Below are 144,179 nucleotides of genomic sequence, written 5' to 3' on the forward strand. Positions count from 1 at the left end.
TCCGTCCAATGATTCACTCCCCAAGTGACCGCAACGATCGGTACTACACCGATCCGATGCCGGGAACCTGGAAACTCTTCCAGGTCTCCCACGCGGATGCAGAGTCCCAATGCACTGGACTGTCCTCAACTGCTTTCCCAGGCCACAAGCAGGGAGCTGGATGGGAAGTGAAGCTGCCGGGATAAGAACCGGCGCCCATATGGGATCCTGGGGCGTTCAAGGCGAGGACTTTAGCCGCTAGGCCACGTCGCCGGGCCCAGGTATGTACTTTTTAAAACAAGATTTCATGGATTCTAGTGTTGACCAGAATCTGGAAATTTCTGGAGGAAGGAAATTAACGTTTTCAAGGCTTTTTTTTTCCCTCAAAGTTTTGTCCAGCAGGTCTGTGGCAGGAGTTAGTCATTGTTCTTTGCTTCCTCCTTCTCTTTGTCCCACCTTGCCTGTAGTAAGTATTCAGGAAATACTGATTGAAGCCAGAATAAAAACCAATAAAAATTTAGATGTATCAGAAAATTAGACCTTCCTAAAGAGGCTTTTGGGCCCGGTACAGTAGCTAAGAGGCGAAAGTCCTTGCCTTGCATGCACCACCAGGATCCCATGTGGGCGCCAGTTCTAATCCCAGCAGCCCTGCTTCTTCACCATCTTTAAGATAGGCTGCCATCTAATGAAAATACAGGCTGTGCCAGCCAGGATGAAAGAGATTTTCTTCTTCCCTTCCTTCCCTTTGAAAGTCTCTGGAGCCGGAAACCATTGCATGCCAAGATACATCAGAAAGCAGAAGCGCCAGGAGTGCTTGGCCGGGAGAGAGTGGTGGGAAAACCCTGCTCTTCCCGGAGTGGCAGAGCCAGTCTCAGCTGCCAGCCCAGCTGCTTGTCCTGGCCAGTGAGGCTGCTTCCTTAAGCCGTTCTGGACTCTGCGTGATTCATACACGCAAAAGCGTGATGGCCTTTGGCTCTTCTTCTTCTTCTTCTTCTTATTTAACGGGGAAACATATAGATAGAAACAGAGTTGCTTTGATGGTGACCCGTGCAGTTAGAATTACAATCCATGACTGTAGAGGGAACAAGTGAGCAGGAAGAAGAGTGAATTCTCCCCCTGCTGTGAGAATCACCACGGAGGCTTTGGACCCCGGCACAGCAGGGAGAGCATCCAGGTGGGATGTCCATGTCCCACACTGGAGGGCCTGGGTTTTGGTTCCAGCAGATGTGGCTTTGGGCTGCCTGGCTGCAGTCTGTGGCAGGCATGTGGGGAGTGAAGCAGAGATGCGGACATCATGCTGTGTCTGACTCCATCTCTCTGTCTCGCTGGCTTTCGCATCAATAAATATTTTTTAAAAATGCTAAAAGGCATTCTTAATTTTTTAAAAGATTTATTTATTTTTATTAGAAAGTCAGATATATAGCGAGGAGGAGAAACAGAGAGGAAGAACTGCCGGCTGTTGATTCACTCACCAAGTGGCCACAACTGTCGGAGCTGAGCCAATCCAAAGCCAGGAGCCAAGAGCCTCTTCTGGGTCTCCCACACGGGTGCAGGGTCCCAAAGCTTTGGGCTGTCCTCGACTGCTTTCCCAGGCCACAAGCAGGGAGCTGGATGGGAAGTGGAGCTGCCAGGATTAGAACCGGAGCCCAAATGGGATCTCGGTGTGTTCAAGGCAAAGACTTTAGCCGCTAGGCTATCATGCCAGGTCCGCAACATCAGGTTTCTAAGATTTACCTCCCTTCACGTCTTGGGGAGTAAATTTGTGAGCAAAAGTTCCCTGCAAAAAAACTGCTTTTCCTCACCTTCCTCCCGACTCCCACTCAGTTGTCACTGACTGGCTTGCTGACAATGGAGTGGCACAACAGATCTTCCAAAATGAAGTAAGCAGTATATAAACAACACTTAGGCTTCCCTTCCTGTTCACAAAGCACATCCATTGTGATTTTGCTTCAGTACCAAAAAAAAAAGTCCACCACAAAGCCCTCTTGTAAAGAAGCCAGTGCTGGGCTGCCTGCCCTCTGTTCTTTCAAGCCATGTCTTGCAAAATCTGATTTAGCAGCTTCTCTTGCCTCCAGCTTCCCGGTCTTCCCTTTAGCTTCCAAAGCAGCTTTTCATCCCTCATGCCCCTACCTAACCCTCTTGGCTAAGTCTTCCCTGGGTCTTGCCTCTGAACACTGCTATAGCCACCAGAGCTCTGAGTTATGGCACAACTTCATGCTTGGAATTGCAGCAAAGCAGACAGACAGCTCCTTTGGCTTGGCCAACTCGGGTTTCTATTGCAGCCTCTTAATTGGTCCCATGTCTCACTTTCCTCATTCACTGAACCCACGCCAGGTCTTTCGGAGGATGACCCAGTGCCTGTCACATGGAATCTGTCTTTTCACACCCAAGGCCAGCCAGTGTGTCCCCAACTCTTGCTGAAATCCCTGAATCTTGGTTGTCAATCATGGTTATTTTTATCCACTTGCTCCAGTTAACCTCTCAACTTGGCTTAAACCCATTCTCAGAACTTCTCGCTCCCCCCAAACTAGGGCGGGTCTGGACAGGCTGCTACTTTGGCCTTAACTCAATGATCTCCAAAAGCATTAACTGCATTTAATGTAAATAGATGACAGTCATGAACAAGACAAACATGGTCCCTTCAGGTCCACATGGAGCCTTGTTTGGGAAATCAATTCAACAAGGATCATATACTGCCGCTGTCCACTCTGGACACACATTAGCGCTTTCCAGGCGTGTTCTAAATCTGCCTTTGACTGACAGAATCAGAACCCCTGGGGATGAGGTCCATAGGATAATATTTTAAAAACGTTCCTAGGTAAAGGGCAGGCTGCTGGCCTAGCTGTTAAGACACCATTTGGAATGCCTGCATCCTATACTGGGGCAGCAGAATTTGAGTCCCAGCTCTGCTGCAGCTTCCTGTTAATGCACGTGCCGGGAGGCAACAAGGAAAAGACCCATGTGCTCGGGTCCCTGGAAGCCCTATGGGAGACTTGGATGGAGGTTCTTGGTCTTCTCTGTAAGTCCGCCTTGCCAAAAGAAGTAAAGACATCTTGGACCTGGTGCGATGCGCCGGATCCCATATGGGCACCGGTTCTAATCCTGGCGGCCCCACTTCCCATCCATCTCCCTGCTAGTGGCCGGGGAAGCCAGTCAAGGATGACCCAAAGACTTGGGACCCCGGAAGAAACTCCTGGCTTTGGATTGGCTCAGTTTTGGCCATTGCGGCCACCTGGGGAGTGAATCAGCAGACAGAAGATCTTTCTGTCTTTCCTCCTCTCTGTATATCTGACTTTCCAATAAAAATAAATAATTAAAAAATATAAAGACATCTTTAACAAAAAAACAACTATTTGACCCTGAGTTTCTTCATCTATAAATTAGCATTATTATCAATAAAGTAGCATAGGTTTGGGCCCAGCTCAGTAGCCTAGCGGCCAAAGTCCTTGCCCATATGGGATCCCGGCACCTGTATGGCAAGGATTTTAGCTGATAGGTTATTGCATCGGGCCCACGGGCACCAGTTATAATCCTGGTGACTCTGCTTCCCATCCAGCTCCCTGCTTGTGGCCTGGGAAACAGGGGAGGATGGCCCAAAGCCTTGGGACCTTGCACCCCTGTGGGAGACCCGGAAAAAGCTCCAGGCTCCTAGCTTCAGATCAGTACTGTTCTGGCCATTGTGACTGCTTGGGGAGTGAATCAACAGATGGAATATCTTCCTCTCTGTCTCTCCTCCTCTCTGTATATCTGACTTTCCGATGAAAATAAAAATAAATCTTAAAAGAAATAGCATAGGTTTGTTATGAAAACTAATAGTGCTTATTTAGGTTAAGTGTCTGATATACTGTCCAGTTGGTGATATTTATTACCACTTTTAATATCTGAAAAGGAACACTGGAAAATATTATTTCATGAATTTTATGCTTTATAGATTTGCAAATTGTGTTCCAGAGCAGTTATAACACAACTCACATTTCCACTAGCAGAAAAGGAAGATACCAATTTTTTTCCATCACAGATTATTAGCTTTTTTTTTTTTAAAGATTTATTTTATTTTTATTACAAAGTCAGATATACTGAGAGGAGGAGAGATAGAGAGGAAGTGGCGCTGCTGGGATTAGAACCAGCAGCCATATGGGATCAAGGCAAGGACCTTAGCCACTAGGCCACGCTGCCGAGCCTGATTATTAGCTTTTATTTCAAGCCTGCCAATTTGATGAAATTAACATTAGGTTGTTTAAAGTCACATTTCAAATTTATAAAATCTTTTTTATCTTCACCTTCTACTTGAAAGGTAGATAGTCAGAAGAGAAATCTTTCCTTCTGCTGGTTTACTTCTCACATGTTTGCAACAGTTGCGACTGGGCCTGGCTTAAGCCAGAAAGCTGCAGCTCCAGTCAGGTGCCCCATGTTGGAGGCAGGGACCCAGGTATCTGAGCCATCATTTGCTGCTTCCCAAGTGTGTATTAGCAGGCAACTGGATTTGAACCAGGCACTCTAGTATGAGATGCGGGCATTCCAAATGGTGCCTTCTCTGTTGTGCCAAATCTGCATCCCCATTCATTTTTCTAATCCCCTATCACAATGGCTAGAGCTGTGCCAATCCAAAGCCAGGAGCCTCTTCTGGGTCTGCCATGTGGGTGTCCCAAGGCTTTGGGCTGTCCTTGACTGCTATCCCAGACCACAAGTAGGGAGCTGGAATGGGATGCTATTGTTTTTTTTCTTCTTCCTTCTTTTGCTATAAATATTCTCTACTGTTACAATGAGAACAAGTGGTCATTAATATGATTTAGGCAGTATTAAAAGGCCTCCCCCAGCACTGGTTAAGGTGCAACTCTTCTTTCTTGCTGGGAATCAGAGCTGTGTAACCGGCTCTGGAAGGTGAGGTATCAGCCACTGAGTTCAGTCCTCTTGTCTGCAGATGCTGCCATTGGAAGTTAAATGCCAGATGCCATTATCCTCAGTGGTGTGATGATCTTTTGTTTTGCCAGCTGGGTGTCACCTCCCACTTGCCTTCTCTGAACTCCACCCAGAAGGGCTGGGAAGGCAGAGATGGTGTGCTTGTCAGGGCGTCATGCACATGCAAGCTTCTAATCCTATCAGGAATGCATGGCTTGTTAATTTGACCATCTTTCACAGCTCATAAATCTGTGTGGGGAGCACAGTCAAGCCACCAGACGGCATCAAGCAAAACTCCTTCCGAGTTGACGGTTGGAGTAAAGCACCTGGGATCCCGCCTCAATCAAGTGCAATGAAGAGCTTTGTATGTGGGAGACTGGACAGCAGCCTCCCACATTTGGAAACAATGGGACTAAACGGTGGGAAACGTGAATGTCTGGTTATCCAGACTGGTGGTCTGCCCTATGCCTTGCTGCATGCTGAGCTGTGGATCCTCACTCATTCACAATTCTCTGCTCCTAAACAATTGCCTGCAGACTCCCGCCGGATTAGTTTGTTTAATCCCTGTCTATAAATACAAATTGATTATATCCACTTCCACTGGAATCTGCCAGCCTTTTTATATTAAAATCTACTCAGCTCGAGTCAGGTCATGCCTGCTGAGTGAATCTGCAGAGAGGTCCTTCCCCCAAAGGAGTTCCCACTATTGACAAACATGTGGGGTTGAAACTGTCACCAGAGATCAGTTTCAACCTCCGGATTACAGCTTCATCCAGAATCCATCTGTTTCTCAAATTGGCCAGTCAGTTGCTTAAGGATTCCAAAGAAAAGCAGGTTTTTTTGAACACCTGTTTCAAGAGGGGACTGACACAGGGGCCAGTTAGATTTTCAATGCCTTCCATTTTGGTGCAATTCTCTGAGGTTTCTCCCTCTGGTCAGTCTGCAGTGTGGCTGAGCCTCACTGCAGCTATTGCCCATGTTTGAGATTGGAAGCCCCCGACAAATGAGAGACAAGGACACAGCCATCCTGCAGCTGTGGGTGGCCCAGGCCAGCCAAGATAGCCCTCCACAGAGCCGAGTACTGCCTCCCAGGAGCACAACACAAAATCAGCAATTTCTGAACACAGTGGGGAGGGAACTGGGTCAGAACTGCCATTTGCTGGCCTTTTGTCTCAGGCAGGGTGAACTCCTGAGCTCATCTGTGTTTTCTCTGCAAGACGGACTAAATATCTTTCAGTAGTGACAATCTGGCTGCTAGTACAGAGGTTTGGGTGATTGTGGTTATTGATGTAGCTGCTAATGGATCTGAGAGTAACCATGATTATTGCTGTTGTTATTAGTAATGAATTTGCTAAATGACTGAATTGTTACCATGACTAATCAAAGTGTCAATATCAGCTACTGCTCCTTCCAGATACTGGTGAGTACATTTTAAGAGAACAAGTAAAGCTCATGTAAGCCCATCTGCTCACATGCTGAGTATTTACTGAGCAATATCTAAATGCCAGGCACTATTCTAGGCATTGGGCTGCATCACTGGAACCCGTCCTCTGTAAGTTTGTAATAAAGTAACTAAATTATACTGAGTTTGGATGTGGCTCTTGCTACAGCACAAAAACCGCTGTGAAAGGATTGGGAACCACTTTGGAGACAAGAGGTAGTATATGAAATTCAACACAAGATGGTTCTGGGGTGTGCATTTGCCTTAGTGATTAAGCCTGCAAGTCGGGATGCCTTTGTCTCGGAGTGTTTCGGGGTTGAATTTATGGCTCTGCTGCTGATGTATATCCTGGGAGGCAGCAGATCAAGTCGTGCGTTCCCTGCCACTGACATAGAAGACCTGACTGAGTTCCTGGGTTCCTTCAGCTTCAACCTGGCCCAGTCCTGGCTGTTGTGGGCATCTGGGCTATGAATCAGCAGATGGGCAGCTCTGACATGTTTAAAAATCAATCAATCTATGGGGCAGACATATTGGCAAATCAGGGCAGGGGCGGGCCTGGTGGGGGTTATTGGGGGTCGCTCTGACCAGGCTGCAGCTCCCACTGGTTTGTGTGATGGCTGAGTATGTGATGAGTAGAACCAGGATGGACTGCGACACCCATTGGCTCCAGTGGAAGTCGGGGCTGAAGACGGAACCAACCCAGCAATTGCAACCAGCAGCTGAGCGGGGAGATGGACTGTGCCAGGTCCTGTACTTGCTAGTACGTATAGGAATTTGGTCTGGGAACACCTCAAAGTTTCTTTGGGGATTCCCTCAACCGAAATGGCGGACTCAGAACCTTAACCAAGAGAAGACAGAAGATAGAACAGGTCAATCAACTACTACAGCTGTATGTTGGCAGCGAAACACTGGACAAAGGGAGACTCTATGATGGACTGTCACTCAGTTGATTATTCAACAGCCTCATCGTGTCTGGAGTGGTGAGACTGGCAGCAATGCATAACTGGTGAACTACTGGGACCTGGGGTGGGTGAGAGACTGGGTGGGGCTTCTCCTCAATATTCCCCTTAGCCCTTGTAACTTTTTTACCCTAATCAACAATATAAAGATTGCCAAAACACAATAAAGTTAAAAAAAAATCAATCAATCAATCAGGGCCTGGTGGCATGACCTAGCGGCTAAAGTCCTCATCATGAACGCACCCGGATCCCATATGGGCACCAGTTCTAATCCTGGCAACTCCACTTCCCATTCAGCTCCCTGCTTGTGGCCTGGGAAAGCAGTCGAGGACGGCCCAAAGCCTTGGGACCCTGCACCTGCGTGAGACCCTAGGAGGAAGTTCCTGGCTCGTGGCTTCGGATCGGCACAGCACCGGCCATTGTGCTCACTTGGGGAGTGAATGAATCATCAGATGGAAGATCTTCCTCTCTGTCTCTCCTCCTCTCTGCATATCTGACTTTGTAATAAAATAAATAAATCTTAAAAAAAAAATCAATCAATCAAGAGGTATTAGGACAGGAGTTTAACTTAGTGGTTAAGCTGCTAAAGCCCACGTTGCACACGGGCTTCCCTGAAGTGGGACAGTGACAAAGGAATAGTCATAAGTGATGCAGAGTAACTCATGGGGAAGTTGTACAAGCATATTCTGTTTTTAAAAATAATTTTTAAAAAAGATTTATTTATTTATTTATTAAGATTTATTTATTTTATTACAAAGTCAGATATACAGAGAGGAGGAGAGACAGAGAGGAAGATCTTCCCTCTGATGATTCACTCCCCAAGCGAGCCGCAACGGCTGGTACTGCGCCGATCTGAAGCCGGGAACCTGGAACCTCTTCCGGGTCTCCCACGTGGGTGCAGTGTCCCGATGCATTGGGCCGTCCTCAACTGCTTTCCCAGGCCACAAGCAGGGAGCTGGATGGGAAGTGGAGCTGCCGGGATTAGAACCAGCACCCATATGGGATCCCGGGGCGCTCAAGGCGAGGACTTTAGCCACCAGGCCACGCCACCGGGCCCAAAGATTTATTTTTATTACAAAGTCAGATATACAGAGAGGAGAGACAGAGAGGTTCTAAACATGGCAGTCCTGCTTGTGGCCTGACAAAGCAGTCAAGGACAGCCCAAAGCCTTGAGAACCTGCACCCACAAGGGAGATCTGGAAGAAGCTCCTGGCTTCAGATGGGCATAGCTCCGACTGTTGTGGCCACTTGGGGAGTGAACTAGCAGACACAAGGTCTTCCTCTGTCTCTCCTTCTCTCTGTACATCTGATTTTCCAATTAAAAACAAAAACAAACAACTTCAAAAACCAACAGCTTCACACCTTCACCTCCTCAAAGCTTCCTTGTGCCCATTTACAGTTACCTCTGTGTAACCACGTTTTGCAGGATTCTGAAATTAGATTCATGCATTATCTATTCCTTTTTGTATTACCTTGATATTAATTGTCCACTGGAAGTCTTCCTTGACTCTGGAAATAACATTGGTTCCTTCAATGGTTTGCCACAATTTGCAGGTGAAATTTACCTGGAATATAGGCTAGCTTTTGACAACATTATCTGTTATTTCTTTGGTGTGTGCTTTGTTTAGGTTTGTTCTTTTCTGGGGTGACTATGAGAATATGTTTTATGAGCCTAGGATTCTAGGTCTCATATTCTCACAAATACGAGCAAAGTGGTATTTCAAAATTCCTTAAAGTTTTCCGCCTGTTACTTCATTAAAAAAAAATTGGAAACTCCATATTCACTTTCTTGATTATTCAATTCCCTTCAATAACTAGTTTTTGCATTTCCTGCTTTTTTTTTCAAAGATTTATTTTTATTACAAAGTCAGATATACAGAGAGGAAGATCTTCTGTCCAATGATTCACTCCCAAAATGAGCCACAATGGCCGGTGCGCGCCGATCCGAAGCCGGGAACCAGGAACTTCTTCCGGGTCTTCACGAGGGTGCAGGGTCCCAAAGCTTTGGGCCGTCCTCGACTGCTTTCCCAGGCCACAAGCAGGGAGCTGGATGGGAAGTGGAGTTGCCAGGATTAGAACTGGTGGCCATATGGGATCCTGATGCATTCAAGGCGAGGACTTTAGCTTCTAGGCCATGGCTGCCGGGCCCGCATTTCCTTCTTTTAACCATTTGTTTGTCCACACATTTCTGCTGGTATTTTTATTAAGTCTCTCTTTCTTTGGTTCTATTCGTAATTTTGCCTATGAGATATTTGTTTTCTTTTTCTTGTATTTAAGGTCTTCAATATTTGGGACACAGCTTTAGGTTTTTCATTATTTTGGTAATATTCTTTATTCTATTTGCTACTCTGCAGTTTCAGATGTAATTTCATGTTTGAACCAAGAAAACAGCATACTTAGAATTTTTACTGGTGTAAAATTTAGTTTTGAACACGAAATCACAGACTTGTTTCTAGTGTTCTGAAATCTAAGATTTTTCCCTGCACCCCCCCTATGGTCTACTGCATGGGCAATTTTTGTTAATATTGACTGAATAGCGGGGGGGAGAGGGAAACAGTTTTGTACACTGCTATTAGATCTACATTATTAGATCTACTTAGACCTTTGTGCTTTGTTTCCTTGGTGTGTCAGGCAAATAATTTGCAGTAAAAAAGCATTTGATACAAAGTGCTAGTCGTTCTTCTCACGAATCATTCACGCAGCACTCACTGTCGGCCAGGTATCATGATGGAAACTTTCCATAAGTCAACTGATTCCTGTTTTCAAACACTGTGAGCTAAGAATAAACCTAGTGATACTATCAAACTGTTTGACATGTGATAAGATTTCTAATAAGCTGAACATTTATGATTGTCTCATTAATCTTCAATTTATAGCTTCTATCAGTTGACTAGTGGGCATACCCATTTCTGGTCCTCTCCTCCACCCTCCCAAGTCTATGCAACATTTCTTCTGTCTAGTATGTAACATAGTGCCTACAATAGAAAAAATATTTAGGAAGTAGTTATGGTAGTGGCCTCTTAGTAATATTTATTGTTAGCTAAAGAGGTCACATTCAAACTTCAAGGAAGACTTGAAAGCTGGGAGTTGAGAACCCAATTCAGGCACCCCATGTAAGGCGCAGGTACTCATTCACTTGAGCTGCCATCATCAGGGGCTCACAGGGTCTATCTGGGCAAGAAGCTGGGACATCAGGAGCCAGAGCTGAGACTCCAACCCAGACACTTCCATGTGGGATGTGGGTACTGAACAGCAAGGCCCAATGCCCATCCATTTACTTCTGAATTTCAATATGTGTGTGTATATATATATATTTTAGCTTTTTAAAGCTACTTGGCCTCTTTCCTGGTGTCATCCTGTCCAGTGGTTTTATTACTTTGTTTTACCTACATTCCCATGCCAACAGCTTTAAGATGAGTTATTCTGTAGTTATTGTACTAGCTTGTACAGGATCTAATCTTCCATGATTGTGTCTACTGATTCACGCTCATATTGGCTGATGAAGTCACTCCATTGAGTGGGGCTTATTCTTTCTACGGGAACATAATACAGCTTGATTTATGGATATTTTTCCTTCCTCTGCTGGCTGGCTTTTTTCCCCCTTTTAAATATTTATTCTTATTGGAAAGGTAGATATACAGAGAGGAAGATCTTCTGCTGGTTCACTCCCCAAGTGGCTGCCACGGCCAGAGTTGAGCTCATCTGAAGCTAGGAGCCAGGAGCTTCTTCCAGGTCTCCCACGCGGGTGCAGGGTCCCAAGGCTTTGGGCTGTCATTGCTTTCCCAGGCCACAAGCAGGGAGCTGGATGGGAAGTGGGGCATCAGGGACACAAACCGACGCTTATATGGGATCCCGGTGCATACAAGGTGAGGACTTTAGCAGCCACTAGGCTACCGTGCCAGGCCTGTGGATAATAAATCTTACAGGTTAAAGGTTTTATGTTATCTGTCTCCATGAGTGGTAGAAAAACTCAAGCCATCAGTCCTGTTGAATGCAGGCAGATGGCAGTAATTGTGAGAACCAGTCATCACAAAGCACCATGCTTCCAGGCACTGTTTCCCTCAACTATTCCCAGAAGTTCCATAAAAGTTAAAAATTAATTTATTCATTATCATACAGTTGGTGAGGGATGGGGTAAAACTCAAATAATAGATTCATCTGCCCTTAGAGTCAAAATCACTTCAAGCATCTGTATCTATATCTATCTATGTTAGATACTGTGTATACTGATACACAAGGCGGGTATTAAGACCTCTGAATTATGTGAACTTTTTTCTCTCTTAATATCTAATCTGTTATAGACTGAAATCAACACCAATATCCAATTGCTATATAAGCTTCTAAGCTTTCCCCTCACATTTTGCATTTAACTCCCTTGGGTTGGTAACGGTGTGTGCAGATCACACATTATAGTAGCAGACTATTTTGGGAGCTCTGAATTACAAGTTTGACAAATGTTGAGTGAATAATAAAGCAGAGAAGATATTTCTGATAATCATGGCTAGTCTGTTGTGATCAAGAACTTTCTGGGGACAAATTCAGAATTTTGGGTCACAGTGTGCTAAGCTAGTAAGTATGAAAAGGGAAGGGTATGGGAATTCATAAAACAGTGAAAGGGTTACTATTTTGCTTCACAGGAATCTGCCAGGTCTCTTGGCGAAGAATGGGTACCACTACTTGTTCCCCTGTCACACCAGCTGTCTAACACTACAGTAGGTAAAGGCACAGTCAGCAGTATTAATCACAAGAAATTTGGGAAATTTATTTGGACATTCTTTTTTGTTTCATCAACCTGCAAACAACTGGATCACATCACATATTGACATGCAAGCTTAGGAAGCAGCAAACACTTTAATATTATCCTAAATACAGCAGAAAGATAAAGCTGCTGAAATATATTTTAAAGTCAAATGACTTAAGATTATTTGCATCAACATTCTCTTATCACAGAAAGTAGGGAATTAATCACACACAAGCATACTGAAATCTGAGATACATTATTATATCTTTTTTAAAGGATTTATTTATTTAAAAGATAGGTAACAGCGAAAAGGTGGCATGGAATAAAAGACAGAGGGATAGGGAACGGGAAAGCAATATCAAAGATCTATCATCTGCTGGCTCACTCCCAAAATGGTTACTGCAGCCAGAAACAGACCAGGTGCAAGGCTAGAGGCCAAACTCTTCCTCTCCCACGTGGGTGGGAGAGGTCTAAGTATGCAGGCCAACGCTCACTGTCTTCATAGTATATTAGCAAGAAACTGGACTCAAAGTGGAGTCACTGGGACTGGAGCCAGTATGCTGATTTTCAGGGTTGCAAATGGCAGCTTAACCGGCTTGCCATGCCAGCCCCAGCTTTTTTCATCTTAAAAAAATATATAAGTATTGATCACAACATTCAATAATCCAAACTTTAAACTTCACTCTTTAGGTCACAGTAGATTCAGAACTACACTGTTTTCCTGCAAATGAGGTTTATTGTAATCAATCCATTTTCCAAAGACCATTCAACACATTTAGTACTATTTCAGTAATTACCATGCTACCCAGAAAAGCAAGTAAATAGTTTATTAAGAATTAAATGAAGGTATGGAATGTGATACAGTACAAGTAAGACACTCAAAATGGGTATAATAGTACTACTTGCACAAAAAATTAAATTTCACTTAAAAAAAAAACCATCAGACAAAAATAAAAAGCAATTCCATCATTATAAAGTAAGATATTTCATGCAAAGTATAAAAACCAAAAAACCCTGAAAACAAAAAACCTCAAACCCAACCAACCAACCAACCGAAAGTTATCTGAAATACTGTCATGCTAACATAGTAACCACAATATAATCATTCATGGAAAAATGACATACAAATTAAGCAATGGAATAGATTAAATAATACATTTTGCAATATTGTAAACTCATGACTAGAATGATTTTATATGACAAGCAATTCCAGACTCACTCACAAGGTGAGTAAGATAGGCTAACTGTTGAGAGAGAAGGTATATAAATATGAACCCAAATAAGGTCATTCAGTATTTCCTAATTATAAAACCTGGACACCCAGTGAACCTGAAAAATCTGATATAAAATTTGGCATAATCCACTTGTGTTTCAAGAAATGACTCTATAACTATATCTGCAATCAGAGAATTGCATAAAAGTACTTCGAAGTCAAAATTTGATCTCTTAAATAATGATCACAATTTATACCATAGAAATAACTCTAGATAGGCATTTAGCTTGATTAACTAGTATTTAGGATGGGAAACATGATATTCTAACATGTTACATACAAGTTACTGCAAGAGGCCAGTTCATCTGGAGATTAAATATGAAACAAAGCTGAACTGTTGCAGACACTGAAGGATAACTTTCTCTTCTGCAAAGACTTAAGTGGGCCAACACCCTTCCTTGATGTGGAGGGAGTTAGAGTCAATACAGTGAATATACACACTGCCAAGCTGTAATGCATGTCTCTGTACCAAGACGCCCGGGCTGGCTTCATGGAGGAAAAATTTAGGTTTAAACAAACAAACAAACAAATAAAAAACACTCTGGTCACCATGAGGTGCACAAACTCAAGTGAATTTCCAAGTGGGCACAATAGCATGAAGAGGTCACCAAGGACCAAGGAGCACCAGTGCCACTGCACTTGCCCATTCAGGAGGCCAGGAGACAAAGACCACTGTATTTTATGATGTGTGTACAAAAATTGGATATAAACACAGTAATATCAACAAAAATACTTTGGATAAAAAACTACCCATTCCCATTTACTACTTTCCCCCCTTTTTAGACGTAAGGTAATTTACACAGATTGGAAAATTATCTAGAATTACCCTTTCTACCTCTGAAATTTAACTTCCTATTTACAGTTCAGGACAAGAACAGCATAACTGTTCATAAGCAAAATTTAGTCTCTTTAAAAATAGGAGCAATAGCTCTAATTTTCACAGAAAGACATTAGAAAATTTTCCAATGCAAAACCTACAGTTTGAGGCCAGTAAAGAATCTTCTTTAGTAATTAGAACTTATCATAGTCAGAACTCTCTGAAATGCATTGTCTTATAGATATAAAAGGGGTCAGAAATTAGAATTTCTGGAGCATTTATCAAATAAGTTCTTAAAACAAAAAAGATTTCTAATGGGAGACAAATGTTTCTATCAGCAAATTCAATCTGGTAAGTCAATTTCCTCAACAACTCAACACAGCCTCTGGAATCAAACCATAGCAACGCAAGATGAAATATGGATGGAGCAACAGGTACAACTATGTAAACCGCTGTGGTTCTAAAACACAGGTATATTACAAAGCAATGTAAATAAATATTGGACTATTACAAAAGCTCTTATTTACAGTTTTACAAATGAAATTGTATTATTCAGTGTAAATCCTGTGCTTTAACTAACACAGTACTGTATTAATAAAATGAGTTCTGGCGAGGACATTGCAGTTTTTGTTTCAATCAATGCATAATGTATAAAAGATTCAAGTTAACTCTGTTTATAATTTAGTACAGACAGACCCAGTTTAACCTGGAATGGCATCTGTTAAAGTGCTAAAAAACAGGAACTATTCAGAAAACACTGTACATTATTAAAGCTCTATCAACTCAGAATGTTAAACTTGCTTCATACTTTTTTAGCCTTCTGCCACAGATTTGTGAACAAGATAACTTTTGCAGCAAACAAGTTAAAGTAGAGGCCACCAACTGTTTCGGTGATTTTAGGTTCAGTGGAATTAGTTTTCTGAAGCAGCTATTTATCCATCAACCATACCTTCAGGCCTCACAATCTGGTAAGTAATTAAGTACTCGGGATAAGCCTGGAAAAGAAAGATTAATCAGTTATTGGCAAACAAATTTTCTTGACAGATCTAGGATGGGTATAATAAAAACGTCTATTTTTCCTAAGTGAGTTGACTCTGAAATTTACTAATTTAAGACCACTGCCCTAGTATTGCTTCAGACTAGACATGTCTCACCTTGAGAGCAGCAATTATGAATAGATCCTTCTTTGCTACACATAATTATATTTTATGGATGATAAAAAAACCACAAATTGAATAAACCTTATGGTTTGTGAAACAGATACAATCACATCAAAGATATTTTTCTGATTTTGATCATTTTAAAAGGTGTTTTGTTTTTGGGAAATACACATTCAGGTACTGCTTAAGGTCAAAGAGACATGTTTATAACTTATTCTCAAATAGTTCAACAAATAATTTAGACATTGGTACACGTGCCGGAGGGCATGGGTGAGAGCGTGACTGAGCAAAGGGAGAATGAACTGCTCAGCTGTGGAAACTACGTAAAGGGGAAAAAGTAATTCTCTTCTATTTTTATAACTTTTCAAGTCTGAAATTATTTCAAAGTTAAAAAAAGACAGTTCTTAAGGGAATGCAGTTTGCTCATTTAAGAGCTTATTAAGAATTTAAAGTATGGCTTAATAATATTTTCCAATATTAACAAAACTGACTTACCTGCTCTCCTCTGTAAATAACATATTCAGCTAATGCTAGGCCGTTGACACTGGGTCGACCAGTGACTGAGTGATGACCTGGAGGGGAGTGCGCCATCTTCATTGCACTGAATTGCAGGAAAGACTTTCCCAACGTCACTCGGCAAAACAGCAGCTGCCTACAGTAGGAAAAGATCACCTTGAAGACAAATCTAACCTATCAGTTATTGTTTGTGTACAATGCATAGTTTGGTAATGCATTTATATGTAACACTTATGATTGATACCTTTTGATCTTTTAAAATATTTATTTTTATTGGAAAGTCAGATACAGAGAGAGAGGAGGAGAGACAGAGAGGAAGACCTTCCATCCGATGATTCACTCCCCAAGTGAGCGCAATGGCTGGCACTGTGCCAATCTGAAGCCAGGAGCCCTGAACCTCCTCTGGGTCTCCCACACAGGTGCAGGGTCCCAAGGCTTTGGGCCGTCCTCGAATGTTCCCAGGCCACAAGCAGGGAGCTGAATGGGAAGTGGAGCTGCTGGGATTAGAACCAGCGCCCATGTGGGATCCTGGCACATTAAAGGTGAGGACTTTAGCTGCTAGGCCACCGTGCCGGGCCCTACCTTATGATATTTTTATAAAGTTTATTTCATTTTTGTTTGAAAGGCAGATTTACAGAGATAAGGTAACAGATGTTCATGGGGTAGCTCATTCCTCATATGGCTGTAATGGCTGGAGCTGGTTGTTCCAAAGCCAGAAGCTAGCAACTTTGGTCAGGTACGCGAGTACCAGAGCCATTCTCCGCTGCTTTTCTAAGTCATAAGCAGAGCTGGATAGGAAGTGGAGCAGCTGGGCCTCAAATTGGTGCAGCAAGCTGAGGGTTAGCCTACTTATGGCAGGGCAGAGTATATTGATTGTACCTTAGCACCCTTAAAAGAACTTTGTACAAATGTCTTCTACTATCTGTATTAATTCAATGTGATTTAAAAAAAAGATTTATCTGAGTTTATTTGAAAGGCAGAGGCACAGAGAAAGCAGCATTAAGGGAGAGAGGGAGAAAGATCTTTCATTTGTCAGTTTACTTCCCAAATGGCCAGAACTTCTTTCAGTTCTCCCACCTGGGTTCAGGTGACCAAGCTTCACCAGGCCATTAGCAGGGAGTTGGATGGGAAATGGAACAGCTGGGATTTAAACCAGTACCCAAAAGGGATGCCATATATTAAGTCAGAGCTCTGACCTCTAGTTTTTAGTTTCCTGAAAATGCACATCTGGGTGGTTGGGTCCCTGCCATCCAAAGGGGGAGATTATGGCGGAGTACTCGACTCTTGGCTTTGGCCTAGCCCTGGCTACTCTGGGCATTTGGAGAATGAACCAGCAGATGAAGATCTCACTTCTCTCCTGCTTAAAATACATGTAGAGAGAAAATCTCATCTTTTTTTTTTTTTTTTTAAGATTTATTTTACTTTATTACAAAGTCAGATATATAGAGAGGAGGAGAGACAGAGAGGAAGATCTTCCGTCCGATGATTCACTCCCCAAGTGACCACAACGGCCGGTGCTGCGCCGGTCCAAAGCCGGGAACCAGGAACCTCTTCCAGGTCTCCCATGCAGGTGCAGGGTCCCAAGTCTTTGGGCCATCCTCGACTGCTTTCCCAGGCTACAAGCAGGGAGCTGGATGGGAAGTGGAGCTGCCGGGATTAGAACTGGTGGCCATATGAGATCTCTGGGAGTTCAAGGCGAGGACTTTAGCCGCTAGGCCACCTTGCCGGGCCCAAGAGAATCTCATCTACTGATTCGCTACTCAAATGCCTGCAGGGACTGGACCTAAGAACTCAATCTAGGACTTCCACATGGATGGCAAGAACCCATCACTACTTGAACCATCACCACTGCCTCCCATCATCGGCATTGGCAGGAAGGTAGAATTGGGAACCAGTAAAGGAACTGAACCCAGGTACTTTAACACGCAACGTGGTAATCTTGATTGATCTCTTAATTTCTGCTAGGCCAAATGCCCACCCATGAGTAATCAAGTTAAGAAATCCACAGTCTTATAATAGTTAAGGGCTACAATAAAATCTCATCTCCAATGTTACTTTCCACTTATCATTCATTTAGAAAATAATTCCATTTTCTTACCTTCCCTTTCTTTTCTTTCTTTCTCTCTCTCTCTCTCTCTTCCTCCCTCCCTTCTTTAAGATTTAGTGATTCTCACTGGAAAGTCAGACATATAGACAGGAGAGGAGACAGGAAGATCTTCCAGCCACTAATTCACTTCCGAAGTGGCTGCAACAGCCAGAGCTGAGCCAATCTGAAGTCAGGAGCCTCTTTTGGTCTACCGTGCAGGTGCAGGGTCTCAAGGCTTTGGGGCATCCTTGACTGCTTTCCCAGGCCACAGGCAGGGAGTTGGATGGGAAGGGGGCTCTGGGATTAATCGGTGCCCATATGGGATCCCGGCATGTGCAAGGCAAGGACTTTAGCTGCTAGGCTACTGTGCCGTGCCCAGATCAGCATTTTTTAAAGTACTGGGTAAAGGGAAAAAAGAGTGCTACATATTCTAATGATTAAATAAGTTACATACACTTAAATGCTTAGAAGTACTTTTCATAAGAGTTATGTAATAAATATTAATTATTATAACTGATGAGAAGCCCAAATGCAACTTAAAATGTTTCCATTTTGCATTCTTAAAGCTGTCCAACATTTTACCTTGCCTTCCCCTATTTTCTCAGATATGTAAGCTGTTTTAATCAAATTCTTGTCCAAATAAATTAGGAAAAAAAAAATTCTCTTACCTGTGGCAAATATAACAAGACCTGTCTTTGTGAACTGGACACCCAGTACCTCCTCCAATTCCATATACATACTGATTGCTTTTGGAGGAGTTTTCTGCAAAGTAAATCCCAGCTCCAAACATGCCACCTATATATGCATGCCTTTCATCAAAGCCTTTATGGATAATTGCATTCACAAAGGGAGACCCTGAAACACACAAAGATGGATAACAAAACTCATCTTACAGAAGACAAAAACTAAAGCCTTGTATGATGCTAAATTAGTATTTTTTTTTTTTTAAAGATTTTATTATTATTGGAAAGCCGGATATACAGAGAGGAGGAGAGACAGAGAGGAAGATCTTCCGTCCGATGATTCACTCCCCAAGTGAGCCGCAACGGGCCGGTATGCGCCAATCCGATGCCGGGAACCAGGAACCCCTTCCGGGTCTCCCACACGGGTGCAGTGTCCCAAAGCTTTGGGCCGTCCTCGACTGCCCTCCCAGGCCACAAGCAGGGAGCTGGATGGGAAGTGGAGCTGCTGGGATTAGAACCGGCGCCCATATGGGATCCTGGCGCGCCCAAGGCGAGGACTTAGCTGCTAGGCCACGTCGCCGGGCCCCTAAATTAATATTTTTTTAAAAGATTTATTTTTATTGGAAAGTCAGACGTACAGAAAGGAGGTGAGACGGAGAAAGATCTGTCCGATGATTTGTTACTCAAGCGGCTGCAATGGCCAGAGCTCCGTTGATCCAAAGCTAGGGGCCAGGAGCCTCTTCTGTGTCTCCCAAATAGGTGCACGGTCCCAAGGCTTTGGGTCATCTCGATTGCCTTCCCAGGCCACAAGCAGGGAGATGGAATGGAAGTGGGATTGCAGGGACATGAGCCAGCGCCCTTATGGTATTCTGGCACATGCAAGGAGAGGACTTTAGCCACTAGGCTATTGTGCTGGGCCCTGAAGTTAAATTTTTAAATACTACCACACAACAAACCCATTGGAAAAAAAGTTAAGAAATTACTCACTACTTTTGTATTCTACTTGTTAATTTACTTGAGAGACAGACAGAGCTGCTTTCCACTGGTTTACTGCTCCCACAAATTATGACTTAGCAGGAAATTTCAAAAAGCAAATATTGGACCTTCCAATTCAACTACAGTTACCAAAAATCTCCAAAGGTTCGATGATAATGGCTGTATTAACAGTGAAGCTTAATGGAGTTTTAATACTCAGAATCAAAATCAGAAAAGAATAAATATATTATTCTCTATAGACCTTATCTAGAGAGAATATTATCTCTAGACCTTAGCTCAATTTTAATTCAATCAGTCAATAGCAAACCACAATTTCTCAGAGTGGTTATAATAAGTAAAATCTAATAAGCAAACAACAACAACAACCAAAAGGCCACTTAATGGTCTCCATCCATATTTCTTGACTTTTATCTTTATGGCAATCTTATTATAGATCATTAAATATACTCTAAAGCTAAAAATTCACTGTTAGGTTTATTTTAAAAAATGACATGAAGACTGTACAGATTGTTATTATATTAATACATAGTAGTATATACTTTATTATTATATAATAATTATCTATATTGAAAAAATCTCTGATTGGAGTCTGCACCATGGCTCAACAGATAGTCCTTTACCTGTAGGCACTGTCATCCCATATGGGTGCTGTTCTAGCGTCATCTGCCCCAGTACCCACCCAGCTTTCTGCTTATGGCTTGGGAAGGCAGAAGAATATGGATCAAAGCCTTGGGATCCTGCAATCAAGGGAAAGACCCGGATGAGGCTCAAGGCTTCTAGCTACTGGCTTCAGATTGGCTCGGCAACAGCTGCTGTAGCCATTTGGGGAGTGAACCAGTGGATGTAAGATCTTTCTGTCTCTCCTGGTCTCTGTAAATCTTCCCAATAAAAATGAATTAATGTCCAGAAAAAAATCTAGCTTCATATACAGGAACTCAGCAGTTGAGTCAGGGGAAAGAAATCTTACCATGAAACAGCATCCTTTCATTTGCATGGTTGTGGTTTTCTTCAGATACTTCTTTTCTCCGGTGAGTATATCTCTCCCATAATTTTTTATTACAAACCTTCTGAATCTATTAAAAAAATGAACCAGAAAAATAAAATCCTCAGGTCTCAATCTTCACTTAAACACTTTTCTGTCTACCAAAGTATGAGACACATTACTAGACAGAAAGGAAGCAAAGCATTCTTCTGAAATGCAATACAGACACCTATGCTTAGTGAACTAAAAATGCTCTCTCAAGATTATGAAGTTAGAAATCCAAAGTATAAAACAGCTACAAGGAAAGGCTGAGAATACGGCCAAGTGATTTAAGTATTTCTTCTCTAGTTAATTTAAAATTAGTAAACAGCAACAAAATCCTGAAATCAAAGTGTTGAATTCTGTATTAAGTATAGAGAACGTTTATCTAGCTCCAAGGAAATTTTTTAATCTGTTTGTACGAAAAAATGTGTTAAAACTACAAAATTCTTAATTGTGTGCACACGTAAGCATATTCTGTCTCTTCTTTCTACAGTTTTTATTATTATACTTCCTAAATTAGAATAATTTCAGTCTGAGGAAGATTTAAAAATAGATGGTTTCATTAGAAGTACTTCTAGAGTAAAAAAAAAAAAAAATAGTACTTCCAGAAATCAAAATGGATATAATCCTAATGTTGTTTCTTAGCTGCCTTTAAAGGTGCTACAGCCCCCTGCTGGTCCTTAGAGCACACCGGGCAGCTGATAGTTCTATGATGTGGCTCAAAACAATTCAAAAAATATTAGTACAAACAGAAGCAAGGAAACAAAACTGGCACAGACAGAGCTCATGTTTGTGTGAAAGGGAATAAAAATTTGATTAATGAGAAAAACTTCATTAAATATTGTATTAAAACAGCTTTACAAAGGAAGAAAAAATCAAACAGTACTTTAACTCAAACATTCTCTCTCCTGTTCTCACCCTAACAAAACTCCATATATTTTGCTAATATTTGTGGACAAAGCAAACTTGGCCAAAATCTGTTTGTAATAAGCATAAATAAGTCTTTACTAGAAATTATTATATAAATATCCACTTATAGCAATATCCACAAGCTACTGCTAAATTGTTTGAAATCATTGGATTTCTTACAGTATGAACACAGCAAACTCAGTAATTTTTTTTTTTGAAAGATTTATTCATTTTATTACAGCCAGATATACACAGAGGAGGAGACAGACAGGAAGATCCTCCGCCCGATGATTCACTCCCCAAGTGAGCCGCAACGGACGATGCTGCGCCGATCCGAAGCAGGAGCCAGGAACCTCTTCTGGGTCTCCCATGCAGGTGCAGGGTCCCAAGGCTTTGGGCCATCCTCAACTGCTTTCCCAGGCCACAAGCAGGGAGCTGGATGGGAAGTGGAGCTGCCGGGACTAGAAACAGCGGCCATATGGGATCCCTGCATGTTCAAGGCGAGGAATTTAGCTTCTAGGCCACAAATTACTGGGCCCGGCGGCATGGCCTAGCGGCTAAGGTCCTCGCCTTGGGGGCCCCGGGATCTCATATGGCCACCAGTTCTAATCCCGGCAGCTCCACTTCCCATCCAGCTCCCTGCTTGTAGCCTGGGAAAGCAGTCAAAGATGGCCCAAAGACTTGGGACTCTGCACCCGCATGGGAGACCTGGAAGAGGTTCCTGGTTCCCGGCTTTGGATCGGCGCAGCACCGGCCGTTGTGGTCACTTGGGGAGTGAATCATCGGACGGAAGATCTTCCTCTCTGTCTCTCCTCCTCTCTGTATATCTGACTTTGTAATAAAATAAATAAATCTTAAAAAAAAAAAAAAGGTGGTGTGAGGCCAGTGCTGTGCTTCATGGGCTAATCTTCCACCTGTAAGTGCCGGTCTGTGTCCTGGTTGCTCCATTTCCCATCCAGCTCCCTGCTTGTGCCTGGGAAGGCAATGGAGGATGGCCTAAGGTCTTGGGATCCTGCACCCATGTGGCAGAACCAGAGTAGGTTTGGAGTGGCTCAGCTCTGACAGTTGAGGCCAAAATCAGAGGATTGAAGATTTTTCTCTTTGTCTCTTCTCTGCAGATCTGCCTTTCCAACAAAAAAAAGTATATCTTAAAACTAAAAGCATAAGTGTTGGGGGCTGGTGTGGTAGCCTAGAAAGTTAATCTTCCACCTGTGACACAGGCATCCTATATGGGTGCTCGTTCATGTAGCTACACTCATCTGGGAGACCCAGAAGAAGTCTCTGGCTTCCGTCTTAAACCTTAGCCATTACGGTATCGCACTGGGCCCAAAATCTTTAAAATTTTTAAGAAAGCATGATATAACTACAAATGGGGTCCTTTTGTAAAGCATAAAAATGTACCTTTAATAGAGTATCTTAATATTTCATGTTTAAAATCTCGAACCTACAGGATTTACTTCGATCTTATGATAAAGCAGAATGCCAAATATGAACTTACAATTTTACAAGGCCGAATTATTGCATTAGTAAGAGTTATTAGATTGGACATATTATGACATTCTTATAAAACCTATTTACAACTTCACACTTTCAAAATTATGGTCTCAGGAAACTTCATTTTCACTAATGCGTTACCTTCAGAATATTGTATCTATTGAAGATTCCGCCTGCATGGCCTCCATCTCTGTGTTCGCGGACTGTACTCTGCATCTGATGGAAAAATCATGTAACACGTGCATTACCTTTCATGTGATTTCTGATATTGGGAACAAGGTTCTTATCTGAATCTATTTTTGATAACATAAAACTATTACAACATTTGTGTTTACAGGATATGAGATTTATAAGTTTATGAGTATTATATCCTAGAAATATTAATCAGCTAACCTGGAAGTAGGAGAAAATTATAAAATGCCAACTAAAAAAACAAGGTTCTCCAAGATGAGTTACTAACCATTTGATATTCTAAAACAAACAAGGGTTAATCTGCTTCTATTGATTCTAGTCCACTAAAGCACTGCATATGCTTTACTGAGAACTGGTATATTGAGCCTTAGAACTGAATTTCACTCGGGTTTTCTATGTCTGCTCAATTCATACAAAAGGTATGTTTTCTTCAAATTGTAAAGAGGTGTAAGGAGGGTACTACTGAAATACTCCAGTGGATTCAAAAGTTCTTTACAGAGAAAGCTGGAAGAAAACTCTCTGGGGAAACTAGCAGTCACCTGTTCTGGATCTTTGTCAGAGATACATGGCCTTGTCAACTCTCAAAAAGGAGGGAATGTCACTCCCCTCGCCCCCCAAATGACAGCAACTGCTGTCCAACACAGCTCTGTGTAGGTTTCAACTATGGTGTGGAAAACTGGAGTTAAGAGATTTATCAAGAAAGTAAGTTTTAAATGTTAAATTTTGATTTAAAAATTTCCAGATGGTAGGCTGGCCCTACGGATGTGGCAGTTTGAGCTTCTGATGCCAACATCCTGTATCAGGATGTAACTGTAATGCCAGTTACAGTTTTGGCTGCTCCACTTTTAAACCAGCTTCCTGCTGATGTGCTTGGGAAGGCAGAAGAAGAAAGACTCAAAGATCTGGACCTCCATTATCCACGTGGGACAGGTTGGAATTTCTGCCTCTTGGTTTTGATATGGCACAAACCTGGCTATTATGCTCAACGGGGCCTTTGCCTAAGGAAAAAAAAATCCAGGTGGTAGAGGGACAATTTTAAGACCATAATCCATGTTCAAATAGATCTGGAACCTCCAAGAAACTAGGCAATGGGACCAGGAACATATGCAGATTTATTTTCCCAGTCATTTACGGTACATGAACATACCTCTTCCTCCACAGACTGAAACTCTTTATCATCAGGAGACAGATCTATGAGAATTGTTCCACTGCCAGAGGTATTTAAAGTTAAATATGGGTTAAGACCTGTAAAATGAAATTTGAAGTAAACAAAAATTGCCAATAAAACAATACCAACCAAAAAGAATCACTGGATTTATTTGAAGTTACCACTAATTGTTATAGATGTGTATTAAGTGATAAATTGACTTACAGGAAAGTAGAATGCAGAGTATTGTGTACCATTCACCCAACTGCCCTTTAAGTTACCACTATATATAATCATTCTGCACTCAAAAAACCTTAAATAAAATTCAGATTTCATTGCTCTTCCTCCCCACTAATGGCCTTTCTCTGCTCCGGGATACCACATGATATTGAGATGACCAGTCTTCGAACTGACCATTTTTAAGAGTTTTGTGAGAGCATCTCAAATTCTTTATGTCCATTTTTTCTTAACTTATAACAGAACTTTTCAACTTTTTTTGCACCTGTATAACACAACTCTCTTAATCTGTGCAGCAAGTGTTCTACAAATAAATAAGGGTCAAATCCTTTACTGCTGAGTCAGCTGCCCAGGGTGTTGTCTCCGGAGACAGCACTAATTTCAATTGAAGCTATAGGCTGAAGAACAGGATTACCACTAACAAGTCAGTTTCTGATTACTGAAGAGTCACACTACCTGCAAGAATTAGAGACCATTTGGAGAATATTTTATAGAATGAAGACTTCCTAAACCTTTCAATGCAGTCCTAATAACCATGTGTTTAGCATATAAAACTTGCTTGATATCATGGATTGAGACATTTGATATACATGCTCAGGTGAGAAGCCTAGGGGAGAAGCTATCATATATGGGATGATTAGGATTGACTGCCTCTAAATCAGAATCTTGCCCACGCAGAATAATAGGGTGAAGGCTCAGCTGGCTGTGGAGAGCTGGTCCCTTGCCATCCTCCCTGGTGGTAGTCACTACTGATTGGGACTTGGGATCCAGTGTGGAAAGCCCTTTGTTCTGGGAAACAGGGTGTGGCCAGACACAGGGCCACACTTCCACCCTACATGCAATGGATATTCATGGAGAACTTGGTGCTAAACTACTCAGAAGATCTGCTTCTGGGTCAAATTTCCTACGTGGCAAAGCAGCTCACTCACTGTGAAGTCAGCTCTCAATACAGGCTTATAAAATAACAGTAAGATTAAAAAAAAAAAAGAAAAACCAAACTTGTCTGTCTCACTTTTCCACCCTGCCTCTTTCCTATAGAGCCTTGTGGAGCATTGTAACTGTTATCATAGCAGGCTGTTACTATTCCAGTGGAGTCACAACAGCAGTCCACACTGGGGGTTCTATCTCCTCTTTACATTTTTAATGCTATTTACATTGTATGCTAAGATTCTAGGAAGCCACAGCTTTCCCTCCTCTTCATTGTCTAGAATTTTGTTATCCTAGGAAGAGTCAAGACTATCTCCCATTCTCTGCTCTAGTGACTACCAGGTAAGTAAGGGACAGCTACCTTTCAATCGCCTCATCCTAAAACACAAGTTCGAAAGAATTTCTTAGCTATCATCACCTAAAATTTTTTTTTTTAAAGATTTATTCATTTTACTACAGCCAGATATACAGAGAGGAGCAGAGACAGAGAGGAAGATCTTCCCTCCGATGATTCACTCCCCAAGTGAGCTGCACAGGCCGCGCCGATCCGAAGCCGGGAACCAGGAACCTCCTCTGGGTCTCCCACGCGGGTGCAGGGTCCCAATGTATTGGGCTGTCCTCGACTGCTTTCCCAGGCCACAAGCAGGGAGCTGGATGGGAAGTGGAGCTGCCGGGATCAGAACCGGCGCCCATATGGGATCCCGGGGCTTTCAAGGCGAGGACTCTAGCCGCTAGGCCACGCCGCCGGGCCCCATCACCTAAAATTTTAGATATGCTCTTATTTCTTTAACAGGTAGACTCCGAGTTAGCACATTTGTCCCTTAAAATTCCTTCATTTTTGCAAACGGAGGTTTCTTTTTAATACCAGATGCACCAACAAGACTTCAATTATAGTATGCTTTCAACAAAAAGGTTAAAACAAAACAATTCACTTTTTTAAACCCGGATCTGGTACATTAGTAGTAATTTTTTGTTGTTTTTAAAACTAACATTGGAGAAATAAAAATACTACTCAAGTTTTTTGGGGTTTAATTTGCTCAGTTGCAATAATATTCACTGGTATCTTTTCTTCAAATGTTCCTATTTTTAGCTGCATGAAAAATTCACTATATCATTTTATGGGTCAGCCTCTCAAAACTTGTCATCATTTATTCTGTTACCACATGAAATAATTCATGCTTCAGATACCTGTTAGAATTATAAAATTTTAGAACTAGAATGTGCTTTTACTGAGATTCACACAATGGACAGTGCAGGAAGTTTAGTGGTTATTAGGTTTTCTGAATCCAGATTGTACTTTTTTTATTACAAAGGTATTTCTTATTAAATCAGTCATATAGATTGAAGACTAATCATTTCATACACAAAGGTCTACCATCACACACACTAAGCTGAAGACAGTAATTATTAAATACCTTGTTGTCCAGAGATAAGTCTCTCAACTCCTTTAATAAGCTTGTGTCTATGTCCATAAGCATTGATTCCAATCTCCTTCAGCTCCTTGTGCCCCATCTCAACTAGTACATCCAAAGTGATCTTAGAAAGGAGGATGAAACTGTTTAGAATGCTTATTCATTTGGTGGACATTCAAATATTGGTATTTTCACACATGTTAGATTCATATATTAGAAACAGAAACAAATCGGTTGGCTAGCCAAAACTAACAGAATGAAAAGTTGGAATAAAACACCAAGTTATAAAACAAGCAAAATTATGATTTTCATTTAGGCTAAGAACCCAAACCAAGTTCAACTCTGCAAAAATGTGCTTCCAAATTCATCAATTTTAAGTGTACTCTTCTCCCCACTCACAGCTACCCCTCTTTATACAATGTTGCTCCAGAGCTTATACTATGCCACTTTGTACTTCTCCATCACTTCTCAGATTCACCCTTTGTAGGTCAGATAGAAGGTACTCTACAGGTTTTAAGAAAATGAAGTGATTCTTTAAAATCCTTACATATACTTCTTAAGACCCTGATGCTTTCCCTGGATAGTCAAGCTCAAAGTAATTCTCCTTCTTTAATTTCTAAAATCTATGCCAAATTTGTATTCTTCATATGCTCTTGTTCTAGGTTCAAAAAGATGGAAAGTTCTTCAATAACTATATTTTCTGAACAGCAATAAGTCAGCAAATGTATTTTGATACAGAATTTCAAACTGGGACTATTTAGAAAGGCACTGATATATTGTTTGCATATGCATATTCATTTTGACAGCAGTTTGTGAAGTGTTAAGTTCCATAAAGCACTAAACCGAACAACACAATTCATCTACTCACCTGTTCTCTTTCAAATATATCCATCAAGTGCTCAAGTCCAAGATTTCTTACAAACTGAGTTATGCTAAAATCTACTCCTGAAACTGAGAAATAGAAAAATAAAGAAGTAAAAATTTCACATCAGAGTAATGTGTATTAACATCAAAACAGTAAGCCTTTGTGCTGTTACTATATATATGAAGATGAAGCAAAGTATGAACAGCCACTATAAGAATACTGAAAATAATAAAAAAAATTTAAGAGAAAGCTATAAAATGCTTTTGTTTGTAACTGTCTCTTTAAATCAGTCTTCCTGCCTTTAAAGATGTTTTACATTGTGGGGTGAGGTGAGTGGGTAGGAATCATCCCTCCACTCAGAAGGATAAAGTTTCACTAGAAATTCCATAAAAAATGTTAATGGTAGAAGACTAAAATTTCAGATCATGCAAATTAATCTGGTATCAGCAGTCAGATTTAAGGTTAAAGAGGCCTTTTCCAAACATTCAAATGACAAATATGGGCTATAACATTATTTTTGCAGAATGTCTCACCCTCTTTTTTTTCCAAACTGGAAGCACCTTCTGTTGCACTTGAACTAACTACCGAAGATAATTCAGAAAAACTCGCTGATAAGTTATCAAGACTGCTGGCTGCAGACAGACTTGAGGGGCTGGATGGATCTGAAGATAGAACATCCGTGGAAGCTCCTGGGCTTCTCACACCATTGAGCACTTGAGGCTTGTAACATGAAGGCAGAGCAGAAGGGGGCATGGCTGCAGTCAGGAGAGCGCTGACATCATCTGCCTATGAAACAAGTCAAAGAGGAAGTATGCCATAAGCAATTTATTTTTTGAACAAAATGTATCTCAATATTTGACAAAGCCAAGAGATCTGCAACAGAATTATCACATAAAAATAAAAAGTGAAGTGAACAACCTGATCTTTAGGGAAACTGATATTAATAAAAGATAATTCAGAATATAATTTCCAAAACACAATGAAATAAAACTGCGAAATGTGGCAAAAGAATGAACAAAATCCGAACTCTGATATCACGACTGAAAAGCACTGAAACAAATTATGCTGTTTCTCAAAACAAAAATTGTCATAAAGGTAATCAATCATTTTCACCAAATTTGCTAACTTTACTATTATATTTGTTTAATTAGTGACATTGAACATTCTTTGACAATGCTGAATCAAGGGACTAAGTAATTCAATTAGCAAGAAATAAATCAAGTAATTGTTTTAAACTGCCTGTCCTCACCTTGTCCATTCCTCTTCCCTGTGTGTTCTATGGCATGCATGGCATGCATTTACTATTTGTTTATAATAGAAATACTTACTGGGTACTTTTCATGTCCCTGACACCATGCCAAAGCCTTCAGGTATACTACCTCATTTAAATCTCATATTAACCACATATATTTTATTTCTATTTATATGTGTGGCAACTAAAACTTTGTGATTGGTTAGGAGGCAACTTTGCAGCAAAACTGTGTAAGTGAAACAGCTGGAATTGGAGGCCAAGTCTAAATCTAAAGCCCAGACAAGTTCTCTAAAGCATTTTGATTCACTGTTAAGTGTATTTGGAAGATTAATAGAATGAATTTCTTAAGGTCACTTATAAGGTAGCTCTCTGCAAAGCATTTCCCTTAAGAAGTATAGGTGGGCTATTGGCTCACTAAGAACATCTATTTAAACCCCAAGATAGTTGAAATGAATCAGCTGCTCAGTGTAACCTGGAAAAGTGGAAAAGAGTCTGTAGTAGACACATCCCTTTCTTGCTATTTCTTCAGGGGCCGCACTGTGGCACAGTTAAGCTGGTGAGGATGCCTACATCCTGTACTGCAGTGTTGGTCTGAATTCTGGCTTTTCTGCTCCTAACCCAGTTCACTGTTAATATGCTTAGAAGGCAGAGGATGAGGATCCATGGGCATAGGGCCCTGACGCCCATGGAAGTTCCTAGCTGTGGCCTGGCCTGGCCTACCAGAGTTACTGCAGCCAAACCAGTGAATGGAGAATTTTTCTGTTTTTCTTTCAAATAAATATGAAAACTTTTTAAAATTTTTATTTCTTCCCTTCTACTGCTCTGTTCAATGTGCCCACTGGTAGAGGAAAAAGGCCCTTGGGTTGCAGTGCCAAAAACTACACTGGAGATTCCTCCTACACAATCTTGATGTGAAAGATTTACCTGGGAAGTATTTCCCCAGAGAAGTGCAGTAACAAGCTCTTTCATGAATACTTTTGGCAGGGTAAATTGGAAGAAGGCATGGTGGGATGGCAGGAAATTTCTCTACTAGTAGCAGGCTTTGGTGGTTGCACACCAGTTGAGGAAGCTGTGTTACCTACACACACAGTAACCAACAGCATTCACGGAGGGGCTGGGTCCACTTATTTTCCAACTAAACGCAAAAGGCTGTACTGTGTCCTCTTCCTTCCTATTTACAAAGTAAGAGGGTACTTCAAAAAATTCATGGGAGAACAGAATTCAAAGTTTGTATTGGTGAAGAAATTTTGACATTTCTGCACTGAAGAGCTCAAAAAAAAAATTCGTGGAAAAAAAACATTTAAAAAAAAAGTGTTAGTAATAAAACCCAACTATGCATGAATGTCAAATTTCTGTGCATCAAAATAAACATACTAATTTTCCACAAACCTTTTGAAGTACCTTGTACAGTACAATGAATGACTGATAATTCTATTAACTTATTTATACTATAAAACCAAGAAGTCATAAATTTAAGATTGGTCTAAAAACCAGATTTTGCCACATTCACTAAAACATTTTATATTTATCAAGTGAATTTTAAAAAGGAAAGCAGTGAGATTTTTCAAAGAGCCCATCACTTACTGAAACTAAATCTAAAGGTGTTTGTCCTTCCTGATTTTTAAGAGTAGGATCAGCTCCGTGGGCCAACAATAAAGCACAGAGCTGTGTTCGTCCCTTTTGGGCTGCTTCATGCAAAGGTGTGAAAGCCCATTTGTCCGTGGCGTTGACACATGCATTGTACTTTATTAGTAAAGCTGCTACGTCTACGTGCTGTAAAAGAAAACATTCCTGTTACAGTCAGAAACATTATTTCAACATACTTCAGTTCTTAAGAACTAGCTATGCTCCTCCATCTACACGTTCAGATTTACCCCAGCGGAAAAAAACCTGAAAAAACAAAAAACCACTTTTCTCCAATATCTTTACTTATGGATAGATTATTTAGATTACAGTAGATGACTAAAATTTCAGTAATTTGAGAAACTATTTAAAAAATAAAGAATTCTCTATAGTAGTAAACTAACACAATTTGAATGTTTTCTATTTATTCATTGATGTTACTACTGAACATCAATTCATAAACTAGGCACTTTCCTCAATTATTCAAACTACTTCGTTAAAGATGGTTACTAATAATTCTAACATACAGGGTTAATTCAGGAACAATATATTTGAATCCTTGTAATGCCTAAGAGTTTTCTAGTCACCAGCAAATAAAATAACTAACATCAAACTGAAAATAAGAGATAGAGCCTATAAAAGATAATCAAACAAATGGCAAGATATTATGGGTCACACAGCAGTATTACAATAGATTCAGAAGTGAAACTTGGCTGTTATTTAGCTTCATATTTACTTCTCTGTAAAAGGTGTAAACTCCAAATTCCATTTGAAGTGCAGTTCTGACCTTGCCAATTCCATACTCTTTAAAGATAACACAGAAGGGGCTTGGCGGCGTGGCCTAGTGGCTAAGGTCCTCGCCTTGATCCCATATGGCCGCTGGTTCTAATCCCGGCAGCTCCACTTCCTCTCTATCTCTCCTCCTCTCAGTATATCTGACTTTGTAATGAAAATAAAATAAATCTTTAAAAAAAAAAAAAAAAAAAGATAACACAGAAGAACTTACCCCATAGGATGCTGCATTATGTAAAGGAATAAGTCCTCCTTTGTCTTGAGCATTCACATCGGCTCCATGTTGCAACAAATACTCTGCAACTTCTAAGTTATTGTAACCAGCTAATTTAGAAGAGAAACACAATCACTTTCACTTGTTAACAGAAAAACCTCACATGTATACGTTTATAAAGCATAGACATTCAGAAACAAGAACAAATTTTACATAAATGTGAAATTCCCATTGCAGTCTATTAAAAATCTGACCTATAAAAAATTCCCTCTGGTCACAAGTTATAAGCTTCTGATGATATCTACTGGTTATGAATTATATGGATTATTGGCATATATCCTTCCTTTAAAAACCTTTCTACCACAGTCCTGGCCTTCATGCTTACGACATACAACTTCCTGTATTCAGGAAAATGGTCTTTAGGGCTCCAAGTCATGGACATGCACTCCTATAAAAGCCAAATTAGGAACACAAGTGGCCACTGAGCTGGAGTTAATGTATCAGAGTGCTGTTCAGGGCCCCCTTCCCAGAAGTCAGGGGCATGCTGTGTGTTGGAGGGAGCTTAGCAGCACATCCATGTCCAGGTTCAGCAGAAGAACCTGTGCTGGTGAAGCCATGCAGAAGCTATCATCTTGCCAGCTATCAGGATAAGGTGTATGTGTGTATAATCTGACACATAATCACAGGTTAGAAAGCAAAGCTGGAACTTAATTTTACAAAGATAAGAATGCATTATCATCTGAAACTTTAAAATGGTTCAAAATATTTTGTTCTTCTTTTGCTATAGTTTCTATCCTTTTACTGAGGCATCTAAAGCAAAGTAATTTTAAAAGATCAAATAAAAAAGACAAATACAAAAAGTATCATCAGCTCAGTAGCACACGAATCTTACGTCCTTCCAGTCTCAAGGTATAGCATTTAACACTAACAAACATATGAGATAATGTAAGAGTGCACAGCACAGGGCCCGGTGGCGTGGCCTAGCGGCTGAAGTCCTCGCCTTCAAGGCCCCAGAATCCCATATGGGCGCCGGTTCTAGTCCCGGCAGCTCCACTTCCCATCCAGCTCCCTGCTTGTGGCCTGGGAAAGCAGTCGAGGACGGCCCAATGCACTGGGACACTGCACCCGCGTGGGAGACCCGGAAGAGGTTCCAGGTTCCAGGTTCCCGGCTTCGGATCGGCACGCATCGGCCCGTTGCGGCTCACTTGGGGAGTAAATCATCGGATGGAAGATCTTCCTCTCTGTCTCTCCTCCTCTCTGTGTATATCTGGCTGTAATAAAATGAATAAATCTTTAAAAAAAAAAAAAAAAGAGTGCACAGCACAATTTCCAATCAGAGATCAAGTCATATTTTGCTTGCGTAGACTAGAAACTCCTTTAGCCAGCAGAGGCAGCAACAGTTTTTTCTCAGACATTAGTCTCTTGGGACTTATCACTTCCAAGATGCTCTAAAAGACACACAGATGGAGTCATCTGTACCTCTGGATAGTGGGGCTCCAATTTATATGGAGCGAGAATTTAAAGGTTGAAATCATACATAATCAAAGTTATCTTTTAAATGTCAACAACGTCAGCACTAAGTTGTACCACATTAAGACTGAATATATGGATATTCCACAAAAGAGCAGAAATACATGTCTTACTTGTTCTCTTTAAAAAATTTTTGAGAGGTAGAGAGTGTTTCACTGCAATGGGGTCAAAGCTGCAAGTGACATACCAATCCTCCCAGCACTAGCTGAGCCTTCTACTGCTGCCTCCCGGGGTCTATAGGAGCAGGAAGGTGAAGCTGGGAGTGGAGGCAGCGATAAACGAGATGGTGGAACTCTCAATTAGACAAATGTCTGCTGTTTCTAGTTCTTTTTAAGTCATGATTAGAAAAAAGCTGTATGAGCCAACTACAACAGGATTCTACTAACATATGTTAGAACAAATGTTACAGACTGACCGTTCGCCTCCTCAACTTTCTCCACTGAAGCACCAATTCCAACACCTTATCATGTGGATGCATGCAGAGATAGGGCTTTTAAAGTTATGGTTAAGTTAAAATGTAGTTACTATAGTGAACATACATGACTGGGTGTCCTTCAGAGTTTCGGACCCACTGATCTCAGATTTCTACCCTCCACAACTGTGAGGGAACAAATGACTATTTTCTAGCCCATTTGTCATCTGGTCATGGTGGCTATTACAATCTAAAATAGTAACTTGCCAAAAGGTTTAGTTTATTGTAACTTGTGAAAAGCACTGCTTTCCTGCTAGTGCTTAGCTGCTATCAGAAGAATGGAAAGCTTTAGCTTCCCAAAGTAAAGAACGCCTAAAGCAGTATTTTTAAAAATTCACATCAAAGAAAATGCAAACAAAATATAGTCAATACAGACAGTTGATACAGACTGTCAACTGTGATCACAAAGCATGTTTTATTTTTTGAGTAAATCCAACGTTGTCAATGCTAAAGTGAGCTGGAACTTGCTAAAAACCTGATGTATGGCTTTCCTGTACAAATATACTAAAAGTATAATGGTGGTATTAGAAAATACTTGATTCAAATTTTCCAAGTTTTAGTTACAGGAAGAATTTTCCTCAGGCACAACGAATCTTAGATGCTGCCAGCCTAAATCCATGACACTCAATTCACTCACCTGCTAAGTGTAAAGGCGTTGAATGTCGGCCTTGGGTATCACGACAATTTACATTATCAGGTGAAGATAACTTTTTAACTCTGGCTAAACAACCCTTCTTGGCAGCATCTAGCAAAGCTGCATCTCCCCTAAGCAAATCTTGGATATCTGTATCTCCATCTTTAACAAGATCCAAAGGAGTATTTCCATCTCTGTTTTTCTTCGTAGGGTCTGCACCATGCTAGACATGCGAAAAGAAATGGAGAAACTGACTTAAGCCTGCCTTTGGTCAATGAGAAAACAGTCAATGCAACTACACCAAAAAAAAAAAAAAAAATCATTTTGAGAATTCTTTAAAGTTTAACATGACTATTATTAACCGTTACTTCATATACAAAAAATTACAGGATATAGGAACAGTTAAATATTGGATTTTATATAGTAGAAAATTTAAACTATGCTCAAAATAATGTAATATTATTTAAAAATAGCTTTTAGGTATACCATTACTTAAGATATTAAAGTATAATGCTATCTTTTTTTAACTGCAAAATACTCACTGGTACCTACAGTAAACTGATATGACCATGTAAACAAAATTATTTATTTGAAAGTTAGAGACAGGGCGAGGAAGGAAGGAGGAAGAGATTTTCATCTGCTGGTTTACTTCCCAGATGCCTGGCTGCAAAGGCCAAGAGTGGTCCAGGTCAAAGCCACGAGATTCTTCTAAATCTCCCATGTAGGTAAGAGCCCAAGCACTTGGGCCGTCCTCTGTTGCTTTTCCCAGGCTGTAAGCAGTGAGCGGGATTGGAAAGTGGAACTGCTAGGACATAATCTGGGACCCACATGGGTTGCTGGTACCTCAGGTAGCAACTTTACCCCTACACCACAAAGTCAGCCACTACTGTCAGCAATTTTATCAATGCTAAATAGGCCTGGCTTAAAATCCACACAGCTTACTACATATTTAGAAGCTGAAGTGCTAAACAGCAAAAATAAGTATAATACCCAGAGAACTAGCATAAGTGATAGTTACTTGGATATGAAAATTTGTTTTTTAAAGATTGGCCCAACCCCCAAGTGGCCACAAAGGCTGCCACTGAGCTGATTCAAAGCCAGGAGCCTGAAGCCTCCACCGGCCGTCCCACATAGGACCCCAGCGATGATCCACCATGCCAGGGCCCAATGAAACTCAATATATTTGTAAATTAAAATACAAAGGACATCCCTTTTATTCTAAAAGTACAGAAAGAAAAGTTACTTAAAAAATTGTAAAACATATTCTATGTAATTCTCGTATTCTATAGTCTGTACTTCTACATACCTGGAGGAGAAGTTTACAAATTTCATATTTTCCTTTTGCTGCAGCTTCATGTAAAGGTGTAAATTTCCATAAATCAGCTACATTAACTACTGCTCCATGCTTAACAAGAAGTTCTGCAACTTCATAATGTCCATAAGAACATGCATTGTGCAAAGGTACAAGACCTCTGAAATGAAAAAGTAAAATCAGCAATGATACCACACAGCCATGTATTTTATTGTAAATAATATAACTGAGGAAACGTTTTGTTAACTGAACAAGAATACTGATTACGCTCTGAAGAATCTGAATCTATTGAAAACAGAAATGGAATTCTTTTCAGAGAGATTGGGAGAAAAAAACTTTTAAAAATTTTTGCTTATTTTTATTTGAAAGGCAGATTTTTATAGAGAAAGAAATCTCTAATCTGCTGGTTCAATTCCCAAATGGCCACAATGGCCAGAGTTGAGCTGAGCTGATCTAAAGCTAGGAGCTTCTTCCAGGTCTCCCGTGTGGGTGCAGGGTCACAAGGACTTCTGCCATCTGCCACCACTTTCCCAGACCATAGGCAGAGAGCTGGATCAGAAGCAGAGCAGCTGGGACATGAATCAGCACCCATATGGGATGCCAGAGCCACGGGGCAGAGGATCAGCATGCTGTGCCATGCCGCTGACCCAAAAAAGGTTTAAAGTATTCTAAGTACAGAAAATTCAGCAAGCATCACAACTACATACATACTGGCTATCTAGATTCATATTTAGTGAATCTAAACTGAATACATAAATACAAAATATTTACATAAATACAAAAATTTGCATGAAAATTCTATGTATTTGTGTTTTTATGTGTTTGATCAGTATATAATTACAAGGCATTAGGCACATATAGCTTTATACTAAGTGTTTGCCATAATGAAATCTACTGAAATCATACTGAAGCCAATGGTATTGAAAAAACTTCTGGGGTTGTGTGTGGGGATTCAGGGAAAATAGAATACTACCAGCTATCATGAAAATATTGACTTTGCTTTAAAAGTCAGAAACTTTTTTTTAAAAGTCAGAAAAAAGAGGCCAAGGCAACTGTTGGTACTGACCCTTTGTCTTTAGCATGCACATCAGCCCCATGTTGTAGCAGATATTCCACCACAGACACCCTGTTGTAGCCAGCTGCAAAATGGAGTGGGGTAGACTGACGCCCTTCAATGTCTCTGCAGTTGACACTCTGAACGGTACACAGTTTCTGTAAGATGGAACATATGAGCATGTTTCAACTTGCAAAAATTTCAAATTTCTGATGTATTACTTTATATCTATATAGGTACACTAGATCACAGGAGAACCGGCACTAGCATCATGGAGGGCCTTGTTAATCATCTAGACTCTTAGTAGATTCCTACCCAGCTAAGACACAACCCGCATTTTACAAGATCTTGAGGTGATTTTAAACCTCCATGGACACTGGATCCCATCCAAGATTTTCTAATTATCTGGAATATAAACTCAAAGTTTAAATTTCCAGTGAGTTTTCACATGATGTTGATGCTGTTAGTTATGGGAAAACTGAAACAACTGTAACTCAATTTTCCCACGTTCTTGGTTCATATGAGAAAGCCTAGCTAAAAGAGGCTTTCTTTTATAAACTGGCAATGTATATGTGTTACTGTCCTAGTGATTCAGACAGACACATGCCCAGAGACAGATAAGCAACAGCCAGGCTGCCAGAGGTACATTTCCATCACGAGATTTTAGGAGCGGAGCTCAGGGAAGTGAGTGTGGGGTCTAGCATGGGAAGAGGTGGCCTTTTTCAATCTGGTGCCACTAGTTTGCTTTCCAACGCCAATTCCTGTTCCAAAGTTCATTTGTTTTTGTATCTCTTTCCTAGGCCCTTTCCATTTTTAAGAAAAAAATTATTTCTAATATTTTGTTTACTAAATATCATGTATGCTATTGACAAGATGGACTTTAAATTTTTATAACTTTTCTTGTTCTCCCTCACAATAATCGGCTAACTGACTTTTAACTGTTAAAAACTTTCTTCATTTCCCTTAAAATAATTAGTTTATAACCCTTAATTCAAGCTATGTTTTTCCGTAAGTCAGAAGTAATAGAAACAAAATCCTCTTTTTAATATCCTGTTATTCTCTAACATGAGGAAATGAGAACAATTAAGAATAAAGTATTATAGTATTTTTATTTAAATTTTTCTTTTTTGAAATGTGTATACTAGCGATACAGATAAAACAGGAAACAATTATAGGACTTTTAAACGTGATACATCTGACAGAAGAGTGAGAGCAAAGGGCTCCTTGCGCCAAGCTTTACAAATAAGGTTTCCTAAAATTTGTGTCAGTGCCTTCTTAAAAGGACCTGCACTGATGTGAGATAGTCTAAGTTGGAAAAAACTGTTTTTCTAACTATGAAGATTAAAGTAACATAATTACATGACTGAAGATTTATTTGACCCATGAAAAAAGGTGCATAAAATCATACTTTTTATTACTTGAATTGTAAAACAGTCTTGCTTTTTCAAAATGTGAAGCTTTTGAGCTACTTACTTGAATATACAATTTCTGTGGGAAAACAAAGTTCTGGTACGTGCAGTAAGGCATTACACATATTTCTACAATAAAGGCCAATGAATTAAACATGAGGAGACAGTGGCTCTGACTGTGGTAACACGGAACTATTACACTACAAAAAAACAGTAACGGAAGGTAAGAAATAAAAAAAAAAAAAAGCTCAAGTATCTGGATTGAAGTGACATAGCAGTCTACTTTTTCCTCATTTGTCAGTTAAACAATAGCGAACAATCTGATAAATTTTATTTTTAAAAAATAGGTTCTTCAAACAAAACCCATTTGTTATTATGTGAAGTGTATATAATTTGGGAACATGCTATTTATTGACACACATTTTATTACTCAATAATTCTTTCAGGCAGAGAAGAATTAGGTTATAGTGCTGATCATTATAATCATGGCCCACAGAAATAAACCAGGTTCTTTAACAGTACAAGATAATTGAGCAATGGCAAGATAAAACAGCAAAAGCTAACAAAAATACAAGCACAGTATCTTACTTTCACAGTTTCTACATCTCCAGCTTTTGCAGCTTCCAGCAACTGTCTGTCAGCCTCTGAATTACCCAATGGAATACCCTCTAGAAAGAAAACGGACAGTGGTTAATCTCTGGTTAGCACTGCATAAAGTAGTAAGGCAAAGAACAAACAGAAAAACTGAATTACAAAATGCGGCATCTTAAGCTTGATTTTAATGCAGAAGGCATTCTTGGAAAACCTAGAAAAACTCTCAAGAAATGGGCAGAGAATATGAACAATTTACACAGAAAAGAAGAGAACTGGTTAATAAGTATTAAAATTATGTCCTAACTTACTCATAAGAAACAGGAATTAAGTCTTCTCCCCACCTCCTATCTACTAGTGCTAAAAGAGAAAATGGGTGTGGGGTTTACATTGACCATGTCTCTATAGTTTGTGTTAAAAAAACATCAATCACTTCTAGAATTCACACATGCACACTCACCCATAGAAAATATGAGAAGGAAAGAGGTCCCTTTCATACACTCTTTTTGTTAAAAAAAATATTTATTTTTTATTTGGAAGTCAGATATATAAAGAGAAGGAGAGATAGAGAGGAAGATCTTCAGTCCTTTGATTCACTCCCCAAGTGGCCGCAGCAGCTAGGGGCTGAGCTGATCTGAAGCCAGGAGCTAGGAGCTGCTTCTGGGCCTCCGACATGGGTGCAGGGTCCCAAGGCTTCGGGCCGTCCTCGACTGCTTTCCCAGGCCACAAGCAGGGAGCTGGATGGAAAGCGCGGCTGCTGGGATTAGAGGTGGTGCCCATATGGGATCCTGGCACCGACCAGGCGAGGATTTTAGCTGCTAGGCTACCGTGCCAGGCCCTTTACACACTTTTAGCAGGAGTATAAAAACAGTGTAATTTTTTCAAAGATAATTTGACAATTATGTTACTTTTAGATGTGTAAATGCCACTTCAATGATTGACTCTAATAAACTCTTTGAAAGGTAAGTTTATTAGAATATGTAATAATACTTGTCAAAAAATTGGTAAGATTATAACTTCTATCACTAAACAACCAAATAGGACTAGTATTATCCCCAAAACTGACACGGAAACAAATGTGTGGGAAAAGAGGAAGTAAAGAGAATCCTGAAAGCAGTCATAACTCTGCTTTGACAGATCCCAAGAGAGATAATTATGATTTTGTAAGCATTTGAGAATTGAGTATGAGTTGATTCAGAGTAAAATGAATGAAGAAATAGTTAAAAATTTCCCCCCATTTTCTTATTACCAAATCTTACAAGTAACACTTGATGTGAGAAATTTTAAAGGTTAAGTTTAAAAATTTAATGTCACAGAAACCTTTTACTACCTTGAAGCAGTTGCTGCACATTCTCATTTCCCATCTGTAAGGCAGTAAAACCCTGGAGGGATATGATGTTAGGATCACACCCATAGCTCAAAAGGAGACGGCAGGTTTGCAGATGACCGCAGTGTGCAGCTCTGTGTAGAGAAGTCTGACCAAGATTATCCAGAGCATTGACCTTAACAAGGCAGGAAAAGTTGATATTAGACAAGAATCCTCAATTTAAAAACATCATGCATTTAATGCTTGCTGCTGATTCAAAAGTCTATTATTCTTATAATAATTATTCTTCTGTGAAGTCCATTATCCAGTGCCAAACAAGTATTGTTCTTCTCAAATCTAAACATAAATTCACTAATTCATAAAGGCTGACATTAGAAGGAAGACCCATATTTAGTTTAAAAATGTGAACTGTTAGGGCAGGCTCCCTGTGTCCTATATTGGAGTGCCTAGATCTGAACTGGGCTTGGGCTCTTGACTCCAGCTTGGGATTAATGCAGTTCCAGGGAGCCCATGACGACAGTTCGTGTAGCCGGGCTCTTGGCACTCATGAGGGAGATCTGGACTGGGATTCCAGTTCATGGCTGTGGCCTGGCCTGGCCCAGCCCAGGCTCTTGTGGCAGTTTGCGGAATGAACCAGCGGACTGGAATTTTCTCTTTCCCTTTTTCTTTCTTTCTCTCTCAAAAGAAACAAAAAATGTGGTATTAAACAAAAATCATGTTTACTATTAAAGCATTCATAAACCTACCATACTTAGAGCTAGAATTGCCTAGGGACATTGAATACTTGTACTTTTATGGGTTTTTGCATCTAGAAATATCTACACTAGCTTCAAGATAATTAATAGTCAACACGAAACCTAGATACAAATTAGCATTAAAACCTCTATGGATTTAGTTTTCTACTTAATCAAGTAAAACACACAATACAGTCACACAACGAATTCACACAGCAATAAAATGAAAAAAATATTATGTGGATGAATTTCTAGGACACTATCCTGAGATAAAAAAGCTCACACAAAAGGAACTCAATTCTGATTCTGTGTAAGTCTCAGGACAAACACGTACAATTTATGTCAGAAAAATTTCAAACAGTTATCTCTAGAGAACATTGACTGAAACAATTGTCTCTGGCGTGCGTTAAAGTTGTGTTTCTTGATATTATTTTTATTGACATAGGTGTATATAATAGTCAAAGTTCAGCAAATGCACATGCATCTCACTGCATGTTAAGTTTTTCATCTAAAGAAAAACTGCAGGGGCCAGAACGATGGCTGAATTGGCTAATCCTTCGCCTCCAACAGCCAACATCCTGTGGGCTGCCTGCTCTTGTCCCAGCTGCTCCACTTCCAATCCAGCTGCTGTTTTGAAAGCAGTGGAGGATGGCCCAGAGCCATGGGATCCTGAACCTATGTGGGAGACCAGGAAGAAGTTACTGGCTCCTGGTTTTGGATGGGCTCTACTTCAGCTGTTGTGGCTACTTGGGGAGTGAACTAGCGGACAGATCTTTTTATATAGTTCTCCTTTCTGTAGATCTGCCTTTTCAATAAAAATGAATATGTCTTCTCAAAACACTTTTTTGAACCTTATTTTACTTCTGACATTCTCCACAAAAATTACCCGTTAGGACTCTCCCATCTCATTCCTACCCTGTCTTACTACCAAAAACAATTGTTCAAAATATAACTGAGAAATAAGGTTGTCTGTAGTCAATCCTTAGGCTATTAGAGTATTTTGACTTATTAGCCGAAATAAAATCAGGGAATATTTTAACAGGAATATAGTTTCAAAATCTGAATGACTAGACTTTGAACAGCTAATCTCCATGCTTACAGAAACTGGAAAAATAATTTTAAGTAGTCAGGTCAGTTAAATAATTTGCTGAAATAACTGACTGAAATGTGTAAAACATTCACTTCGAAAATTGTGGGACTCAGCCAATAAAAAGTTACAGAACACAGAAACATAGAAATACGCCAAGCAGTCAAGGGAAAATAAACTATTTTACCTGAGAACTTACAAAAAGAAAAATCAAGATTATACATTATCAGGAATTTCTCCAAGTCAGAGATTAAAGATTCTGAGAAAGAACACAAAAATAAACTGGAGAACTCAGTGAGTACAAACTCAAGGAAGGACAGGTAAGAAAAAAAACCAATGTGTGAAGCCCAGGTAAGAACGGGCAGCTGTATTCTTTCTCTATTATATACTAAATTTCTAGTCAAGATTTTGTTTGATGAATCTAAGGATCTACAATTGAAAACTGCCATTTTTTGGGAGGGGGGGTTCATTTTTTCCAATCTGACACACTACGTGTAAATGTTTCTAAATAGTATTTTTAAAAGCTCATGGTTAATAAAGGATGGCTTTTGGTGAAAACTTATTAAGCTGATGAATAAAATGCACTGCACACATACGGCAACCGAAGAAAAGTTTAAACAGCAGTGCAGCAAGCTGATGTTTTCAGTTCAATTATTTCAATCATTTACCTGGAGTAACAGGAATTATCAAGGTAACCAAAGAATACAAGAGACAAGTAAAAAACGATGACAAGAAAATCAGACCAGATTCAGTACGCCTAACTGGAGATATTCTAGAGTGTAAACTGTTAAAAGTCCTTGACACACACAAAAACTCACTGCATTATCAAAAAGGACCGGAAAGAAAGAATACCTTTGCTTCATGTTTCACCACTACTTCAACAACATCATTATGAGCTTTCTCAGATGCAACGTGCAGAGGAGTCAAGAATCTTAAAAAGAAAACAGTAATGGACAATGAGCATTATCTCCCAGAAGATAAAACATCAATAGTATTTAGTTATTGAAAATACACTTACTCCTTAGTCTTTTCATTGATGTTTGCTCCTTTTCTCAGTAACAGTTCACATATCTGCTTTCTTTTGGGATATGGAGATGCAGCAGCACAATGCTAAATGATTTAAATTACGGCATTAATGAAGACTAAACAGAACTTATTTTTATTTAGCAACACTATTTCCAATCAAGAATAATTAAGGAGTTATTTAACTTCTGTTTCATTTTTTATCTAACTTGAAAGATTTTATCTAACTGAAAGATTCTGCAGTGAATGGCATGTATAACAATTATCAAATTCTGACAGGGCCTGAAAATTTCATCTATTCAGATATTTGTCTCCCATCCAAGTACTAACCAGGCCCGACCCTGCTTAGCTTCCAAGATCAGACGAGATCGGGTGTGTTCAGGGTGGTATGGCCGTAGATTATTAACATATTTGTTATTAAATATTTTTATCAAACTTTATAGCTGTTCTACATCTTCGAAACAAACAATACCAATGTGAAAACTAATGTGACGGGCCCAGTCCAGTAGCCTAGTGGCTAAAGCCTTGTAAGCGGTGGGATTCCATACGGGCACTGTTTCCCCATATTGGTGCCAGTTTGTGTCCGGGGTCCCAGCTGCTCCACTTGCCATTCAGCTCCCTGCTTGTGGCCTGGGAAAGCAGTTGAGGATGGCCCAAAGCTTTGGGACCCTGCACCTATGTGGGAGACCCAGAAGAAGCTCTGGGCTCGTGGCTTTGGATCAGCTCAGCTCTGGCCACTGCAGCCACTTGGGGAGTGAATCAGAGGATGGAAGATTTTTTTTTCTTTGTGTCTCCTTTTTCTGTAAATCTGCCTTTGCAATTAAAATAGTTAAAAATACTAATGTGACCAATATCACTCTCAAAATATTGTGTTTCTAATATGCCTGAAAACACCCAAAAGTTGGTGATTCTTTACTTGAGGGGAATTGACAAAATACTTGTTAGCTTTGAATTCTATTTATTAACAGCACTGATGAAATAGCTGGTAAGCTGAGCAGCATCTGTCTCTGAACCAATGGCTCCAGAAGAGCTTGGATTTCTTTTCTAAGATTTACTTACTTTTATTACAAAGACAGATATACAGAGAAGGAGGAGACAGAGTCGGACGATCTTCCGTCCTATGATTCACTCCCAAAGCAGCCGCAATGACTGGAGCTACATCGATCTGAAGCCAGCAGCCAGGAGCTTCTTCCAGGTCTCCCACATGGGTGCAGGGTCCCAAGGCTTTGGGTCATCCTCGACTGGTTTCCCAAGCCACAGCAGGGAGCTGGATGGGACGTGGGGCTGCCGGGATTAGAACCGGTGCCCATATGTGATGCTGGTGTATTCAAGGCAAGGACTTTAGCCGCTAGGCCACTAGGCCACAGTGCCAGGCCCAGAGCTTGGATTTCTTATTTAGTAAAATCCATGATAGGAAAAGATATGCTCTGCAGTTTGAGGCTTTAGCATCTTTACATAAGCATGGTCTTGCTGGTTACAAATCTTAGAAAAATTTTATGTTCATGGCTCATATCTATGAATCCCTGAAGTGCAAAATGATACTTGCTCACGAGTGTCCAATAATAACTTAGTGATAACTTACTAAGTCAATTTTTATGTTCAAATTGCAATTGAGAGCCCATGGAATAAAAGGTCTGGATATTTTCACTAAAACTGTCCCATGGCCTGGGGCAGTGATCTAGTGGCTGGGTCCTCGCCCTGTATGCCCAAGATTTCATATGGGTGCCGGTTCATGTCTGGCTGCTCCACTTTCCACCCAGCTCCTTGTTTGTGGCCTGGGAAAGCAGTGGAGGATGGCACAACGCCTTGGGACCCTGCACCTATGTGGGAGACCCAGAGGAAGTCCCTGGCTCCTGGCTTTGGATCGGCTCAGCTCTGGCCATTGTGGTTTCAGTTACCTGTGGCTAACTCTGATCAAAAAATATTAAATGGATGGATTATGTCAATCAGTGGATTCTCCAATGACCTCATCGTGCTTGGACTGGTGAGAGTGACAGCAATTCAGAACTGATGAACTGTCAAAACCACTTGAGCAAGACCCTCGGAGCATGCCCCACATCTGGGACCTGGGGTGGGTGGGAGACTGGGTGGGGCTTCTCCCTTAAATCCCCTTTTACATCAGATATATAGAAACAATACAGAACTAATTGTTTTGCTCCCCCACCCCAAAAAAGTGGGTTGGTGAACATAAAAAAAAAATTAAATGAAAGTTTTAGAAATAAATATTTCAGGAGTTTTAAATTATGTACCGTTTTGATAGATATGCTAAAATCTTTTGCCTTTGTGTCTAGGAATTTTGTGAATCAATCTTTTGTCAGGAGTAGTCATGCTGTTTGTGCTCCATGCTACTTGCCCCATTGTCTCCCCCAGTCAGCCTCGCCCCATAGCTGTCCTGGCTATCAGATCTACAGTCAAGGTAGTGCAGTGCTTTGGTTCAAGCCACCCTTATTCTATTGAATCACAGCCTCAAAGGACATGAGTTGAGATGCTGGTAACTCAAATAAGCCAGAGACAAGCTCTGAGGTCTTCACTGTAGTACAAGGTAAAAAGTACTGACTTACTAAGGAAACAAACAACCAAAAAATCAAACTAAGGGTATGAAGTTCTATGGCAAGTTACTGCTGCTAATCTATTATTTTGTTTAATTCACAATTAAACTTTATTATACGTATGTATAAGAAAAACACAGTATATACATGGTTGGTACTATCCATGAATAGAAGGAACCCACTGAGGAGTCTCGGATATTCCCTATAGATAAGAGGAAGACTACTATATTAGTGTCTCAAGGTATAAAATTTCCACATAAACCCTTTCAAATTTCTTTGTACTACTAATGCTGTTGTGATTTTATTTTTTGCTATCATTTCTTAATAGTTTACAGTTTTGTTACTTTTCTTTTCCTGGAATGATGTTTACAAGTGAATTAGTAAAAGGGTTAAAAATGTGTGTTTCTATGTAAGGTTCATAGTTTACAGCACAAGGAAAGAAATTCACCATGTTAGCTAACTAATGCTATGGCTGCTCCTAAACACGTTAGCTTCCTTACTTTCTTCCACTTGGTGTACAACTGACAATCCATACAAGAACTTATTTTTTCTGTTTAAATTTCTACCTTTCATATGGCCTCTGACCACCATCCCTCTCCCGTATTTCATCCACTGTCCTTGCTAGCTCCTACTTGGTGACTGCACTGCCTTGAACTTTACTACTCATATCCATTATGCTATAGCTCCACAGGCAAGTAGCCCCTAAGTATTAGCAAAGTAGCTTCTAAAAGACTTTGCTCACATTGCAGAGATGTAATTTGGAAAGAAAAAAAGCACAAAAACAGGAAGAAATACACCAAGCGTGTAGGATGTTCTTTAAAACCTGGATTGTGATTTTTTTTAAATCATATTTTGTGAATTCCAAATTTCTTATAATAAGCTTAATTTATAATCTCCCATAGCAAATATATCATCTATAACAAAAGATGAAAAAGACATAGTTACTACATGCTAGTACATGAATATTATTTTTCTGGATGGATACTTAAACTAATAACACAAAGTACTGTCTTTTACGAGCTACCTATATTTTTTCTCTGCATGAACAGGTATTAATTTTAAAAATTAAAATTTCAAACACAATGCCGTTACTAAAAAGACATTATGATTAGTATGGCAAGTTTTTGGTTATTGTATCTTAAAACTTAAATTTGAAATATTACCAATGCTGTTTCATGCGTCTGAGGATGTTTGAAGTTCACCATTTCCAAGGACAGATGTTTTTTGATTCTTGTCACATCAGCTTCTCGTGCAGCTTGCAGCAATGAGTGGCCTTTAAATTCATCTAAATGAACCACAAGTATTTAAATCTAAGTAAGAATCACTAAATTAATATAGCTTATCTAGTAAGAGATACCTGGTATTGAATTTAATAAAAAAATAATCTGCCAAAATATCTAAATTGAATCTCTAGTTATTCTCTAAGCATAACCCCTGAAAACAGTTTCCAGTTTCTCTCAGTTACGGCTCCATTCATCTTCAATTGTACCCAAAGGTTTAACTAAGGCAGACTCATGTTCTGCTCTAATTAATGACTGGTCTATAGAGTATTGGAAACATTCCCATATATTCATAGACCAAATAATTCTAAGAATTTTCCAAAGCATGCAACTTTTTTCAGTGATGAATTAGTGAATGAATAAATAAAACAGGTGCCAGCATTGTTGTGTAGCTGGTAAAGCTGCTGCTTGCAACCCTGGCTTCCACATGTCCCAGCTACTCCACTTTTGACTCAGCTCTCTTCTAGTGGCCCAGGTATTTGGGAATCTGCAACCCCTGTATCAGACATTTATCAAGCTCCTTGCTTTGGCCTGGCCCATTCCTAATCACAGCAGTCATTTGGGGAGTAAACCAGCGATGGAACATCTGTATCCCTCCCTCTCTCTGTAACTCGTTTTCCCAAATTTTAACAAGATAAAACAAAGGGTCATGACAATCCCAACACTGATATTATAGCAGTAGTAGGTTTTGTTTATACTTATCAGAGAATTGGGAACTACAGAAGTTATATATTTGCAAGAACAATCTGTATCCTCAAGATTTCACTTTTACTCATCAGACTTGTGAAATCATTCATGATCCTTCATCAGTCCAGAATGATACAAATCTATGTTGCCTATTTAAATGCAGTAATACCATATCTGCGCTAGCTGGCTTTTTCTCACTATCTCCACCTCAAAGACACAGAAAATCACAGGGATTAAGTTTACAAGAAAACTTTAAAAAAAAAGATCTATTTATTCTCATTGGAAAGGCAGATTTATAGAGAGAAGGTGAAAGATCTCCCATCCACTGGTTCATTCTTCAAGTGGCTGCAAAGGCCAGAGCTGAGCTGATGTGCAGCTAGGAAATTCTTCAGGGTCTCCCATTTGGGTGCAAGGTCACAAGGCTTTAGGCCATCTTCTAGTACTTTTCCAGGCCACAAGCAAGGAGCTGGATGAGGAAGTGGAGCAACCTGGGCAAGAACCGGCACCCATATGGCATCCTGCCACTTACAATTAAGAGGATTATCCAATTGAGCCATTGTGCCAGGCCCTCAAGAAAGCAATCTTACGAACAATACTTTAACTTCACAGAAGGTTAACTACAAAGACTTAGCAAGGATAAACCAAGATACTTTCATTTCAAAAGCATGACATCTGTAGTTAATACACACAGACAGGGTAAAACTAATACATTTAACAACCTCTAGAACAGATACAAGTTTCCAAATTATTAAATATGTTAGTTTAAAAACAGCAGAAAGTCATGGTTAAGGAAAATAAGTTCATTTTAGCATTTCTAAATCAGTAAAAAAAAAAAAAAACCCTTTACTGATATCAGAATATCACTCAATGAACAATCATATTTTTATACTCACATGATAACCTTTCTTTTAACTGTGGCGTGGGAGCCAAATCTATAGCACTTTTATTGTGGCAATTTAGCAGTGTTGGATCTGCACCATAACTTAAGAGAAGAGAACACACTTCAACTCTGTTCTTAGAAGCTGCTTCATGAAGAGGAGTGAATTGCCACAAGTCCATTGCATTTACACATGCACCATGCTGAAGAGGAAACAAGGTACTGAATGTTTAAATTTAAGAGAAATTAGAATTGCCAGTATTATGCAATTTACCATCATGGAAGCTTAGGAAAGCTATGTTCTCCAAATTTTCTTTTTAAGCCAATTATTTGGCAAAGAGAACACATTTCTCCCAATGGAAAAAGTGTCTCATAATTTGCCAGTCAGAAGCTCACCTATCAATTTGCAATATTTTATGATTATAAACACTCCTAACTTTATCAAGTACTAACAACACAGAAAAAATACATATCATGCATTCCAAATAATTTTATACAATTTTAGAAATTAAGTGGTACAAGAGAACTAACCTTGACCAGAAGTTCAGTCACTTCATAATGACCATAAGAACAGGCATTGTGTAATGGCACCAGATCACTAAAAGCAGAGGAAGAAAAAGCTTGTGTTACTATAGACCCTCTAGGTCCTAGGAAACATAAAAATGTGAATTTAATTCTGATAAATTTAAAGTTACATAGTGAATAGCTATGTGCTCTTCTAATAAAAATGTATAAAGTTTAATAATACCCATTCAAATGCAAACAAATTTAAAGTTTCAAGTCTCTTTCAAATCGAGTCTCTCCCCTACAATGCTACTTCCATCTCCCCCAACAAAATTAGCCTCCACTCTTGATATAAGACATGGGAAACCACAAGTACCAAACACTAGTCCCTGTCATTGTTTCTTCAACCTACTTTCGCACCTTCACTTATACCAAGTTTCTTGCAGAATGATATTCTCTAAACTCTGCTTCCATCTTTTTAAAAATTTACTTGGGAGGCAGAATTACAGAGCAAGAGGGAGAAGAGAAGGAAAGAGAGAGGGAGCTAGGAAAAGAGGGAGACAGATGGGGAGGCGAGAGGGAGGGATAGAGGGAGAGAGGGAGAAAGAGAGAGAGAGAGCGCGAGAGAGAGCGAGCGAGCGCGTTAGTTAGTTATCTTCCATCTGCTGCTTATTCTTCTAATGGCTGTGATGGCCAGAGCTGGGCCATGCCCAAGCCCGGTGCCTGGAAGGCCCCCTAGGTTTCCCATGTAGGTGAAGCAGCCGAAGTACTGTGCCATCCTTTACTGCTTTCCCAGGTACTTGAGTAGGGAGCTGGATAAGGAAAGCAGCCAGAACCCAAACTGGGCCTCACATGCAATGCTAGTATTACAGATGGCAGCTTAACCCACTGAGTCACAATACCAGTCCCACTCTTTGCTTTCCTGAGATCTGTCTTTATGTTCCAGGCCAAATAACATCTCTTTTTGAAGGATTCAGCCACCACTGCGTTTTAAGTCCCCTCCTGAGAATTCCTGTACTATTCTATTTATTACTTGGCACTTGATAGAAATGGCCTCGATTTCTTAATTATCTTTTAAAAAAGATGTATTTATTTTAAAGGTGAGAGACAGACAAAGAACAATCAATCTCCCATCCAGTAGTTTACTTTCCAAATGGTGACAATGGCCAGGCCTGGGCCAAGCCAAAGCCAGGAGCCTGGAACTCCATCCTGGTTTCCACCTGAATGGCACAGGCCAAAGCACTTGTGCTATCCTCGACTGCATTCCCAGGCACATAAGCAGGGAGCTGGATCAGAGGTTAAGCAGTGGGGACTTGAAATGGTGGTAACAAGAGATACCAGCATTTCAGGTGGTGACTATCTGCTGATCCACAATGCTGGCCCCAGGTATCTTTTCATCTCCCCAAAAGCACAAACTTCATGAATTCTATGTTTAAAATTTTCTGTGTCCTCAGAGCAACCTGCCTCGCATAACAGCTCACTATATGCTTACCCTTTATCTTTAGCATGAACATCAGCTCCATGTTGCAGTAACAGCTGCACAATCTTTACTCTATTGTATCCTGCTGCCAAATGCAACGGAGTTGACTGGAATATTAATAAAATAAATTAGTGAAACTCAAATAATGAATGAATGAATAAAAAGTCTGAGCAGGTAAGAACCCTGTGAATGATGTCAGAAATATCCAATGGTCCTCAGCTTAAAAGAAAACATCAATCAGCTGCCTGTTCAAACACATTTTCATTTACAAGATAAATGCATCTTTGAACTATCAGAGGAGCAGAAACCCAATTGCAAAAAGAATTAATTACCTTTCTGCCATCACTTGCATGGCAGTTGACATTTAATGGTGTAAGCAGAGCCATCATTTTTTCTTCATTGCCACTCCTGCAAAAAATAAATATGTATTTGGACAATAAGATGCTGGACTCTATGTTTGGTATACGCTTGCAATGGGGGAATCTCAACTGAACTTGAGCTGTGGTTATGCAACAAGGTGGAGGAATCCACCATGGTGGGAGGGTTTGGGGAGGGGTGGGGAGAATCCCAGTACCTATGAAACTGTGTCACATAATACAATGTAATTAATGATTAAAAAAAATAAATATGTATTAGAAATCTGTTATCTATCACTTCTTGGCCTTTTGGCTAAGATCAAGTGTAGAAATCTGTTATCTTTCATCATTCTCTGTAGGAATATGTACTGCGGCCATTTCAAAAAAATTATTATTTTAGAAAGTTTACTGTAAAAATACTGTGAAGTATTCATGGTACATGCTTATAATACATACCTTGCACTTTCCAATAGTTCATCTTTCTTATATTCACCTGTGAATTAAGAAAAAGAGATTAAGATTTCTACTGAACTGTACTTAGATAAATTTGAAAATTAAGTTCCCAATAAACAGCAACTTGTGAATAAAGAGTATATTATGCAGTTTTACAAGTTATGTTGCAACACAAAGCACCTATGCTATCAAAGTGGAAAAAAACAATGATTCAACATTACATAATGAAGTATGACAACTACACAAAAGCATCCGGAAAAGGAAAAGCCCAGAAGGAAATCTACCAACATGTTATAAACAAAGTTTGCTTTGGGTGGTAGACTACTCGTGAGATTTTTTTTCCCCCTAAATGACAAAAAGGTGCATCTACAACTTCATTTAAAATCAAACCTAAACAAAACACAATATGCCACCATTACAGAAAGAACCTATGTCACTAATTGGACATACTTACTAACATCTTTTTGAATGCACAAGATTTTGCAGTATTGACACTTTTCATTTACTACTGCTTTAAGATTAACTATAATCTATAGTAAAATTTAAATTAATGCAATAATTTGCTGAGAAAACTCTCTAAACTGTCGCCCACAACTGGGTGCTGAAGGCCAAGGCATTCTGTGCCCAAGAACATTTGGGAAGATTAAAAGAAACTAATAATACAGAAGAGAAGAAGGAAATGCACAAGGAATCGATAATCACAAAAACAGCTCATACTTCTGGAAATCTCTGCAGGGACTAACCTAAGTGTTCTCAGTTATGTCACAACAGACATCACAAAGTCCAAGTTACAAAGTTCCCAACAGATCCCTCAAGCCCCTACCTTTAGAACAAGACTCTAATGGTCACCATACAAGGAAAAAAAAAATCTGGTAAACAGGATGGCAGAGGCACTTCAACAGAAAGCATACATTGCCAAAGGAGAATACATGGCAAATAGACAGAACTCGCAAAAGCTTGCCAGTCTAACTGTAGCATCATCTACCTCAACAGATTCCAAAGACATCAGTATGTTAAAACTGAGCACAATAATTAGCACTCTTTGAGGTTCCAAAATAATGCACAATGAATTCTATTTTGAAATGAGACTAGCTGGTAGTTTCTGAAATAATTCTGTCAAAACGATCAATTTTTTTTTTTAAAGAGACAAATGGAGAGTGAAAATATAGAATGGGGTGAATATCAGTTACCTGAAAAATTCAGGGATACCTAAAAATATTCTGAATACATAATAGCAAAAAAAGAGTCCTCTGCTGAAGAATTTAATACCAATTTGAAAACAAAAGTTTCTCTTTGTTAAGAATGACCTGCACAGAAGAGAACAGCTAAACTGACTTCTTAAATCTAGTTGAGGTCAGTAGCCATTAACACGCAGACTGACTACACAGAATTGTTCTGCATATTCTTCTTGGGATAATCAAAGGTAATAGACTTACCAGTCAGCACTGCTTTGGCAGATGGGTCTGCTAAATCCAGTGCTGTTCTTCCATCGGTATTTCGAATCGTTGGCTCAGCTCCATGCTGTAAGAGTACTGCAAAACAGCAACATTACCTTTCACAATGGTAATCCTAACAATCTGATTTTAGTAAATATTTTTCTCAAGAATTCTGGTTTTTAAGTCTTAGTTTCTTTTTTAGATATTTTCTATCTTGCTAGTATGGGTAAATGTTACAATACTTTAAACATGAAAGATCCCATTACTTAACTCTTAGAGATACGTTAATTAAGTTTACCCTCAGTTCAGGGTTAGATTTCCTTTGGTATTCACACAGCTGGTGACAAGTGACCAGGCTCAAATAAGAATGCTCTATCACAGCAGAAATAAAATGCCTAAAGACATAAAAGCCCAAAAATGGAGACGTGTAGTTTTTTCTGAAATGACACAGGTACATTTTTAAAATTAAAAACTGGATAGCTTCTTTATGCTTTCAATAAATTCTATTAAGGCCATTAGTCATCAAGTCCTTAACCTTCAAACAAGCTGAGAAAACAAATCAATAGACTTGGGCTATTAGTGACTTGATATATGGCACTTTAGCAACAAGGCAAACCAGTCTTAGTGGAGTAGGCAGGTGTACGCCAAAATCAAGGCAATTACCAGGACAATTTTAAAAAATCTTAATGAGGCCCAGTGTGGTGGCCTAGCAGCTCAGGTCCTCGCCTTGAATGTGCTGGGATTCCATGTGGGCGCCAATTCCAATCCTGGAGGCCTCGCTTCCCATCCAGCTCCCTGCTTGTACACTGGGAAAGCAGTCGAGGACGGCCCAAAGCCTTAGGACCCTGCACCCGTGTGGGAGACCTGGAAGAGCTCCTGGCTTCTGGCTTCAGATTGGCACAGCACTGGCCCTTGCAGTCACTTGGGGAGTGAATCACTGGACAGAAGATCTTTCTCTCTCTCCTCCTTTCTGTATATTTGACTTTGCAATAAAGATAAATAAATCTTTAAAAAAAATCTTTTTTTTTTTTAAAGATTTATTCATTTTTATTACAGCCAGATATACACAGAGGAGGAGAGACAGAGAGGAAGATCCTCCGTCCGATGATTCACTCCCCAAGTGAGCCGCAATGGGCCGATGCGCCGATCCGAAGCCGGGAACCTGGAACCTCTTCCGGGTCTCCCACGCGGGTGCAGGGTCCCAATGCATTGGGCCGTCCTCAACTGCTTTCCCAGGCCACAAGCAGGGAGCTGGATGGGAAGTGGAGCTGCCGGGATTAGAACCAGTGCCCATAGGGACCCCGGGGCTTTCAAGGCGAGGACTTTAGCTTCTAGGCCACGCCACCGGGCCCTAAAAAAAAATCTTAATGGAGGAATACCGGGCTAGGATTGCCAGGTGAGTAGTTTTTTTTGTTGTTGTTGATTACATTAGATGTTCAGCTAAAATCCAAACACACTCTGTAGAGTTAAGTGCCAAACCAAAGCTGGGACACTGTAACCTAACACACACAAAAAGAGATGTTGTGTTGTGCTCTGCATTGTACTGTGAGAATATGCCAGCACAGTTTATCCATTCATAAGGATCTGATTGCAGACAAATACAGGAAGAGAGGAAGAAAATTGCCTGTGTTTGATATGATTATTTTTCATCTTTCCATTTAGGTCTACTATCAATCATTGTAGTCAACAAAAATGAAACATGACCCACACATGTAATTCAGAATTTTCTAACAGCTACAAACAAAACCTGAGCACTTTAATCTTAGCATATTTCGATCCAATATATCCAAAATACTCAATTTACATTTAAGTTATTATCGATTAAAAATTATGCAGATATTTTATGTCTTTTATAAAGTCCTTGAAATCCTGGATTTTCCCATTGTGCCTAAGGACATAATGGAATAAAGTGTCAATAAATCCAAAATCCTTGAGTTTGCTAGGATCTGAGAAGTAAACAGCAAGTTAACGAAACCTCTCAAAACAGCCTTTTCACAAAAATCTTTCAAACTTTCTCAAACAAGTTCAAGTGTTCTGAATGAGTGATCTGATACTTTTTTCTTGAAATGTCTCTTTTTTTCTATTTCCATTTTTAACGACCCTAGGTCCTATGCCTGCTGCAATTCCCACTCATGTTACAGCCTCTTAACTGGTCTTCCTTTTGCCGTCCATCCGGCCTGGTCCCTGACTAGATTACTCTTCCTATCATCACACCACACACCCATCCCCTTCTCAAAAATCTTTACTATTCCACAGTTGCCTACACATTAACATCAAGCTCCTTAACCCCAACTGTAAAGCTCTTTATAAAGAACTCTTTCTAAAAAAAAAAAAAAAAACAAGATTTACTTAATTTTATTGGAAAGTCAGAAGTACAGAGAGGAGAGAGGGGGGAAGATCTTCTCCCAGGTCACAAGCAGGGAGCTGGATGGGATGTGGAGCCGCCGGGATTAGAACTGGCACCCATAAGGGATCCTGGCATGTGCACGGTGAGGATTTCAGCCATTAGGCCACTGTGCAGGGTCCAAGAGCTCTCTGCTTATCTACCTACCATTTGAAGCTTCTATTACCTCCCAGTAAGAGCCCAGGAACTCAAGCCCTGACTTCGACCCCAGTCAAGTCACTGCACTCATTAATCTGTATCAAGCTGTGCTTAATTCCACTATGTCTATATCCGGTTCTTTGTGTATCTTATCTCCCAAGAGAATGCAAGTTTCCAGAGAACAAGAACTTTGTCCTCTATTTTCCAAAGACATTCAAACTCAATGTTACAAAGATACTCCTCCCCAAACAGTGATTAGATTAAATCATGGAGTGTTTTTCAGTTCAGCCTGTGGAAATTTAGTAGTACAAAAGGCATTCAAAAAGCTCATGCAACTGTTACTAGAAAAAAATAATGTATGGATTTAAAAAAAAATTTGCAAAGTTATTTTTAAAATTCCACTTTCTCACAAACTTTTCCAATATCCTCAGATCACCAATTTGGTTTTCTTAGAGATTATTTTTATTGCAAAGTCAGATATACACAGAAAGGAAGAGAGACAGGAAGATCATCTATTTGTTAATTAATTCCCCAAGTAACTGCAACGGCCAGAGCTGAGCTGACCTGAAGGAGCTTCTTCCAGGTCTCCCAAGTGGGTGCAGGGTCCCAACGCTTTGGGCTGTCCTCTACTGCTTTCCCAGGCCACAAGCAGGGAGCTGGATGGGAAGCAGGGCCGCAGGGACATGAACTGGTACTCATATGGGATCCCAGTGCATGCAAGGTGAGGACTGTATTATCAGGGCAGGGCCCAGATTATCAATTTAGAGACAGACTAATTATTGCTACAGAACTTTGTCCTAAAGTTCATCTGCTGGAAATCTGATCCATAGGGTGGCTATACTAGAAAGTAGTGGATCTTTACGGATGGAGCTGAAGTGGGTGCGTGGCCTAGTGGTTAGGATGCTATCATCCCACATAGGAGAACCTGGGTCTGCTCCCTGGCTCACATTCCTAATTCCAGTCTTCCTGTTAATGCAGACCTGGAAGGCAGCTGGGAGGAGGTCCTGAGGTCACTGAGAAGATGGTCTCAGGAGGCCTATGGGATTCCAAGCTGAGCTCCTGTTGGGGCATGTGACCTCTCCCTCACGTGTGCTCCTGTCAGCTGCTATGATGATCTCACCAGAAACACACTGATGCTGGTGTTATACCTTTGCTTTCCAGAAATGTGAGTTAAATAAACAAATTTTCTTCATAGTTAGCCTGCCTCACATATTTTGTTAAAGCAATGAAAAACAGATTAATACAGTTAAAATTTCAGGATAATTAAAAAAAATGGTCTCACCAATGCAAACATCAATCTTTCCTTTAATTGCGGCTTCATGAAGAGGAGTATAATTCCAATTATCTCGTGCATTTGGATCTGCACCATGTTGCAAAAGGAGATTGACTACTTCAGCATGACCAAAGGAACATGCATTATGAAGAGGAATAAGGCCTCCATCATCACGTGCTTGGACATTTGCACCGTTCTGAAGCAAATATTCAACTACATCTTTCCGCCCAAAGCCTAGAAGAAAATAAATTGTCCAAATTTAAATTCACCAAAGAAACCACATCAGTATGTATAAGCTATGGTAATACATTGTAAGATGGAAAACAGTAGACTCAATAATCCAATGAATGATCTGAACTATATCAACTAAATGATAAAAGTTAACAGTCTCTGCACTAAGTAGTGTACTTCGCAGTGTTTTAGGAGGTACTACTACCAGCTCCAGAAAAAGACTATGAATTAAGTGACTGAACACTCAAAGTTAAAATGTTTCCCACTCAACATCAGCATTCCTGATAATAAACAGAGTTCCTCATATTTAACGTATATAATTAAACACAAAACTGATCAGCTTATGAAGCAGGGGCAAGACTAATTCTTGCTGGAATGCTTTCCTTGCATCTACCTCACGGAATGGTTCTGCTAAAAAGTGGGTGTGCGAGAGAGCAACACAGACATCTCCTCGACACAAACTTCAAGTCAGGGATCCTCAAAGGAGTTCCTGCTTGGCCATTCACAGAACTTCTTTCCAGGCAGGAAGCTTCCTTCAGATGCTTATGCTCTGCAGTTCTGCTCAACTGGCCCCAAACCAAGTAAGAGAACAGACTGTTAACAAATACTGCTGTAGTATTAATGACTTAATTCCATATATCAGAATTTAAAACCTTTTTATTTAGTGATTTGTGAAATTATGAGAATTCCAGACTCAAATTTTAGTAGGTGGAGAGGTATATGTGTGTACTGGGAAAAGGGAAAGAAATTCTTTGCCCTTCCAAATTTTTCCAGAATATTCTTAAAATCACCAAGCCTGAATGCAGTCCTCCTAAGATGACCAGTGAATGAACATTCAAGGTTCTGGGGCTGGCCTGGTTGCAACTGCTGGAGGAATTAAAGATGGTTGAAGAGATTAAGTGGTGTTTTGTTTTGCTGCAATATTGCCAGGCTCTGTATTTAAAACAATGAATGTCTTTGTAAATTTTAATTCTCTGACATTTCCAAGAGCTCACAGTCTGAGATGTGGGCAAACAAGAACGAATGATAATCACAAAACAAAATAAGGTACTAAGAGCTCAAAAAAGGGAACACTCAACCTGGGGGAAAGTAGAGAATAGAATGGATGATCTCTGAAAAGATTCCTGTGATGCCATCTAAGCTGAAAGCATACAGAAAAATATGGCATCCTTAGAGAGATGAGCAAGGGAAGAACTTTACAATCCAAGCAGAAGAAACAAATGTACCTGGGTACCAAGACATTAAAGAACAAATCCTTCAGGGAAGCCATGAAGCCGAATACCGAAGTGCTAGTTCAGGCAGAATCTTCCACGCATGCCACACTAATACGGTGCCTGGACTTTGCACCACAGACCAGCACATTTCAACAAAATCTTATCTATCTAAAGTTCCCATATATAGAACTTTTTCCTGCTAAATACTCAAGGCCTGGTGAAGAGTTGGCACGCAAGAGTTGCAAATTCACTGAACAAAATTAAAAGTATTCTGGTTAATCCTTTTCCCTCTCACAAACACCCCAAGGAAAATATTCCTTCATTTCTTAGATTTGTTAGAATGACTCCATCATGGTTGTTTGTTTTGAAAGATCACTCTGGTAACTCTCTGGATAACTGGATCAAATGTGGGCAGACAGGAGATGAATGAGAGCTTGACTTCAGATGGCTGCCACCACAGGCCATGCGACAGATGAGGAGGACCAAAGTCAAGGCTGGTTGGTGGTGAGGCGAGGTGACACCCACAAGGCTGGTAGGAAAGGTGTACCTACTGGAGGCCTCCACCTTTTCCCTACTCCTTGCCTCCCAGTTTTCCTCTTTCTGAACATCAGTTTTCTTTCAGGCGCTTCTGAAGTTGTTTTACACAACTGTATTTACAGGCAAACACTAGGTTTTATATTTTAAAATTTATCTATTTATTAAAAGGGACAGACTGAAAAAACAGTACAGGAGTGCTTTCCCATCTACTAATTCATTCCCCCTCCGGTGTCTGCAACAGCAGAGACGGCTTGGCATCTGGGTTTCCAGGTGGGTGGCAGAGATCTATCTGCTTGGACTCCATCTCCTGCTGCCTCCCAGCTAGAGTCAAATTAGAGCCAGATCCAAACCCTGGCACTCTGACATAGGATGTGGGCAAAGCAAGCAGCGAAAGCCTCCTCCTCATATTTTCTTTGAAAAAAATCACTTTCTTTTTGGCATTTTATTTTAAATAGAAAGGAAGACAAATAATATATAGTAAAATTCCAGAAATTTACTCTTACTAGCATTAGCTTGACTGAAACTGTCAAAATTCAGCTAATTTCACTCTCATGGTTAATGAGGCTATTTCCAACCTTATAATACTGCACACAATGTTGCCAGGGACTAGTAAACAGTGACAGAGAAAAAAAAAAAAAGAAAAAACAAGTGACAAAAAAAAATGACAGAATCCAGTGACCAATCTGGTGCCAGAAGAGAAAGGCTGAGGACAACTAGAAGATCTATCACATGAAATAAAACAGGAGGTTTTGAGGTTTAAGGTTTCTTTTGGAAATGGTTAGCTTAAGGGCGCCTTTGGGACAAATATGTAATAGGTTCTGAGACTGAATTCAAGAACCTGGTCCGAGCTGGAGACACACTTTGGAGTCATGGGCATACAGACGGTATCTGGAGCAGTGTGCAAAAGGAATAGAGCCAACCGGAGTGTTAGTTTTCTTGTTGGTTTGTTCCAAGTATCCTTTCTGCGCTGACCTCAGAGTCTTTGTCCTCTCTTCAATATCTCTCCCTTTCTGCTACATCATCGCTAACAATATGCCAACACATTCTAGAATCATCCATTACATGAAAAAGTCTAAAGTCTCTAAAGTCTCATTCCCATTTCTCTGCCCGTTTGGGAAGCAAAGCTGTAGGGTTATCTCCCATTTACATGCCTCCCAGATTCAATCTGGCTTCTGCTGCTTTCCACTGACTTCAACCATGTTACTTAGACTATCCACATTCCCAACTTCAAAGGAAACATGTCTATATTTACTTGACTGACCTCTCAGCAACACTCAATGACTACTCCTCCTTCTGGAAATACTTGCTCTAAAAGTTTCCCTGACAACACTCTTGGTTTTCCTGTCTCATTATTCAACAAGTGATCAGGAAATATCGACCAAGTGCCCAAAGCAGTAATGAACAATCAGACTAAATCCCAGTATTTCAGGGTGGGAAAGTGGCAATGCGGAGAGGAAACAGGATTGAAACTCAGGCAGTCTGGTACAGGTTGGGGATATCTCAAGCAGTGTATAAAACACTGTGCCATGGCATAGTGGGTATCCTGCATGGGCATCAGTTCAAGTCCTGACCATTTCATTTCTGATCAATTCCCTGCTAATGTGCCTGAGATAACAGCCAGGATGACCCAAGTTCTTGGGTCCCTGTACTCAAGTGGGAAACCTCAAAGAAGCTCCTGGCTTCAGACAGGTCCAGCTCTGGGCATTGTAACCATCTGGGGAGTAAACCAGAAGACGGAAGGCATTTCTCTCTGTAACTCTCTCTTAGATGGTGACATTTGAGTAACAGCCCAACTCAGATGAGGGAGTCAGCTTCGTCGACTGGTAGTGAGGTCTGAGTGGCTAGAACAGGGTAGGGCAGAACTGTTGCAAATGAGGCTTGAAGAAAGAGGGCGGCCAGGTCCAGAAGCTCAAGGGCCACTGTAAAGTTTGACTCTTTAATTTATGGAAAGTAATGTTACTACAGGGTTCTGAACTGTACTAAGTATCAGCATAGGGCTTGGATCTGACAAGAGTCCTCCGGTTTCCACGTTACAACTAGATCGAAGGGGGGTTATGCGTAGGAGTAGCTAAGTGATTAGGGTGACCTGAACCATATCCTGGAGGACTCAAAACAAAACAAAACAAAACCCCCCACCACCACACCAAAAACCAAAACAAACAAAATGATGACAGGGCCAGTGCTGTGGTCCTATATAGTAGCTAAAGTCATCACCTGCAGCGCTGGTATCCTATTGGGGGGTGGTTTAAGTACTGGCTGCTTCACTTCTGATCCAGCTCCATATAAACTGAGAAAGAAATTGAGGATGGCCCAAGTGTTCAGGTCCCTGATCTCTGGTGGGAGACCCCCAAAAAGTTCCTGGTTCCAGACTGGTCCAGCTCTAGCTGCTGCAGCCAGTTTGTTTGGGGAGTCAACCAGAGAGTATGAAAGACCTCTCTCCCTTCCTTTCAAATAAATGAGTAATAACAACAAAAGATAAACGGCACAGGTTTTGGGCATACGGCTAAGATACTCAAAGCCTGACATTGGAGTACCTGGTTTTCCAGACACAGCTCTGGCTCCCCAATCCAGGTAATTCAAAACCTGCGAAGCAGTGGTGAAAACTTGAGCAATTGAGTTTCTGCCACCCACATGAGCACCCTGCAATGAGTTTCTGCCTCCAAGCTTTGGGCTAGCCCAGGCTGGGGTGCTGCTGGCATTTCTGAAGCGAACCAATGGCAGGGAACACAATCTAATTAGAAAAAAAGGAGAACGATAAGAGGCAGATTCCGGATACTCTAAAGGTACAGCCAGCACAGCTTAGTTATGAATTGGATGTGGGTGAGGGTGAAAGGGTACGAGTAAAAGTACATAATACTGAAGGAGGAATCACAAACAATCCCAAGGTTTTTGGTCTGAGTACTAGAGGAGTAAAGTTCTCATCAACTGAGATGAAGATCACAAATGAACCAAATCTGTGATGGAAGGTGAGGTGTTCAAGTTTTGGACATACATCTCTACTGGGGTTCTTTTTTTTGGCGGAGATTTGTTAAGACTTAGTTCTCTGCTCTGTTTTTAGATGATGCTATCCAGCTAATCTACTCTTAAGCTCTGAATACCCCACTGACACACAACCCTTAAATTTAAGTCTTCAGTCTCGACCTCTCAACTAAACTACAAAATGTTTACTTGACATATCTCTTTATGGATTCTTTAAAGCCATTGCAAACGCAAAACACACAACCAATTTCTTATTTTTGTGGATACTGCCCTATACCACCATCACCTCCAAACTGATCCATTGCAAGTCTCTTAAGTGGGCCTCTCATCTCCACATATGCCCTGAGTTATCTTTTAAGAATCACCACCAAATCACACTCGTACTAAAAAATAATTCACTGGCCTCCTGATGACACTCTTACAAAATTTTTAAACACGTGACGTGCTCTCACCTTCTCTAATTTTATTTTTTTTAAAGATTTATCTGCTTGAAAGGCAGTGTTACAGCTAAAGCCTTTTCCATCTGCTGGTTAACCCTCTAAAAGGCTGCCAGAGCAGGGGATGGGCCAGGTGAAATCAGGAGCGCTGAGTCTTCCATATGGGATCAGGCACCCTAGGAGCTGGGCCATTTTTGCTTTTCCAAGACATATTAGCAAGGAGCCGAATAGGAAGCCTAGTAGCTGGGACTCAAACTCACACCCTTATGCGTACCAGTGTTGCGGGTGCAGGCTTAATCCACTACTTTACAATGCTAGTCCTTTTCAGTTCATTAAATATGCCAGGAATTTGGTTGGTGCTGCCCTTTGATTGGGAATGTTTTTCCCTTGGGCACAGCATCCATCACTTCCATTCAAAGTGCATGTTAACAGGAAGCTGGATTGGAATCCGAGGTGGGACATGATCTCAGGCATTCTGACATGCCAAGCGCAGCCTCACTGCTTCGCCACAATTCCCACCCCAAGGAAATGCTTTTAGAAAGGCTTCTTGGGCCCGGCGGCGTGGCCTAGTGGCTAAAGTCCTCGCCTTGAAAGCCCCGGGATCCCATATGGGCGCCGGTTCTAATCCCGGCAGCTCCACTTCCCATCCAGCTCCCTGCTTGTGGCCTGGGAAAGCAGTTGAGGACGGCCCAATGCATTGGGACCCTGCACCCGCGTGGGAGACCCGGAAGAGGTTCCAGGTTCCCGGCTTCAGATCGGCGTGCACCGGCCCGTTGCGGCTCACTTGGGGAGTGAATCACCGGACGGAAGATCTTCCTCTCTGTCTCTCCTCCTCTCTGTATATCTGGCTGTAATAAAAAAAAATGAATAAATCTTAAAAAAAAAAAAAAAAAGAAAGGCTTCTTAAACTGGATAAGAAAAAGCAATAAAAAAGAAAAAGCAGTGAAAAATTGGGCAAATGGAGACTCTAAGGTGGACTATGTCAATCCGTGGATTCCTCAGCGACCTCATTGTGCTTGGAGTGGTGTGACTGGGGCAATTCATGGCTGAACTGTCAAAACCACTTGAGCAGCACCCTCGGAGCATGCCCCACATCAGGGACCTGGGGTAGGTGGGAGACTGGGTGGGGCTTCTCCCTTACGATCCCCCTTTGCCTCAGATACACGAGGGAAATGGTGTGGAAGTGGTGGTCTTGCCCACTTTCCTGTAGCCCTTGAACCTTTTTACCCTAACTATGTAAAGATTGTCAAAAATATAATAAAAAAAATGGAAAAAGTTTAAAAAAATAGGGAAAGAAAAATGAACAAAGCTACCTCTCTATTTGTAAAGCTGCTTGAGCGCTTGTAGAAGGATTTCTTCAGTGGTAAATATGCTCATGTGAAGCAATCAACATGGTGATTCACAAATTAACTCCCTCGAAAGGAGAGTTAGTTGGCCACAGAAACAGCTCAAGAACATCTAGTGTTGTAAGACAAAGGGTCATTTGGAAAGATAACTGATCCAAAGGACTGTTGTTGACCTGGCTGAAGATCAAAATGAGCTAGATAGTAGAAATGAGCATGTTTTCAAAGCCACAGCAGTGCAAGAGCTACAGCATGTGAGCAAGGGTAACTGGCTATGCTGAAACAGCAAATAGAGTCTGTGACGATGTCTGCAGCCATTTTGGCTTCACAGAAAATTACTGAAGGAGAGTAGCTATTTTAACAAATCATCTTTCATTGTTAGGATCTGTTGAACCCTTTAGGTCTAAGATACTTCCCAAACTCTGGAAAGCAACCCTGATGAAATCCCCATTCTGAAGGTCTCCAAAGCAGTACAAAGCACTTCTATTAAGTACCCATTTCTAGAAGCAAAAAACACCTCTGTAGGGTATAAGCTCATCATGCTTTCACTGGCAAGGTAGAGCATGAAAAGGTGTATTCTTACAATAAGGATCACTTTACAATAAATCAGAAAACAAAAGTAGCAGTCAGAGATGCTCAAGACACTTTATCCTGCATGGAAATCCTGGTTAAATCACACACTAGTATGGATCTGTCATAGACAACAACAGTAAAGCAAAGCATGCTTATTCGTAGAATACTTGCTGATCAATTAGCTGTGTGCCAATTAATGGCAGATACTGTATCTTACCCATTTCAGTTTACTCAGGGAAAAGGCCAGTATCTGGCACACAGTAGGGCCTTAAAACATTTCTTTAATGCTTGCCTATTATTTTTGTGGAACAGCAAGCCAAAGTCACTCACTGCGATGCTGACATCACCAGAGCATGTCTGAGTCCCAACTGCTTTACTAGGACCACAGCTAGCTCATTTTTCTGCTACACAGAAACATACTTTAATTTGAATGGCCTCAAAAAAGTTCACTACAGAGAAACTAACTTTTAGGAAGTTTCAACCCCTTCTTCTTTTATAGCCCAGAGGCAGGATAGGCTTTTGATAAATACAATTGGACCGATACAAGATGATGATGTTCTGCCGGTCTAATGGTACCTTTGTTAGAAAGAAGAAAACCGAAAACAAAACATGTCCACAAATGCCAAAAACAGAGAGTGAGCTTTCAAGGCTTGGGAGATGGATAGGTATAACCAAGTGGCCTTCAAGCTCAGACAGGTTATTACTGTTATTATTTTTAAGATTTATTTATTTTACTTGGAAAGTCAGAGTTACAGAGACGGAGGAAGACAGAGATCTTCTATCTGGTGGCTGATTCTCCAAATGTCTGCACCTGCCAGAGCTGGGCTGATCCAAACCTGGGAGTTAGGAGTTTCTTCCAGATCTCTTGTGCAGGATGGCCCAAGGACTCGAGTCATTCTCCACAGCTTTTCCAGGCCATTAGAGAGCTGGACTGGGAATTGGAGCAGCTGGGACAAGAACTGGAGCCCATGTGGGATGTACGTACTGGCAGGTGGAGGGTTAGTCTGCTATACTACCGTGTTGGCTTCCAGCCAGGCTACTGATAACTTTTCCACAGCAATTTCATTATAAGCCTCTTATTTACCACTGATTTCGATTTACTGAGACCCAGATGCTACTCCTACATGTATATTGCTTTAGAATGAGACATGTAAGGGAGAGGGCCCCACCTATCTCAAACTGGGACAGATATTTCAGCTGTTTGGATTAACAGAAACTTAGAAGGTTGTCATGGCCTATGAGGTAATGAAACTGTGACAATATAGATGAGGGAAAGTGTACCTCATTTTAAAAAAATGACTTATTCATTTTTATTGCAAAGTCAGACATACAGAGAGGAGGAGAGGCAGAGAGGATCTTCCATCCATTGATTCACTCCCCAGGCGCACACAACGGCCAGAGCTGAGCCAACCCGAAGCCAGGAGCCAGGAGCCAGGAGCTTTTCCCATGTGGGTGCAGGCTTTGGGCCATCCTCGGCTGCTTTCCCAGGCCACAAGCAAGGAGCTGGATGGGAAGTGGGCTGCGGGGATTAGAACCGGGGCCCATATGGGATCTTGATGCACGTGAGGGAAAGACTTTAGCTGCTAGGCTACCACGCTGGGCCCGAGGGAAGGTTTACTTCAAATCAGTTGTTAGTGAAGTCAACTGTCTGAGTCCAACAAAAGCTGAGGGAAAAGGCGTAGCTTAAGATTCTGATGTAACAGATCTGATGAACAAAAAAAAGTATTGAATTCTGGAATAATTTGATTTTCACTTATTATTAGGCTTTTCTGTTTATGTAGGATTTAATCATTTTCCACAGCAAAAAACAAACAAAATTAATCTTGAAAAATCACTGTAGTTCTAGGCAGAATTCTATGCATGCTGGTCTACAACCAAGGAAGGAAATGCTTCTGAGATTATTAGAAGGGGCTGATGTTGTGGCATAGTGGGTAGCTGTAGCCTTTGACACCAGCAGCGCATGTCAGAGTGCTGCTTCAAGCACTGGCTGCTCCACTTCTGGTCCAGCCCCTTCCTGACGTGGCTGGACGGCTGCGGATGATAGCCTAACTGCTTGGGCCTCTGCCACCGCACAAGAGGTCTAGGCTCCTGGCCTGGCCAAGACTCAGCAGTGGCTCTTATCTGAGCAGTGACCAAGAGGATGCAAGATCTCTTTCTTTCCCATTTTCTGTAATCCTGCCTTCCAAATACAAAATCTTTACTACAAGGAAAAGTTACTGGAAGTCTGCAACAGCATCATTTTGAGAAAATATATGAAGAGCAATCGCGAAAGCTACCATGTCCTGGGTAGCTGATTTACCAAGACCTCCGATTAGTGGAATCATCTCACTTTTTTATTCCACTCAGATTATGAACTGATGACCAAGAACCCACTCTCCATAGAAATCCTACCTACAGCCTCGCTTCAAACATGCCAATCCTACCACTGCTCAGGAACTTCCAGTTTCACTGCTCAAGAAACTGTTACACGTTGTCTAACTTCTTATATCTTTTCACCCAATGGACTTAGTTTCTAGGACTAAAGCCACACAAATCACTATCCACTCATTCTGCTATATGACTTGAAGACAGTAATACCGTCTTTCATCTCTAAAACATGTAACTCCAGTTTGTCACTTTGTTCCTTGTATGGCAGATTGCACATGCTCTAATTCAAACTTTACTCTTCTCAATAACAGCAACACAAATTCCTTATTAAACACAATTCAGAGACTTGAATGATACGAGTTCAGTGTAACTGGTCCAAAGTACATGGCTGAGTACTTTACTACAAATACATAATAATATACCGTGCAAAAACAAAACAAGTGTTCATTTCTGGCTAGGACTTGGCAGTGTAGTCTTCCATTTGTCATCCTCCATAATACACATGTATCAGCTCTTCCCAAGTATGCTCCTCAATTTCCTGAACCCAGTTAAGTGACTTTAATTTTCTTCTATTTAAGGACAATTCCCTGAACACTCCCAGGAATCAGTAAGACTGCCAACCAAGCTACAGAGTTCTTAGGCTACCACCTTCACTCCCCCAGTTCTAAGCTTCTAAGGAATACCATTTTTTCACGATGATGGGTACACGAAGGTGATTTTCTCCCAAAATTTGTCATCTTGGTTTTTCAAAAAATCAGTTCAGGGAGGCAGAGCCTTCTTTAGTGAAATCTGCTCTCTTCCAGGGTCAGAAATTTCAGAGACTGTAGTTTTTAGTAAAATTAGAGCTACATGTATCCTACCACCAATTTGCCTTACAAGTTCTGTGATGTCTCAACACAAACCATGCCCATCCTGTGTGTCAGTGCATAGCGAGGGGCAGTGGCTGAAGGAAAGGAAACAACCATCAGCGTCTCTTTTCAGTAACTGAACCTAACTCCCTTGGCGTTTGGCAACTGACTTTTTTTTTTCCCTCAGGTGAAAGAACAAACTTATTTTCCCCTTACCTGGTTCTTCATCTTTTTTTACTATGCACATCTTCTACTGCTACTGTTGCTTGGCAATTGAAACAAAGACAAATTTGCCCTTCTCTGAAAATCACCTCCCCCAAACTGGCTAAAGCTTACTGTCTCATAGAATAAACTCCTTGGTCAGGCAGTTGCACAGTGTCCATCTATCATAAAAATGTACTCTTCCATAGTAACAGAAAAAAAAGTGAAGTCTGATGCAATTACTTAAATTTAAAAAAAAAGCTTCCTCTCATTAATCTAATTAACAATTTAAATTTAGATTGATTTGCAAAGTCAATTTTTCAAGTTTCTTACATGCCAGAATTTAAATGCAGGATGTCTTGAGCTCTCATTAAACTCCCCCTTAAAAAATTATCTTATAATACACTTCCATAGGCTCTGGGATTTCCCCCTTTCCCTCCCCCAAATCCCCTTTTAATCTTTTTATACCTTAAATTCAAATCTGATAATCTGTATGTGACAATTTGGGTAAACTGGGGGTGACCCCTAAAATATTTATTTTCCACTTCACTCACAACAAATAATAGGAAATCTATGTAGAAAAAAATGCTTTGAAAACTTGGGCCAGAAGTGAAGGTGGGATGGTGGCAGAGAACAAGGTCAGTGAGAAGCTAACACTATAGCTATACACCTTTAAATACTACTATTTCCAGATATGAACTCATTAATACACCGAATTCTTGAAAGGCAGCAACTAAGGTCTTGTTTGGTTATTTTTATCCCACAGATCAAGGGAACATAACCTCGGTAACACTACCCTTTGGATTACGCATTAGTTGCTTTGGACAGTTTGCCAACTCAGTTGGGTTAAATGTTGACTACATGGTCAAGCAAGATGATCCAAATCAGCTGAAGGCAGGCAGCAAGGATGGTCACACGCTCACACAAAATGGCTAACTCCAGGTGAGCTCTCGTTTGGCTAGTCTCATCCTCCACTGCCCACTGCCTCTCGCTCTCTCCACCTACACTCTCCCAGAGCTTCTTTGTAGAAGACTACCCAACAGCAAGTTACACCCACGAAGGTGCGACTGACCCAGAGAGCACACCCGGCCGTGGCCTTCACATTTCACCTGGGAACAGGCTAGGGCCCAGCTTGCTCCAACTGGCAGATACTCCCATGCTGCTCACCTGTGTCACAGCGCAAGCACGGTAATGAAAACACACCCCTACGCTTTTCCAAAACCAAACAGGCAAACTGAGGTATGAAAACTCACTCCACTTTCAAATACCCAGGCCTTATTTTACAGATAACCACATACCATCTTCAAAGTGCCAAGACAAAAATCAATCATTTATGAAAACGAATGAATTTGTTTCTTTTGTATATTTCAACCGAAACAAACTTGTTTACATCATTCACTGAACCTAGTCAGCATTGAAAGGGACTGATCTACATCTCAGAATGAGATAATGTCAGTTCAAATAAAAATTTTAAATCCAAACTTCAATACCTACAGCATCTTTTTTCTCATTCTGCCTTCCATGTCACCTTCGGGTAGGGGTTAGGAGTGGGGGAGGCAAGAGATTACCGCCCAGAACCTAAGTCAGTTCTCATAAATTTGCGTAATCCTGGTTGCAGCCAGTCCAAAACTTGCTAATGATTGGCTACTCCGGTAAACCAATTACCACTCTTTCCACATTACAGTCCTTCATTTTACAAAGGCCTTTAAGACCTTAACCCAAAGCACTGATAAGAGACTCCTGTGCAACTTCCAAGAACAACAGATTCTAGGGACGATAACTGCTTTTTCCAATCACAAGTCCTGTGCACACTGCAAGCCCAGTTCTTCCTTGCGTATTGCAGGAGCCTTTTCGGGCAGAGAGACCGGAAGTTGGTGCAGGTATTGTTGATGCCGTGAAACAAAGCCCAACACTCCCCCAACCAAAATAAATTAAAAAAAACAAAAAGCCCTTGGAGCTCGCTCGCCCCACCCTTCGGTCTGTTCAGCCCACCCCCCTCAAGGAGAGCAAGCGCTGCAGGATCGATTCCCGGGAGCGGGGTTGGGGATCAGGTCGGGACCGCAGGAGCGCTGTCTGGTTTGGGGCCTGCGAGGCCGGCTGCGCAGGTAAGGCGTAGGGCGCAGCGAGGCGGCGGCCGCTCCGGTTACCTGCGGCGAAATGGAGCGGGGTGGACTTCCTGCCCGCCGTGTCGCGGCTGTTCACTTTCTCGGGCGTCACCAGCCTCTTGACTCGCTCTACGTCCCCGTTGCGGCACGCCTCGAACAGCTCGCGGGCGCCGGGCTCCACCACCTCGGCCGCCGAGCTGGCACAGGCCGCGCCCCCGCCGGCGCAGCGACGGCCCGACATGGTGATCCTCGCCGCCGCCGCCAGCAGCAGCAGCAGCAGCAGCAGCTGCAGCAGCAGCGCCAGCCGCGGCAGCAGGAGCCCCGGCCCCGCGAGCAGGAGGGCGAGGGCCCCTGGAGGAGTCGCGATCAGGGCCCGGGCCGCTCCGCTCCCTGCTGTCACCCGAGCCGGCGCAGTCCCATGGCCGCGCCGCCGCGCGCCCCTCGCCCGGCTCCGCGCCCCCGAGCTGCGTCCCGGCGGCGGCGGCGGCGGCGGCAGGGGCAGCGCGAACCCGCCGTCCGAGCCCCGAAGCGACGCGGCGGACGCGGCGGACGCGGCGGCGGCGGCGGAAGCAGGCGAGGCCCCTCCTGCCAGCGCCGTCAAGCCCCGGGAGCACGCGTGACGTCTCCCCGCGCAGGCGCAGTGGTTGGGCAGCGGCCGGGTAGGTCTCGGCGAGCCGGGCTGCGCGGAGGGGTTTGTGGGAAATGTGAGGCGAGCGCCTCTGGCAGCGGGAGAAGGGGCTTCGTCCCACCGCCATCTTTGTCAGGGCTGTTGCTGACGCAGAGCGACCCTGCTTCTTGTGTAGTTTAAAAGGCACGGATTTTCCAAACTGTTATACGACACTGGGAAAAAAAAAAAAAAAAAAAAAAGAAGCCCGTGAAAGTTTTTCTCGAGCTTTGCACATTCTTCTAGAAGTCTTACGGTGAAAATGTCCGTATTTTCAGGTTCCACAGTCCCTTTAAATCTTGGGGATTTCTTTTCCGTTTTCTTCAACGTGTCTCTTCTCTCATGAGTACTCTTTCGGTTGTTCCTTTCAAGCCACTTCTGGGAAATGAACCAGTTGCTTTCTACTTAGTTTACTCGCGCTGCCTCAAGATAATTTAAAGGAAAGTAAAGAAAACGGATTCTAATGACGAGGTGATAACGAAGAGGAGTGGTTCTGAACAGTTAATCCTCCCACCAGTACTAGCGAGGCGGGAGGCACCGTGTGGCCGGAGTTTCTGAACGCTGAGCCCTCGCAGCTCCGGCACATTTTCTGAGTGTGATATTTTTTCCCTTCGTTTAACTGACAAGCTCGGGAAAAGCACACAGTGCATTTTCGTGCTTGAGGTAGTGTGGTTGCCAGGGGTCATGTATCTAGCTGCTTCCTTCAAGAGGCTGAGAGGTGTACATAGAGTTTACCAAAAGCTGTACATGTCGCTGTTGGCATGCTTACAGGCGATTTCCGCTTGTGTCAACCAGTTTTTCAAGAGATCCAGTTTTTGTGAGTGTTGACTCATTACTGTGCCGAAAGAGGATGTATAGTTACAATTTTTTGTACATATATATGTAGTGTAAATTTAGATTGTGGTGCATATCAATACACCTAAGAACTAGAATGCTACCATGCGTTTTCTTCCTTGTTTCACCTACTTGTCAAATTATTCCTGATTTTCTGTTATTCTTTGCTTACTAATTTATATCTATTATGTATTTTCTTCTTATGTGTGTATCTCTAAGATATTGCTGAATTTTACACTCTTGAGCTTTATGAAAATTTTGCAAGAATTTTTTTTTCTACTGAAGTCTACTTAAGTTTCATGGGTTCCTTTTCATTGCTTTACAGAATTTTCTGATGTGAAAGTGCCATGACTTTACAATTCAACTGGACATTTGCGTTATTTCCGCTTTGTAGTATTATGAGGAATGAATATACATCCTCCTGTTGCAAGGCAAGCTTTCAATCTTTATGACAGCTACCCTCAGCATAGGAAGTACAACTGGTGTTTTTCACCCAGTAAGTACATTCACTTGTAAGAAAATAATGTTTCTCAGAATAGTAAAGTAAATATGTATCTCTCCATTGTTTAAAAAATGCTAATTGTGATGCTGAGTTATGGGGAAGAATTATGTTCATGTTACAAATGTTAAGTTGTTTTGCAGAAAAGATTGTTAATAATGTACACACCCACTAGCGGTGTGTAGGAGTGTTTCTTTTTAAAAACCTGCCCTCACCAATTTTTGATATTATCAGATGCAGTTTTTTTTTCAATTGAAAGCAGAATCTCAAGAACTACTTGCATAACCATGTTCAAAACAGCATTAGTTATAGCAGCCAAGAAATGCAGATGACCCCAGCGTCATGACCAGATAAAGGAAATAGGCAGAACGTAGCCTATCTATGCAATGGAATATTGTTCAGCCTTGAGATGCAGGGAGTCCTTTCACGTGCTCTGACATAGGCCAGTGTTGAGAAGCAAAATACACTAGTCACAAAATAGGTCTTTTGTGATCTCCCGCCCGAAAGGCTGCCTGAACAAAATCCATAAAATTAGAGTCCTAACAGTAAGACATCCTCAACCCATACTGGATTAACTGAGAGTTCAATTTCTGACTGGCCTCTGATTGCAGCTTCTTGCTAGTGCAGTATAATGACTCAAGTAGTTGGATCTTTGCCTCCAGTGTGGGAGACATGAATTGGATTCCAGACTCCCAATTGTGGCCGGGCCCAACCCAGGCTTTGGCAGGCATTTAATTGAGGAGTGAACCAGTGGGTGGGAGCCCTGTCTGTCTGCTTCTCACTAAAAAAAAAAAAGAAAGAAAAAAAAAAAAAAGGTTTTAGATACCAAAAATGGGTGACTTAAACAACAGATTTTGGATGCCAGAAGTCTAAAGTTAAGGTGCTGGCAGGTTAGTTTTTTTTCTGAGGCCCCTCTCTGTTGCATTGTAGAAGGCTACCTTCTCTCTGTAGTGCCCATGCATGGTTTCTTTTATGTGCCCAAATTTCTTTGTGAGGACAATTGAGTGTAGTAGGGTTTACATATATGACTTATTTATTTATTTGAACTTAAAAAAAAAAAGGTTTTATTTATTTGAAAGTAGTTACAGACAGCAAGGCTAAGACATATTTTCCATCTGCTGGTTCACCTCCCCAAATGATTACATTGGGTGGGATGGGCCTGGCCAGGTGTAAACCAGCACCACTCTTTTGCCCAGGTGTATTAGCAGGCAACTGGATGGAATATGGCACAGCTGGGATTTGAACTGATGCCCAAAAGGTAATGCTAGTGTTACAAGCAGTGGCTTAATCTGTGATGTCAGCACTCTAGTCCCTGTTTACTTACTTTAAAAAAAACTATTTTACTTGAAAGTCTTAAGAGTTTTTCCATCTACTGTTTCACTCCCCATGTAACTGCAGTGGCTGGAGCTGAGTGCATCGAAAGCTAAAGGCCAGGAGCTTCTTTAGCATCTCCCATGTGACTTCAGGGCCCAAGGTCTTAGGATATCCTCTTCTGCTTTCCCAGGCCATTAGCCAGGAGCTGGATCAGAAGTGGAACTGCTGTGACTCAAACTGGTGCCCATATAGGATGCTGAATCTGTTTACACCTTTCATTATCTTCTCAAGGCACTTTTGAAGTGAGCTAAATTGGAACTGGAGCAGGTGAGATTCCAACTGGCACTAGCATGGATGTTGATATTACAGAAGGTTTATCTTGCTATGCCAGAGCCAGCTCCTATTCATTTGCTTTTTAAGGATTTATTTACTTGAAAGACAGTGTTGGAGAGAGGGAGAGATCTTCCATCTACTGGTTTACTCTCCAAATGGACACGAGTGGAGTTGTGCTAGACCAAAGCCAGGAGCCTGAAACTCAATCCAGGTCTCCCAGGCTGGTGGCCGGGGCCCAAGCGCTTGAGACAGCATCTGCTGATTTTCCAAGCAAGTTAGCAGTGAGCTGGTCAAAAGTGGAGCAGTTGGGGCTTCATCTGCCATTCATATGGGATGCTGGCATTGCAAGCAGTAACTTAATTTGCTTTGCTATAACTCTGAGATTTATTTATTTGAAAGGTAGCATTATGGAGAGAGAGCAAGAGAGCTTTCATTTGCTGGTTCACTTCTCAAAGGGCTACAATGGCCTAGACTGAGCAAGGCTAAAAACACGAGCCTAGAATTTCATTTGTGTTTCCCACTTGAGTGGCAGAGGCCTAAGCTCCTGTGCTATCTTCTGCTGCCTTGTCAAGGCACGTCTGAAGAGAACTGAAATGGAACTAAAGCAGCCAGAACTCCAGCTGGCACCAGCATGGATGCTGGTATTGCTGGCACAGCTTAACCTGCTGTGTGTAGCATGTCGTCAGCACTCAAACTAGTTTTTTCAAAAAAAATCTATTAGCCTTATTCATTTTTAGCAAAAACTGGGCAATATTTATCTTTAGAACTCTGAGATGGTTTCACTAACTCTTATTTCCTGTTTTACTGCTATCTCACTTCTAGGTACCGTTATGTAATTATCCAAACAAACTCCAATCAAAGACTGAGTCATGATCTGTGTAGACCTTAGGTAAGATATTAAATTATATGTAATTTTTAATTTTATCTTATTTTAACATTTATTAGAGAGGTAAGGAATTTCAGACTTATATTAGCCTCCAAATCTAACTAGAATGGAGAGGGTTGGTTGGGTTGGGAGGGGAAGGTGGGTAAAATAAATGTTTCAGTTTTCTCTCCTGTGACTGCCGGTATTGGGGGAAGTGGAGAAAGGATGTTGCTCCTTACTGTCACACTGCATCAATACCCAGGGTCTGAGATGGTTTGATGTCACCTTTGAGGCCCCAAACATGGGGAAGAATGTTCTGAGAGTGTTACTTGAGTGGTCTTGATCTGAGAAGTTGTTGGCTTCCTTACACCAGAGGTGAGAAGTTGTAAGGCCTGTTGGCTGCCCTTGTCTGTCTCTGTGTGTGCACAGACTTAGGTGTTTGTTGTAGAACCTGGCTTGGAGTACTGTTCAACCTGTCCTTTTCACCTTCAGATGAGGTACTCCAAGTCTTCTTGACTTTTGTGCTCATCTGGATATGTTCTCATTCTTACGCAAGGGTCAACAACTGAAGTAGCCCAGTCTTGCAACATGTGCTCTGGGGTTGGACCACATGTTTGTGTGACTTTCCCTGAGATTGGGGGTCAAGTACAGCGGTATAATTGGAGAGACCACCAAGAAACTTCACCTGGTTGGGGCAGGGGAGCTTCAGACCTTGCCCTCATGGATGCCAGCTGATACAGGGTTGAGCTCAGTCTGCTACCTACACTAGCCAGCCCATATACCAGTGGATGCAGCTGCCTGGTTAGTCTCACCCCCAGCCCCAGCTTTTGTGTGCACTTGTGGGTTCTACAGCCTAACGGGTTCCTCAAGGTTTCTTAGGTGCTGCAGCCCAGCCTGGCTTGTTTTGCCACTGCCCCGATTATTCTGTGTGTAGGTGGGTGCTTTGTGGTGACCCAGGGTTGCCTTCTGGATCCCCTCACTCCCCCTTGCATCATGACTACCTCTGTTACCTGTGCACGCAGTGGCCTGGTTCACAGAAGCCCCCAGAAATCATTTTATATGAGTTGAAAAAGTCCTCAGTAGCCCCCACTCCTACCTGTCCTCAGTCCCCTGAGAGGCTAGCAATGTACACCCTCCTGCCCTGGCACCATGTGCTGGTGCTGGTGCTGGTGGTAGGGTGGCTCTGGCTGCTGTGTACCTGTGGTGATAGAGTGAGCACTCTTCCTTTTTCTCCCTAGATCTTTAAAAAAAATAGAATAGGGAATTATCCTGGCATACTGTCATAGTTAACACAGAGGCCTATAGCTGGGGGTGTACTGTCTTTTTAAGGGCTCTATCTCCAAATGTATTGACTGGGGGTTAGGTTCTAAATATAAGAATTTGTGGGGTAGATAAAACACAATTCAGGTCATAATATGAGGTGTCCAAAGTAGTTAAACTCATACAAGTGGAAAGTAGAATAGTATTTCTTAGGAAGTGGGGAGAAGGGAAATCAGAGAGTTGTGGTTTAATGGTTACAGAAAGTTTGGCTCTGAAATTTGTATTTCAAAAAGCACTTAATGCAACTATATACTTAAAGTGTGAAGATGATTAAAAAAAGAAACAAGCAAAGTTGAGTATCTCTCTTGGTTCTTTTTGTGTTTCTATGGCCAAATGCTTGAGACTGGGTGATCTGTAAACAACAGGAATCTGTTTCTCACCATTCTAGAGTCTAAGATCAAAGTGCTGACAAATTTGATGTCTACTGATGATAACCTTGTAGAATCTTTCCTTGTAGACTGCTTTCCAAGGCCACAAGCAGGGAGCTGGATGGGAAGTGGGGTCGCCAGGATTAGAACCTGCACCCATAAGGGATCCTGGTGCGTTCAAGATGAGGACTTTAGCTGCTAGGCCACGCCGCCGGGCCCAATCTCATGCCTTTCTACAAGACATGATTTAATCACTTCCCAAGGGCCACATCTCTCAATACTACTATGTTTCAACCTGAATTTTGGAGGGGGGCACAATCTTTCAAATCATACCGTTATACTTTATATGTTATGTGTATAGTTAGTATTTTCAGTAAAGGATATATCTGTCTTTTGCTCATTTTTCTGTTGTGTTTTTTACTTTTGTCATTGTGTAGGCACTCTTTTATGTGGTGAAAACTAATCCTTTGTCAGTTCTGTTTGTTGAAAATTTCATCTCCCAGTTTGTGCTATGGTTTATCACAATGCAAATATATCTTAATTTTAGTATAGTTGAGCTTATATATATATGTGTGTGTGTGTGTATTTTTAATCTAGAGCATGTGTTTCTGCATATGATCATTGCTTAGTTACCCTTTACCCCAATATTGTAAAAGCATTTTCTTTATTTTCTGCTGAAAGCTTAAATTTTTGCCTTTCACATTTTAGGTTTTGTTGCAAGGATTTATTTAGTTATTTGAAAGGCAGAGTGACAAAGAGAGAGAGTTAGAGACAAAGTGAGGTCTTCCATCTTGTAGAGTACTCCCCTAATGGCTGCAACAGGGAAGCCAGGAGCCAGGTGCTTTATTTGGGTCTCCCATATGGGTGACAGAGGCTCAAGTACCTGCTTTCCCAAGAGCATCAGCATGGAGCTGGATCAAAAGTGGAACAGCTGGGACTGGAACTGGCTCCCATTTAGGATGATGTTGTGACACTTGGCATCTTACTCTGATATACCACAATGCTGGTCCTTGCATTTCTGTTTTTAATCCTTCTGGACTTTATTTCAGGATATATGATTAGAGATTCAGTTTATTTTATGTATTTATTTTTTCATAATGACAACCTATTTTCCTAGCACCGCTTCAAAAGGTAGCAATAATGTTACACTCAGCAATTGGGTGTATGGAACTTCACCACAAGCTTTTATGACAAAACTGTAAGTAAATCTTTCTCTAGAAAAGTTAAAAAAAAAAAACCTGGCAGTAGTGCCACATCAGACTTGCACATATTCCTGCTTATGGCCTGGGAAAGCAGCAGAGGATGACCCAAGGCCTTGGGACTCTACTTGCGTGGGAGACCCGGAAGAAGCTCCTAACTCCTGGCTTTGAATTAGTTCAGCTCTGGCCAATGTGTCCATTTGAGGAGTGAACCAATAGATGGAAAATCTTTGTCTCTCTTTTTCTCTGTAAATTGCCTTTCCAATAAAAATAAATAAATAAAAAAATAATAATAAAGCCCCAGTCAGCTAGAAGCCCTCAACCATTAGGAAATAGAGCCAGGTGAATTTTTTTTCACATGATAATGCTTTTATTGCTCTGGTTAAATACAGCATACAAATGATTTAAAGTTGATAAAGCAGCCTATTGAATGAATACATCCCTTTTAAAGGAATTGGTATTGGTTTTCTCCTTTAATGAGGGAGAAATAATACTGACTTGGATGGTGTGAGAATGAGCTAAAGTCCCCAGGGCCTGCAGCTGTGATGTTCCTGCAGGTTCCAGATGAACCTGGCGTTGAATGTGTCCCAACCCATTGTCCAGGAAAGTGGACCTGTGGAGGGGCCAGGTGCATGGCTTCCTCTCCAGACCCATGCTGTGATGTAACCTGCACCTGAATGGCAGACATGGGAGATGGGGAGACAGAGAGTGTTACACAGGTACTAATGTGGGAATGAACATTATAGACTCTTCTAGATCTTAGTGCCAGCTTTGAAAAACCACGCAGAGGAGGACAAAGTGAAACCCAAGAAATGGACCTGTGAGGATAGAGGTTGATTGGTATTAGGTGCAAAGATTTATGTGAGCAGTTGGTTTCCAGTTCACCAAGTTAAGAATCAAGAAGCAGTAGCTGAGTGATGTTAGGAAAGGAGTCATAGGTGGTGGGAAATGGTTAGGATTTTGGACCTTACCTGTTGCCTATTGCCTGTTCTCCTGAAGTGGTGTAATTCTGAATAAGGTGGTCTCAAGTAAGAAACTGCAGTAAAAACTACAATTTTAAATTAGATGATAGCAAATATACTAAAACATGGTGACTGCTGTAGTAGTGCTTACGGGCAGTAAAATATACATACATATATATCATGCTAATGTGTAGTTTCATATTCAATAAGCTGGTTCTGTAATTAAAAGCCTTCCCGCAAGAAGGCTCTAGACCCAAAAACATTTTAAGAGAATGCATCCAAATGATTTAATGAAGATGTCATGCTGATTTTACACATCCTTTTACAAGAGCACAGACAAGGATGGAACATTTCTAACTCATTTAATAGGTTAGCATAACTTGAGGATTCAAAGTTTGAAAAAAAAACCTCTAAGAAATAATTACAGGTCAAATTCAAGGACAGATGTGGAAATATTCTAAACAAAACTTTGCAAACTGGACCCGGCATGGGACCTAGAGGCTAAAGTCCTTGCCTTGCATGTGCTGGGATCCCCTATGGACACTGGTTCTAATCCTGGCAACCCTGCTTCCCATCTAGCTCCCTGCTTGTGGCCTTGGAAAGCAGTCAAAGATGGCCCAAAGCCTTGGGATCCTGCACTTCCATGGGAGAACTGGAAGAAAGTCCTGTCTCCTGGTTTCTGATTGGCTCAACTCCAGCCGTTGCGGCCTCTTGGAGAGTGAACCATTAGGATGGACGATCTTCCTCTCTATCTTCCTCTCTGTCTCTCCTCCTCTCTCTCTATCTGATTTTCCAATAAAAATAAATCTTTAAAAAAAGCTTTGCAGATTGAATATGCTAATAAATAAAAAGAATAGCATGATGAGTTGGCATTTGGTGAAGTTGGCTTGACACTTGAAAATTAATCAGGGTAACTCAAACTCATTACTAAAAAAGAGGGAGAAATTATGTGACCATTTTAAAAAAATTTATTTATTTTTAATGCAAAATCATATGTATATACACACATATATACATATACATATATATGTACGTATATATATGTGTATATATATATATATATATATATATATATATAGAGAGAGAGAGAGAGAGAAAGAAGAGAAGAGACAGAGAGGAAGATCTTCCGTCCACTGGTTCACACCCCCACTGGCTATAACAGCTGGAGCTGAGCCAATCTGAAGCCAGGAGCCAGGAGCCTCTTCAAGGTCTCCCACATGGGTGCAGGGTCCCAAGGTTTTGGGCCATTCTTGACTGCTTTCCCAGGCTATAAGCAGGGGTCTGGAAGGGAGTGGAGCAGCTGGGGCACAAATGATGCCCATGTGGATTCCCAGCGTGTTCAAGGCAAGGATTTTAGCCATTAGGCCACCTCACCGGGTCCTGTATGACCAATTTATTAGGCACAGAAAAACTGTTTGGCAATGCAGCAACCATTCATGCTTTAAAACTCTCAGCACAGTAGCATAGAAGAATCCCTTATCTGATAAAGAGAATCTATAAAAGAAAAAAGCCTAGAGAAAACATAGTACTGAGTAGTGAACTAAAGATATCCGCCTGAGAGAGACAATGAAGGAAATTTACCTTCACCACGTCTGTTAGTACTCCGAAAAGTTCTAGTCCATCTAAAAAGCCAAAACAAGGAGAAAGGAAGCTCATGGAACTGCAGATAATAGGAATGTGTTTGTAGAAAATCCAGGAGTGGTTTGCCAATGGAAGTCCCTCAGAAGTCATTCCTCACCTGCAACATACTCTCTCAGTGGTCCTCATTCCCACACATCCCCTTGCCCCTTTCTCTGATCAATCCACATTCCCTGGGCCTGGGAGTACATGGGTTTTCCAACCCAATTTTCCAGAACCCAGTCTTCCAGTGGGGGTGTTGTGCTGGCCTAAAGCTTTGCCTGTCTGCTAGGGTTTCAAGCTCCTGGTACGTGTGCTAGCCTGAGACCCTACTAGTTGCCCACTCAAGATCCAAGCCCATTCAAATTTCCCCAAGCCCGATCCACCAGCACACCATGCCAACATGTTAATCTAGGGCTCTCTCCACCATCTTCCCATCCCTTGTGGGTCCAAGCGTGTGGGCCTATACCCAGGCTCACTCCAACTGCCTTGGTATGAGCCCCCAGGTCCCTACATGCTCCCACTGATGTAATCCCCCAGACCCTCTGCAAGCCTGCACCCCCAGACCCTCACAAACCCATATGTCCATGGCAGGCACATGGCGGGCACAGTGGGAACAGACTATTTAAATTTTTTTTCCCCATTTGATTTTTAAAGATTTTTTTTTGTTGTTTTTATTGGAAAGTCAGATATACAGAGAGGAGGAGAGACAGACAGGAAGATCTTCTGTCCCCTGATTCACTCCCCAAGTGGCTGCAGTGGCTGGAGCTGAGCCAATCTGAAGCCAGGAGCCTAGAGCTTCTTCCAGGTCTCCTACATGGGTGCAGGGTCCCAAGGCTCTGGGCCATCCTCGACTGCTTTCCCAGGCCACAAGCAAGGACCTGGGTGTTAAGTGCGGTTTGCCGGGATAAAACTGGCGCCCATATGGGATTCTGGTGTGTGCAAGATGAGGACTTTAACCACTAGACTACCATACTGGGCCTCAGAGTAGTTTTAAAAAAGACTATCACATAAAAAGTACAGTTATTGAGAGAAATTAAATGGTCATATTAAAAGGATTTACCATAGTCATGAATTAAGACTCAATATTGTAGAGATGTTAAACACTCAGTATTGTAGAAGCCTCAGTCAGAGAAGCAGAAGCAATAAAATAAATACGTATGTGGTGCATGTGTGTATGAATTGTTGTAAGACTTTGATATTAGATAGCATGGGATCTGGCAAAACAGTGCCTTAAGGCTGTTGTTTTTTAGTCTGGTGCTGGAGCTTGAAATCTATAAGGTAGAGAGTTGGGCAGGGAAGGAGGTGAGGCAAGTAGAACAGGATTAGAATCTGGATTAACTCAGCTCTCATTGCCTCCAGCCTCACTGATGTAGTTTAGCAGGAGAAACTGGTAACCTTTGCCAAGGAACTGGAGAAGCTAAAAAGGATTCAGAGGAATTTGGAGAAATTATGGGTCTGCTTGCTGTAACCACATCAACAAGGAGAGCCAAGATACCAGTGACAGTGTGGTTGAGGTCTAACAATGCCTGATCTGACACCTAAACTGGAAAAATATAGCTGTTGCTGCATTCTGCTTTCTTAATAAAGAATAGGTTCCTGGGTTCACTCTGGGCACAAACCATCAATAAAGTGAATTCTGGGAGATATAGTTTATTACATAATTTTTATTATTCATGGGTGAGAAGAAGGGTGGGAAGAAAAAGAGAGAGAAAAAACCATTTGCTGATTTACTCCCCAAATAGTTGCCTTGGGCAGGATTGGGGCATCACTGTTGCCTTCCAGTGTCTACATTAGCAGGAAACCAGAATCAGGACCCCAGAGCCAAATACTGAATTCAGGCACTGTGATGTGGATATAGGCATCCTAACCAGTGTCTCAATGGCCAAGCCAAATGCCTCTGGGAGATTTAGTTGTACCTAGCTGAAATGACGCTACAAAACTTTCAGATGCCAGTTTCTCTCAGACTGTTTCATTTAGTCTATTTGAATAAAAATCCTCAATTATTTTTGTTTTTCCTTCATGAATTTGTAGGTTGATTCTAAAATATATATAAAAATGCAAAAGACTAACAGCTGCTAAGATAATCTTGAGGAAGAAAGAGGCTGGGGTACTTACAGTACAAGGACTCAAGAGCAGACAGACAATGAGTCAGAAAGTACAGAAATTAACCCATGATATAGAAAACCACTGGATATATGACAAAGATAAAAATTAGTAGAATATTGGGTTAGTCTTTTCATGAAATGATGCTGGGACAATTTGATATCCATTTGAAATCGGGTAAATTTTTGCCCCTACTTCACACCATATGCCAAAAGCAATTGCAGATCACTGAGATTTAAATATAAAAGATTAAATAATAAGACTCTGAAAATGTATTGATGAAAATGGAAGGATTTTTAAAAATATATTTATTTAACTTTATTGGAAAGGCGGATATGTAGAGAGGAGGAGGGAGAGAGGAAGATCTGTCCGATGGTTCACTCCTCAAGTGACCACAATGGCTGGAGCTGAGCCAATCCGAAGCCGGGAGCCAGGAGCTCTTCCGAATCTCCCACACGGATGCAGGATCCCAAGGCTTTGGGCCATCCTTGACTGCTTTCCCAGGCCACAAGCAGGGAGCTAGCCAGGAAAGCGGGCTGCTGGGATTAGAACTGGCGACTGTATGGAATTCCAGCGTGTGCAAAGCAAGGACTTTAAACACTACGCTATCGCACTGGGACCCTGGAAGGGTTTTTTTTTTTAAAGAGTTTATTTATTTTTTATTGGAAAGCCAGATATACAGAGAAGAGGAGAGATAGAGAGGAAGATCTTCCATCCACTAATTCACTCCTCAACTGTCTGAAGCAGCTAGAGCTGTGCCCATCTGAAGCCAGAAGCCTCTTTTGGGTCTGCCACGCAGATGCTGGTTCCCAAGGCTTTGGGCTGTCCTCGACTGCTCTCCTAGGCCACAAGCAGGGAGCTGGATGGAAAGCGGGGCTGCTGGGATCAGAACCAGTATCCATATGGTATCCTGATGTGTGCAAGGTGAGGGCTTTAGCCGCTAGGGCCTTGGAAGGATTTTTTTAAGAATAGAACCCAGAGCATGCACTGAACATAAAAGAAAGAAAATTGACAAGTTGGACTTAATTCATCAGAGATACCACTACCAACATTAAATGCCCCAGAATGGAAAAAGATAATTATAAAATACAGTGTGAGTACTATTAAGCCAAAAGACTTAGAACCTGAAGTGATTTAGATTTTTTTTAACATACATTTTTATTGCATTTCCTTTTTTTTAAAACTAATTACATTGCATTATGTGATACATTTTCTATGCCCTGGGATTCCCCCCACACCCTCCCCACACCCTCCCCCCACGGCAGATTGCTCCACCTTGTTGCACTTCCATAGTTCAAATTCAGTTGACATTCTTTCATTGGAGGTATTTACCAAGCATAAAGTCCAGCATCTTATTGTCCTGGTAAGTTCAATGGTTTCTTGGTGAGACCATCTCTGGTCTGAAGGTAGAGCCGGCAGAGTATCATTCCAATCAATTAAAAGTCCCAACATAATATTTCCAACCATTTACAACATTGTGGTATTAATTGACATGGTATTGATTAACCAATATGTTAATAGGAAAATGCAGGTTCTCAACCACAACCTGTGACTTCTTCATAGACACTTCAATTTTGGTTTACATTCAACCGTATTCTATACACCTTAAAATGGCTTAGATTGCTATTCAGCTGTCTCGTGCCTGTTTTAATTTTAGTCTTTAGCAGTTTATAGCATTGAAGCATGTTTTCGCTGAACCTGGCTGTTTTTTGGGTGGTCTAACTCTATAATTCTAACAGGATATATGTCAACAGTTTAGGTGAGCATGTTTAGGAGGGGTGTGCAGAGAAATCTTCCATACCCCAGTGAGGAGTAACTAATCTTTGTGTCCCACCCAGTGAGTTATAAGTGCATCCCCGCTGACCGTTTCCTGTCTGGTTCTCTAAGCTTTCCTTGTTGTTCTCTGTCTATCTATTCTAGTTTTGTTTGTTTGTTTTGAGGGGTTTCTGGAGCGCTCCTGATGGTTATTACGAGAGGGGGTGGGGACCCAAAGTTGGAAGCAGGCAAGGACCAGAGAAAGCTCCTCTCCCTAGTCCCGAAGGAAGTTTACTGTTCTTCTGTTTCTGCGGACCGCTCAGGGATCCTGGTTGTTGTTCTGATGACCTTGGATCCTGCAAGGCAGGATTTGGGCTTCTTCCATCCCATGTAGTAGATCCAAATGGGGGTGGTTGACCTCAGAGTTCTTGGTCTCCGAAGGCACTCCATTTCCCCGTGGTCTCCTTGGCAGTAGGGATGTAGTCCTCGGTGCTCCTTGGTGAGGATCTGGGAGTCTGAAGTGATTCAGATTTAAGAGTTTTTGTGTTTAGGAATGTTTTTACAAGTTTTTTCAAATTGAAAATCCCTGATCTGAAAATCTGAAATCTGAGATGCTCCTCAGTTCTAAAAACTTCTGCTCAAAAAATTTCAGATTTCAGATTATTTTGAATTTTTATCTGTGTGTTTTCATTCTGTATTTGTAACTAACCATAGACTTGACAAGTCGCAAGTATAACAAATTGACAAATGAGATAAAAATATTATTAAAATTATCAAAATATTGGATAAGTAGAAGTTTATAAAGAATTGAGGTACCATCTAACTCCAGTGAGACTGGCCTACATTCTGAATTCTACTAAGAACACCTGCTGATGTGGATATAGCGAGAAAGGCACCCCCCTTTGCTGCTTGTGGGAGTGCAGGCTAGTACAACCACTATGGAAATCAGTATGGAGAATGCTTAGAGGATTGCAAATAAACCTGCCTAATGACCCAGATATCCTGCTCCTAAGAATATACCTAAAGGAAATGAAAACAATGTGAGAAGGGGAATCTGTAATCCTATATTTGCAGCAGCACAATATATAGTAGTGAAGACATGGAAACAGTTCAGAAGCCCATCCAAAGAGAAGTGGATAAAGAAACTGGTACATCTACTCCATGAAATATTATTCAGCCACTAAAAAGACTGAAATTATACCATTTGCAACTAGATGGTCCCAATTAGAGACCATTATGCTCAGTGAAATCAGTCAGTCCCCAAAAGACAAATACCATATGTTCTCTCTAATATAAGGAAACCATCATGCAAATTGGAATGTATAGTGATAGCATAATAGACTACCATATCTAGATGTGAAGACACAATGCAACATGCATCCCTACTTCCAAATCAAAGATGGACTCGCATTAAAACTCTTGGACATATCGAGACAATGGGATGCTGGACTCTGGCATTGTCTGTACCAGCAATGTCAGGGCACACTTAAATAACTGACTGATGGAATTATAACTCCTTATGAAGGACTATACTATTGTAACAATGCAGGGAAAATCAGTTGGGGTGGAAATTAGGGGCTAATCCCCAACTCTACAGAATTGTATCATAAAATTCAAAATTTAAAATAAAAATAGGAAATGTAATTGGAAACCATCATGAGATATCACTACATGACCATAAGAATGGCTACATTTTTTTTTCTTTTTTTAAAAATTTTTATTGGAAAGTCAGATATACAGAGAGGAGGAGAGCCAGAGAGGAAGATCTTCTATCTGATGATTCACTCCCCAAGTGACCAATGGCCGGTGCTGTGCCGAACCATAGCCAGAAGCCAGGAACTTCCTCCAGGTCTCCCACAAGGGAGCAGGGTCCCAAAGTTTTGGGCTGTCCTGGACTGCTTTCCAATGCCACAAGCAGGGAGCTGGATGGGAAGTGGCGCTGCCTGGATTAGAACCAGCGACCATATGGGATCCCGACACATGCAATACGAGAACTTTAACCACTACGCTATTGCACCAGGCCCATGGCTACAATTTCAAGGCCTGACAATACCAAGTGCTAAGGAAGTAATGGAACAATGGAATGCTTATATGCTAGTAGTGGAAGTGTGGAATGGTACAATTACTTCAGAAAATTAGCAGCATCTACTAAAGCTGAACATAAGCAGATCCTTTGACCTAGCAACCCTTTTCTTGGTTGTGTGTCGCCTGAAAAATACATGCACGAAACCTGGCACAATAGCCCAATGGCTAAATCCTTGCTTGGTATGTGTTGGGATTGCATATGGATGCCAGTTTGTGTCCTGGCAGCTCCACTTCCCACCCAGCTCCCTGCTTGTGGCCTGGGAGAGCAGTGGAGGACGGCCCAAAGCCTTGAGACCCTGCACCCGCATGGGAGACCTGGAAGAGGCTCTAGGATCCTGGCTGAAGCTGGCTCAGTTTCAGCTGTTGTGGCTGCCTGGGGAATAAACCAGCAGATGGAAGATCTTCCTCTCTGTCTCTTCTTTTCTGTGTGTATCTGCCTTTCCAAAAAATAAATAAAACTTTAAAAAATTGTAGATATGGGGCCGGGCATGGTAGCCTAGTGACTAAATTCCTTGTATTGCAAGTGCCAGGATCCTATATATTCTGATCCTGGTGGCCCTGCTTCACATCCAGCTCCCTGCTTGTGTTCTGGGAAGGCAGTTGAAGAAGGCCCAAAGCCTTGGGACTCTGAACCCAAGTGGGAGACCCAGAGGAGCATCCTGGCTTCAGATCGGCTCATCTCTGGCCTTTGTGGCCACTTTGGGAGTGAATAAATGAACGAAAGATCTTCCTTTCTGTCTTTCCTCCTTTCTGTATATCTGCCTTTCTAATAAAAATAAGCAAATCTTTAAAAAATGTACATATGAGCCAGGGGACACATATAGGGCCTTCATCGAAGCTCTAATGTGGAAATCATACTAATGTTTATCAGTAACAGAATGAACAGATTAATTGTGATATATAGCAAAACAATGTGTTTTTTTAATAAAGATTTATATATTTTATTATAAAGTCAGATATACAGAGAGGAGGAGAGACAGAGAGGAAGATCTTCCATCCAATGATTCACTCCCCAAGTGAGCCGCAACGGCCGGTGTGTGCCGATCCGAAGCCAGGAACCAGGAACCTCCTCCAGGTCTCCCACTCAGGTGCAGGGTCCCAAAGCTTTGGGCCGTCCTCGACTGCTTTCCCAGGCCACAAGCAGGGAGCTGGATGGGAAGTGGAGCTGCCGGGATTAGAACCGGCGCCCATATGGGATCCCTGCATGTTCAAGGTGAGGACTTTAGCTGCTAGGCCACGTTGCCGGGCCCGCAAAAAAATGTGTTTTTCAGACACAATGGAAAGTGAAAGAAGTGAGATGATTTGTATGTATTTTAAAAATAGGCAAAAATCGTCTTTGGTAGTAGCATCTTGGGAAGTAGTCACTGTGGGAAGTGACTAGGAGAGAGCAAGTATAAATTTGTAAGCGGCTGGTGGTGTCTTAGTTCTTGATCTAGTTGCTGGTTACTTAGGTTAATCAAATAGCAAATCAAATTTTGAAACGAAAAATCTACAGTTGTGTTACAGTACACTAATTTTGTGAAAATCAGGCTTTGTGCTTAGAATTTGCATAGTTTTGTTATGCTTAATATAATGTTTTCTGAAAAATAACCGATACTGTCCAGAAATTATGGTAAGTTTTGTCACTAATAGCAGAGCATGTGATAGGAAGAAACAGTTTCATTGTTCATCAGAGCAGAAACTGTAGCTTATATATTCTGCTCAGTAAGTAGTTTTACTTAAAAAGGCGTTTATCATTTGGAGAGAATATGCAAAACTCATGTGACTTATTAATAGCAATAGCTAGTCTGTTCTTCCAAATATTAAAGAACACTTAATTTTTTTAAAAGATCTATTTATTTGTATTGGAAAGGCAGATATACAGAGAGGAGGAGAGACAGAGCAGAAGATCCTCCATCCGATGGTTCACTCCCCAAGTGAGCCGCAACGGCTGGAGCTGAGCCGATCTGAAGCCAGGAGCCTCTTCAAGGTCTCCCAATGGGTGCAGGGTCCCAAAGCTCCGGGCGTTCCTCGACTGCCTTCCCAGGTCACAGGCAGGGAGCTGGAAGGGAAGCAGAGCTGCAGGGATTAGAACCAGTGCCCATATGGGATCCTGGTGCACCCAAGGCGAGGACCCCAACCACTACGCTATCGCGCCAGGCCCAAGAACACTTAATTTTTATATTTCTGCTTTTTAATCTGAGAAAAGAAACAGTAATTACATGGACTAATCTTTCTTCTGATTGAAATGCCTCCTTCTTTGTGGAAACATTCAGCTCAAAACAACTTTTTTCACTTGAAAAAAGTGTACTACATTTTTAACATACTGACTTTATCCAATATCAAGATGAAAATACGATTTCAAAGGTAGATACTTTGTGTGAGTGAATCTACTACATGGCTGCCTGTAAACTGCTCACTGCGAAAGGCGAGCTTTAGAACTTGCACATTGCCAAAGGCTGGCATAGCTCTTTCAGTTCTTGGTAAAGACAGCCATCTAGTGGAAATAGTTCTCATAATTTTTAGATAGGATGAATATGATTCCTCAGGCCAAGTGCAAACTACAGTGCTGGTTTGCGTCTTAAGAAGTATATATGTACACAAAAAGGATCTGGTATTTGAATGCTTGATACGTGAATCTGAAAGTGGGAAGGACAAGCACAGAATTTGGCGTTGGGGCCAGAAACTGGTGCTTTGTACACTGGTCCTGGGATTGGAGAGATACTGCATTAGAGAATGCTGGGCTCAAAATATGTATTGCTTTGGCCTGCACTGAATCCTCTCTGAAGGTGACAAGAAGACGATTTTGTAGTTAAACAAGAAGGTTTTTGATGGGAGCTAAGCAACCAGCACCTAGCTGTGATATGGGAAGTTTAGGTGATAGCCATCAGCTCAGTACATATTCCAGGGTTGGTTTAAATAATCATAGTCTTATGATTTGCCAGAAGCACCTGAAAGGCTCATTTTCTGATGAGAAATGGTGTAAAACCAACAGTCTGAATTAGGAGTTTAGAATGTGGGTTATGGGGCCCGGCGTGGTGGCTTAGCAGCTAAAGTCCTCATCTTGAATGTGTTGGGATCCCATATGGGCACCAGTTCTAATCCCGGCGGCCCCACTTTGCATCCAGCTCCCTGCTTGTGGCCTGGGAAAGCAGTCGAGGACGGCCCAAAGCCTTGGGTCCCTGTACTCACGTGGGAGACCTGGAAGAAGCTCCTGGCTTCAGACTGGCGCAGCTCAGGCCGTTGCAACTGCTTGGGGAGTGAATCATCGGATGGAAGATCTTCCTCTCTGTCTCTCCTCCTCTCTGTATATCTGACTTTGCAATAAAAGTAAATGAATCTTAAAAAAAAGAAATGTAAATTATGTCTGTTTCTGGTGTGTGTAATCTGTATGATTTGCTTCATTTTACTTTCCTAAATTACAATTTTCTTGTTTATAACAACAGCAAAACAATAGCATGCATCCCCATGACTTGTGCCGAGAAAGATAACAACGTTTTCCCTTTGATTCCTTGGATGCTAGCTGTAAATCGATGATACAGAGGCGTGTAATAAAACTCTCATCATGATTTTCCATCCATTGGTGTTTCTCTTTTCAGATCCACAGAATCACTTAAATGAATTTTTAGAGCATATGCACATGGATAATTTAAAAGTGCATTAAAATTATACAGATATAAGGCATTTGAAAATCGTTGGTAATACTTCTGGGAGATTTGGTGATGGGTGTCTCAAGCTGTAGCTTTGATTCTGTGTGCAGGTGCTTTCTCATGCTGCGCTCTCTTCTGGATTATATAAGTGCTCCTTCACAGGTCTAAATCATCAGGAGTGGGGATGCATGTCTGCAGGCTTTGACCGGCAGCTTTGGACTGTCAGGTTAAATATGGATCCAGAAATTTTGGACAGGTTTTTCTCTGAACAGCACATTCCCCCACTGGTTGGCTAGATGTTAATATTTCAAACGGTTCATTGTGTCTGGCTCTAAGAAATACTTCTTGACGTTCTGTGGCAGTGTTTGCAAGTTTTACAGTGCACCCTACAATTTACTATAGAAGTGTTGGCAGAGGACATTCCTAACTATTGAATCACTGCTTTACAGTTCTGTTGTAAGAAATCTCAGTGTTCCAACAACGACATTCTAAGCGTGTTGTTTTATCCTTAAAAATAGAGACTCTCACAAGTCAGTGTGCTAGACATATTTTTGAAGTATGCACCCCTTTGAATCTTTAAGATGGTTTTTATTGGCAGTATCAGAATTGAAGAGAACGCTTTCATTTTCATTTTAAAAACTTGTGTGATCAGCTGGCATATTTCAGTATATCAAAGAAGCTGATTCATTGTAAATTTATTCTTGTCATAAACTTATTTTTAAAAATTACTGCCAGCTCTACTTTCTGATCAGGGATGGTCTCCCAATGAAACTGTTGAATTTATCGGAACAATAAGATGCTGGACTCTATGCATGGTCCATGCCCCCAATGAAGGAATCATGACTAGATATAAACTGTACTACTGTAACAATGTAGAGGAATCCAACCTGGGGGGAAGGCTTTTTAGAGGGGTTGGGGGAATTCCAGAGCCTATGAAACTGTGTCATAAAGCGAAATAAAAACAAACAAACAAACAAAATTACTTATTGTGTAAAAGGCAGAAGACGTGCACACACACAGAAACAGAGACATAGAAAGCATAGACTTACAAAATAACTATTAACCATGCCTCTTCAGTGATAAACATATAAAGCCATCATGCACATTGAAAAAAATCTATTCTGTATTTACAGGATTTATTTGCCGCTCATCATAATATTCAATAAGTAAAAAGACCACAAGACCACATTTCCACTGGGATATAAACATGCACTAAAAAGACAGTGTGATCCCAAAAAGATCATTTTATTTCTACCCTTTTTCTGTGTGTTATATATTAGCTGTCACATATCAGAGAAAACATGTGTTTTGTTAAGCATAATGGTTTCCAGTTGCATCCATTTTGTTGTAAAAGTCAGGATTCTTTTTAATGGCTGAGTAGCATTCTGTAATGAAAAAAAAAATATATATATATATATATAAATGTGATATATATCACATTTCTTTTATCCAATTAATGGACATCTGAGTGGATCCCATATCTGAGCTATTGTGACTTGAGCTGTGGTAAACATGGCTGTACAAATAACTCTCCTGAATGCTGATTTTATTTTCTTTGGGTAAATTCAGAGTAGTGAAACATTACATGCATTTATTGTCTGTATAATGTATGTGACATAATTCTGATAACCACTAAAATCATGGGTCATCTAGTAGTATTTGTCAAAAATATATAAGCAGAAACTACAGTTCTTCCATATAAAAGCTGTAGCTTTTATTGATTTTTTTCATCTGAAATCACCAAAATACTTTAGACTTCTTGGATGTCAGTCTGAAAATTACTGAAATAGATGCTGGGAATTTTAATTCCATTGATTTCAGATAAAAGAATGCATACAGCATCGGTTTTTGAAGACTATAGGCAAGCACCCATGAAAAGGAGTCTTTGACTTTGAGATATTGAATTCTTGATGAAATGCCTTCATTTATTTATATATTTTAAAATGTTTATTTTAGATGATGTTTACATAGTTGATTGGGGTAGGAATGGTCAAGGATTAGCGGAAAATGGGTAAGACCATTGTTTCCAAATTTTATTTTTCTTCCTCCTATATATGGGGAGAAAGAAAAATAAGGAGAGAAGCTACACCTAGCCTTCCAACTGCCTCAGTACGTGGGGATGGGAAAGGGCCACCTGACATCACGCCAGGGTCCCCAGTATGGAGCATTCTCTGGGGGTTCAGCTCAAGTGGTTTCAGTAGTTTTGAAAAGCTGTTGATCTCGCCTCTCCAAGGATGAGGAAAGCTTTTCAAGGTCCATTGGCTGATAAGTCCACTTCGGAGTCTGCATTCACTCAGATATTTGCTGTCAATGCTTGGCTGGGCAGTTGAGCAATTTGTTCTGCCCTCCTTCCTTTGCTATGGTATCAGATGTCCTCTGTATGCCCCAGTGGGCTGCCATATCCTCTATGCGCATCTGGATATGCTATCCACTGCTCCATCTAAGCTACTGAGGAGGCCCAGTTCTGACATGCACTGCATGGTCAGCCCACAGATCCTGTGATTCTTCCCATGGTTGGAATTCTGAATTCAGCAGTTTAGTTGGGGGGAGGGGATGCCCAAAGAAACCTCATCTGAAGTGATGATTCCAGACTTGACTCTTTTGTGTGCTTGTCAGTACTGGGTTCACTGGCGTTTGTGTGGATCAGGTTTGGGGGTGGGCAAGGCCATGCTAGTTCATAACATCCACTGGCAGATTTGAGAACTGGGATGGGGATGCAGGACGGGCTGGATTGGTCCACAACACCAGCCAGTTCATGTTAGGACTGAGACTGGGAGCTGGCTGGGGTGGGTTAGGCTGAAGCACTCACCAGCATGAGCTGGAACTGGGGGCAGACTGGACTGGGCCAGGCTGCAGCACCTGCCGGCAAATGCTGAGATGAGGCAGGCCGTGACAAAGTGAGCCGCAACACCCAGCAACACATGTGAAATCTTGGGAGGTGGATGTGAATCTGGTATGGAGGACTCCCCTGCTGGGCCACAGTTGCCACTGGTGAATGTGAGAACTGGGTTCGGGGGCAGACCAGGCCAGGCAGGGCAATAACACCTGTTGGCCTGCATGTGAACTGGGTTTGGGGGAGACCCAGGCTGACTGTATCCAATGGTACTTGCATAGACCAGAGTAAAAGCAGGCTGGTTGGGCTTTCCCTCAGTATCAGCTGGGAAGTGCTGGAACTGGGAGCATGTCTTGTCAAGCTTGATTGCAGAACCACCTGGAGAGTACAAGATCCAGGAATGAGAGTGGGTCTAGTAGAAAAACCATGGGCACCTCTCTGCTGGGCTGCAACTCCTACTTATGAGCATGAGAACCAGGGATGCGGGCAGGCCTGGCTAGACAGATGGTGGTACTACCTGTGTGAGTGTGGGCTGTGTAGTGGGGTCAGTTGGGTTGAACTAGGCTTCAATGCCCATTGACATGCACAAGAACTCAAAGGGATGTGGAACAGACTGGACCAGTTTGCTGCACATATTGACAAGCTCAGAAACAAGGGCTGGAGGTAGGGCTGGTTGGGGTTATTAGGGATCGTTCCAACTAGGCTGCAGTTCCTGCTGGTTTTTGAGGGCTGAGTGAGTGTTGGGCAGAGCTCAAATGGGCGGCAGCATCCATTGGTTTGCGTAAGAGTTGGGGCGGGAGACAGAACTGACCCAGCAATTGCAACTACCAGTGTGTATAGGCTGATGTGGGTGATGGACAGAGCTGGACTCTGTATTTTTTATGTTTTAAAGATTTTTTTTTTATTGGAAGGCAGATTTTACAGAGAAAAGAGAGAAAGATCTTCCATCTGCTGGTTAGCTACCCAAATGGCTACAGCAACTGGAGGTGGCCTGATCTGAAGGCAGGATCTAAGAGCTTCCTCTAGGTCTCCCATGTGGGCTCAGGGTCCCAAGGACTTGGTCCATCCTCCACAGCTTTCCCTGGATTGAAGTGGAGTGACCAGGACATGAACCAGTTTCCACGTGGAATGCCATGTTTGGAGATGGAGGATTAGTCAGTTGAGGCAGTGCACTGAGATTCTGATAAAATACCTTTAAATCAATTGCCTTCTTTGATAAAGATTATAATTCAGTTTTATTGGAAACCCAAGTGCCTACTTTTACTTTTACATTGAGAAATAATTATATCCTTAAAAAAGTTATAGCAGTTCTGGGCCCGGCGGCGTGGCCTAGCGGCTAAAAGTCCTCGCCTTGAATGCCCCGGGATCCCATATGGGCACCGGTTCTAATCCCGGCAGCTCCACTTCCCATCCAGCTCCCTGCTTGTGGCCTGGGAAAGCAGCTGAGGACAGCCTAATGCATTGGGACACTGCATTGGGAGACCCGGAGGAGGTTCCTGATTCCTGGCTTCGGATCGGCGCAGCACCGGCCGTTGCGGCTCACTTGGGAAGTGAATCATTGGATGGAAGATCATCTTCTCTGTCTCTCCTCTCTGTATATCTGACTTTGAAAAAAAAAAAAGTTATAGCAGTTCTTACAAAGGGACTGCTAAATATGATTAAATGCATATGTACAAACATTATTCAGTTTTGTTCTGATATGAGTTAAATATGGTATGATGCACCAATCTTGGGTATATCACTGGGTGATTTTATGTATTCTTCTCTGTGAACACCACCCAAGTCAAGATATGAAACATTTACATTATCATTGAAAGTTTTCTCGTATTCCTTCTCTGTTATTCTTCCCCCATTCATTCAAGACAAGGTTTTAGATTATTTTTTTTCTGTTCTTGAATTTCATATAAATAAGTGATGTGTACTCTTTTGTGTCTGGCTTCTTTGGTCAACAGAAAGATTCACACATGGTGTTGTAGCATCAGCAATCCATTTCTTTTTATTACTGAATGGTATTTTGTTGTATGTATCAGTTTGTTAATGTATTCTCTTATTGATGGACATGTGAGGTGTTCCTTGGTTTTTATATAATGCATATATTTGAGTAAGTGAAATTTTGCTACTTTTTGAAATACTACACTTATATTTTTGTTTATGCATCTCAGATATTCAAATGCAGAATCTTAAATTTATTTTTATTTTATTTCTGGAAATGACTTGTTTGCTTTTAGAGCATATTGTGACTTCGGATTTCTGCATTTATTCATTTGTTAGAACTAAAATGTTCATCTTTACAGTCAAATGAAGTCAATCATAATGAGTAAACTCTGTACTTATGAAATTATCTAAGGGATAATTCTTAAAAAACTTGTTTGCTTTTTCTTATTTTTGGTTACATTTTAAGATCATGCATTTTGATATAATCTTGTTATTTAGGAATGAGTTAAAAAGATTGGTTTTTGTATCTGTCTAAAAAGTGAATTTTGTCTTTACTATGGATAAATTTATATAGCAAAAGTATAGAATAACAATTTTTTTAGGAAGTAACATCTATTTTCTGAAAATTAACCGTTAAAAGCTTTGTAGTTACCATATGATGTACTAACTGTTGCTTATAAATGAATTCCAAACCATAGATTTACAGAAATAGAAAAGATTTCTTTCTAAACATCATTTTGCCATGATGCACCAAAAATGTGAAGAAAATTACCTTTGAAAGCTTTGTGGTCCTGTTCTTACAAAGCAAAAGATAATAATATCTCATCTCATTCTTCCAACTAGAATATCTAGTTCCATTCATGCTTGCATCAGAAATCTTGCTAACAAGGCCCTGTTTGTATTACCTTTTGTATGGCGCTGGCTATGTGGTCAGATGTTCTTTTGAATCTCTGTATCATAGTAAAATGTGAAGATTCTACCTCATGAAAGCAAGTCAGGAATTAAAAGTAGCTTAGTAAATTTACACATGGCAAAGCAGATGAACTTAGAAGCGTAGACAGAATGAAAAAATGGAGAGAGAGAAAAAAAAGAGAGAGAGACATATAGCACATTACTCTTCAATCAAATTAAAGCTATTTTTAGGGATGGGCATTTAATCTGGTGGTGAAGATGCCAGTTAGGATGCCCAGGTCCTATGTCACAATATTTGAGTTCAGTATTTGACTCTAGCTCTTTCTTCCTACTGATGGAAACTCTGGGGAGGCATATAGAAAAACTCAGGTTATTGGGTTGCTGCCACTCATATGGGAGACCTGGTTTGAGTTCCTGACTCAAGGCATTGACCTGGACCAATGCTGCCATTGGGTGGGCATGTAGCAAGTGAACTAGTGGATGGGAACTCTCTCTGGCTGTGTTTCTGTGTCCTTCAAATAAATAAATATAGTTTAAGAATCACAACTTTCATCTTTATGCAAATGAAAGAATACAAAGGATACCCTTGCAAGTAACTATCACAATTGTCTATGAGGGGGTAAAGGATGGAGGAGTGGGAAACTGGAGCTATGAGAGGATAAATAAATAAAATAAGGATGATGATTAACACAGAGCAATAGTAACAGTGGGCCTTGAAATGAATAAGATTAACTCAACCCTGTACACTTGGGGCAGCCACCCCGCCATGCTACAGTTTCCTACCTGCCTCCCCCAAGAGTATGTGTGTGTGTGTGTGTGTGTGTATTAACATAAAGTTGTTCCAAGCAAGTCTGAGCATATCTGACTGATAAAATCTCACTTTTGAGTTTGCCTTTGAATAATGGGTGTGAAAGACTAACATAACAAATTTGCACCACTTTTAGAAACACAATATTCCTCCACCACCACCACCCCCCAATGGTAAAAGAAATAGAGTATAGGAATTAAAATAGCATACACTCAAAGGAACATGTTTTATATGAACATCAGCAAAAAACACTAATCATTGCTGTTGAGGAGTGCATTGGATATTCACATCTATTCCTGCTGGCATGAATAGAACTCAAATTTTCTGCAGTTCTTCCAGAGAGGTTAATAAATCCTTGGATGTGCTTGAGTTTGATTAACCTAGTCCTCACATAAATAACCATCTTAAATATTGGCAAAAGTTGCTTATTGTTTCTGCAGTTTGATATTTCATGTTGTATGCTACTGAGATCTTAAGTAAATGCCAAGCCCAAAATATGGAAGTAATTTAAATTCTAATTTAAGCTTTATTCAAAATCCTCTCAGTTATGTGGTAGTTTTCCTTGGCCCTTTAAAGTATATTTGTGTCTCTTTAACTATGGTAAAAATAGAAAAACTGGTGGTCTGGTCTGTGCATACCATGCTGCAGTCAAAATGAGACCTTAGTCTCCAGCTAGTTATTCATTAAGGGGGCATAGGATAATCATAGAGTTGGCACTGGAGTTGATTGAAGATGAAGCTACAGCTCTTGGTTGCCCATTAGATTCATGCCATTGATCCCAGTAGAAAAAAGTTTATGGTAGTTTGTGGAGGTTTTTTTTGTTGGTGGTGGTGTTATTTATTTTTTGGTTTCTTAATAATTATTTTTATTTTTGATGATTTTTAAGGTTGATTAGGATGCAAAGGGTGGGCTACAGGAAGATGGGTGAGACACCATTTTCACATTCTGTTTTTTTCCTTCCTGTACCCAGTCTCCTAAATGCCTCTGCACCCTGGGTCCAGCCACCCAACACCACCCCAGGGCCCTGATATGGGTCATACTCTGAGGATCCTGCTGAAGAGGTTTTGATACTTCAGCAATTCTGAATTACTGCTGATCTCACCATTCCAAGCACGATGAAATCTTTCCAGAATCCATTGGTTGACATAGTCTATCTTAGAGTCTCTGTTTGCCCAGATATCACTGCCAACACTTGGCTGGGGTAGTTGATTGATTTGTTCTGTCCTCTGTCCTCTATATGGTACCAGGTATCCTCTGCAGACTCCAGTGTACTGCCATATCCTCCATGTGCTCCTGGATATGCTGTTCACTTCTCTGTTTGAGCCACTGAGGAGGCCCAGCTCTGACACATGCACTACACAGTCAGACCATGGAACTTGCAATTCTGTCCATGGTTAGAGTTCTGAGTCCAGTGATTCAGTTTTGGGGAATCCCTATAGAAACTTCATCAAAGGTGATCCCAGACCTGATTCTTGAATGTGCTTGCCAGTACAGGGTCCAGCACAGTCTATCGCCCCATTCAGCTTATGTACATGCTGGTGGTTGCAATTGGTGGATCAGTTCTGTTTCCAGCCCTGTCTTTTACACAAACCAATGGGTGTTTCAGCCCAGCCTGATGCTGCCTGCCACACACTTGGCCTTCACAAACACTAGTGGAAGCTGCAGCCTAATCGGAATGACCCACAACAACCTCCACCAGGCCCGTACCCTGCACTGGTTCCCGTGCTTGCCAGTATGTACAGCAGACTGATTCAATCTGTCCCACAGCAGATGACACACTGTCTAGTCATGCCTGTTCCAGTCCTGGTTTTTATGCTCACCAGTGGGAGTGGCAACCCAAGGGGTAGGTTCCCACAGTTTCCTTAGTGGGTCCACTCCCACTCCAGGATCTTACACTATCCAGGAGGTTCTGCAGTTTAACATGACAGAATTTGGCCTCCGTTCCAGCATCTGCCAGCTGATGCTGCAGCAAAGCATAATCAACCCACCCTCACTCTGACTTATGCATGCAGCAGTAGGAGCTGTCACCCCAGCCTGGCTTTCCCTTGATCCAGCGCACATGAGGCTAACAGGTGTTGTAGTCCTGCCTGGCCTGATTTACCCCCATCTCAACTCCTGGTCTCCATTGGGAGTGGTGGTCCATCAGGGGAGCCCCATGCAGCCCCCTACCAGCTTCACTTCTTCCCCCCTGGGTTTCACGTGCGCTGGTTGGGTACTGCGGCCCATTCTGGCGTGGCCCAATTGTCCTTGGCATTTACCAGTGGGTGCTGTAGCCTGGCTGGGTCCAGTCCACCCCTAATTCCAGCTCATGCTGGTGGGGAGTACAGCCTAGCCCAGCCCATCTGACCCCCAGTTCTGACCCTAATATGAATTGGCTTGTGTTGTGGCCCAGCCTGGCCTGACCTACGCTCCATTCTGGTGCTCATATTCACCAGTGGGTGATATGAACTGGCCCAGCCTGGTTTGCCGCAGACCTGAGCCAAATGTGTGCCTGTGGGCACTGCTCCCTGGCCTGGTCTTCACTGCTCCCTATCGTGGTTCTTGCACTCATGGGCAGGGACTATGTCCTGACAGAGGAGTTGCCCAAGCTTCTCCATCAGAACCTCCCCCAGTTGTGGTATTGTGCCAGCCCCAGTAGTTTGTTTTTATTATCATAAAATGATATTGGCATCATGTAATATGTAACCTTCTAAAATAAAACTTTCCTAGGGATTGTTTTTGATTTCCTTTTTAAGTACTTTATAGTTGACACCAAACACATGTACATTCAGTTTTACATGGTCCTGGTGCAGTAAATTGGTGGGTAAATTCTCACATTGCATGCACTGGGTTCCCATATAGGTGCTGGTTTGTGTCCTGGCTGTTCCCCCATCCAGCTCTATGCTTGTGGCCTGGGAAAGCAGTAGAGAACAACCTTGAGACCCTGCACCAGTGTGGAAGACCTGGAAGAAGTTCCCGGCACTTGGCTTCGAATCAGCTCAGCTCCAGCCATTGTGGCCACTTGGGAAATTAATCAGCGGATGGAAAAATCTTTGTCTTTGTCTCTGCTTCTCTCTTCCCATAAAAATAGAATAAATCTTAAAAATTTTTAAGTTTTACATAGAAGTAAATCATCCTTTGAGTCAAATCTTGCTCATATTTGGGTTTTATATGCCTAAATTAAAGTTACAAGTATAGATGGCCCACAAATCTATTTAGATGGAGAGCAAGAAAGCCAAGGTGCAGAAAAAGGAAAGATGGAAAAATACAGTGGTTACTGATATTCAAAATGTTTACTTTAATCTGGAAGTAGGGAAAGAAAACAGACAAAAGGAGTGAAAGTCAGACATTGAATGACTTGTTCTTGGGAGGGGATTGAAGGAGAGTATGAATTTGACTCTTGCTTTAAAAAAGAAAACATTTTTTAGAATGAACTGTCAGGGCCAGTATTTTGGTGTAGTGGGTTGAGCTGCCACCTGCAATGCCAGTGTCTCATATAGATACTGTTTCAAGTCCCAGCTACTCCACTGCCTATGTAGCTCCCTGTTGTTGTGCCTAGGAAAGCATTGGAGATGGCCTAAGAGCTAGGGTCCATGTACCCATGTGGGATATTGGGAAAAAGCTGTGAGCCTTTTTTTTTTTTTTGCTTTGGCATGAAACATTCTTGTCTGTTTTGGTCATCTGGGAAGTGAACCAGTGGATAGAAAATCTCTCCCCGTCTCTGTAACGTTATTGCCCAAATTAGTAAAAACTAAATCTTAAAAAAAAAAAGTGTCAAGGTAGGCATTTTATTTGGCTTAGTGGTTTGATCAGTGCTTGGGAAACTGTATTCCTTCTTGGAGTGCCTGATTTGTCCTAGCTCCTCTGCTTCTCAAGTTTCTGATAATGCACATCTTGAGAGGCTGTGATGGCTCAGCAACTTAAATCACCTCACGTGGGACCACGGGAGGCATGAATTGAGTTCTGTGCTCCTGGCTTTGGCCTGGCCAAATGCTGGATATTTTGGCTACTTGGAGAATGACCAAGCGGTTGGAAGAATTCTCTGTCTCTCTCTGCATTCCAACAAAAAATGAAAATAAATGAGAATACTAATAAAAGAGGTATCTTGACAAATGTGTGTGCAAACTGGGAAGCAATCCAAAGTTTGACTTTTTGTTTTGGATAATGCACCTCCCAGGTTACAAGTTTATTCTAGAAAAGCTTATTCTGCATGTGTTCTGTCAAAACCACGAGTTAATAGCTGAAAGAAGGAAAATTGAGAATGTCCACATTTGGAGAAAAATAGACCTCCATTTAAAACAGAGAGTGACATCCTTAAAAAATTAAGGTCCCAAAGTCCCTTGCCCCTTTCCTTTATCTTGGTGGAGATGCACTAGAGAGCATCTTTGATGATAATTTCCAGAAAGATAGCTTCCAAACACTAAGGGGAAAGCGTCTGGCCAGCTGCCATTTTTTGTCACTGAGGTAAATAATAGACTGTCATGGGCATCAGGGATACGGATATACGTGGCATTCAATTTTTGTACAACACAAATGCTGCTGGTTGCAATCTGTGTTTTACTTTTTTTAAAAAAAGCATATTTTTGATTTGGTGATGAGAATAGTAGGGATACTGCATTAGGGAAAGGGACAGGATTGGGTTCTGGTAGGTTGATGACTCCTAGCATAACTCTTCCCTTACCTCCTAGGAAAGACTTCACAAGGAGCAATTGTTTACAGTCAGTTACTGAAGAACTTTCTAAAGGAAGATTTGGTTCTTCAATTACTGACATTGATGATTGTGTCCTACTGTATTGCTTAAACCTAGAATGGATCCTTGGACCAGTATGTAGCTGATAACTCTTAAAAAAGAAAGCAGATTCAAATATTCATATGCCCACTAGTCCCATAAGGAGTAGTTCAAGATTCTGTACTCTCTATTTAATAAGTATCTGCTGCATTCCAGTTCTGATAGTTGCTCTGTGGGAAATTTTAAAACAATACAATTCATTTTAGTAGACATAATTATGAGGAAGAAAGTATAAAAAAAACAGGTGTATGATGTTATAAATTGTGCAGTTAAGTGAAAACCTGAGTCCCCAAATAAAACAACTAAAGTCCTGTTGTGGTATGGAAAGATTTTTTTTGGAGAAAATTGAACTTTGACTTGGGCTCAGGGGAAGGAGAAGGATTTAATTAGGAGGAAGGGAGATATTCCTTCTATGCAGTCAGGCATAATTTAGTAGTAACAAAATCATGATATGCATTTACCATACTTAATTCAAAATAAATCAGCTTTAAAACCATAAGGCACAAAATGTACATACATTATGAAAAATCATTTAATCCAGCTTTTTTTGGTTGTAAAAATGAGGATATTCTATAATTGAATAGCTTTCCAAAGGGGCTTAAGTATCTCTTTGTAGACTCCTTGTCACTGTTGGAAATGAAGAAGAATGGCTTAGAGGTGATAAGAAGGGGAAAATAAGGAGAGTTTTTGTTTTTAAGATTTATTTATTTTATTGGAAAGGCAGATGTAAAGAGAGGAGGGGAGACAGAGAGGAAGATCTTCCGTCCGATGGTTCACTCCCCAAGTGAATGCAATGGCTGGTGCTGCGCTGATCCAAAGCCAGGAGCCAGGAACTTGACTGTTTCCTAGGCTACAAGCAGGAAGCTGGATGGGAAGTGGAGCTGCTGAGATTAGAACCAGCGTCCATATGGGATCCTGGCGCGTGCAAGGTGAGGACCGTAACCATTACACTGTCGCACCAGACCCAAGAAGTTTTTTTTTGTTGCTGTTGTTTTGGTTTAATTTTTTGTAGGTATAGGAATTTACCTTTCCCTCTTTTCTTTCTTCGTCCCCATTTTCTTTTTTTTTTTTTTAAGATTTTTTTTTTTTATTGTAAAGTTAGATATATAGAGAGTGGAGGAGAGACAGAGAGAAATATCTTCCATCCGATGATTTACTCTCCAAGTGACCTCAATGGTCAGAGTTGTGCCGATCCATAGCCAGGAGCCTGGAGCTCTTCAGATCTCCCACGCCTCAACTGCTTTCCCAGGCCACAAGCAGGGACCTGGATGGGAAGCAGGGCTGCCGGGATTAGAACTGGCGCCCATATGGAATCCTGGAGTGTTCAAGGCGAGGACTTTAGCCACTAGGCCACTGTGCCGAGCCTTCCCTCCCCATTTTTACCTCCCACCATTTCCACTCCCCCCATATTATCACAACATTAAAATCAAGTTAGAAATTTACCTTTCTATCATTTAAATATATCATGGCATGATAAGGACAGGCAAAGGTAGAACGTCTAGTAGTGTATTTCAGAGATGTTTTTAAATGTTTCTTTGGAAGTTTTAGTTGAATTGGAGGATTTAGATTAGGATAGTGTGGGAAATAAATGAAGTGCATGGGTGAGATTGGAATTGAGAATCTGTAAATGCTAAGTATTTGATAGTGAGACGCTACTAAAGGTTTTACAGATTGGTAATAGATTTAGGGAAGTAGTGGTTTAATTTGTGAATTCCTATATTAGTGGTATGATTAGATAAAGATTGAACACGAGATGATGAATAAGGAAAATTATTGGATAATTTTCCCACTTACCTGACCAGCAGTTTATTCTACTTCCTGAGTTCTTTCATTCACAAATTAGGTTTTTTCCCCCTTCCTCCTCTCTTTGTTACTTTCCTTCCTTTTCTTACCCAGAATATCTTCCCAGATGGGGAAAGAACCCATTTGTCATTACACATTCATTAAAAACTAATTATTTAGTTAGGATTCTCTTTTGCTTAAAATAAAGAAAGACTTAATAAACAACAGCTTAAACAACAAAAATATTTATTGATGTTAAGAATTCTGGACGTCAGCTGTTCCAGGCTTCTGAAATGGCTCATGATATTATTGAGGATTGAGAGTCTTTGACTCTCCACTCTGCTGTCCTGTGTTGGCTGATTTTCAGTCTCACACTTGAGTCCCTCCAAGATACAGGCTCTGTTTCACTCCCTGCTGCGCTCTCACCAGCCACCACGAAGGCCTCAATAATCATCCATTAAATGAAAGATTATCCCATTACACACGACATTTCTGTGTTTGGGAAGGCGATTTTCCATCACGTAAAACTCCCACTCTCCCCTAATTATACGTTAGTGAATATTCAACTTCTGAATAAGCAAGACTTGACATTGGTTTGAAAAAAAATTGCAGCATACTTAAAAGATTTGTAGTTTTTCCAGAATTCAGCAGTTCAAATTTAGATTTGCTGTCCTCAAAACAGCTGGAAATAGTTATTTTCCATCTAAAGCATATAATTTGTGGTGAAATGCACAATTAAATACTTCAAAAAATGCAACATGGCTTATTTAATTATTGGCATGAATAGATCTAGTGTGTCATAAGATAGGAAGAAGGCAGCTTTTGGGTGAAAGACACTATTTTGATATAAAATATATTACAGTTTTTGCTATATGCAAATGATACCACTTTAATCGATGGTAATGGATTTAAAATAAACTACCTATTCTTTTAAAGTCCATTCTTGGAAATTATGGAGGTTATTATGATAAAAGCAGTAGCTTCTGCTGTTACACAGCCTCCTGTGTACGACACTGAGCTGGCATTTTGCATTTGTTAATTTTTGTTATCACAGTAACACAGCGAACATTTTATTATTTTTAACAGATGAAGAAACTGAGGCTTAGCAAGTTTGTCATGGCTGTGATAAGTAATTACTACAAACTTAGCCAATTTAAAACTTGGGAGACTTAATACTCTCACAATTCTGGAAAGCAGAAGTCTAATTTCAGAATATTTTTTGTTTGTTAAAGATTTATTTATTTCTATTGGAAAGTCAGATTTACAGAGAGAGGGAGAGACAGATATTCCGTCCACTGGTTGACTCCCCAAGTGGCCATAACCGTTGGAACTGAGCCGATCCGAAGCCAGGAGCCTCTTCCATGTCTGCCATGTGGGGGCAGGGTCCCAAGGCTTTGGGCCATCCTTGACTGCTTTTCCAGGCCACAAGCAGGCAGCTGGAAGGAAGTAGAGGATGCGGGATTAGAACTGGTGCCCATATGGGATTCTGGTGTTGAAGGTGAGGACTTCAGCCACTACCGTGCTGGGCCCTGATACCGAGTTTTAATGGGACTGATAATGAGACCATCCATTCCTTCCTTGCTTCTTCTGGTTTCTGAGGGCTGTTAAATTCTTTGTCTTGTTTCTAATCTTTCCTTGTCTCTATTAAGGACAATTATGAGGCTGGTAGGATCTGTCTGGATAATCACAGGATAGTTTTTATTTCATGAAGGTCACAAAATCTCTGCAGGTTTTGGTTGTTGTTGTTGTCGTTGATGCCTATCATTTTACTCTGCCCAGCAGAGCTGGTATTATAAACACATTGCATATTTAAATTCTGTATCACAATTTTGTAAAAAAAAAAATTATGAGAGAGAGACAAAGAGAATGTGTGTTTCCATCCCTAAATGTCTACAATGGCCAGGGCTCATTTGGGTTGAAGCCATGAGTTGGGTGGCGGGAACCTAGTTACTTCTGCCATCACTGCAGCCTTCCAAGATGTACGTTAGCGGGAAGTTGTAGTCAGGAACCAGAATTAGATATCAAATCAGACATTCCAATTTAGATTCAGGACACCCCAGCGTATCAACTTACAGGCCAAATGCCCACCTGTCTTGTAATATTTCAAGTTAGTCACTGTCACAATTTCCAGAAAAAGTAGTTTAAAAATCAGCACTATGAAGAAAGTGAAAATATTTCAAATAATACCAAGTATCATAGAAATCATGTAACTTGAAGTCGCAGATATCAGCTTTAAATGAAGACTTTTTCTTCTTCTTTTTTTTTTTTAAACAAGCTGTAACAAGACACGCGTTCTCTGGAACAGAAAAGTCACAATTAAGTGGAAAGTCACTGTAGCCTCCATGGAGGAAAGCAGGAGGAAAACTTTCTCTTCCTTTGCCAAGCACTAACCGTTTAATTATTCATTTTTATTTGAAAGGCAGATTTTATAGAGAGAAAGGCACACACACAGAGGCATAGAGACAGAGGAAAGAGGAACGGAGGGAGACAGAGAGAATGAGAAAAAAAGAAGGAAAGGAGATCAATCTTGTGTCCACTGGTTCACTACCCAAATGGCAGCTGCTGAGTTGATCCTAAGCCAGGAGCCAGGAGCCTCTTCTGGGTCTCCTATGTGGGTACAGGGACCCAAGGACTTGAGCCATTCTCTGCCACTCTTCCAGGCCACATGCAGGGAGCTGGATTAGAAGTGGAGTAGCCAGGACTAGAATCAGTGCCCAGACAGGATGTTGGCACTACCAGGCGGAGGATTAGCCTATTGAACCATCATGTCAGTCTCCCCCGTCCCCTAGACAATTTTTTTAATTCAATATCTTATTTTTAAAAATTTTAGATGATGTTAACATAGTTGATCAGGATGGGAAGAATCAAGAGTTAGGGAAAAGTGAGTGTGATCATTGTTTCCAAATTTTCTGTTCCTTCTTCCTGTTTCTGGGGGGAGGAGAGATAAGGGGAGAAGCCATACCTAACTTCCCAACCGCCCCAGTACCCAGTACGATAGGGAATGACCCCCTGATATCAACATAGCATCCCAGTATAGAGGATGCTCTGAGGGTTCTGCTCAGGTGGTTTCGATAGTTCTGAAATATTGTCGATTTTGCCTCTCCAAGGATGAGGGAATCCTATCAATGCCCATTGGCTGACATAGTCTATCTTAGAGTCTCCATTTGCCCAGATATTTTGCTGTCATCACTTGGCTGGGGTAGTAGTGCAGTTTGTTCTGCCCTCCTTCCTCTGTTATGGTTCTGATGTCCTCTGCTGGCCTCAATGGACTGCCATATTCTCCATGTGGATCTGGGCCAGCTGTCCACTACTCCATCTTTTCCATTGAGAAGGACCAGTTTTTGCAGGTGGATCCAAGGACCCTATCCAGGCAACCCAGGTCCCATCAGACCCTCTGCTCCCAGAGCTCACAGGCCTGGCACCCACTGTGCAGGTGGGTCAAGAACCTAGGCCAGGTGATCCGGACCCCACCGGACTCCCACCCCAAGGGCTCAAGGACCCAGTGCTGGCTTGTAAGTAAGCTTCATGGATTATGTTACTGCTTCTGAGGCTGGACTAGGACTTAAGTTGGGCGCTGGGAACTTAAACCGTTATAACATGGGTGATAGGAACCTATTACCATTGCCTTCTAGGTGTGCATTGGCAGCAATCTGGAACCAGGTGCTCTAAGGTGGGATATGGTAGCTTTTTTTTTTTTTAAGATTTTTTTTATTTTTATTTGAAAGTCAGATATAAGAGAGGAGGAGAGACAGGAAGATCTTCCATTTGATGATTCACTCCCCAAGTGGCCACAGCAGCTAGAGCTGAGCCGATCCTGAGCCAGGAGCCAGGAGCCAGGAGCTTCTTCCAGGCTTCCTATGCGGGTAAAGAGTCCTAAGGTTTTGGATCGTCCTCAACTGCTTTCTTAGACCACAAGCAGGGAGCTGGATTAGAACCGGTGCCTATATGATATCCTGGCACATATGAGATGAGAACTTTAGCTGCTAGTCTACTGTGCTGGGCCCAGTATGGTCATTTTAAATGCTAGACTAAATGCTTGTTCCTGCCCATCGTTTGATTTGGGTCCTGTCCTCAGAGCATGTGGTTGGGTATAGAAGCTCATGTGAGGGTGCCTCGGGCATAAGGCAGAGTGGGCTGTCTTTTGCTGTTGTAAGTGCTGTGGGAATAGAGGGTGAGGCTTGCATTTATTTTCTCAGTAAGGTGAGCTTCTGAAGCACACAGAGTTTGAATTGAATCTTTAAAGACTGACAACATTTGGAAATGTGGAGAAGGAACTATGTTAGAAAAGTGAAGTTCAGAGATTATATGAAATCACTAACTAAATTTGGCTTTCTGTGGGGTTATGTAGAGCTTGTGGAATTTGAACCCACTTGTAGAATCCATTTAAGGTTTTCATTATCATTAACTTCTGACGACTTATAAACAAAGGACAACTTTTAGCTAAACAAACATTAAGCTTATAACCTGTGGTTTACTGGAGCGTAGCTGTTGGTAGCACACTAACCAGCGAAGTTTTCAGTGATGATACAGTTTAATTATCATTTTCCATGTAGGATACTCAGTGATTTAAACGAGTTCATGTAATCCCCAGGAAAGCTATTTCTATTGCTCTATCTTAAGGAAATAATTTGATATGGACAAATAATTTAATATAATAATCCTAACAATGATATTTATAGAAATATTGGAAAATTTATCCATATTCAAAATAGAAAGACTATTAGATAAATTAAGATACACAGTGAAATCAAATGCAGTTCTTATAACTTAGGGTTTTCTTTTCTATTTTTATGCTGTATATATATATTTTTTATTATTATTTATTTTGCATTATGTGACAGTTTCATAGGCTCTGGGAATCCCCCCCCACGCCCCTCCCCCCGGTGGATTCCTCCACCTTGATGTAGTATTACAGTTCAAATTCAATCAAGACTCCCTCCTTGCAAACGTATACCAAGCATAGAGTCCAGCTACTTGTTGTCCAGATGGGTTGAACAGTTTCTTGGGGAGACCATTTCTGGTCTGAAGTTAGTATGCTGTATATTTGTTTGGATCTTACATAATGATCTCCAGTTCCATTCATTTTGTTGTAAATAGCATGCTTTCATTCTTTTTGTGGTAGTGTAATACTCCATTGTGTATGCATGCCACGTTTTCTTTATCATGTTATCAATTAATGGATATCTAGCTGCTATATACATGGGAGTGCAAGTAGCCCTTTCACTTCCTTTGGTTATAGTCCCAAGTATTGGGATATCAGGGTCCTGCACAACTCTCTACTCCCCAAAGAATTTCCATATTTTTCCCATAATTATTGTATCAATTTGCATTCTCACTAACAGTATGTTAGGATACTCTTTTCTCCACAACTTTTTTAGTATTTATTTTTTGATTTTTGAATAATAGCCCTTTTGACTGGAGTAAGGTGAAACCACATTATAAAAACCTATTTCTTTAAAAAAATTTATTTTCTGTATTTGAAAGGCAGTGTGACAGATTGAGAGGAAAAGGGAAAAGAAAAGATAATTTCCATCTGCTAGTTCATTTCCCAAATGACTGCTGGACCAGGCTAAAGCCAAGAGCCCACAACTCCATCTTGGCCTCCTGCAAGAGTGACTAAGACCCAAGAACTTGGGCTATCCTCCATTGCTTACCCAGGCACATTATTAGGAAGCAAATCAGAAACAGAGTAGCTGTGACTGAAACTGAAACTCACATGGGATACAGACACTGTCATCAACAACTAACAGACTGTGCCATGATGTTGGTCTCAAAAATGATCTCCTCTGATGAAATTTTAACGACATAAGAAAATGTAATGGTCTAATGTTTCCAAATTAAGGTCATACACAACAAAGTAGCTTATAAGATTGTTCTTAGTTTTGAATCTACTAGTACTTCTTTTTTAACACAGGAATTTCAACTTGAGGAATGAATGAAAATGATTTGGGAAATGGAAACTGTTTTCTAATAAGAGTTTTACTGGGATGATATACAAGGATACGTTGAAAAGTTTGTAGAAAATTTGAATTAAAAGAAGTTTATTTTGGTTCAGAAATTTTTAAATTGATGCACATTTTCTTCAAAATACACATTTTCCAATAACATTTTCAAGATACTGCCTTGCAGAGATTTCAGTTATTTTTTGCATCAAAGTAAAAGTTAGTTCTTTATTTCCAATTTCTACAAACCTTTTTAAGTATCCTTTTATGCATTCATTTAGCAAAATATTTTTAAAAAATATTTTTCCTGGGTTTTGGTAATATGACATAATGAGATATACCATGTTATCTTCCCTCCTCATTCCATATGCATAGTAATACTGAACAAAACATTGCATGAGTGCCTGGCGTGGTAGCCTAGTGTCTAAAGTCTTTGCCTTGCATGTGCCGGCATACCGCATGGGTACCGGTTCGTGTTCCAGCTGCTCCGCTTCCCATCCAGCTCCCTGCTTGTGGCCTGGGAAAGCATTTGAGGATGGTCCAAGGGCTTGGACCCTGCACCCATGTGGGAGTCCTGGAAGAAGCTCCTGGCTCCTGGCTTTGGATCAACACTGTTCTAGCCTTTGTGGCCACATGGGGAGTGAACCAGCAGATGGATCTTTGTCTCTCCTCTGTATAAATCTGCCTTTCCAATAAAAATAAATAAATCTTAAAGCAAATTTTATTACAAAAATAATGAGAGAATGTGAAGCCAGATATGTATATTTCATAGGCTGGTGTCAACAATAAATTAGAAAGGAATGAGCCTTGGAATTGACTGCTGTAATTAGCAGTTAAAGTTTCAGTGTCTGTGTTCATTTAAAGGTAGAAAATCAGAGACCCAGCTTGTGCCTTGAATAAGTGGAATTCAAATTTGCATTTAATTATGTGGTCTCAAAATCTTCATAAAAGAAAAATATAAAAGTATGTAACTACTCACTACAACTTGGAGAGGCAAATGCTGAACCTCTGTAGCAATATACAATACGTGACATTGTCATGGGCAATCCCACCACTTTTAAATCCCTGCTGGAAATGTGTTCAATAAATAAACACAGTAAATAAATACAAATGCAAGAGGAGGAAGTACTTCCCAAGTGAGAATCAACAAAATAAATATGAACTTGATAATCCACCTGTATGAGATCAACAAGTTTAATATATTACCAAATGTGTGCTCAGTATGGTAAGATAGAAAAAAGAGGGCACTCTTTAAACTGTGAAATTGATACATAAATTTGGCCATTGCGTCTTGAACCAAGACTGGTGTGTCACCCTGCACGCTGTCTTACCTACTGAGGTTGTGTCACTGATTCCGATTAGTGAGAGAACTCGCCAGCAAGGTCAAAGGTGAAGTCCTGTGAGGGGACTGAGGAGAAAATGGCTGCTTTTGCTGTCTGTGGATCCTTTATGAGGGGTTACTCGCCTTTTTGAAAGAAACTGGGTAAGAGCACATTTACTACAATGAATCTGAGGTCCTTGAAAGATGGACTTTTAAGACTCCTTTATCTAAAAGACCCAGAAGTTAGCAAGACTGTTTAATATTTAACTCTTTAGTTTTTTAGACCTGAATAAAGCATTTATTTTAAGCACTGAAATAAAACTGCCTATTTGTTGTGTTCTTCTTCTTATGTAGTTCCTCAGTGGAGCTTGTCTTCATTTTAAAGGTTTATTTTTCTTTGGTGACTCCTGGGAAACCTGTACCTCATGGGTAGAAATGTTTCCCCAGGGAGCCTCTCTGACTTTTGCCCAGTGACATCTGCCCCTTGCCCTTGCTCAGCCTGTGGTCTGTCTGAAGGATCAGTGTACAAGAGTGCAACACTCTTGGAAAACATGAGGCCTGGCTAATCCTCCAGGAACTACCCACTGTGAAACAGAAAAAGAAGCAAAATTGGGCCCGGCGGCGTGGCCTAGCGGCTAGAGTCCTCGCCTTGAACGCTCAAGGATCCCATATGGGCGCTGGTTCTAATCCCAGCAGCTCCACTTCCCATCCAGCTCCCTGCTTGTGGCCTGGGAAAGCAGTCTAGGACGGCCCAAAGCTTTGGGACCCTGCACCCGCGTGGGAGACCTGGAAGAGGTTCCAGGTTCCCGGCATCGGATCGGCGCGCACCGGCCCGTTGCGGCTCACTTGGGGAGTGACTCATCGGACGGAAGATCTTCCTCTCTGTCTCTCCTCCTCTGTGTATATCTGGCTTTGTAATAAAATAGATAAATCTTTAAAAAAAAAAAAGCAAAATTATGGAATGGCGAGATTGGCAGCAATTTATAACTGTTGAACTATGAAAACCACTTGAGCAGGACCCTCAGAGCACGCCCCACATCAGGGACCTGGGACGGGTGGGAGGCTTGGTGGGGCTTCTCCCTTTATCTCCCCCTTCTCCCCCTTTACTCCAGATACAGGAAAAAAAAAAGCAATAATGTGGAAACAGTAGTCTTACTCACTTAAAAAATAAGCAAAATTAAAAAGAGAGGGTTGTACTAAAACATTTATTGGTCATTACAACTGGTTTTTACTTAGTAATAAACACACTTAATTCATAGGTATCATCAGTCATATTGATCTAGGCCCCGGGCCTCATGGGAGACCTGGAAGAAGTTCCTGGCTCCTGGCTTCAGATTGGTGCAGCACCAGCCATTGTGGTCACTTGGGGAGTGAATCATCAGACGAAAGATCTTCCTTTCCGTCTTTCCTCCTCTCTGTATATCTGGCTTTGTGATAAAAATAAAATAAATCTTAGCCAGGAGCTCTTCCAGGTCTCCCACATGGGTGCAGGGTCCCAAGGCTTTGAGTCATCCTCTACTGCTTTCCCAAGCCACAAGCTGGATGGGAGGTGGAGCAACAGGAACTTGAACTCCACTGAGCCATAGCATTGGACCCAAGCACCTTATTTCTTTGCAGTTTTTCCCCTTTGGAGGTTTCATTGGCTGCTTTCTGGGCTCTAATTCATGTGCTTATGTAGCTCCACTGTCATTCATTGATTTTAAGTGATCTCTGTGGGCTGTGATTGTTTATGATGCTGTTTATAATGCTAATGAAGTGCTAGTTCAAGTCTTGACTGCTCTACTTTTGCTCCATTTCCTCCTTGTTGTATCTGGAAGACAACAAACTGAATCCTTGACACCTTCCTGGATGGCCTGCATGGAGTTCCTAGCTCTTTGCTTTAATCTGACCTGGTCTTGGCTGTTGTAGCCATTTGGAGAGTAAACCAGGATGGTTGGTTCTCTCTCTAACTCTGACTTTGAAATAAATAAATGTTTAAAAGCAAATCTTATCTATTAAGAAGGATTTAATTCATGGCATTCTACGTCCTGTCCTCACACCTCCCAGGAGTAACATGCATACCAGTTTTACTTAGGACGTTATCATTGTAACTTTAGCATATTTACATCTTTCTTTCCAGTTCCATTGATTTTTGCAGAGAAAAGAGCTGAAATTGCAGACAGATCTGTGGGGTTGGGTCAAAATCAGAAGTCTGGCAATGAGGTTGAAGTACAGAGTAGTTGAAAAGATGCACAGTTCAAAGTTGATTAGAATCTAGTTCCACCTCCAGAAGCAAAGGCAATGAGTTGTAAGTACCATTGATCAAAGTCAAAGAAAGATTAAGAGTAGCAGTACCACTGAGTCTGTGGGGCACCTGCCTCTTTGAAGACTAGAGTTTAAAGCAAGAAATTTGAATGTGTTGTAGAGACTGAGGCACTGGGCTCAATGAGCAGAGTGATACTACTTTCCTTATAGCAAAATCTTAGCTTGCTGATGATTTACTGTGCTGTTCACTTGCTTCTTTGATTTGAGATTTCATACCCGCTTTCTGCGTTCTGTTCTAAATCCCATGGTGCTACTCTTGTAGAATGCATTTTCAATGCTACTGTGCTTCTATCAAAGTTTCACCCAGTGCTTTTTACCCTTGGGGAATCCCAGAAGGGAAATTAGAAGGACAGAAGAGGGCCCAGTGTGGTGGCTCAGTAGCTAAAGTCTTCATCTTGAACGTGTTGGGATCCCATATGGACACTGGTTCTAATCCCGGCAGCTCCACTTCCCATCCAGCTCCCTGCTTGTGACCTGGGAAAGCAGTTGAGGATGGCTCAAAGCCTTGGGACCCTACATCCATGTGGAAGACCTGGAGGAAGTTCCTGGCTCCTGGCTTTGGATTGGCACAGCACCGATTGTTGTGGTTTCTTGGGGAGTGAATCATGGGACGGAAGATCTTCCTCTCTGTCTCTCCTCCTCTCAGTATATCTGACTTTGTAATAAAAATAAAATAAATCTTAAAAAAAAAACAAAAAACAGTAAAGATGACACAATCATATTATGAAAACCCAAGGAACAGGGCAAAATGGCACTGTGTACTATGTACTCCCTAAAGCAACAGAAGATGAAATATTTCAATTTCTTTTCTTCTGTCCTTTTTTTTTTAAGGATTTATTTTATTTTTATTGCAAAGTCAGATATACAGAGAGGAGGAGAGATAGAGAGGAGGTGGAGCTGCCGGGATTAGAACCAGCGGCCATATGGGATCAAGGCGAGGATCTTAGCCACTAGGCCACGCTGCCGAGCCCAACTTTACTGTTTTTTAAGTTGTCCTTGTAAGGCCCAGCTGGGGGTGGGAGAGGAACAACCCGGAGGACGCTGAAGCAGGTGGTTTATATGGTAGGTCCCGAAGAACGCAGCCCCCTCCTTAACTGAGTGGTGATGTATGGATTCACCAGGACCCCAAGGAACCTATAGCACCCCACAGCACCGTATAAGGTGCATAGCTTAGTTCCCAGTTCTGCTTCTTGTTACAGCCCCGTGATAAAAGTGACATCTCACACTCTTCAGGCGCAACTTCGCTGGCCTGCTGTCTGTCCTGGACTGGTGAACCTTACCCAGGAGCACTCCCAGTAAAGCTTGTTTTGAGCTGCACTTTATTCTGTGTGGATTTCCGGTTCTGAACACAAATTCATACCTTAAAATTCTTTGTGCTTTAACCTTTTCCAACACTGATATAACTGGTTGCTTATGTAAGCTTATTTCTGTGGAATCATTTGGCATAGGCTGCATATTCCTGAAGTCTTTGATTAATAAATGTTATAAACACCAAAGATATTTCCTGATACTGAAGAAGTCCATTTGACTCTTGACTAGTAAGTGAAGGTAGTACTGGGTTTTATACAGATTGTGTATTTTTTCACTACTTTCTTCTAAACCTTAAACTTGATTTTCCTTATTTTTAGTGGCTTTTCTTTTATTTCTTCTTTTGCATTTTATTATTTTCTGGTACCTCTGACATACTCTTGCAATGGCCCATCAGAAAAACTACTGGACATTCAAATTGCCGTTGGTGGTTGTTAGCTCATGTGGACTATGTCAAATATTAATCATTGCAGAATATTTTGCAACAAAATAACAATTTAGGTGTGAAAATCGTTTGAACATATGGTATTCACTCAGCCGTGTTTGTAGAGTTAAAACTGTGAAACTAGTGGTTTGTGTATAATTACAAAGGTTACCAGAAAATTAGTTGGTAAGCAACATAACTCAAATCTGTTAGAAGTTCCACAGGTGATCATTGAATTATGAGTTAAGTTATTTTCTTGTAATTCCTGGTACTGTAGTCGATCAAAGATAAAGTATAGGTTTAATTGGCATGGAATGAACAGAGCTCTTTAACAAAAGGTACTTTAAGAAATGGTAGTTAGGGGCCCAGCACGGTAGCCTAGCAGCTAAAGTCCTTGCATGTGCCAGGATCCCATATGGGCACCAGTTCTGGTCCAGCTGTTCCACTTCCCATCCAGCTCCCTGCTTGTAGCCTGGGAAAGCAGTCAAGGACAGCCCAAAGCCTTGGGACCCTGCACCCTTGGGAACTTGGGAGACGCGAAATAAGCTCCTGGTTCCTGGTTTTGGCTCTGACTGTTACAACGTGGAGAGTGAACCAGTGAATTGAATGAATATCTTCCTCTCTGTCTCTCCTCCTCTTTGTATATCTGACTTTCCAATAAAAATCAATAAATCTTTTTAAAAAAGAAATGGTAGTTAGCATAGAACTTTGTAATTGACTCTAAGAGAGTGTGAAATGTTTGAGTGAATAAATGCATGAATTAACAGACAAATCAATGAGCATCTTTTAGTTAGACATTCCTCAGAGCCCTTTGCAAGGAGTAATATAGTATGTCATCTTCTCTATTCAGATAGGAGATTTTGTTTGAAAATTATAATGTATAATACTGAAGAGGAAACTGTTTACCCTGAGCCGGTTCATCAGCACAGTGTTTCTAGACAATAATTAAGCAATATGCTTGACTTACCGTTCGGAATTTATCCTGAAGAAATAGTCATAGCTGTGTGCTTTCAATAATCACAGCTTACTGCAGTCTGATTTATGACTGAAAGGGGGGATAAAACTCTTCCAATTGAATCTCCATGAAAAGGACTTAATTAAGTATGTTATGATACAGTGGCAGGCTGGCATTGTGGCATAGCCTGTAAAGCTACTGCCTGTGATGCTGGCATCTCATTATGGATACTGGTTAGTGTTCCAGCTGCTCCATTTTTCATAGGTCTTCCTGGAAAGACCTATGAAAAATAGCAGAAAATGGCCCAAATGCCTGGAACCCTGAAAGGTGGTTCTGACTTTGGCCTTGCTCAGCTCTGGCCATTGCGGGCACTTGGAGAGTGAACCAGCAGATGTAAGATCAGTCTCTCTGACTTTCAAATAAATAAATCTTCAAAAAATAGTGTGCAAGAACAATAAGGGGAAATGCATGATTTACTGATAATAAGATTTTTATGTGCTTGTTTCTATTTTTTTAGTATTCTACAGTAAGTTTACTTTATAAAGATGAAGATAAGGCAGGTGTTTGGCCTAGGAGTTGATGTGCCTGCATCACATAAGATTGCTTGGGTTCAATACCTTTTGACTCCAGCTCCTGCTAGTGGAAAGCCTGTGAGGCAATGCTAGTGGCCCAACTAATATGATTCTTGTCATCCATGTGGTAGTCTTGGAGTTGGCTGTTGTGGGCATTTGGGAGTGAACCTAAGGATGAGAACTCCTGATCTCTGTCACACACATACGCGCGCGCACACACACATACACACAATACAGGGAAGGTGTGTAAGTGATCACATTAAAAACTCAGCAACTTTTGGGATGCCACATAGGTCTAGCTTTGCCTTATTCATACTCTCAGTCTTATCTTTTTTATATATAAAGATCTTTTTAAAAATTTATTTTTATTTGAAAAGATTTTTAACAGAGAGAGAAAGAAAGGTTTTCAATCCTATGGCTCATTCCTGAAATGACCACAATAACTAGAGCTTAGCAGATCTAAAGCAAGGAGCCAGAAGACTTGGACCATCCTCTACTGCTTTTCCAGGTGATAAGCAGAGAGCTGCTATGCTACTGCACCAGCCTTCCAGTCTACCTTGAAGACTGTGCTACCTGTAGTAAGAATTAGATCATTTTGGAGTCTACAAATTGAAAGAGTTTGATTTATCAAGGATTTGGCTTAAAAGGAAGTTTTAGGGAGTACATGAGTCAGAAAGCAGTGTGAATGAGCGAGTTAGAAAACAAGCAGGTGGGCCTGGCACAATAGCCTAGTGGACCCCACATGGGCACCAGTTAGTATCCCGGCTGCTCTACTTCCCATCCAGCTCTCTGCTTGTGGCCTGGGAAAGCAGTTGAGGATGGCCCAAAGCCTTGGGACCCTGCACCCATGTGGGAGACTCAGAAGATGCTTCTGACTCCTGGCTTCGGGTTGGCTCAGCTCTGATCATTGCAGTCAAGTCAGAATCACAGAGAGAAGGAGAGACAAAGAAGAAGATTTTCCATCCACTGGCTCACTCCATAAGCAGCTGCAATGGCCAGAGCTGAGCTGATATGAAACCAGGAGCCAGGCCACAAGCAAGGAGCTGCATGGGAAGTGGAGCAGCTAGGTCACGAACTGGCACTCATATGGGATCCTCGGTCTAGAGCCTCTGTTTCCTATAACATGGAGATACTGGTTTCTACTTTACCTACCTGTTAAGAGTATTGTGTGAAATGAGAAAATGTCTATGAAAGAGCTTTGTAAAAGTGTAAAACCTGAACATGAGAAAGGTGTTGTTAATGAAAGTGTTTCATCCTGTAGGGGCAGGCACTGAGGCCATGACCTTCCCAGGCCAGCAGCAGCAAGTAGGATGGGTTGTTGTTATTGTTGGCTGGAGGGAGTGTGTGGGCAGATTCTTGCAATGGAAATTGGCAAAATTCTCTGGGTTCTTGACCCTATCTGACCACAACCTTAGGAATGACTTCATGGGGCTAGAAAAGATCTGGACAAGAACTAAGTAGTAAAGGGAAAGAATCAAGTTTTAGGAAAAATCCTGCTGAAGAGATCACAATTTTATACAGCAAGATAAATATTGAGAGACTTTGAACAAATAGCCACTATTATTTTAAAAGATTTATTTATATTTATTTGAAAGACTGAGTGGTAGAGAGATGGGGAGAGACAGAGAAAGAGATCTGATTTATTCTCCAAATGGGTGCAAGGGGCCAGAATAAACAACAGACTGAAGCCAGGAGCCTGGGACTCCCTCTGGGTCTCCTATTTGGGTGGCAGGGCCCCAAGTACTTGACCATCTTTCATTGTTTCCCCAAGAGAGTAGTTGAGTCTTGAATTGGCTTGTAGATGAGAGATGCTGGTTTCAGTGGTATTTGTTTACCCTAGTGTGCCACACACTGGCCCCATATGAATAAATTTTCTTTTGAAAAAGATCTGTTTATTTTTATTGGGAAAGCACATCAGACTTTTTTGTTTACTTATCACTTTATATTTCTTTTTTTAAATTTTATTTTTTGACAATCTTTACATAGTTAATTAGGGCACAAAGGTTCAAGGGCTACAGAAAAGTGAGTAAGACTATCATTTCCACTTTTTTTTTCCTATATCTGAGGTAAAGGGGGAGGTAAAGGGAGAAGCCCCACCCAGTCTCCCACCCATCCCAGGTCCCCAGTGTGGGGCTTGCTCTGAGGTTCTTAATCAAGTGGTTTTAATAGTTCAACAGTTATGAATTGCTGCCAGTCTCGCCATTCCAAGCACGATGAGGTCACTGAGGATTCCTCTGATTGACATAGTCTATCTTAGAGTCTCCATTTGCCCAGTTTTTCACTGCCAACATTAGCTGAGGTAGTTGACTGATTTGTTCTGTCCTCTCTTTTCATGGTTAGGGATCTGAGTCCAGCAGTTCAGTTGGTGGGATTCGTAAAGAAACTTTGTCTGAGGTGTTTCCAGACCAGATTCTTGTGTGTACTTCCAAGTACGGGGCCCTGTACAGTCCATTGCCCCAATCAGCTGGTGATTGTAATTGTGATTGTCGGTTCTGTTTCCAGCCCTGTCTTCCACTGGAACCAGCGGGTGTTGCAGTCTAGCCTGATTCTGCCCAGCACACACTCGACCCTCACATAAACCAGTGGGACCTGCAGCCTAGTTGGAGCGACCCACAATAACCCCAACCAGGCCCGCCCCCTATCCTGGTTTCTGTGCTTGCCATTATGTGCAGCAGACTAGTCCAGTCTGTCCCACATCCCATTGAGCTCTCCTACATGTCACTGGGCATTGAGGCCTAGTTCAACCCAACCAGCTCCACTATCCAGCTCCCACACTTGCTGTTGGGTGCCGTTCTGTCTAGCCACCCCTGCCCCTGTCCTAGTTTTCATGCCCTCCAGTGGGAGTGGTAACCCAAGAGGGAGGAGCCCACTATTTACCTTCTAAGCCACTCCCACTCCCGGATTATGCACTCTCCATGTGGTTCTGCAGTTTAACTTGACAGAATTAGCCCCCGGTACCAGCTTCTGCCAGCTGATGCTATGGCTAAGCCCAAACAACCCTCACCCACTCTAATTTATGCTTGCACCAGCAGGAACAATCTGCCCATCCTGGCTTTCCCACAGGTATTGTAGCCCTGCCTAGTCTGGCCTGCCCCTATTGCAGCTCATGCTCTCCAGTGGGAGTAGCAGTCCAGCAGGGGGGCCTCCCATGTTCCCCCTACCGGCTCCCTGGTTCTCACGTGTACACATACCAGTGGGTCCATGAGCCAGCCCTACTCAGTTCACCTTCTGTCCTAATAGGAACAATGGCCTTTCCTGACTGGCCTTCAGCCCTATCTGGTTCTTACTGTTGGATGTTTCAGCCCAGCCATGGCTCATCCATACCCACATACCGCTCACTTATGGCTCAGTAGGGGCTGAGACCTAGCCTAGTCCGTCCCATATCTACCCTGGTCGTCCAGAGCACAAGATGATGTTGGAGTCTAGCCCGGCTTGGTGCGTCCAGTCCCAGTCCACACTTGTGCCAAGGGAGACTACTACCATATCCTGATCAGAACACAACCCCCATTCCAGCCCCCATGCTTCTTGGTGGGAATCTCAACCCAGCTAGGGTATCCCTTTAGTTCCCCAGCCAGGCCTGTTCCCAGCCATAGATCACGTGCATGCCAGTGGTTGCTCTGACTCAGCTTGGCACAGCCCCTCACTTGTCCCGACTTCTGCCCTAGATGCTGTGGCCTAGTGTCCCTGGCTCACGTAGACCAGCAGGTGCAAGAGCCTAGCTCAGCATGACCTGTGCTCCATCCTGATTTCGAATTTTGCTTGTGAGCTAAGGTTGCTCAGTCCTGCCTGGTCCACCCCATTCCATTACCAATTCACACATTAGCCAGCCATTGGAGCTACTTTACCCAGCTTGTCCGACCCCCAGGTCTGGACCGTGTGCTCGCTAGTGGGAGCTCTGACCCACCAGAAGAGTTTCCCAAGTTCCTCCACTAGACCCACTCACAGACCCAGTTCTCATACATGCCAGTGGATGTTAGGCCAGTGTCCAGCATAGTCTGACCTTCCATTTGGCCTTGTATGAGCTGGTGAACATTGCAGCCTGGCCCACCCCATACCTCACTCAGGATGCACTTTCAGGTGCTGCTTCCTTGACCAGTCCAGATTGTTGTCGGTTCCTTTACTGGTGACTGATAGTAGGCTCCTTGGTCACACCGAACTTAGTCCATCACCACTCCAACTCTTGAGCTAACCAGTGGGGCTAGTAGGGAAAGCAGATCAGATTTATAGAGAGACAGGGAAAAAGATCTTCCATCTGCTGATTCACTCCCTAAGTGGCTGCAGTGGCTTGGGCCTGAATTGAGCCAAAGCCAATATCCTAGAACTCTTCTGGGTCTTCCATGTGGGTGCAGAGTCCTAAGGTTTGGGCCATCCTCTGCTGCTTTTTCAGGCCACAAGCAGGGAGCTGCATGGGAAGTGGAGCATGTGGGACATGAACTGGCACCCATATGAGATCCCAGCATATGCAAGTTGAAGATTTAGCCATTGAGCCATAATAGTGAGCCCACGAATAAATCTTAGGAAGTATCATGTAAGCACTGAAAAAAATGAAATGTAACAGTAAATAAAGTTTAAGAAGAATATAAATGTTCATGGCTGCCAAAATGGAACTGGATTGTGAAGCAGCTTTGAGGATGCTTAGGGAAATCACCACAATGAAGTAACCATCATGGAAGACTCCAAACTTTTCCAAAACTAACTTTTTGTTACATCTTGTGAGACTAGGGCTAAGTCCTAAGGCTGATATTTATTTTCAATTCTCTTGTTTAAAGAATTGAGTGCTTTCTTGGTCTTTTGGCCAAGACCAAGTGTGAGAACTGAGTGGAAAAGTGGATTCAAATATTTTTTTTCCTTTGCTGACAAGACATTGCTGCAAGGCCCAGTATACCTCTAATCCTTGCTTGGTGGGCATCTATGTGAGAACAGAGGCTAGGTCAGTCTTATTTGCAGCTGTACTCCAGTGCCTGGTACAGCTCCTGGCAAACTTTGGCACTTAGTCAGTATTGCAGATTGAATGCTTTTTCCTCAGAACTGTCAATAGGGTCCTTCTTGTCCAGAGGAACTTCTCTTTTGAAGACCTTGGCCTGGGCCAACAGAAGTGTCTTAACATTTCTCACAGAGCCATCAGGGCTGGAATTATGCTCCATCCCTGTGATTATGAGCCATCCCTGTGATGCCTTACCTGCTTTGCATCTGCCTCCTCAGTGTCTGACAGTTACTATACAGGTTTCTGCTTTCTTCTGCTCTGTGTGTGGTCATATAACCTCTGTTCCCTGCCTGGTGAGCATTGGTGTCTTCTTTGCTCAGACTGGTCAAACACAGTTTCATAGACTGTCAGTTCTGGAAATTGTCAGTCTCTGTTGAGGATGCCAGCATGGTCTGATGTGATGGTTGTCTACTTCCTCACTATTGGGTAGGGGTTGGGTATGGGGTGGAGGGAAAGATATTCTGTGGTATTTTTTCTTTGTAAGGCATCAGTCTTATCATGATAGCCCCATCCTTGTCTAACCCTTACAATCCCCCAGAGGCTCCATTTTTAAATGTTATTATGTTGGGGTTAGAGTCCCACCTTTGAAATTTGTGAAGACACAGTGCCTTGGTGAAGCTTAGGGCTGGAGACTTTCCTTTTTGGAGTGTTCATGATCCCAGGGGCAGCATGGTAACATGGAGAGGAAAATAAGCAGAATCCAAGCCAGTCACTTCCTTGTTTTCCTGAACAAGCAACTTCCCTAGGGATGGGCTATGCTCACCATACTCACTTGATGGGTTTGTAAGGGCCTTCCTGGGCCTAGCCCTGCCCTTCCAGCAGCCCAGCACAGCTAGAGGTGCAACTCTCTTTCCTATACAATTCCCAAACCAGTTTGCCTGAGTCCCTGTAAAATCTGGAGATTGTTTTGGGTGTTCAGGCCATTTATCTTGGAGAAGTTGAGAGCAGATGTTCTTGGTATCCTCATCAGCAGTACCAAAATGTTGGTGATGGTTCCATTCCTATGGTGAGCTCTGATGAGCCTTGGGTCAACACCCCCTTCACCTCCCCGCACAAGCCTGCCTCTGGCAGAGTGCAGCCAGAGTGTGGTCACTAACCAAATCTCTTTGTTATACAACTGTCTCCAGGTAGCAGGCCCTGGTCTTGGGCTTACATCTTAACTGGACACAGCGCCACCATTTCCTTTATTTTAGGATGTCTGATAGAACCTCTCTGGGCTGTGCTAGCATGGGCAATGGGTTTCTGGTGGGAAAATTTTACCACCATATGTGTTTGCTCATCAGTCTCATGTCAATGCTGCCCTCATCAGGGCCCTGAGCAGTCCCCAGCCAAGGCTGGAGAACCGGGTTTTTTGTTAGATTACTGCAGCATTTAGGAAAACATCACTGCCCTGGGCATCAAGGAGTTTTGTGTCTGAGGAAACAGAATGGGGAGTGGAGACCACCTGGCAGAGAAGGTAGTTGGCAGTTCAGCAGAGCTTGGACTTCTACATGGCACCTGCACGTGTGAAGTCCTGTTGAGCAGTGAACTCCTAGTGTCCAGAATCAGAAAGTAAGCATTTACCACACGTTTCTTATCCATCCCCTACAAGTGCTGCTTCTATTTAATGCTTTGATGGAGGTAGGTAGTGTTATCCTACATTTGATAGGTGAGAAAATGGAGGCACCTGATGGTTAAGTAGCTGGCTAGGTCTGTTCCCCAGGTAAGAAGCAAAGCTAACATTCGAGCATTGTTAGTCCATGCTGTCCACTATCATGCTACACATCCTTGATGGAGCTCCATCCCAATCAACTCTCCCAACCCTTGCCTTATTGCTATGAGTTGTCCTGGGCCCTTGTGGACACAATCACTTTCACAGAAACACAGAAAAGTATGAGGGTCTAGAACAAGTTCCCGGCTTACTTCTCTTCCCTCCAGTTTCTCTAGAAGCTCTGCTGTTACTGATGAGGCCCGATTTCCAACCAGAAGATTCTGTATTCTTGCTAGGTTTATATGAGAATAGTTCTCTTCCTAAACACCTTGCTAGCACAGAGTCTTATTTGAAGAATAAAAAAATAATTTTTTTTCATTAATGGGGTTAAATATTTCTCATGTCTATTAATCAGTGATGCATTTATCTTTTGTGCATTATCCTTTATTATTTACCCTGTTAGTGTTTTTCTCAATGACTTATAGAAGTTTTTTATGTATTGGATTTATCAGTTTTTGTTACTATAATTTAAGTGCCCGGGAAACAGTAACTTGTAGAGGGATTGGATGGATTGCACTTGTTTGCTCTCTTGGTGATGGTGCATGTGCAAAGGAATAGTTTCCACTCCCAATTAATCACCAATTTATGATTTGGGGATTTAATTGTATGTATTGGGGAGCCAAATCTTGTTTAAACTATAGCATGTATTAAGAATATTGTTATAAATATATTGAGAGTTTATAAGTTAATTTTGTCATAGTAATGCCAATCTGAAGTATGGGAATCTAAAAATTCAGTGTAAGCAAACATCCACATACTTTTCTTAATGTTTTCTACCCAATGTTATATCTGGAAAGCCTGTTCCTGCCTAGCAAGATGATAAAATTCACCTATGCTTTCTTAACTTGACACTGTTTTCCTGTGTAATCCATATAGAATTTGTGTGTAAAGTAAGGCTTTATGCTAACTTTCCCCAATTTATTAATTTTTGACTGCTGTGTATGTGATAGTCTGTTTTCCCACTTGTCTGTGATACTTCCCTATTGTACATTGAATTATTTTAGATATTGGTGTGTAGTAGTGAATTATTTACTGAGCTTTAGTTGAGCTGTGTTGACAACTGTGTTGGGACCACATTGACTTCATTGTGTCAGCTTTGTAATATTTTCATGGCTGAAAGAATAAGACTTTCTCTGAATGCATCTATCCTAGAGAGTTTTAAAGTTGATTTTGCCTGTTTATTCTCCCATATCTGGCTTAAATTTGTCTTGTCAGAATAAGAAATTGCAGTTGTGTTTTGATTGCTAGTGCGAGAAGAATAGGCATCGTTATAACAACTGGAAACAGTGCACATCTTTTAGAACTCAAATGTTTGGTGTGTTTCTCAGTAATATTTTTGTTCAGACATTTGTAAATGAGAAGATGAAGAAATAATTTGGATTTTTGAAAATCTAAATGGGTACAAAATTTTACTGTTATAAACTTTTTGATGAATAAAATACTAGTTGTAGTTTGTCTTTTTCTCTAAGCATTTATTTTTCCCCAAATTACCTGACCAATTCATACCTTGATTCTTTTTGTTTGCTTATGATTTCCAAGATCACCAGCATGTCTGAATGAGTCATCTTTTGTAATCCCAATACAGTACTTTGTTGATTTTATTTTTAGTTCTTACTTCTAGTTATACATTCATAAACTGTCTTGGGTATTGCTTTTCCAGGCTTAACTAGGTCTCCAGGACCACCTCACTTGTATTCTATCCTGAACTTCTTGCAATACACCAACAGAATATAGTACCAGAGAAAGGAAGTTGTGTGTTCTACTTTTTGGATTTGATTTTTATTAGTGTGCTTGTGTCCTACCTTCTTTCAGTGGGAGGTGCTGATGGCTTCAATTTGTAGTTTTAGTGTATTATTTAATACAGTGGGGAATTAATACTTCTGCCATAAATCTGTCATGGCCCCAGAATTATCTCTGAGCATCTCAAAGTGCTCTAAAGCAAAAAACAAACTCTCCCTAAGTCCTGCTTTAGTTCATTGTCTAGATTCTTAGTTCCCTGTTGAAATGGGAGTTGATAAGGGTTGATAGGTAGCCTGTTATTAATGATTTATTGTAAAAACTCTCTGGATGTATAAGAAGTATCTTACCTTCATATGTTTTTCAGTATATCTAGCCAGTGTTTTCTAGAATACTGTTGTACAGACTCACAAACTATTCTTACACATTGAAATAAAATTGTGCTAAACCAATCTTGATTCTGTAATGAGAAGTGTAGCATAAAGTTGTCTTTGTACAGAAAAAAAAAGCATCTCGTGTCACAAACAGAATTTATTCATTCACTAAGTGTTATTACTGATCTCAGAAAGACATGGGATGAAGAAAAAATGTGTCACCCATGTTGATAATGTATTGTTGGTATAGGAGGTAAGAAGAAGGATGAAGCAGAAAAAGGTCTGAGTCCCATGGGAGTTCAGCTGCCTGCAATTGCGGTGATCTCTAATCGTTTTATGGAGGAGTCAACAGGTGAGTTGAATCTTCAGTGATAGTATGCAGGAGACATGGACTGCAGGAAAGCATCAAGCTCGTAGGGGAAACAAGCATGGTTTGATTTGATTACTGTGAAGGAATATGGGACGTAAGCCGGGGGAGTTGGAAATTGGAAGTTGGAACAGTTACAGCAAAGCTCTAAACAAAAACACCGAAATTTGGCCTAAAGAATTCATAAACATTTCAGAGACCCATTGGAAAGGATTGAATATATGGCTTTCTGGAGCAGAACTTTCAAGGAAAACTCACTCTTTATGTCAGAGACAACTATGAATGTCGAAACATAGGTGCATCATTTTAGATAATTGGGAAAATATAAGGAAAGAAAAGATTAAAAACATAGGCTGAAGCTGCCAAATAGAATAAGAGAATAGAACTTTAGGGGAAAGAAACAAAAATTAACCACAATGATCTGTGGTTTGTCCATTAGCTTGGAATGACCCATTAGGATGTAAGTTGAATGACTGTGGTGTTTTGCAAGGCTGGAGAACTAGGGCATGACCTTAATTAAGTAAAATTTTGCATTGGAAACCAGTGACTAATGGCTGAAAATTTATAGGATCTTTGTTAGGTGGTTTCTGCTGACATACAAGTTAAACGATTCTAATCTATAGGTCCATATTAAGTATTTTTGCATTTTTAGGTTCTGATTAGATCTTTAGTTCTCTGAGGTCATTGGGAAGGTTGCACAGAAATATATAAATTCTGGAGCACAGAGGCATGAAGTAGCAAGCTAATTTAGAGTTGGTGAATGGTCTATCGGATGCACCAAATGTTAATTAAAATGGTGCTTTACCAGGTAAGGTAAGATAGGCACAAAAAACAGGAAAGTGCCAGGAAGATAAGAAAAAAATTCAATTTCTGTTTTCATAACAATTAGCTAGGGCATGTTGAAACAAATATATGAAATAATAAGTTTTCCTATATGATGCTGAGCAGAATTCTACAAGAAATTGCTGATGAAAAGGAGATTTTTACTTAATCACCTGTTCCCTTATTTCTTTCCTGGAAACTAAAGAAAAAACTATTCTTTTCTTCATAGCCTTGTCATTTGTTTTTATTTTCTTTTGCCTGCTTGAAAACTATAGAATGCAAGAATATAAAAATTTGTTGTTTATTCATTCACTTTTGAAATGAGAATTTATTGAGCAACCTGTTTGGTATTAGATATAGTACAGTGGGTTTAGCTGGTAAAGGAAGATTATGTGCTATATCGAGCATAGAAAAGAGCAAGCAAAAAAGATTAATCAAGCTAGAAAGAATTGTAAACTATGTTAAAAGAATGAAGAATTTAAGCAGTTGGTTGGAATATGGATGACTGAGGGAAACTTACTTTAAGGAGGCAATTCAACAAGGAAAGGAGATGCAGTAGAGTGAAAGTGGTTGTACAAGTTCTCTACAAGTACTATTGGGACCAGAGCCCTATTTTGTGAACTTTGGGATTTCTCTCTCTCTCTCTCTCTCTCTCTCTCTCTCTTGTTTTTATTTTTGGATTGTGTCACATGTTGCCTACTTTTGCGTATAATCTACCTTCTGTTCTTGGAAATCTATATGGATACTGGGTGATTATTTGGCTGGTTTCCAAAGCAAGTAGGCAGCTGAGCGGTGGGGAGAGCTGTTTAACAACAGCAGGTCTGCTACGTGCTACGTGTCTCTAAAAAACAGAGAAGGGACACAACAGACTTCTACAGGTCATTGATCTTTCCTGGAGAAGACCTATATTGTGATGTAATCTTGAGCAAGAGAGCACATGTGTGGGTGTGAAGGGTTGGGTGGACCTGGGTGCTTTTTCTTCCATCAACACAGAAATCCTAGGAGAGGTGCCCTGATTCTGTGCTGCTGGCTTAGGTATGGTTGCATGTCAGCCTTTGGATTTAGGCACAGGTATGTTCGTGGTAAATATGGCCTCTAGCTGAAGAAAAGTGCCATGAAGAGTAGAGGAAAAGAGCCGCAGTGATAGAACTATCCTGGCATGTAACATTTTGTAAAGAAGAATGGAATCTGTGTTTTCAACACAACAAGGAAGAGTCGTATTTCCACTAATGAATACAGTGGTTCTGCAAATGAGGATTTTAGAAATACAGTGGCGAGGGACGTGGTGTGGTGGCCTAGCAGCTAAAGTCCTCGCCTTACATGCGCCAGGATCCCATATGGGCGCCAGTTCTAATCCCAGCAGCCCCACTTCCCATCCAGCTCCCTGCTTGTGGCCTGGGAAAGCAGTTGAGGACAGCCCAAAGCTTTGGGACTCTGCACCCGCATGGGAGACCTGGAGGAGGTTCCTGGCTCCTGGTTTTGGATTGGCATAGTACTGGCCGTTGCAGTCACTTGGGAAGTGAATCATCGGACAGAAGATCTTCCTTTCTGCCTCTCCTCTCTGTATATCTGACTTTACAATAAAAATAAGTAAATCCTAAAAAAAAAAAAAAAGAAAAACAATGGCCAAGTCCAATTGTTCTGAGTTTTCAGCCCAAGTAATATGATAGACAGAAGTCTAAGGTGAAGCAGTGAGCTGGAATAAGTTCCCTGGCTCTCAGTTACTGCCCTTGGAAGTTGGTAGGTGTGTGCTGATGATACCAATCAGAGAATGGGTCAAAGTGCACCTGGCCTCAGATTGAATCTCTAGAGTTTTGTTAAAGATATGCTGACTTTCAGATGGTAAAAACATCACTGAAGTATATAGTACTGTAACTGGAGAATTTTCCCTGCCTGATTCTGAGGAGAAACTGTGTTTACCTGGCCAGAGCATTTGATTTCTTAATTCTCTACGTCATACTAAGGGACAGTTTCAGCTGGGCTTGACTGTATCATCATGTATAAGTCAAACAAATTGGTATTCCCTTAAATCACAACGCAGCACATTATTTTTGGGTAATCTGTTATTTTTGGTAATTTTTAAGAGTTGAGGAACTGTAGGCATAAGTTCAAGTGAGGTTTTAAAATCATTAGCCATATGTTAAACATGAGAAAATAAACACAGATAATTTAAAAATCTCTTTCAGAATTACCAGCCTCAGTAATTTTCTTAAGAATCGCCAATGGGGGCCCGGCGGCGTGGCCTAGCGGCTAAAGTCCTCGCCTTGAAAGCCCCGGGATCCCATATGGGCGCCGGTTCTAATCCCGGCAGCTCCACTTCCCATCCAGCTCCCTGCTTGTGGCCTGGGAAAGCAGTCGAGGACAGCCCAATACATTGGGACACTGCACCCGCGTGGGAGACCCAGAAGAGGTTCCAGGTTCCCGGCTTCGGATCGGCGCGCACCGGCCCGTTGCGGCTCACTTGGGGAGTGAATCATCGGACGGAAGATCTTCCTCTCTGTCTCTCCTCTGTGTATATCTGGCTGTAATAAAATGAATAAATCTTTAAAAAAAAAAAAAAAAGAATCGCCAATGGAAATATCTTGAAACCAGAAATGCAGTAGTGTTTGGCCTTTTGGTCACATTGGAGTTTTCCATTGTTTTTTTTTTTTTAAAGAGTTATTCATTTTATTACAAAGTCAGATATACACAGAGGAGGAGAGACAGAGAGGAAGAGCTTCCGTCCGATGATTCACTCCCTAAGTGAGCCACAACGGGCCGGTGCGCGCCGATCTGAAGCCGGGAACCTGGAACCTCCTCCGAGTCTCCCACGCTGGCGCAGGGTCCCAATGCACTGGGCCGTCCTTGACTGCTTTCCCAGGCCACAAGCAGGGAGCTGGATGGGAAGTGGAGCTGCCGGGATTAGAACCGGCGCCCACATGGGATCCCGGGGCTCTCAAGGCGAGGACCCCAGCCGCTAGGCCACGCCGCCGGACCCTTTCCATTGTCTTTTTAAAGAAAACAACTGTCCATTTTGTGAATGCAGAGTGGAGGTCCACAGGGTTAGCAACAGAGACTTGGTGCTTGGGATTCTGTGGTTCATCTGAATGAAATGGACAAAGATGAGTGAGGGACCCAAGATTAGAGTAGTATTGTTTGTTTAGGAGGCAGAGAGACCATGTTTAAAATAGAAGTAGAGCTCCCCTATCTGCTAGTACACTCACCAGCTATCTGCAGGAGCTGAAATCGGATTGGGACTGGAGTTAGGAGTCAGGAATTCTATCCGAATCTCCCATGTGATTAGCAGGAAACCAGTTACTAGAGCCATCACTATTACTTCAAGGGTTTGCATTGATGGGAAGCTGGAGTCAAGAGCCTGAGCTGGAAGATTCACCATATGGGCATCTTTTTTTTTTTTTAAAGATTTATTTATTATTTTTATTGAAAGTCAGATTTACAGAGGAGGAGAAACAGAGAGAAAGATCTTCCATCTTCTGGTTCACTTCCCAAGTGGCCATAATGGTTGGAGCTGAGCCAGTCCAAAGCCAGGAACCAGGAGCTTCCTCTGGGTCTCTCTCATGGGTGCGAGGTCCCAAGGCTTTGGGCCAACTTCTACTGTTTTCCCAGGACAATCAGGGAACTGGATGGGAAATACAGCATTCAAGGCTCGAATTGCGCCCACATGAGATCCCAGAGCTTTCAGGATGAGGCTTTAGCCACTAGGCCATCACACTGGGCTCAGTATATGGCATCTTTTAAAAAAAATTTTTTTATTTATTTTTATTGCAAAGTCAGATATACAGGGAGGAGGAGAGACCGGAAGATCTTCTGTCCGATGATTCACTTCCCAAGTGACTGCAACAGCCAGTGCTATGCCAATCCAAAACCAGGAGCCAGGAACCTCCTCCAGGTCTCCCATGTGGGTGCAGGGTCCCAAAGCTTTGGGCTGTCCTCAGCTGCTTTCCCAGGCCGCAAGCAGGGAGCTGGATGGGAAGTGGGGCTGCTGGGATTAGAACTGGCGCCCATATGGGATCCTGGCGCATGTAAGGCGAGGACTTTAGCTGCTGGGCCATGCCGCCAGGCCCAGTATGTGGCATCTTAACGCAAGCTGAATACCTTCTAGTAGTTTAGATTATTAGCAATTCTTTCTTCCCAACTCCTATGTGCTCCCTCTCATTATATTTTTGTGTGTATTTGATTTTGCTGATCCCATTGAAGGCCAAGAATGTGTGTTCCTTGTTCAGTTGATGTTGATGTTGGCCATATGAAACACTTTGGCCTGTAGACTGTTAGTAGATATCAGACGACTGTGTGGGCCTGCATCATTTGGCTTGACCTCTTGTTCCCCTTTCCTGCGTAGTACCTCATCCTAGTATGAGGAAATGAGTAGAGAAAACTCAGCCCGCGGCATGGAGGCCATTAGAGCCCAGTAGCTGCCTGAAGTAGAGTTGCCTTAGCTGAGTTAGAAAAATAAATGTTTGTTGTTGAAGGTGGTGTGTTTTTGTTATGCAGCACTGTTACAGCAGTAGCTGATTCATTGCATTAGCACCCATGGAAAAGGCTACTAACTTCAACCAGGCCACTTGCAGTCTGGAATTATCCATCATGTGGGAAGTAAACAATGTTCCTTTTAGCCAGTATTGTGCTGGGCTTTGGGCGTCAAATAGTAATTTTCTTTTTTTTTTTTTTTTTTTTTAAGATTTATTTATTACAAAGTCAGATATACACAGAGGAGAAGAGACAGAGAGGAAGATCTTCCATCCGATGATTCACTCCCCAGGTGAGCCGCAACGGCCGGTGCGCGCTGATCCGAAGCCGGGAGCCTGGAACCTCTTCCAGGTCTCCCACGCGGGTGCAGGGTCCCAAGGCATTGGGCCGTCCTCGACTGCTTTCCCAGGCCACAAGCAGGGAGCTGGATGGGAAGTGGAGCTGCCGGGACCAGAACTGGCGCCCATATGGGATCCCAGGGCGTTCAAGGCGAGGACTTTAGCCGCTAGGCCACGTCGCCGGGCCCATCAAATAGTAATTTTCATGATCATTGCTGGAGGGGCAAGGACAGTCTAGAAGCATATATGATACCTACAGGACAAGGTATGCACTATGATATAATGAGCTGGTTGGAGCAAGATTCCAAATCTTACTAGCCTCCTTTCCCTCTTTCTTTAAAAGTTAATGAGTAGTCCTTTGATCAATTCAAGGTATCCCATGATGAGGTTAGTGATAATGGCTACCACTGAACACTTCCAGTGTGCCAGATCTTGCTGTAAGTTTTTCTGCAGTGACTATCTTCACAAGCGCTCCGTGAGATGGGAACTATGCTGCCGATGGCATGTGCATGTTTTCACCGATAAGGGGGAATAAGGCACACCGATGATAAGCATTCTGTTTTCTTTCCTACAAATCTGTAAGTGCAGAAATGGGACTGACTCTCAGCCAGCCACTGTATTCATTACATCTTTTAACCCCATGAACCAAAAAATATTGACAATTCAAGGAGAAATTTGATAAACTTTACCTTTCAAGAGCAGATCCTTGGAGGGCGCAAGGAGAAAACAATTTCATTCCCCACTTTCACCGCTAACAGCTGAAGCTGCTTTGTGCCTTCTGCCCCCTGGGTATTTCCAGGGCAGGTGCCTTGATTTTCCTAGTCACATACCAGATAATAAGAGGGTTTCCAGTTACTTGTTATCTCATTTCAGTAACAAAAGTATCCAGTATGGGTGTTAATCAGAGTGCCAGTTTCCATTGAAAATTGTCTCTTCAACTCCAGCTTGTGTCAGGCTGGCCAGTCTGGGTGGCATGGTGGCTTCCTGATGCTTTGCTCACCTCGATCCTTCCACTCCTGGCCTCAGTAGCTCACTTAGAAAAGACCTAGAGGCAGGGAAGTCTTGTTTGGCCCCAGTATTGTCCAGGTTTCTGTTGGCCATGGCGAATGTTTTCTGCTAATTCTGAACTTGGTTGGGGGGAATTTCAAAGCTGATTTTTGTGGGGGGTGCGTTTGTGGGAGACCTCCACCAGGAACATTTGATTGCACTGCTGTTGTCATTTCTAAGTGGTGTGATCTCTGTGCTTATTTGTGTTTTCTGTGTTAGCCTCAAGGAACCCAGAGGCCGTCCTTGTCTTGTGGACTGGACACCCTCTAGTCTAGTTCACTCTCCTGGGGGGCCATCTTGTTCTCAGGAGTGCTTATGTATCTCTTGCCCCAACATACCCTGGGAATATTAGTCAGACTGTCCTTGGCACTATTTCTTGCTGTGGCTCCAGCCCCTGGCTGGTGTCTTTCTACTTGTTCAAGATGTTTCAGGTCTGTCCATTGTGTTTGCCATGTTCTGTAGACTCCAGTGGACATTTGCTAATCTCTGCAAGTGGGTTCCTTAAAAAAACCGATTTGCTTAGCTTGAGCTGACAAACACCTCTGCTTCCCCTGGAAATGGGGAGGAGAAATACTATACTCTTCAACAACTTCCTCCTTTCTTTCCCAAGAAATGCTTCGATTTCTAGTCACACCTGAAGTCTCATCCTTTTATATCTTAGAGGCATGTGAGTGGTAAGGATAATAAAGGTGGGTTTGCCTTGTTTTATGAAAATTTTGCTTGGGTAGCTTTGGCCAACAACAGGGTGGCAGGCATCCGCTGAAAACACCCTCATTCCTAGTATTATAAATTCTGGGAAGAACACCCTTCCCATATTTTTTCTTCCCAATGAATTGAGAGCTTTTCATTTGCATTTCAGGAAAACTAAAAGAACTTGAGAAGTATATAGGCTAAGTTTTTATTTATTGTTCAAAATTTTAGTAACTGTTTATTAAAAGTATACCAGTCCGGGCTGGGCATGGTAGCGTAGTGGCTAAAGTCCTCACCTTGAATGCACCTGGGATCCGACTTGGGCATTGGTTCTAGTCCTGGCTGCTCCACTTCCCATCCAGCTCCTTGATTGTGGCCTTGGGAAGGCAGTAGAGGATGGCCCAAAGCCTTGAGATCTTGCATCCATGTGGGAGACTCAGAGGTAGCTCCTGGTTCCTGGCTTTGGATCAGCTGAGCTCCAGCCATTATGTCCACTTTGGGAGTGAACCAGTGGATGGAAGTTCCATCTTTGTTTCTCCTTCTCTCTGTGAATCTGATTTTCCAATAAAAATAAATAAATCTTAAAAAAAGATGTGTACCAATATTTACCATTTCAGTAGTGTTTTTAAATAAAGAAAAATGAGGCATGTCCCTTCAGACTTCTCCAAATGTGGTGGGTCAGAGATCTAGGGATACACTTGAGAGATTCACTAAAGAACTGAGTTCATTTTTTATGCTTCGCAGCCCTTGACTTCAGAAAAACCTTAGTAACCATAAAAGCAAGAGTTAGATAACATTGGGCCCAGTGGCGTGGCCTAGCGGCTAAAGTCCTCGCCTTGAACGCCCTGGGATCCCATATGGGCGCCGGTTCTAATCCCGGCAGCTCCACTTCCCATCCAGCTCCCTGCTTGTGGCCTGGGAAAGCAGTCGAGGACGGCCCAATGCCTTGGGACCCTGCACCCGCGTGGGAGACCTGGAAGAGGTTCCAGGTTCCCGGCTTCGGATCGGCGCGCACTGGCCCGTTGCGGCTCACCTGGGGAGTGAATCATTGGACGGAAGATCTTCCTCTCTGTCTCTCCTCCTCTGTGTATATCTGACTTTGTAATAAAATAAATAAATCTTTAAAAAAAAAGTTGGATAACATTTTCTGAATGAGGGTGGAAAGGAAAAGGAGCCACATGATATACACATTTTTAAAGAGAGAAGTAAGGAAGGGAAAAGGAAAAGAGATTTGCCACATGTTGTTGGAAAATTGATTTAAAGTTTTCTGAAAAGTTGGAAGCAGAACTGGAAATTGTGGAGATTCTTTATTCCAACACCTAAATTGTTCTAAATAGGGGATTTCTGGGAAGCCATTCTGAAGGAATTCTGTGTTTTTCTTCCCAAAGGCTTGCTGAGAGGAGAAGGGGAGGTGGAGGAAGCAGTGGAGTCACCTGGAGGTAGTTCCTTTTGTCTCAAGTACTGTAGGATGCTTCTTTGACCCCTTTTGCTCTGAAGATGGATAGACCCCATGCCTAGACCAGTGTAGTGGGCCAGGCTGAGCTAAGTTGACTTACAGCTCATTAGACACTCATTGTAATGCCATAGTATGCTAAGTGACACACCTATCATCCGCCTTGACAGGAAGCACTGGACCCTAGTATAAATGAGAAGGGGCTATAGCTAGATTCTGAGAAATCTCCACCTACTCCCCCCAAAACCTTGAGTATTCCTCTCCTTTATTAGAATATAGCTCTTTCTTCTCTTCTTCTTTTTTTTAAGTAGGATTTTTTCCTTTTAATTTATATATTTTTAAAGATTTATTCATTTTATTACAGCCAGATATACACAGAGGAGGAGAGACAGAAAGGAAGATCTTCCGTCCGATGATTCACTCCCCAAGTGAGCGCAACAGTGGGTGCTATGTATGCCGATCCGAAGCCGGGAACCTGGAACCTCTTCCAGGTCTCCCACGCAGGTGCAGGGTCCCAAGGCATTGGGCCGTCCTCGACTGCTTTCCCAGGCCACAAGCAGGGAGCTGGATGGGAAGTGGAGCTGCTGGGACCAGAACCGGCGCCCATATGGGATCCCAGGGCGTTCAAGGCGAGGACTTTAGCCGCTAGGCCAATCCGCTGGGCCCTTTTCCTTTTAATTTAAAAGGCAGAATTAAAAAGAGAGATAGAAATCTTCCAACTGCTAGCTCATTCCCAAGTTGCTGTACCTGCCAGAGCTGGGCTGGTGCAAAACTGGGAGTCAGGAGCTTCCTCAGGCTCTCTTATATGGGTTGCCAGTGCTGCAGGCAGAGGATTAGCCTGCTATATACCACACAATGGTGCTAGCCCAAAAATATGGTTCCCTTTTTATTAAATAACCAATTTAATGTTCCATGCAGCTCAGAGACAAGAACATTCCCCTCCCAATAGATCCTACTGTGTCTGGGGAGTGTGTGTCTGTGCTTTGCTGAACACTGTTCTCTATTTTCTGATTCTCTCCTGCATCCTTTCTGGAAGCACACTTAAGGACCTTGGTATCAGGCAAATCTGGCACCAAGTAGAATATGAACAGCCCAGCCCAGACACAAATGCACTCCTTCTTGAAGTAACTTTTTCTTGTTAACATGTAGTAATTTACATTTTAAAAGATTTGTTAATTTTTATTGCAAAGTCATATATATATAGAGAGAGGAGGAGAGACAGGAAGATCTTCCGTCTGATGATTCACTCCCCATGTGACTGCCACAGTGCCTGGTGCTGAGCCGATCTGAAAGCAGGAGCCAGGAGCTTTTCCAGGTCTTCCACACGGGGAAAAGGGACTCAAGGTTTGGGCCGTCCTTGACTGCTTTCCCAGGCCACAAGCAGGGAGCTGGATGGGAAGTGGGGCTGCCGGGATTAGGACTGCCGCCCAACTGGGATCTCGGCGAGTGCAAGGCAAGGATTTGAGCCACTAGGCCACTGCGCCGTGCCCAACATGTAGTAATTCAAAATATAAGTATTGATACAGTAAATTAATTGATTTAGCAAATATTTACTGGCTGCCTAATTGTCAGTGAATATTTGCTAGCAGTGAATACAGGAGGTGAAATCCTTTATAAAGATTTTATTTTTATTTGGAAGGTAGAGTTCCAGAGAGAAGGTGAAACGGAGAGAGATCTTTGATCTGCTGGCTCACTCCCCAAATTGCCACAATGACTGCAGCTGGGATGGTCTGAAGTCATTTGTTTGGAGCTTCTTCCCAGTGTCTCAAGAGGGTACAGGGTCCGAACACTTTGCTGATTCTGCACTGCTTCCCTAGACTATAAGCAGGAAGCTGGATCAGAAGTGGAGCAGCCAGGACTTAAATTTGTGCCCATATGGGAATATGTTTAGGTGGAGGCTTATCCTACCACACCATGGTTCTGGGTCCAAGAGATAAAATTTTCCCTGCCACTAAATTATAATTTGATACTAAGAGTCAGATAAGTAAAACAGCAGACACAATGTGTTGTGATAAAGGCTTCATATTATAGGAGAGGGCAAGAGAGTGATTGGAACATACTAATTGAAACTGAAATATGATGATGGTGCCAAAAAGACTTCTTGGAGGATGTGACATTTGCATTGAAATCTGCATGTTCATTAAGAACTACTCAGGTGCAAAGTGGAAATGAGTATACTAACAATATGCACATTTAAAAATGTAAGAAAAGGGCCTGATACAGTAGCATAGTGGCTGGGGTCCTCACGCTGCATGCGCCAGGATCTCATATGGGCACCGGTTCTAATCCCGGCAGCCCCACTTCCTATCCAGCTCCCTGTTTGTGGCCTGGGAAAGCAGTCAGGGATGGCCCAGGGGCTTTGGGACCCTGTACCCACATGGGAGACCCGAAGGAGGCTCTGGGCTCCTGTGTTCAGATCAGCGCAGCACCAGCCATTGTGGCTACTTGTGGAATGAATCAGTGGACAGAGCATCTTCTTTCTCTGTCCTCCTCTCTGCGTATCTGATTTTCCAATAAAAATAAAAATGAATCTTTTAAAAATATTTTTAAAAAAGACCAATTTGAGAAGTGGAATTCTTTTATTCCCAGGATGCAGACCGAATTCTCAAGTACAAACTGAATTTTCCCCTCTAAGAATTTGAGATCAATAGAAAAGAAAATCAAGAGTTAAGTTGATATTAATGTTCCCAGATAGCATGATAGCTTCTCTGTGTCTGTACATGTTGGTGTTTGTCTCTGATCATAGTCACTCTGATGGGGACAAGTATGTCCCAAGGCCTGCTGGGAATGGGATCATTGCTAACAGTTTCCCCAAAGGATGCCAGCTCAACAGATGTATCCAAGAATCAGAGCCAGCTCAGAGATGGCAACTCTTTATTTATTTATTTATTTATTTTAAAGATTTTATTTATTTTATTACAGCCAGATATACACAGAGGAGGAGAGACAGAGAGGAAGATCTTCCATCCGATGATTCACTCCCCAAGTGAGCGGCAACAGGGTGGTGCGCACCGATCTGAAGCCAGGAACCAGGAACCTCTTCCAGGTCTCCCACGCGGGTGCAGTGTCCCAATGCATTGGGCCGTCCTTGACTGCTTTCCCAGGCCACAAGCAGGGAGCTGGATGGGAAGTGAAGCTGCCGGGATTAGAACCGGCGCCCATATGGGATCCCAGGGCTTTCAAGGCGAGGACTTTAGCCGCTAGGCCACGCCACCGGGAATGGCAACTCTTTAAATCCATTCACAGCTCCCATCCCCAAGGAAGGGTAGGTGCTGTGTGTGTATGTGTGTGTTTATACACCGATGTGTGTTCATTTGTCCTAGGACCTCTGTTGATCTTAGTTTCTGAAGATAAACATGCTTTAGAGGAGTAAGTTGATGAATACCTAGCTTTTTATTTTTCTGGAACATAAAGAATTCTGGGTAGTTCTCTCAAATTTTCAGGCATATGAGTCACAGGGAAGGTGCTCTGTAGGTATTCATTAAATCAGTTAATTAATAGGCATGTTGTTTCAAGGCAAAAGGATGATTACAGGTTGGATGGCGCTTGAGCCCTTGCCTTACTTCTGTGTTCTTGCAGCCTCCCTTTGTCCCAATCCAGCTTGCTCGGCTTGACTAAGTCACCACCTGTTCCTCCTTAAACACTGGCTACAAATGTCAGCTCCTGTAACGAAACCTTGCACAATTCCCTCTACTGAATGAAAGCTCCTTGCTCTGGGCGCTCATAGCTGTCATCCATGCCATGATCCGTGCCGCTCCACACTGTACAGGAGTGCTCTGGTGGGTTTGTAGCTGCCACTCTGAGCCTTGATGAGTTTGATCTGTCTCCATTCCCAGGGAATATGGGAAGGTATGTTCTGAGTGAATGAATCCTACTCTCATTATGTCAGCCACTAGTTGTACATGGTGTTCTCCTCTTGCATCCTTGCAGTTCTATTTTTAAGGACTTTGCAATTACACTGCCAGCTTTGAAGAGCCATCTTTCTGTTTTATAGGCCAATTGGAGCTCTCATTGGGCAATGTTTTCTAACACCTCAGCTGGAATATGTGACACTGTCTCCCCCACCCCCCACCATCCTGCTACTACATTGGATGGGCTGGGGTAGGCCAAGAGCCTTTGGGTGAAGGTTGGTGTAGGGGGCTTGGCATAGGCAGTTATTACAGCAGAGGCTGTCACTTGATCTTTGAGTGGTTTTTGAGGAGGGCTTGACGTTACAAAGTAAAAAGAAACTGCAAGAAATAGAAATAGGGTGTGTGGATTCCTTGACTCCAATTTGTATTACTTTTGTCTAGAGTAGCAACAGTCTTCATGAGACTAGCTGTTGCTAGCCTCCCCAGAGACTTTTAGAGGCTCCTGGGATATTAACAAAATGGTGAAATGTCAAACATTACTATGCTAAGAGTGAATGTTGCAAAATTATGATCTGACAGTACTGTTTTCTAGAGCTTATTTTTTTTTTAAAGATTTATTTTTATTTTCATTACAAAGTCCGATATACTGAGAGGAGGAGAGATAGAGAGGAAGTGGAGCCGCCGGGATTAGAACCAGCGGCCATATGGGATCAAGGCGAGGACCTTAGCCACCAGGCCACGCCGCTGAGCCCTAGAGCTTATTTTTAAAAAGCTTAATTTTGTTTGTAAGGTAGAGTTGCAGGGAGATGGATTGATAGATATTGAGAGAGGCAAACAGAGAGAGAGAATTTTCCATTCACTGATTCACTCCTCAAAATGGGCCAAGTCAAAGCCAGGAGCCGTAGCTGCATTTGGATCTCCTACTTGGGTGCAAGGGCTCGAGTAGTTGAGCCATCTTGTGCTATTTTCCCAGCCACATTAGTAGGGAGCTGGAATAGAAATGGAGAACTAGTACATAAACTGGCAGCCATGTGAGGTGCCAGTGTCCTTTGCCACAGGAGGTGGCTTAACCTGCTACATCCCAAGATTGGCCCCTCAAAGTTGTTCTTTTTTTTTTTTTAAATCTTAAAGATTTACTTGTTTTTATTTGAAAGATGTATTTTTTATATAGAGAAGGAGATACAGAGAGAGAAAAATCTTCCATCTTCTGGTTCACCTCCTAAGTGGCCACAATGGCCATAACTGAGCTAATCCAAAGGATCCAGAAGCTTCTTCTGGGTCTCCCATGCGGGTGCATGGTCCCAAAGCTTTGGGCTTCTCTACTGCTTTCTCAGGCCACAGCAGGGAGCTAGCTAGATGGGAAGTGGGGCTGCCAGGGTACGAACCAGCACCCACATGGAATCCTAGTGCATGCAAGGTGAGGACTTCAGCTACTGGGCCACTGTGCTGGGCCCAAGAATTTTTTTTTTAAACAGTTACTTCATACCATCATAGTTGAGTATGGGGACCTGGCATCCCATAAAATCTTGAGTTCAAATTCTGGCCCAACCTTGAATTTTCATTTTATTTTGAATTTTTTTTTTTTTTGGTCTTTTTGTTCCTATTCTAATCTTAAAATTGGCCTGATAGGGCCCGGCGGCGTGGCTTAGCGACTAAAGTCCTCGCCTTGAGCGCCCTGGGATCCCATATGGGCGCCGGTTCTAATCCCGGCAGCTCCACTTCCCATCCAGCTGCCTGCTTGTGGCCTGGGAAAGCAGTCGAGGACATCCCAAATGCTTTGGGATCGTGCACCCGCATGGGAGACCTGGAAGAGTTTCCAGGTTCCCGGCTTCGGATCGGCGCACACCACCCCGTTGCAGCTCACTTGGGGAGTGAATCATCGGATGGAAGATCTTCCTCTCTGTCTCTCCTCCTCTCTGTATATCTGACTTTGTAATAAAAAATAAATCTTAAAAAAAAAATTGGCCTGATAGATTTCTTATCAGCTTTTTTTGAAAAAGATTAAACATAAATCTTTGAGAAATACCTTGGCTCTTCGGACAGTACTCAAGTGTTAATCTTTACTATTATTGTTGTTGCTGTTTTAGTGTCTCCTAGCAGTGTCATCTGCCAAGAGTATGTTAATTTAAGACATCTTGAATGCCATTTTCTTTCACTCTTTGGTGGCTATCTTGGTGACGATACAAAGATATTTCAAAAAGCTCATGAAAAATGAAATAATGAGATACGTTTATTTTGGTATAAAAAATTCCATACATATAGGTGTATATGGTTTCTTTGGTAGGTAATTTCTAAATTCTACATGTAAGATCTTTTGTGAACTGATACATAAGCCAGATGATGCACTCGCATGCTCTTGGGAAATGAGGTGTGTGGTATTGCTTCTGGGAGTGATAGTTGCTGCATGTAAAGCCTTCTGCCTGAGGGATGGGTCCCTGATGGCCTCTAGTAGCACTTGCTCGACTTTGAGACAAGGTCCCTATTGGGGTTTCTACAATGACAGTTTTGGGGCTGAAGGTGACCTACTCCTTACCCCCTACCCACCCTCTTAAGACAGAGACACACATGTTATTGGACTCAGTCGATCAACCATTTGGTTGACCACAAGGGTGTGATTATTCCTTTTGTTTTGAATTCCAGAATCTGTTCTCCCCTAAGATTGAAAGTGACTGTGTTTCCCCTTGGCACAGCACAAGTCCTACACTGCTAATAGGATTCCTGGCACAATGCAAAGAGCCCATGTGCCAGTACTTGCAGTACCCACAGAGGGCTGTGCTAATCTCCTTTCCTAATATAACTGGGACTGTCATCGTGAGATCTGTGGGTGATGTGCAGTTACCACCTGCATACCCAGCATTCATGTGTCACCTGATACCTGCCCGCTGTTTCCCCAGCAAGGGGCTGTTAGAGGGAGAGGGTAACATGAAGTGACATGGACGCCAAGTGAATGGGAGCCAGGATGCAGACAGAATGTCCTGTTCTTAAGGTCACACTGAGCTTCGTGGTGACCTTGGCTGCTATTCTGTGGTCAGAACTCAGATGCTGGCACCAGCGCCCTGATGTGAGATGCTTGCTCTGCATCCTGCCGAATCATGGCCACATTCCAGCATCTCCATTTATCTCCTGCCTAGCACCGGTTAGGTGGCAGTCACAGCACAGAGGTGTGAAGGCGGCTGCTCTGTGCTTCTCAGCCTTCAGTGTGAAGTCCTTGCCACTTTCCACACAGCAGTAGGGGGAAGTGACACCTTGGAGCTTAAAGGCGAGATGTGCAAGTGAGAAGGAGTTTATTTTCAGTAAAACATTCCAAATCTGTACAATAGCTATGAGGACACTTTTCCCCAAAGTCCTCCCAATTGTTAGTGTGCATTATCAGCTGTCAACCAGAACACCATTAACAAATACCTTGGAGGTGTGGGTCCCTGGTGGGATTTGAGCATAGGATGCCTACATACTGATTATTTCTAGGATAATTATTTTCCTGGTTTCTCTCCTGGCAGGCAAAAAAAAAATGACCTACGTTGGTGGCATGTTTGAGTGCCCTGTATTTCTAGTGTATTTTTCCTAGGCAATGAGCCCTAGTTGCCTTCTAATGAGAAGGAAAGAGTGCCTGATGGGCATAGTCTCCAGGTCAATACTGGTGGGTACTTGGCCTTGAACTTTTCAAATCTCTACTCTGAGAAGAATAATATTTGGCATTTTTATTCTGAATGTTGAGAAAAAAATAATAATGTTTTTCATCTAACATTTTCACTCAGACAAAAAAAATTCTTTAAAGGTGGTTTCCAAACTACATTAGAGAATTTAAAAAAAAATTATTATTTATTTGAAAGGCAAGAGAATGATAGATTTTTCACCTGCTGGTTCATTCCCCAAATTCTTGCAATAAGCAGGACCAAAGCCAAAATCCAAATTCATTCAAGTCTCCCATATGAATGACAAGGACCCAAGTACTTTTACTATTACCTGCTGCCTCTCAAGGTGCGACAAGCTAGAAGCTGGATTAGAAGTGGAGCTAAGATTTGAACCAATAGACTCCAACATGCATATGAGATTTCCAAGCTTAGTGTGTCTGCAGATGAGAAAATTCAGACTCAGAATAAATAGCTTGTTCAAGTTGACACAGCTTTTGGGTGTGAGTTGATTGTCACTTGATTCTCACAATGTAACCTCTGTCCATGATGGACAACTCCTCTCTGCTATAAAACCTAAGTGAAAAGACAGAAGATGTACCCAGTTAAAAAGGGTTTCCTGAGTCCTTTTATGTTTAGAATAATCCAAGTGTTTGGGTCTTACCTATATCCCTCCATGTACTTTCCTGAACACTGGGGTTGAGTAAAAGGGGAGCTCTTGATTGGCTAAGACTGGAAAACACTGCTGGAGACAAGTACACATGTGAAATATGGCAATTAGTTTCTTCCAAATGTCTCAGTGTTTTTCAGATGTGTATTTTTCATTCTGGTGCATGTTTTGGGTGGGCTTTTGGGTAGGAGGTCACTGGAAGGATACTTACCACTAGATCTTTAAAAATTAAAAAAAAATATTTGCTTATTTTAACTGGAAAGGCAGATTTACAGAGCAAAGAGACAGTAAGATCTTCCCTCTGCTAGTTCACTCTCCAAGTGACCACAATGGTTGGAGCTGAGCCAATCTGAAGCCAGGAGCCATGAGCTTCCTTTGGGTCTCCCAAATGATTGCAGGGTTCCAAGGCTTTGGGCCATCCTCAACTGCTTTGCCAGGCCATAAGCAGGGAACAGGATGGGAAGTGGAGCAGCCAGGACATGAACCTGACTCTTGTAGCAGGGAGGATTAACCAATTGAGCCATTGTACTATCCCCTTCTCGCTCCTACCACCACTATCAACCCCTCCCCCATTTTATATGGAGAGGGAGAGAGCATTAATGTAATTTAGAAAGTGTCCAGCTAAGCTACCAGAACTTAGTTTTTCTTTGTAAAATATTTTTTTCTCAGAGCAAGTTTAGAAACATAATACTGATAAGTACACTGTTCTCATGTACATTCTGCTCAATTTTCTTTATTAACACCTTGCATGGGTGTGATGCATTTACTAGAACTGACGAATCTAAAATCATTAGTTTACGTTGGGGTTCACTTCTTGGGTTGTACAGGTGTGGGTGTGGGTCATTCCCCAAAAGCCTGCAACACCAGGGCTATGTCAGATCAAGGCTAAAGGGAGCAAGCTATTGCACAGTTGTGTGGATTTTGCCAAATGGTAAGGCAATTCACTGCCCTAAAAACTCTTACACTCCAGTTATTCCAGTTTTTCATGTGTGCTTCCCCAGTCCCAGCAACCACTGACTTTCTTAGGGTCTCTGTATTTTGGCTTTTATTTAAAAAAAAAAAGTCCCGATCCCTATAAATGGGAGAGGAATTGAAGCTAAGTGACCAGGAACAGATGTTTGACACAGTGGTTAAGATGTCACTTGGTCTACCTGCATCCCATATGGAAGTGTCGGGGTTGAGGTTGGAGCTCCATTTCCTTTTCCAACTTCATGCTGATGTATACCCTGGGGGGAATCAAGTGACAGATCAGTGGTTGCGTCATTACCATCCATGTGAGAGAACTGGGTTGAGTTCCTGGATCCTGTCTTCGGTGTGGGCTGAATCTTGGCAGTTATGGGCATTTAGGAAATGAGCAGTGAAGAATGGAAGCTGCCCATTGGTCTGTGTTTCAAACAAAAATAAAGTACAAAATCCAATAATATAAAAAAATGCCCAGCAAGCTGCATGGCTAACTGTAGGCTTGAATAGAGTTGCCTGCTTTTGTTCCTATGGGAACAAATAAGGCAGCTGTTTTTATTTCTCAGTTACCTTTGTGATTGCCTCTCCCCTGTAGCAACTTGGGAAGTGCTATGCTTTGAATGTGTTCCCTTCAAATTTCAGGTATGAAACTTAGTGTTCAACATGGTAGGACTAAGCAGCAAGGCTTTTAAGAGGCGATTACATCATGGGGCCACTTCTTTGTGAATAGGTGTAAGGTCCTTATAAAATCAGCTTTATGTTTGGTAGACATGCCATTTTGCCTTCTGTTCTTTTTTTTTTTTTTTAAGATTTATTTATTTTATTACAAAGTCAGATATACACAGAGGAGGAGAGACAGAGAGGAAGATCTTCCGTCCGATGATTCACTCCCCAGGTGAGCCGCAACGGGCCAGTGCGCGCCGATCCGATGCCGGGAACCAGGAACCTCTTCTGGGTCTCCCATGCAGGTGCAGGGTCCCAAGGCATTGGCCGTCCTCAGCTGCTTTCCCAGGCCACAAGCAGGGAGCTGGATGGGAAGTGGAGCTGCCGGGATTAGAACCGGCGCCCATTTGGGATCTCGGGGCATTCAAGGCGAGGATTTTAGCTGGTAGGCCGCGCTGCCGGGCCCTTGCCTTCTCTTCTATAAGAGCACAGCCTGCTTCTCTTTGGAAGGTGCAGTCACAAGGCACTATTTTGGAAGCCCTTAAGAGAGGCCAATCCTGCTGGCATCTTGCTCTTTAATTTCAAGGCCTTCAATATTGTGAAAACATACAGTTTTGCTCTTTGTAAATCCTCCTGTTTCAGGAATTTTTGTCACAGAATCAGAAATAGATTAAGACAGAATTACAAGGGTCTCAATGGTATTTGAAGGGATATCCCATGAATGTAGTCTTGTGTCTGTGTCACTCACTCATGCTTGGACTACGATGATGCCTTTATTTTATCTGTCTCTCACCCACTTTATATTCTCCTGGGGGCTGTCTGCTGTCTGTTGTCCTTCTCTGGAAACTAGCAGATGTCCCAGTTGATACTCTGCTTTGGTTGTTTTTTCTTATAAAATCACCAGTCAACAGCACTTGAGCCACACACTGTTCCTTTCCCAGGCATATTAGCAGGGAGCTGGATCAGGAATAGAGCAGCTGGGACTCAAACCAGTGCCCACATGGGATGCCGGAGTTGCAGGTGGAAATTGATATGCCACTGTACTGGTCCCAGCATGAATATTTTAATAATATTCATTCTTCCAATCCATGAACATGAAGGTTGTTCCAATTCATTGTGTCTTCTGCTATTTCTTTCATTTTTATTTTGTGGTTTTCGTTGTGAGGATCTTTCACATGCTTGGCTAAATATATCTCAGATTATGTAGGAATTTTTTTTTTGATAGCTGTTGTAAAAGGGACTCATCAGTTCTTTCTCAGCCAGATAGTATTGGTGTATCAGAATGCTGTTAATTTTTGTCTGCTGATTTTATAGCCTGTAATTTTGCCAATTTGTCTTACGGATTCTAACGAATTATTAACGATTTATTATCATCTGCAAAGGATCATTATCTTCTGCAGAGTTTTGATATGCTTCTGTTTTCATTTTAATTCTTTTCAAGGAATTTTTAGAATTTTTAAAATTTCCTTTTGGATTTCTCCTATGACCCATTGTTGATTTAGCAGCTTCTGTTGTTGTTAACTTTTAGCTTCATTGCACTGTGGTCAGAAAATATACTTGGTATGATTTTTTTGTACTTGTTGAGACTTGTTTTATGTACTGTAGTGATCTTTCCTAGAGAATGTTTCATGTGTGTTTTCTAGTTGAGATTTTTTTTCTGCCTAATGAAGTTTATTGTTAAGGTTTTACATCATGTATATTTTTAAAATTTTGAGTTATTGAATAGTTGATTTTGACTGTTTCTGTTTGGTTTTTCTTTAGTATCTTTAACCCTTGTTGATTTTTTTTCATTTATGTCATGTACTAATTTCCTAATTTTGTTTACCTGTTTCTTGGTAACATTGTAATCACTTTTTAAAAAAATATTTACTTTATTATTT

General features: G+C 41.7%; 1 protein-coding gene, 1 long non-coding RNA gene and 1 pseudogene across 2 annotated transcripts; 2 read left to right on the top strand and 1 right to left on the bottom strand.

Moving 5' to 3' along the window:
- Positions 1–13,977: 13,977 nt before the first annotated feature.
- On the bottom strand, positions 13,978–69,764 carry TNKS2 (tankyrase 2). The gene is made up of 27 exons (XM_012926440.2): positions 69,126–69,764; positions 56,258–56,482; positions 52,434–52,529; positions 51,001–51,037; positions 50,521–50,596; positions 50,201–50,295; positions 48,736–48,802; positions 48,221–48,407; positions 46,524–46,645; positions 42,807–42,898; positions 42,641–42,719; positions 39,971–40,142; positions 38,638–38,717; positions 36,653–36,798; positions 35,581–35,746; positions 34,278–34,497; positions 31,639–31,748; positions 30,594–30,782; positions 28,291–28,543; positions 27,761–27,843; positions 26,896–27,016; positions 24,317–24,414; positions 23,119–23,193; positions 20,518–20,623; positions 18,540–18,726; positions 15,765–15,921; positions 13,978–15,104 (listed from the first exon to the last, which is right to left on the bottom strand). The coding sequence occupies exons 1-27, from the start codon at positions 69,322–69,324 to the stop codon at positions 15,042–15,044; spliced, it is 3,501 nt and encodes a 1,166-aa protein (XP_012781894.1). The 5' UTR covers positions 69,325–69,764; the 3' UTR covers positions 13,978–15,041.
- LOC118759510 (U2 spliceosomal RNA) lies at positions 50,838–50,988 on the top strand (annotated as a pseudogene).
- A 131-nt stretch (positions 69,765–69,895) lies between the features above and the next one.
- Positions 69,896–73,618, top strand: LOC131481790 (uncharacterized). Its single transcript, XR_009246566.1, has 3 exons — positions 69,896–70,025; positions 70,907–71,077; positions 73,550–73,618. It is a non-coding gene; the product is annotated as an uncharacterized LOC131481790 (long non-coding RNA).
- The last annotated feature ends 70,561 nt before the right edge of the window (positions 73,619–144,179 follow it).

This window comes from Ochotona princeps, chromosome 13 (genome assembly GCF_030435755.1).
Source record: "Ochotona princeps isolate mOchPri1 chromosome 13, mOchPri1.hap1, whole genome shotgun sequence".
Classification (NCBI taxonomy): domain Eukaryota; kingdom Metazoa; phylum Chordata; class Mammalia; order Lagomorpha; family Ochotonidae; genus Ochotona; species Ochotona princeps.

Bases quoted from the DNA above. Each gene is read 5' to 3' on its own strand.
- TNKS2 (XM_012926440.2), bottom strand. From the start codon at position 69,324: ATGTCGGGCCGTCGCTGCGCCGGCGGGGGCGCGGCCTGTGCCAGCTCG. The intron at 35,747-36,652 runs GTCAGTACCAAC...TTTTCATTTCAG, and splicing joins GTGCATGCTAAAGACAAAGG to AGGTCTTGTACCTTTGCACA. The intron at 31,749-34,277 runs GTGAGTGAATTG...CTTCTAAATTAG, and splicing joins AACGCCTTTACACTTAGCAG to CTGGTTACAATAACTTAGAA.